General features: G+C 32.2%; 8 protein-coding genes, 1 long non-coding RNA gene and 2 pseudogenes across 12 annotated transcripts; 2 read left to right on the top strand and 9 right to left on the bottom strand.

Moving 5' to 3' along the window:
- Positions 1-30,530: 30,530 nt before the first annotated feature.
- LOC135126545 (cytochrome P450 4c3-like) lies at positions 30,531-32,264 on the bottom strand. Its single transcript, XM_064052576.1, has 6 exons — positions 32,096-32,264; positions 31,934-32,043; positions 31,793-31,883; positions 31,557-31,742; positions 31,090-31,508; positions 30,531-31,043 (listed from the first exon to the last, which is right to left on the bottom strand). The coding sequence occupies exons 3-6, from the start codon at positions 31,857-31,859 to the stop codon at positions 30,531-30,533; spliced, it is 1,185 nt and encodes a 394-aa protein (XP_063908646.1). The 5' UTR covers positions 31,860-31,883; positions 31,934-32,043; positions 32,096-32,264.
- Positions 32,265-33,037: 773 nt separating this feature from the next.
- LOC135127102 (cytochrome P450 4c3-like) lies at positions 33,038-42,882 on the bottom strand. 2 transcript variants are annotated; one of them, XM_064053431.1, is made up of 6 exons: positions 42,699-42,882; positions 34,568-34,677; positions 34,432-34,522; positions 34,186-34,371; positions 33,697-34,139; positions 33,038-33,633 (listed from the first exon to the last, which is right to left on the bottom strand). In XM_064053431.1, exons 1-6 carry the CDS (start codon positions 42,865-42,867, stop codon positions 33,121-33,123), a joined length of 1,512 nt encoding a protein of 503 aa, XP_063909501.1. In that variant the 5' UTR covers positions 42,868-42,882; the 3' UTR covers positions 33,038-33,120. The 2 variants fall into 2 exon arrangements, with proteins under 2 accessions (XP_063909501.1, XP_063909500.1); XM_064053430.1 differs by lacking the exon at positions 42,699-42,882 and adding an exon at positions 34,728-34,912.
- On the bottom strand, positions 37,732-39,691 carry LOC135127104 (cytochrome P450 4c3-like). The gene is made up of 6 exons (XM_064053432.1): positions 39,487-39,691; positions 39,329-39,438; positions 39,193-39,283; positions 38,950-39,135; positions 38,464-38,903; positions 37,732-38,379 (listed from the first exon to the last, which is right to left on the bottom strand). Exons 1-6 carry the CDS (start codon positions 39,653-39,655, stop codon positions 37,867-37,869), a joined length of 1,509 nt encoding a protein of 502 aa, XP_063909502.1. The 5' UTR covers positions 39,656-39,691; the 3' UTR covers positions 37,732-37,866.
- Positions 40,899-46,570, bottom strand: LOC135127105 (cytochrome P450 4c3-like). Of its 2 annotated transcripts, XM_064053434.1 has the most exons (4): positions 46,480-46,570; positions 45,992-46,430; positions 45,710-45,910; positions 45,502-45,581 (listed from the first exon to the last, which is right to left on the bottom strand). In XM_064053434.1, the coding sequence occupies exons 2-4, from the start codon at positions 46,361-46,363 to the stop codon at positions 45,570-45,572; spliced, it is 585 nt and encodes a 194-aa protein (XP_063909504.1). In that variant the 5' UTR covers positions 46,364-46,430; positions 46,480-46,570; the 3' UTR covers positions 45,502-45,569. The 2 variants fall into 2 exon arrangements, with proteins under 2 accessions (XP_063909503.1, XP_063909504.1); XM_064053433.1 differs by lacking the exons at positions 45,502-45,581; positions 45,710-45,910; positions 45,992-46,430 and adding exons at positions 40,899-41,619; positions 41,675-42,110 and having other exon boundaries at positions 46,480-46,564.
- Positions 46,571-47,718: 1,148 nt separating this feature from the next.
- Positions 47,719-49,600, bottom strand: LOC135127100 (cytochrome P450 4c3-like). The gene is made up of 6 exons (XM_064053427.1): positions 49,402-49,600; positions 49,244-49,353; positions 49,110-49,200; positions 48,876-49,061; positions 48,388-48,830; positions 47,719-48,325 (listed from the first exon to the last, which is right to left on the bottom strand). Exons 1-6 carry the CDS (start codon positions 49,568-49,570, stop codon positions 47,813-47,815), a joined length of 1,512 nt encoding a protein of 503 aa, XP_063909497.1. The 5' UTR covers positions 49,571-49,600; the 3' UTR covers positions 47,719-47,812.
- A 280-nt stretch (positions 49,601-49,880) lies between these two features.
- On the bottom strand, positions 49,881-51,832 carry LOC135127103 (cytochrome P450 4c3-like; annotated as a pseudogene).
- Positions 51,833-55,527: 3,695 nt separating this feature from the next.
- LOC135127099 (cytochrome P450 4c3-like) lies at positions 55,528-57,387 on the bottom strand. Its single transcript, XM_064053426.1, has 6 exons — positions 57,184-57,387; positions 57,028-57,137; positions 56,887-56,977; positions 56,645-56,830; positions 56,153-56,595; positions 55,528-56,062 (listed from the first exon to the last, which is right to left on the bottom strand). Exons 1-6 carry the CDS (start codon positions 57,350-57,352, stop codon positions 55,550-55,552), a joined length of 1,512 nt encoding a protein of 503 aa, XP_063909496.1. The 5' UTR covers positions 57,353-57,387; the 3' UTR covers positions 55,528-55,549.
- Positions 57,388-59,068: 1,681 nt separating this feature from the next.
- Positions 59,069-60,862, bottom strand: LOC135127101 (cytochrome P450 4c3-like). Its single transcript, XM_064053429.1, has 5 exons — positions 60,664-60,862; positions 60,504-60,613; positions 60,182-60,458; positions 59,692-60,134; positions 59,069-59,607 (listed from the first exon to the last, which is right to left on the bottom strand). The coding sequence occupies exons 1-5, from the start codon at positions 60,854-60,856 to the stop codon at positions 59,095-59,097; spliced, it is 1,536 nt and encodes a 511-aa protein (XP_063909499.1). The 5' UTR covers positions 60,857-60,862; the 3' UTR covers positions 59,069-59,094.
- A 7,321-nt stretch (positions 60,863-68,183) lies between these two features.
- Positions 68,184-69,744, bottom strand: LOC135127358 (cytochrome P450 4c3-like; annotated as a pseudogene).
- A 1,276-nt stretch (positions 69,745-71,020) lies between these two features.
- Positions 71,021-71,694, top strand: LOC135126544 (uncharacterized). 2 transcript variants are annotated; one of them, XR_010280060.1, is made up of 3 exons: positions 71,021-71,293; positions 71,383-71,491; positions 71,543-71,694. It is a non-coding gene; the product is annotated as an uncharacterized LOC135126544 (long non-coding RNA). The 2 variants fall into 2 exon arrangements; XR_010280059.1 differs by having other exon boundaries at positions 71,374-71,491.
- A 37,069-nt stretch (positions 71,695-108,763) lies between these two features.
- Positions 108,764-110,562, top strand: LOC135126543 (cytochrome P450 4c3-like). Its single transcript, XM_064052574.1, has 5 exons — positions 108,764-108,957; positions 109,021-109,130; positions 109,177-109,453; positions 109,501-109,943; positions 110,026-110,562. The coding sequence occupies exons 1-5, from the start codon at positions 108,801-108,803 to the stop codon at positions 110,536-110,538; spliced, it is 1,500 nt and encodes a 499-aa protein (XP_063908644.1). The 5' UTR covers positions 108,764-108,800; the 3' UTR covers positions 110,539-110,562.
- The last annotated feature ends 11,149 nt before the right edge of the window (positions 110,563-121,711 follow it).

Here is a 121,711-nt window from a genome sequence, read left to right as displayed (position 1 = left end):
AAAACAAATACTAACTAGTATTTCACTGACAATAGATTTTTCTTCCAACTTTGAAATTCTGTCTCTACTTTCTTCGTAAGATCCTCAGCTACATTTTACAGAAAACGTTTCTTTGATTCTTCAATAGGGTTATGAACTTTCAACTCCACTTCACAAGTTTTGTTTAAAATATTATAGTTTTGGACACGTTGGTGGGATTATCATGTGAACTAAAAGAGTTTTTAAAATTACAGTATCTTTCATTAACTTCTTCGACAGAAAAATATACGAATAAAAAACAGATTTTTAGAAATGTTGTAAATTCAGTTCAAATTATTTCTGATTATTTTTCAGCTACTGGAGAAGTTTCCAGAACTAGAATCCTCTCACTTTGCGAGTACAGTTCTTAGTCAATAAATACAACATAAAGATATTAAGTTCTGAAGTTATCTTGTTTTATTTAGGATATTCTCTTCGGTAAGAATACTCCTGACAGCCGTTAAATTGAATTTTATATACCTTGCGAGCGAGACTACATGCACTAACTACATACGTGTATGAAGTAACAAAAAACTTACTTTAAAACGTTTTCACATCTCATAAAGTTTTATTGTACGACAATAAGCAGAGCATAGGTAAAATGGAAAAGGCGGTTTCTGTGGAAGCAAGCATGCGTTATAAATCTAAGCGAGCAATTTTCAGAGAGTATTATTGCTGTGTATCGTGCTTAGTTAGAATCGTTTGCTAGGTTAGCTGTAACACCGAATAAATTGAAGAAAATTTAAAAACTACCAAAAATTATGAGAAAACTATATAACCCAAATATTTTTATGGGGAAGTTACTTGGTCGAGAATACCACTCAGTAATTTACTTAATTAATTTTTATCGTTTCCTACAAACACAAATTCATTCATGTTAATATTTATCACCCCAATAAAATTAGCACAGACCTGTAATGAATTTAATTACGACAAGTTTATTTCCACCGGTGATCAAAGTTCTGGCCTTAAATGTGGTCCTCTTTTGAAAGATTATCACCAAGATCTAGGCAAATGAGAGTGCCATCCTCATCAGGGATGAACCTCTTTGCTATTCTTGAAGCAATTACTTACATATTCTGGTCCTACCATTCGCTCGTTATTTTAAGTGGATAACGTAAGTTACTGTAATCTTATCACGTAAAACAATCGCTGATGCGAAAATAAATCCACTTTAGTGTAGAAGTTTTTTAGTTTTTCGGGTAGTTGCTCTCCAAATTGTGATTTTGTGGGCCACAAGAATTCAATTAAATCTCTTGCTGTATTTACGGTACATGCAAATTATCGTGTCGTACAAAATCCCCATATTTAATATTTACGCTAACATGTACCGATATCTGATTTATTAAAAGGGGGTATTATTTGTCTAGATAATCAGTTAAAACATAAATTGTGTTCTGTTTTTAAAAATGTAATCTAATATCTGACTAATGTTTGAACTTTGATAATTCCGCCGACATCAAAACATTAATTTGAGTATGAATATAAATTTAATTTAGTATAATAAAATTTACTCTTTGCATGCAAGCTAAACAATGAAACGTAATTTCATTTTGTGGGTTGCGTTCACACATGTACATATGTGGCTACAATGTTCAATCATTGTCACTAATACGAAACTCATTATTTCGCAAACCCACGTCGAAAATAATCCAGTATGTCCAGAAATCCACGTAGAATAAATTTAAATTTACTATCTGTAAATTTAAAAATGTAACTACTTTTTTCCTTTGCTGTACAAGTAAGCGCAAAATTTCAGTGACCTGAAAAAAAAGTGTGAAAATTTTAGGCATTTTAAACAACGTTATCTTATCATTTACTCTTCATATCCATAATGCGTTCCTTCACCTGTGGTTTAACAATCTACCATTGATTTAGCTACATTTTTTGAGTCATCAGATTTTCTTATTGATCTCAAAAATCATAGATCAAAATTTGAATAACGATTCGATGAACATTAAGTCAAACTTATTTTGTTATTCCCATCCGAGAATGAACTATGTCAAAAATTCTTAACATAAATTAAATTGTTATTATCGTCATAACACAGGACGGGTTTCAACAGTTACGCTGTAATCTAGCTAAACTAACCCATTCACTAATTACTTCCTAATTTATATTCGACCTTCGTATTGTGTTGATAATTTGTCGAAATTTTCGGTGTCCGTGTTATAAACAATATAATGATATAATATTATTATAAGTAATTCCGGAAGTTCTCAAAAGAATTCCAGTAAATCATGAAGAAGTAAAATGTATTGGAAATAAAATAGTCTGTAAAAGGGATTTTCAAATAATCCATTAAATATATAGCAATAAATAACTTAGGAAATTATCCAAAAGACGCTAACGACTATTTTTCATGTAGTTCCAAAACAATTTCAACAAATTTTGGTAACTCCTGGCATTCGAAGTAATTCCACTTCTTCTTAATAACCTTCTTCAGTTAATCAGTAAATAAGTGATGGCTCTATCGACGAGCGTAAAGAAATCAAAAATTATAACAAGATTTCTGGCGAATTTTATGATTGATATTACGTTGAATTTGTAAGAATATCATGAATTTCATACAAAATAAAGTAATTCCAGTGTGTGCAAATCAGTCCAGGGAATTCCAAAAAATGTCTTTCAAATAAATATGTAAAAAGGTCCAAAATTGTGAAATCAACTAACTTAAATGGAACTTTTTTTTTTCAAAAATCTTCATTTGATTTATTTTTTTGAATATGTTTGTCTTTAACTTTTCAATGAGTTTTAAGTTTGTTATTTGTTGTTGAATAATGTTGGAATCGTTATTTTTTACTTCCTGCACCTAAGCTAGGATTCATTCGATGAATCGCTTCATGATTTCTCGACGTTTCATGATATGTAGAGTGCGAAAAAGTAGGTTTCGCGTTTCCATCTGTCTGTCGTCTTTGACGATTATTATCAGAGAGATTCTCAGAAATTACTGAAATGGTTATTGTTATCTAACTATTTTTAGTAACCGCATATAAATTTTTATAAATTAATTTCTCCCTCTTTCTCTCCCAATTTTTTTACCACTCTTAACAGATCTTCGGAGTTATTTTATTTTATATGATCTTATTATATTTTTTTCTCATTTTTGTACTTGTTGGAATGACTTATGTATCTTTTTTTTACTTAACATAAAACAATTGGGAGATACAGAATTTCATCTTATGTTATTAGACAAAACTTCCCTTTGTCCTGAAGTACAATCAAATTCAATGTTTCAGAAAAAACTGTAGATAAAATCAGTCACAATGCAAGAAAACATATTGCTTTCATCTTAGTATAAATGATTGTTATAACATTTGCATTTAGATTTTTTACTTCCCGAGCGTAAGCTAAGGAAGTATTGTAATCGAGTCCAATTGGACGCCTGGTTACTTTTAACTTTTCTCGACGTTTCATGACCCCTAGAATACGACGTTTCCGTCTGTTTGCCTGCCTACCGTCTGTGCCGATTTTTATTAGACAGATAATTTCCGAATCTACTGAACCCGTTGTTCCCAAATTTTGTATGTATATTAACAATATCGTGTGGATCGTAAAACACAAACCAAAATTGATCTGCTCGTCTTCACCAACGATAGTGTAACGCAGCTCGAGATTTTACATGTAAGTGTTATTTAAATTTTGTAAAATAACATATTCCTCCACTTGTAGTTTATGAATCCGTATTGAATTTTTACCCTAGCCATCCAGATTTAAAAAAAATCTAAGTTTTACAATTTAACTTTGAAATTTCAAATCCTAGAACACCAAAATGCTCAAATCCCCATAACCGCAAAATTCTCAAATTCTCAGAACTCCCTAATCCTCAGTCCTCAAATCCTCAGAACTCCGTAATCCTCAAATCCTCAGAACACCAAAATCCTCAAATACTCAGAACAGCGAAATTCTCAAATCCTGAGAAATCTATAATCCTCAAATCCACAGAACACCATAATCATCAAATCCTCAGAACACCAAAATCCTCAAATCCTCAGAAAAGTGAAATCCTCAATTCCTCAGAACTCCATAATCCTCAAATCCTTAGAAAACCATAATCGTCAAATCCTCAGAACCCCAAATTCCTCAAATCCTCAGTACAGCGAAATCTTCAAATTCTCAGAACTCCATAATCCTCAAATTCTCAGAACAACTTAATCCTCAAATCCTCAGAACATCAAAATCTTCAAATCCTCAGAATTCCATGATCCTCAAATCCTCAGAACACCAAAATCCTCAAATTCTCAGAGCTCCATAATCCTTTAATCCTAGGAATAGCAAAATCTCCAAATTCTCAGAACTCCATAATCCTCAAATTCTCAGAAGACCATAATCCTCAAATCCTCAGAACATCAAAATCCTCAGAACAGCGAATTATTCAAATCCTCAGAACTCCATAACCCTCAAATCCTCGAAAGAGCAAAATCCTCAGATCCTTAAAACTCCATAGTCCTTAAATCCTCAGAACAGCAAAATCCTCAAATCCTCTGAACAGCGGAATTCTGAAATCCCCAGAACTCCATAACGCTCAAATCCTGAGAACACTGAAATCCTCAAATCCTCAGAGCAGCGAAATCATCAGATCCTGAAATCTCCATAATCTTCAAATTCTCGGAACAGCGAAATCCTCAGATCCTCAGAACTCCATGATCCTCAAATCCTCAAATCTTTACAACATCGAAATCCTCAAATCGTCAGAACTCCATAATGCTCAAATCCTCACAACACCAAAATCCTCAGAACAGCGAATTACTCAAATCCTTAGAACTCCATAACCCTCAAATCCTCGAAACAACAAAATCTTCAGATTTTCAGATCCTCAGAATATCGTAATCCTCAAATCCCAGAACACCAAAACCCTCAAATCCTCAAATCCTCAGAATACTAAAATCCTATGTTTTAAGTCTATTGGGAACATGGTAAGTCATTAATCGAAATTTATCCGTTTACTACACCTCTAAAAACTGATGACATTTTACAATTTTGGCGAATAAGTGTTATTTAAATTTTATAAAATAACAAATTCCTTGAAGTGTTATTCATTAATCCATCTTGAGTTATTACCCGAGGCCTGCATATTTTCGGAAATAAAAATCAAAATTTTGCAATTTAACTTTGAAACTCCAAAATCAAATGCTTTGAAATCTTTGTGACGGTTTACGTTTATCGTAAGTATTATATATCGTTAATCCAAATTTATGTATTTGTTTCCTCCCAAAAAAACTTTATGACGTCATCGCAAAATTTTACCGGTATAAATCTAAAATATACACAGTAAAAAAAAGTCTATACTACTTGTCATACATTCATATTTTTTAGCATTGCTTATACAAGATGACTCAAAAAAATGAATGAATGAGCATGTTTTATTGCCCACCCTATTTTCCCTAAAATTTGACAATTCAATACTGTTATTGATAGTATTACACTTCATCTATTCAAACTGATTTACGGTCCGTGCTAAAAAGTTGACCAAAAAAATTTAAATGGAGAATGTTTATGTGGAAAAACTCACTAGAAACATGTGCAAGCAATGCTTCGATACTTGTACTTAAACAATACACGCATATATTAAGGGGTCATCATAAAAAAAATTAAATTCTCAATGCATTTTAGGGGCGAGGGAAAACTTCGACCAATTTTTTTTGCAAAAGTCTGGATGCCTAGGATAAAAAATCAAGGCGGATTCATAAACCAAAAGGACAGGAGTCGGTAAAGGTGTATAAAATTTAAATAACATTTACCATGCAAATTTTGAGGTGACCTCATCAAATTGTTGTTGGGAAAGATCGGACAAATTTTGCGTAACGTCTTACCATCTACACGATATTCGTAACATACATTTTATATAAAATTTGACAACAATCGGTCCGATAAATTATTGTTATTTGTCTAATAGACACAGATGACAGACAGACGACAGACAAACGACCGAAAGACGGGTTGTGAAATCTCGAGAAAACATTAAAGTTGTCATTCGCCGGATGGACCGTATTATAATACTTCCTTAGTTTTGCTCGGTACGCAAAAACTTGAAAATTAAATTCGAAATGAAAAATATGTTTTTTAATTCAAGATTTTTTTCTTAACTTTGCATCCCATAAATCCTGTGATTCTTTCAGCTTCACGAGCAATGTTATTTTTTTATTATTTTATCAGGCCTTTGGTAATTGGTTTGAAATTAATGGAGTATTTTTTAAATAACTGAAACTATCTGGAATTTACCGAAATGACTGAAAGAAAAGTGTTGAAAGTATTTTAGAACTAAGTGGAAACACTGAGGTTTTAAGAATTGCTCATTATTGCCAAACTCTGTTCTATATCTTGATTTAATAACTTTCGAAATAATCCTATATTTTGAACTTATTCCATAATTTTTCAATTACGTACACTGGAAAAGCATAATGCGTCGTTTAGTGTTCTTTACTATGGGAAAAGTTCCGGTGAAGTAACTTTAGAGAATTTTATTATTAATTTTTCTACAAGTTTCAAACTAAATTTCCTCAAGCATCTTCTCTAATTTTAGGATGCTTCCAAATAAGCTTAAATTTAGTAACTAAATCATGTCTTTCTGAATGTATTTCATTGTTGGTTCACAAGAATAAGTAGGTACATGAAAAATCAAATTTTTATTTTGGCTTCATTTGCAAACAATACATTTTTCATTACACATACACCCAAGGCCGGCGGATTTTCCCGCCCCACTTCGGATTAAATCCCACCCGAATTTGTTCAGCTCACACACTTTGAATGAATAGCACGTGCTCCATCTTCCCTGATGGGAAAACTTTTAATAAGCAATAAAAAAAATGTTTCTTCGACTCCACTCATCCGATCACAACACCAATTCGTCGATTCCGCGATCAATACCCGTAAAAATACTTATGTTTTGAGCAACAATTCAATGGTCCGTGCAACGAACACCTCAAAGCTCATACCTAACTAAACAGGTGCAGAGGGGGTTGGAAGCTTGCCTGGTCGATACAGCGCCAGCCGTTCCGACATGAATATTTGATTTCTCTGCCACCCCACGTCGTACATGTCGACCTTTGGCAGCGACTGTCATGAAGATAATGCCCAATTCTCATTTTTAGACCTCCGACGACGCCACCTATTCATCCAACCTAATCTAATTACATCCATTAAGAACTTAGAGCATCACCATAGAAAGGACAAACTTTGGGGCAAGATTGCGTCACGTCTCGAGGCAGCCGTAAATCTAGAGGCACTTTCACAACAGCGTGTTTTATGGGGAATTAAAACAAAAAATGCGAGCTTTCAAGGATTTAAAACGCGTTCTTATACGGGACCTGTTCTAGATAAAATATTGCCATTTTTGTATTTCGGACGAGCGGGTAATAGGTGTGGGGTGAGGGGTCAAGTGAGATAAGCGACCTCTTTGGCTATCTCTCGTGAGCAAATGCCAACAGTCAGACTTGGATTTAATGAGCCCTCTTAATTTTCGGGAGGGAGAGGATAGGAGCGCAAACGGGGCCCGGGGGATGTCGCACTTACTATAGTACTTTTCAACCAAGAAATATTGGATATTTGGACCAAGTGTTTCTTAATTTACTTAAACAAAAAAACCAAAAAATTATATTTTATAGTGTGCAGAATTACAAACTGCTCTAGTTTTTGCCAAATTTCATAATGAAGCACGTTACGAAAAAACTGGTCTGGTTTTTTTCCGTAAACATCGTTCAGAGGAAATCTACGAAAAACTACGCCCCGACATGCACCGGGCATTGGTCACGCTTCAGAGCTCCAGACAAGCGCTACAAACTTAGATCAATTTTTTGCGGTCCGGTATTGTTCCGCCCGTTATCGCTTAGTAGCTTAATCATTGTCTGTTGCTCATCAGAGCGTGTGAGCATTTCCTCAATAAAAAAAATGATGTAAATTGCGATAAATTTCTTTATTTAGAAAAGATAGCGTTCTGTTGCATCCTAATGTATGCAAATGATTTTCTCTTCGGTTTCATTGTTTTTTTTTTTTATTCTTATGCGGTGTCGTCACTGATGAACTTATACGTATTTGTTCACTTTGAGACAATAGACCATTCGTATGTACTTGCGATAATTAGAGATTATTCAACTTTAGTACACCCATAATTAAACTACGTAATCGAAAGAATAAGTAGGTATGTGCTCAATTATTGCTATAAATTATTTTTTACGAACTTCTCATAGCTATTTTGTAATGAAGTGGGTAATCAAATGCTTATTTACAAAACACCTTGCGGTTATGAGACGTGCAAAGCATTCTCTTATTAGGTTAATAGAAGGGAATGTTCGCGTCGGGTAAATACAGTCATCAGCAATATTGATTGGTTATAAATAAATGACGACGCTTGAAATAGTTCTGAATACTACAATATTGGCGCATCTTCTGTGTGTTGGGTTATTACGGGCTAACAGCAAATTTAATAAATCATGGTCTCCCTGCCATCAGTTCTAAATATAGCTACAATAAACCAAATAGTTTATTTATCTATTAATTAGCATTATCGATAATTTTACACAACTGTGCTTTTGTGTGAAAGTCTACGTTGCTATATTAAGGTTTTTCAAATTTCCTGTTAATCGTTTTCCATAAACACAGCGGTGACACTTTTTTCTTTTATTGCTCAGTAATATCGAAAATTTTTAAAAAATTCCAAAAATTATAATATATAAAAGAGTTGTTTTAACGATAATTATTAAAATAATTAAACTATAAAAGCATACCTTGAATAACTACTTTTTTCGACTAAATGTATTCAGTTTACACAACAGAGTAACGTAACGTTTCTTGAAAATTGGATTAGTATGTATTTGTAAGGTATATCCAAAAAAGTTATATAACTAAAAGTAGGTCTGGTTTATAATGAATATAATGGGTCTACACGCTTTATTAAAAAAGTGAGAGCGTTCGTAAAATTATTCTTTAATGAGCGTCCAAAAATCAAAATGTGAAAAGTTGTCAGAATATTATGAAGTAGATTATTAGTCCATTTATGAGAAAGCACTTTCAACGGACGTTAGTTAAACGTGCATTTGACCGAAATGAATAAAATGTGTCATCACTGGTTTTACTGTGTTAATATTCCTGCAAAACACTGACAAGAAGAATTATTATTATTAAATTTTTAGTATTACCTCCCATTAAAACTTACCTAATTCACGGAATCCAAAATGAGATTTTATTAAACAGATAATAAGGTCTGACATTACTGGACTGGTTAATGAGAATTTTAGGCTATTTTAAGAATGCGGCGTAAATTTAATTAAAGATCTGTCAAAAATGACGATAACAATATTTCTGTCTAGCTGTGATCTATGAATCGACTTCCATTCTTACAATTAGCAATCTGAGTTTCTGGACAAAGATTTGACATTGTACAACAAAATTGTATGATTTAGTTTCGAAAATACGAAATCGATTGCTCTGAAGTTTACAAATCCTTTGAGCTTATCTTGAACATGGTAAATCGCTACTTAGAATTCATCTGTTTATCTCTTCCGAAAGCCTGATGACGCCAACTCAAAATTTTATTGTATAGATACAACAAAAGAACTGTTTTAAATTCTGGAAAGATTCTAATGTTGACTTAATATATGACCATCGGTTGTGGTTCAGAGACGAGGGAAATTCTGTGAACCGACGTAAATGTCTAAAGTCAGTTGAGTCTGTTGATAACTGTAAATTTCTAGACATTCACAAAAGTCTAGAAATATTCAAAAATAGAGATTATATAATTATGTAACAAATTCAGATCGTTGGCCCATCCGGAACTCGTCCTTATACGCCCTTGTGAAAGCAGGGAGGGGAGAGAGTGGGAGGAGTAGGGTCGATAGGATATAAGCTAGCGTAGTTGTAATTCTGCTTTGGGTTATTATTGTTTAGATAATGCCAACGTGGTTGGCGAAACGCGTCGAAAATTTTTGTAATTCTATATTTTCTGTTTTGTAGAAGAAATAAACGAACGAAGAAGAAACACAAAATTTTTAAAATATTGTCAAGTGTCTCTTAGGTGACTGCGTCCAAAATAAAAACATTTTTTCAAGGTTATTTTGACAACATTTCCTTCATTAATGTATGACATTTTAATCATCCATACTCCGCCACTGCCTTTGATTTGAACTTAAGCAGTGGTGGAACATTAAGTTTATTAAAATGTTTATATACACCGCATACCTATATTTTAAATTTTATAATGGTATTTTTTTTATTTGATATTTTTTAAAAACGTGTTGAGCACGAATGATTTACCAGAGCTGACGCACGCCTATGAGGGAAGCGACCACCCCTTAAGGTTGGACTTGGTCCAGCTTATTTTCGTTTCCTACGCAAATTTATGGGTACGATTTTCTCTAAACGAACGCTCTCTACGAAAACATTGTGTTCATTTTTTTTCATTCGGTCTGGCGCGGAATGCGGGGTAATCAGGTGAACAGCCAGACAATTGTTATTAAATTTGATTTTTTTTTTTTTCAAAGATGTGAATACCTACAATAAAAAATTGGTATAAGGTTATTTCGACAAACCTTCCCTCGCCTTTGAAGTATACTACAACATTTATTTTGTGATATATTCGTAAACTAAAAATAACATTTTTGTCTCAACGCAGAGGAGAGGACTGATTCATTAATAAGCACACTAAAAAAACTGGATGTCGAGTGTAAACACAAATAAATTTGAAAAATTCTGCAAAATTATAAGATATAGATTTTAGAGAGGCCATAAATGAATAAATTTTGAATAACGATTTATATAGCACTAGCTCAGATAAGACTGATTTTGGCAAACGCCATACTCTCTGAATAAATAGAGGGCGGGTGGGCGGGGATAGTACTTGAAAAAGATAAGACTGATTTTGGAAAATGCTATTCTCTCTGAGAAAATAGAGGGCGGGTGGGCGGGGCTAGCACTTGCTCAGATAAGACTGATTTTGGCAAACGCCTTACCCTCTGAATAAATAGAGGGCGGGTGGGTGGGACTAGTACTTGCTAAGATAAGACTGATTTTGGCAAATGCCATACTCTCTGAGAAAATAGAGGGCGGGTGCGTGGGGCTGGTACTTACAAAGGTAAAACTTATTTTGCCAAATGACAAACTCTGAGAAAATAGGGGGCGGGTGGGCGGGGCTAGCACTTGCTAAGATAAGACTGATTTTGCCTCTATTAAACTTGTAAAAACTTGTCTAATTTAAAAGGTGTTAAATTGCATATTTCCATAGTAACCAGTTAAATACCTAAATCTGATTGTATATTCTCAGTCATTAATGTTTCTTTTTTTTCTATAAACTTAACACAATTGCAAGATTTCAGATTTGTTTTTAATGTAGAACAATTTTGAATTTCTTCCCAAAAATCTGAATGTTTGGAGTCACAACTCATTACGGATTTTAAATCACGCATGTTGGAGTATGTAATTCTATAAAATTTACAAAACTTGTATTCAACAAATTTGGTGGGAATTATAGAAGAAATGGACCCGAAAGTAGCTTCTATAGGTCGAAATCTTCAAGAAATTCTGTTTTTAAAAAAGTTGCCGAATAATTACTAAAAAATTCAGGGATATAGATTTCGATTCGTTGCTTCCAAAATTAAAGCGTGTTTATGGTTCCGGTGCAAGATTTTAAAATTATTCGGTTTCAAATCCCGTTTTTTTTTTTGAAAGATCATACAAATTACTTTATTTCAATTGTCGATTCTGGAAGAACGTTGGAAATTATCGTAGAAATGGACCTGAAAGTAGTTTTTAAAGGTCGAAATCTTCAAGAAAATGTCTTTGGTTGAATTTTGAAAATGGTCGAAAATGGGCCGAAATTTTCATAAGGGGAGTGTTAAGAAATTTTGTTTGTAAAAAAGTTGTCGAAAAAATCTCAAAAAATTCAGGCACATTGATTTCGTGGCGGTGATTCCAAAAATTTAGCGTGTCTATGGTTCCGGTGCAGGATTTTGGAATTATTCGGTTTGAAATCCAATTTTTTTGAAAAATCATGAAAATTGCCTTATTTGAATTAACATTTTTGCAAGACCGGTGGGAGTTATCGAAGAAATGGAGGTCGAAATCTTCAAGAATATATCTTTGATTCAATTTCGAAAATGGTCGAAAATGGACCGAAATTTTCATATTGAAATATTTTGTTTTTGAAAAAGTTGCCAAAAATTCCTTAAAAATTTAGGTATACAGATTTCAACGCACTGATTCAAAAATATGGCGTAACTATGGCTTCAGTGCAAGATTTTGGAATTATTCGGTTTGAAATCCATTTTTTTTTTGAAAAATCATAAAAATTGCCTTATTTCAATTGGCGATTCTGGAAGAACGGTAAGAATTATCGAAGAAATGGACCCGAAACTAGCTTCTAGAGGCCGAAATCTTCAAGAAAATGTCTTTCGTAGAATTTCGAAAATGATCGAAAATGGGCCGAAATTTTGTTGTTGAAAAAGTTGCCAAAAAATGCAGACAAAAATTCAGGAATATAGATTTCGACACGCCAGCGCCGATTTCAAATATATAGCCTGTTTATGGCCCCCGTGGAAGATTCTAGAATTATTCGTTTTGTAATCCAAATTTTTTGAAAAATCATGAAAATTGCCTTATTTGAATTAACATTTTTGCAAGACCGGTGGGAATTATCGAAGAAATGGAGGTCGAAATCTTCAAGAATATATCTTTGATTCAATTTCGAAAATGGTCGAAAATGGACCGAAATTTTCATATTGAAAAATTTTGTTTTTGAAAAAATTGCCAAAAATTCCTAAACAATTCAGGTATACAGATTTCAACGCGCTGATTCCAAAATATGGCGTATCTAGGGCCTCAGTGCAAGATTTTGGAATTATTCGGTTTGAAATCCAATTTTTTGGAAAAATCATAAAAATTGTCATATTTCAATTGTCAATTTTGGAAGAACGGTGGAAATAATCGAAGAAATGGACCCGAAACTAGCTTCTGGAGGTCGAAATGGCTTTGGTTGAACTTCGAAAATGGTCCAGAATGGGCCGAAATTTTCATACGAAATTTTGTCAAACTAAAAAAAATTGATTAATGACTTACTATGCTTACGATAATCTTAAAATGTTCGTCAAATTTCAGAGTATTCGGTTTTGCAATTTCAAAGTAATTTAAAAAATGTTATACAATTTTGATTTTTTTTTTTTTCAAAAATCTGGATGTTAACGTAAACATCCAACACGGATTCATAAACCACAAATGCAGGAGTAACTTATTTTATAAAATTGAAATAATATTTACTAAAGTAAATTTTGGCGATGACGTCATCCTAGTGTTGGTGGGGATGATAATCTAAATTTTGGTTATTCCTATTACATTTAGAAAATTTGACAGTAATCGGTCCAGTAGATTCGGAGGTTTCTGTCTAATAAAAATCGACACAGACATGGTAGACGGAAATGGGAAAACTATTTTTCCAAGTCAAGACGGATTCATAAACCACAACAACAAGAGTATGTTATTTCATAAAATTTAAATTGCGTTTACAAAAAAATTTGAGAGGACGTCAACAAATTGATGGTTGGGGTGACAATTTAGCAACAATCGGTACAATAGTCTCCGAGATTATCTGTCTAATAAAAATCAACACGAATTGATGACAGACGACAGACAGGTGGAAACGTAAAGCCTACTTAAAACGTAAAAATCTTTAAAACATCACTTTATCTCTAGAGTATTTAAACTTTTTAAATAAATTGAAGCCTGGTTCTTGTTCTAAACAAGAAACTATGTTGTTTTAATGATATTTTTACCTCATTTTCATACAAATTTAGTTGTTGTTTGTATACTATTGACTATTCTTGTCTGCGTGTTTTGAAATATCAATAAGTAACAATGCTAAAAATAAAAATATTAATAGAGATTTACATAGTTGGAAGTATTTTAACCAAAAACAACTGATAATATCAGCACAATATTGATTAAATTTCTAGGCGAGAACACTAAGAACTTTTTGACGTTAAAAATAAACACACTTTCGAATATTTATGAGTCTGATATACTTTAGATCAGAGTTTTTAATAATAAAAAATTTCTTTCAACTTGACTGAAAAGATTTTTTATTTAAAAAAGAAAAGCATAAAAGCGTTAAAATAACTCTACAGGGTGATTCACAAGTAATAATGAGCCCGACAAAAATGAGAACACAACCTAGAATACATTTCCACAGGATTCGTAGGTGTACAATATGATCTAAAAAAAAAGGGATATGGTGGGCTATGGAATTTATTTTTAAAACAATGATGTTGACAACACAAATGCGTTGCTTAAAATAATAAAACTTACATAAGAATTCCCATTCAAATTGTATCAGAAAAAATAAGGAACAATAAATTGGTTGCCGAGAATCCCATACCAAACGTTAGTAGGTTACACGGTTTGACAATGTTCTCTAAAAAAGTTCTAATCTTTGAAAATGATCTGTGAGCTTCATCAGTTCCTTGACATATCCCCTGAATAACATACACAAATTTTAAACTGACTGCTTCCTGGTCAAAATCCAGATGTACAAAAATACCCTGGCTTATAAATCTGAATATTTTATTTGTGTTGGTAAAAATGTAGTTAGTCACATTAAGCCATTTATCATTTCTACTCCACCAAAAACTCTACAAGTTAATTTTTCAACCACTCCATATTTTTAATTCCTTCTCCACATTTAAAATCCCATTAAACCTAAACCGCTTACGCCTCAATCTAATTTTTGCGATAACTTAAAGATCCAATCGCGCACATAATCCCTTTAATTACGTTTATAATCTATAACTAACATTTAGCATCGTTTGTATGCATCGAACGCCCTTGCCGCGTGCTAAACTTTCCCCTGCAACAAACCGCACCGGAGCGCCTGTTCCGGACACAGAAGCCTGCGGCTACCAGCCAGCGGTTCATTTGAATTTTCGATCACACGACCCCACAGATTCGGGGGCGATTCAAGGAAAGCCCAAGGTGAAAAGAACAGTGATTCCACCGTGCCGACCCGCTCCAGGAGGAAAAGGCGGTGGAGTGTTATGACGGACGGTTGGCGACTGCTGGTTTAGGGGAGATTACACGCTCCTGGATATGGCAGGAAAATTGCAGCTGGAATTACTCCTGAATTACTGGCATGTGTGCGATGATGGAGTAATACAATTTCTGGAGAAGAAGTAATCGAGATGGAATGGGTTTCGGAATTGAAAAAGGAACGGAATTGTAGCAACAACAAGAAAATTAAAAAAAAAAGTAGGGTGGGAGTGTATCAATGAGGCAGTCAACATGTCGACGTTAAGTACATATGTTGATAACGTATTGTTGGAGCAATTTTCTGTGTCAAGATTTCTAGAATTGATGGTTCGAAATGATGTTAATGCATGGTTACGGTAATAGTTTGCTGGTAATAAATCTTGGAACATTTTTATTTCAAGATTAAATAGTTACTGCTACTCTTTACAAGTAGCGGAGAAGATAATTAAAATAATAAAAAACAGACAAACGGACACACGATAAACGGAAATGGGAAACCTTTATAAAATTAGACTTAGTCATGTGAGATTCTAACGTTATGTCTAGCCTGCCGGTGCCGGTAACCAATTTTATCTCAGCAAAAAGTTCTAACATGATATGCATAATGTATGTCGCCGCAACTACGTTGTACGTTTATATCATTGTAGACACTATTTATGTAAGCTCCATGGTAATCTGCTTTAACTCATATATACGTGTTTTCGAGAAAACGAATTTCATTGTGGACCTGTGAAAACAAAAATTCTACACATGATGTACGACTTGAATTTCTATTTTTCGCTACTGGGATGTAAATCGCCGAGTATGACCTTATATTCGTCGCCAGTATACACAACGTAACCCATTTAGTGTCACGCAAAAAGTTAATCTTGCTTCCCTAACATTTACTAAAGGGAGTATTGCAAAAGGACCAATTTAACAATGTCTAATTTCGTCAGGGTCGTAGAATGCGATAATGCAGATTTGTCGTTTCCGTCTGGTTGTGCGTCTATTTTATATTTCTGGAACAAATAATCTTGAAACGCAGTAAAGCAATTCATCTTTTGAGTGTCATGAAGAAGTAATGTGCTAACCGAAATTGGCTTATCTAAGTCTGCCAACATTTGATGACGTCATCGAAAAATACTATTACTACTACTACCGAAAGAGGAAACGAAAAACGTCATCAATGACAGCTATGGATTTTAACATGTATCTTTGATGGAATTTTTGTCATATTTTCAAAATACTTTCAAAAATGCATGTTTATAATTGCTTTCTCGATACTAGAGAAAAAGTAACATTGAATCTGTGTCATTTTATTTTATTACTGATTTCAATGCCTATTGTTCAAAAAATAGGTGGTAGAATATTTGGCTCTGTTTTATTTTAAGCCAGATTTACTTTACTGTTTTCGTTAAATTATGACTTATCTCAAAATTATGTAATTTATATGTGTTTCAAAAACTTTTGAAATTTTGTTAGCCTTTAACGTTATATTTTTTGGATGTAGTTTTTTTTGTTATTTTGCATAATTTCTGAATATTTGCCAACATTTTTTTTTATAATAACCTCCTCAAATTAAAAAATATACATATAATTGCAACGATAAACAAGTGTAGACTGACAATGTTTTGCTCATTTTAGGTTTGATGTATCGGGCAAAATTTGATGACTATGTCATTAATTAGGGGTAGTTAAAGTTTATTTTACGATTCACCATGTAACCTTAAATCGAAATTTCGAAGCATTATCCGTTTCCAAAGTTAAATTGTAAAATGCTGGAATACATTGTTGATTTTTTCCCAAAAATCTGAATACCTGTCGGATTCATAAACCACAACTGCAAGAATATGATGTTCATCTCATTGTTGGTGGTTTCATTTTAGTTAACATTTTACCATCCACACGAAATTCCTAACAATTAGTCCTGTAGTTTTGAAGATTATCTGTCCAATAAAAATTCACTCAGACTGCCAGGCAGACAAGCAGACGAAAGCCAGAGACTAATTTTCGTACTCTTGAGGCCATGAAACGTCGAGAAAACATGAAAGTAGCCACTGGCCCGATGGCTAATATACAAACAAATAAGACAGTTAATTGCAACCTGGTGCAACAAGAAAAATCACGCAGAAAGTAAAGTAAGAGAAGGATGACCCACATTTTGAAAAACTGACTGAACAGAAGAGCTTTGGGAAGCTCCGAAGACAGTAATAATGGGTTTCCGCTTCTCTGAAAAATTATAAACAATTTTTGTTTTCTGATAACCTTGTTATATTAAAAACTAGGGTCGCACATTCCAAGCAGTTGCCGTCCGTATGCATACGGACAATATGAAATAAAGTGTATTATTATCAGTGTACATGCTTAACTTCGATGGTTTATGTTGAGACATCGAAAGAATGTCACGTAGAAATTCGTTTAATTTGAATGAGTTTTCTCCTCAAAACAGAAGACTAAAATTATTAATTATATAATTATTATTATTCTTATTTGATCGTAATTAAATAAAGACGTGGGTATTCTCACATTTTCTAGAAAATGATCAATAAAAAATTGGTTGAAGGCTATATGTATAATCCGAAAATCCAGCTCTATAAAAAAAAAATTGTAAAACTTGATTCTACGATTTCGTTTTGTGATAGCCAGAGTTAGGCACAGCCGAAGTGATGAATAATCAATCAGACAAATATTAAATACGACGGCGCGAGGTCAGGTGATAAATTTGGCTGGCCGACTGTGCCGTCAAATTCAGGAGAGTTTGATGCAATTCAGGGTTTATGCGATCAGGATCATCACGAAAATTCTGTTGTCGAACAGTCATTTTTAATTTTTAAAGCATTTTAACATCTAAGAGAACTCGTATAACTGTGGAAAACCTAGAAAAACTAGTAATTATTATTAAGAATTCCCGAAATTGTAGGCCACAACTACAATAGCGCTGGCAATCGGATGGTAATGAGCATCACTTCCGCGATGTCGAAGTCTGGTGATAACTGTTGTAAAGTAAAAACAAAAGCCATAAATAACACCCGCAGAAATAACGCTATGAAAATATCTTCAGCACTAGGTAATAACAATCTAAAGCTCAAGTGTTTATTTGGATTTATACATCGAAACAATGTTACGTAGAAATTAGTTCGATTTAAATGAGTTTGTCTTCTCAAACCTAAAAGGACTAAAATTATTAATTAAACCACAATCGAACAAAATGTTCTGAATATTATAATTCTCATTTTATTATTGTTATATAAAGACGTGCGTACTCTCACACTTTCGAGAAAATGGGGTGACTGACTTGCTCTTAATTTGACCACTAAAAAATTTGTGATGACGTCATCAACATGGATAATACTAGTCACAGCACAAAACAAAAGTAGTCACAAATCTTGGTTAGTATTTAACCATCTACATGATATTTCTAACATAATTACAAAATTTGACAACAATCGGTCCAGTAGTTTCGGAGATTATAATCTCAGTGCTTGTCAAGATGAGACTGATTTTGGCAAATGACATATCCTCTAAGAAAATAAGGGTGGGTGAGCGGGGCTAGTACTTGCTTGATACAATTGATTTTGGCAGATGACTTATTGTTCTAAGAAAATAAAGGCTGGGTAGGTGGAGCTAGTACTTGACAAATAACCTACCCTCTAAGAAAATAAAAGGCGGTGAGCTGGGCTAGTATTTGCCAAAATAAGACTCATTTTGGCAAATGACCTACTCTTCTAAGAAAAGGTAGTAGCCCCGCCCACCCACCCTTTATTTTCTTAGAATAGGTCATCTGCCAAAATCAATCTTATCTTGGCAAGTATGAGTCTGATTTTTGCAAATGACAAATCCTGTAAGAAAATGAGGTTGGGCGGGCGCGGGGCTAGTGCTTGTCCAGATAAGACTGATTTTGGCAGATGACCCACTCTTCTAAGAAAATAAAGGGTGGGTGGGCGGGGCTAGTACATGTCTAATAAAAGGCGATACAGATAGACAGACAAACAGACAGTCAGACGAAAACAGGAGGCTACTTTTTTCATACTGTGGAGATCATGAAACGTCGAGAAAACATAAAAGTGGCAATTCGTCCGAGGGCTCGATTACTATGCTTTCTTAGCTTACGCTCGGGAAGCAAAAAGCATAGGCTGGCAGAGATAATGTGATAAAATAGCAGAATTACTAAGAAAATCGGACAACAAAGTTTATTTCGACAGAACTTCCCTCGTCTCTAAAGTACATCACAGCTTATCCAATTTTTTCGAAAATTTATAAAATGTGATTTACAAGTTTGATTTTTTTTATGATAACTCCTATTAGTTAAAATAAATATATGTATATAGCAAATGTAGGTAAGCTATTCGCAGGTATCAAGTGATTTTTTCATTTAGAAAATTTTATGATGACGTCATCAACATTCCAGCAAAGATGCGTGTATCAATTTGGATAGGTGGAGTGTAATACTGACAACAGTACTATATTCCCAAATTTTCGTGAAAATTGGATAGGCCATTCTTGATTTAAACAATAATTTTTTTGTTCTTAATTATTCTATAGAAGCAATCCAAAAAAAAAACAGTAAATTGTTAACAGCTATTCTGCTATTGACGACTACATTGTGCATCGACACGAGCGCATTTTTCCAAGAAACCATAAACTCAGAACAGGAAGTAGAGATGCTCGTCGACCGTAATTATTTACGATTATTTCTGCTTGTTTGATAACTCGCTTAATTATTTGAATGCAAAAACTATTTCTCAGCACTTTGTAATTAAAGAAAAACCGAGATGTTCTTAATACAAAAAAAAATAAGTCGGAGTTTATTTCGACACAACTTCCCTCGTCCCTGAATTACATTCCAACAAATCCGGATTTCGCTTCTTTGAGAAATTATAAAATTAACATATAACCAACGGAAAAAATGTACTCTTAGTAATTATATGGTTAACTTCGAGTGTTTATGTTTATACTTCGAAGAATTCGTCTATAATCACATTCACATTACAAGCATCAGCGGCCGCATGCATTTGGGTTAAAGAATGAAATCTGTTTGAAAGAGGAGAGAACTTATTTATTATGTTATGTATTTAATTGGCACGTTTACGAGATATCGGTTATATACAACATGCAGCGAATATTGTAGAAACATTTTTGTAAAGTAATCGTGAAAAAAGTAAATCCGAATTCGTAAATTAGAAGTGTAAGAGTATATGATTTTATAAAATAAAAAAAAATGTTGAAGGGACGCCACATTTTGGTTAGCGTTTTACCATCTGCATGATATTCCTAATATGTATACAAAATCTGACCACAACGATCCAGTAGTTTCCGAGATTAACAGACGGCAGACAGATAGACAGACAGACCGAAACGGGATTCCTATATTTTCTCTACGGAGCATGAAACGTGCAGAAAATATTAAAGAAGCCAGTCGCCCGATGAATTCAAGTACAATTCTTCCTCAGTTTACGCTCGGAAAATAAAAATGTTGGCGAATAACACCGAGAGTAACCCTATTATCTAAATAAGAAGAGAAATGAAGAAAATATGTAGAATGAAGAAGAAAAGAAAATTTAATGTAAATGAAATGAGAGAAATAGAAAAGGAATTTCCAGAGTAAGAAGAAAGTACAACTATTCTACCAAGAAGTTAAAAAACAGAAAAAAAACATGCACATTAATTAAATACGAAGCAGGACAACTATTTAGAGAGAGAGAAAAAATAATAGAAATATTTCAAAGAATTTAAATCAAGAGAGACACACATTAAAGAATTTAATAAACCTGGAGGAAGAAAGAAATGAACAAGAAGTGAAACCACCGACAAGTTAACAAATGGAAGACAAAGTTAGAAATTTCAATAAGAACAAAAATCTGGGACAATTAGAATAACAGTGGAGATGCTGAAAGCAGGTCGAGCAATTACGAATTTGGATAGTCCAATGTTTGAAAAGTAGATTAAGTCCGCACGTAGGAAGAAAATTAAACCATCATCAGGCAGGATCTAGATACAACAGATCTATAACAGTTCAAATATTCGCTTTAAAGGAGATAAAAACCAGCTACTATAATTACAGAATGACAGAAAACTGATCAATAGAGAGCGGAAAATATGCACCAAAATTTTGATAAAGATGATCATATGATATGCACCAAATTTATGCAAATATGCAGTAACTTTCTTAATATATGCAGAGATATGCAGTTGCATATGCTCCAAAAATTAAAAAAAAAGCTTAATAAGCGAATTAAATTTATTTATAAAATACAAAAACAGGTTTCCCGAGCTTACGTTTTATTACAAAAAATACATAAATCACATTGCAAAGTGTTTAATTACATCTCACTAACACAAATCACGTTTTTAAAGATAATATTCTTATACCAAAAAATAAATATAAACAGAACAAATTAAAAAATAGTAGTAATCCACTATTTAATTACTATTTTGGTAACAATTTATTTTTAAATATTTTTCGAAATATTCTAACAAAAAGTTTTTCCGCTGATTCTAAAGTCGGTATATGTATTTGTAAATAGAAAAAGTGCGCACTACGTCCATAGATGTAAAAATACTTACCGGTTAGGGCAGGCGCGACAAAACACAGTTCGTTCTTGAAGAATAAGTTCAGGAAAAGGTTTAATCCATAAATTAATTTGAGTTATCTTCGTTATATTGATACAACTGTATCCCTTTAAATGCTTTCAATACAAACTCACGATGAAAAATAATAGTATAACGTCCTTTCGACCACCACTAAACGTACCATTAATACACTTAACTAACGAACAAAAATATTGGGAATGAACGGTATTTTCCAAAGTGATTAGGTCGCGAATTTACCTGGAAGAATGGCTTAACACTCAGTGGTGTCTCCAAACTACCATAAAACCCAAACCATTCCTAGTTATTTGAAGCTCAGGACAATATTTGCAATATGATTCATCAAATTTCGTCTTTCTAGATAAATGCCGATAGAATGACAATAATTTTTTTTTTCAAATTAGCAAAAAAATTGATAAAAATGCAAAATATGCACCCGTTCCGTGAAATAGGCAGCAGAAGGCAAATATATGCAAATATGCATTTTTTTTACAGCTGTATTCATTTTTAATTAGGATGAATCGTTCATATATTAAATATCAAGACTTATATGCAAAAAATAACGTATATGCAAATTTCATAAAATCCGCTCTCTACTGATCAACCTCATAAAAATGATCTTGGAGAAAATCAAGAATGAAGTAATGTGGAAAGAATAGAATCAGCCCAATTTGTTGCTGTAAATAATAATAATAAGAACTAAAATAAAAACTAAAGAAATAGTGTCCAAGAAAAACAGGTTATAGAAAAAAAAAACAATTGAAAAGAATATTAAGAAAATAGAGGACGAGGTGAGAAAATATGGATTAAGATGACAGAGATTCAGAACTAGTAGTACAAATCCAGGAAGGACAGGAGTATAAATTCGAAAAGGGCTAGGACTTTACATATTTAGGGATCAAAACTGAACAACGAAGAAGATTATCAAAAAAAGAGAAATAAAAGCACAAATAGCAAAAAGGAGTAGACAATAAGAAAGGCTTAAGTCGTGCATGAGATTTAAGTCTGTTTCAAGAAAAACTAACAGTAACATATGAAAATGAGACTACGGCAAAAAGGCGACGGAGAAGGATGACCAGAAGGGAATAGAAAAACAAAAACGGTGCTAAGCAGAAAACCTGTAAGGAAGAAAAGAAAAAAGGGAAATTACTAACTGCCCAAAATTAAAAAAAAACATACTTTCACTCTTTCCGTTCAGTTGGACCGTTTTAAAAAAATATGAGTAACTATATATAATTTTCGCCATGACACTAAAAAAATCTGATTCGCTTTTGAAAGGTCATTCGTAAAAAAATAATCAACTTGTTGGAATGTTTTAACTAAATTGTATTTTTAGTTTTCTATTTTTTAATGTCTGGTTCAAACATACATAATTAAGTGAGACCAAAATGTATACGTTGCGTGTAAACTCCAGCTAAAATTATAATGCGATTATTGTTTTGACTGGTTAAATAGTTTACACTAGCCTTAGAGTAAAACCCAATAAAAACCTTATTAAATGGGTTTTTGTCGTGATATACCTTAATGAACAAGCAACTTAACATTTTAGTTTCTTTGAGATAAGAAATCTGGGACTAAATTTATTTAAAATTTGTGACTAAAACTAATTACGACGTGGTAAACAGATAAAACTCGTAAGCAGCAACACAGTTTGTCATCATGATACATGTAACCCCCACCAAAAATTGATGACGTCATTTCAAAAATAATTGCATAAATCTCTCATGAAAGTTAATCATCTTAAAGAGAGAACCGATTGTTGTCACCTGGTCACTGTCCGGTTGACAAATATGTGTTAATAAACAAATACAACAACCTTGTAGCCTCGAAGCTAGCGGATGTATAAAAATAGAACAAGAATAGAAACTAAAATGAAAACTAAAAACGCAGCAGCGATGTTGTTATTATTATTAATTACAAGGGCATCCGCTTGATTGATTAATTCGATGTTATTAAGTCAAACGTGTCTATTCTACTCTGATAAGGGGTTAACCCGAGGCTGCAGGCTCCAGAAGGGAGAATACAGTGCAGAGGAGAGTCCTTTATTATTCTAAGGACAGTCAAGGAGGATGTCAAAGGGATGTCAAGTGTCTCTTAACCAAAAGAGATGGGATATTGTCGTCCTCAAATACGTAGCTGTGTTCCAGCTTGATTGAATTATTTTGACAATGTATTTATGAATTTTTCGATGGGTTTCATAGCTTTGAGAGAGTAGATATTAGATTTTAAAATTGCAGGGAAAATTAATTTGAGGACTAATATTTGCATGCAACAAGGGATATTTTTCGTTAACTCGTTCTTAAATTATCGTCTGCATGTACTCGTACTTGAAATAAACTTTATCCTGCCTGGCAAACTGCTTCTTTATAACTCAGACATAATTCCGTTTGCGCGGTGGTAAAAAGTTCCTTCTCCTTTAAAAAGTGTCACCTCATGAATTTTTTCTTTCGATGGAGCTGAATTGAAGTTGTAAAGTGTCTTATCCACTTCTGTATGACGTGCTCTGTATCCATGATAACAAACAGAGATTGCTTCCACTGATACTACGTGAACTTGACACAATGCAGCATATGAACTTCTCACACCAAACAACACAGTTCGCATTTCATTGATGCTTTTCTCAACCAAGACTATCCGAGATTTATCCACCTCCATAATTTAGAACCATCGGCACCCAGTCTTCAGCACAAAGCTTTGATTATGAAAATTAATTAAACGAAGCTGTTTTGTATAATTTATGCAATTCTCGCTCTCCGTCGTCCCGATTATCCTTTTTTCCGAAAAATCGATCCAGCTACCGAAACAGAAAATTTCGCTCGTCTCGTCAAACCCGGTTAATTACTTCTCCAAAACAACAAAACAAAAACTAATAAATCAACATTCGGTCCCATAATTAAAAAGGGACAAATACATTAAGTGCACGTTCGGGCTTATTAGCTACCTGTAAAAATAACACAAACTTTGGGCCAGGTATTGATCCTGCTCGAAGTCACACCCGTTTAACCGCCTCCTGCAGGATCCGCCCTTTCCTGCCGAACTCCGCCCATCCAGACTTCGATCGTCGGCCAGCACAAAGTTCACAAAAAGGTCACTTGACGAATGTTCAACTTTCAAACAGCTTAACTTTGAACGCTACCATTCCGATGTAACTCGGAAAAAATCCAAGATCCGGAAACCCATTAAGCGCGAATCCGACTTTTATATTTGATTTATGGATCTTATTGGTTGCGGGTTTGCGCAAATTTTCGAATGAAAAATTACGGCGGTCTTCTGGGAGGCACAATCAACTTTTGAATTGCACGTTTGACCAAATCTGGAGTTGTTATCGACGGATAAGAGATTGTTAATTGCGCTGTGACATGATCTGGGGCTTGTGTCAATACAGCTTCCAATTAGTGCATTTGCCGAGTGTCAGTGCTACGCAGGGGTAAACATTAATTATGAATACCTACTTTGTCATAATTTACCCTGGCGTGTTGATATTTACAGGTGCAAGTTTGGAAAAAGTTTTAATCAAACCACAGAGCATGATTAACAGTATTAGCCAAACTAAAAAAAAAACAGAGTCCAATTTTTTTTAAAGCAAGTTTTAAATAAAATTAAGTAGTCACGTTTTTAGTTCTTAAAACAAGACAGTTGCCCGCAATTCCAGATGTGGCTATTTCAGTTTCAACGTAGCAGAAACATTTATTTTCAAAGTTATCACTCTAAGATAATTAAATAAGCCAACTTTGGAATTCTCTGGTGAAAATCTGTCAAGACGAGTTTTTATAATTGGAACTAGACTGACTACGTTTTCTTTTATTTGTCTAGAAATAAGAGACACTTGGAAACATTCTTGGAACTTCATTTAAAGTTGTAATCAAGTATTTCATCTTTTGAGTGTCATCGTCTGTTGGTTCTTGACTCAACTTTCCCACAACGGACGTGAACTCTCGACGATTAAATGCTGAAATAACTTTGTTTAACAAAGATTTTTTTCTATTTATCTCGCAGTTTTTGATCGTATAGAGTGTATAAAGTTTTCTCAAGCTAAATTAGTTATTAGTTGCTTCAACAAAATAATGTGAGATTTTTTTCTATAAAATTAAATTAAATTAATGTATGTTTTGGTTATCACGGTTTATGGGAAACTCTTAGACTTACTTTTCACAATAATACGATAATTTTGACATGGTTTTTTCTGCCTAATCACCAAATGATGATTGATTGTGAAAACACAGTTCGAATGATTATCGCTCGTGTTAATAATATTCATTTTACGCAACAACATAGTTTCGAGCAGCAATTGTAAAATAAGTAGTGCCACGATTAAATTTACAATATTGCTAAATAAACTCATTTCTATTATATAATTTTATCTAGACAATGCGTTTCTTATTAAGTAGCAATTTTCAGATAATTTAGTTGTTAAATATTTACCTTATTATTTCATTGTTATTGTGTACCACTTCCCATAAAATTTGTGAATCCCTAGTTTATAAATTTGTTCACTATTTACTCTTTGTTGTCAAGAAATCTACCACAGATTATTGAGTGATCTAGAAGAACCTACGGGTTCATCCGGCGAACGGCTACTTTTATGTTTTCTCGACGTTTCCGTCTGTCTGTCGTCTGTCTCGATTTTTATTGAAATTCAGAATTATCTGATCCATGGTTGTTAAATTTTATATGGATATTGGAAATATTGTGTGGATGGTAAAACGCGCTAATCAAAATTTGTTCAATCTTCTCCACCAACACTCTAATGGCGTCACATCAAAATTATGCGCAGTAACTGTGGTAAATAACATACTCCGCTACTTATTCTTTATGAATCCGCTTTGAGTTCTCCCCCTAGGTTTCCAGATTTTTTTTTAATGTGTCCAGCTCACAACACGAAAGTTGTGGGTTCGATTATCTTTAGCGACATTTTTTTCTTAAACTGTCAGTGGAATTATATTTTTTAATTTATGGGGTTTAGATATTTTCATTTTTTTACTTCCCGAGCGTAAGCTAACGAAGTTTTGTAATCGGATCCATTGGACAACTTTCATATTTTCTCGACGTTTCATGACCCCCAGAATACGAAAACATCGTTCTCCTGTTTCCATCTGTATGTTTGTCTGTCGTCTGTCCGGATTTTTATTAGACAGATAATCTCCGAAACTACTAGACCCATTGATGTCAAATTTTGTATATATATTAGGAATTTCATGTATGCAGATGGTAAACGCCAACTAAATTTTAAAATAACATACTCCTACAGATATAGTTAATGAATCCATGTTGAGTTTTTAACCCACACATCCAGATTTTTGAGAAAAAAATCAAAGTTTGATAATAACATTTTACAATTTAAATTGCAAAATCGAATGCTCTGAAATATTGTAAAGGTTTTAAGGTAATTGTATGCGCGGTGAATCGTTAATCAAAATCATTTCGATTGTGCCCCACCTCCAAAAAATTGATGACGTCTCTTCAAAGTTTTGCCGAATCAGTCCAGTCCAAAAAGGTGCAAAATATAATGAGTCTAACTTGCGATTTATCATATTTTTAGACATATTTATACAGGGTGACTCAAAAAATAAATTGGGAAAATAAAGTTTTATCACTTTTCAAAAAAACTGGATATGTTTTATCGTGACGGGTGTTCAATTGAAAAATCACTCATTTTAATAAACTGTTTCTGTCACATATTCAACCGCTGCAAATCCAACGCCTGCTTTGACTGATTTTTGAATTGAACACTCGTTACTTCAGGGGCGAGGAAAGTTCTGTCAAAATAAAATTTAATCAATTTTTTAATCTACAAGTTATTTTATTATTTATTTCATCGTTAATCAGAATATCGCATTTTTTGTAATTTTGTAGACATTCTTTTTGGTAGCACCCCAATCCATGATTTTTTTAGTTCAAAAATACAAAGTGGACTATTAATGGCCATCATGTTAGATTCCAACAAAATTAAAAATTAACCCCACCCACCCACCCCTCCTCTCTTGTGGCGATGTTTTCTTTCTGAATGTGAACAATGAGGAAGGATTGTAATAGGAACATCCCCCCTGTGAATGGCTACTTTCAAGTTTTCTCGACCTTTCGTACCCCAAGACTATGAAACAGTTGGTGTCCCGTTTTAGTGTACCTCTCTATCGTCTACCGTCTATCGTCTGTGTCGGTTTTTATTAAACAGAGGACCTCCGAAACTACTGGACTGATTGTTGTCAAATTTTGTACGTATTGTAGGAATATCGTGAAGATGATAAAGCGCTAACCAAAATTTGTCTACACGTCCCCGCCAACAATTTGATGCCGCCACCTTAATATTCTCCATAGTAAATGCTATTTAAATATTATAAAATAACATACTCCTGTATTTGTGACTCATGAATCCGTCGTGATTTTACAACAATTTTACATTTTACAACCTAACTTTGAAGCTGTAAAATCTAAAATTGTTGTATTTTTTTGGTCCCACCCCTCTCCTTTTTAATAAGTGATTTTTTTAGTTCAAAAATAATAACAGCCATCGTATTAGAATCCAATAAATTAAAAATTAGCCCCACCCACCCACCCCTCCGCTCTTGTGTCGACTTTTACTTCCCGAGCGTAAAAGATGGGGAAGGATTGTAATAGGAGCCATCCGGTGAATGGCTACTTTCACGTTTTCTCGACCTTTTCTGTCCCTAAAATATGAAACCGTAGGTTTTCCGTTTTCGTTTGCCTCTCTATCGTCTACCCTCTGTCTGCGTCGGTTTTATTAACAGAGGACCTCCGAAACTACGAGACTGATTGTTGTCAAATTTTATACGTATTTTAGGAATATAGTGAAAACGATAAAGCGCTAACAAAAATTTGTCCAAACGTCCCCACCAACAATTTGATGACGTCACCTCAAAATTCTCTATAGTAAATGCTATTTAAATTTTATAAAATAACAAACTGCTGGACTTGTAACTCATGAATCCGTCGTGATTTTACAATTTAACTTTAAAACTGCAAACTTGATAAATCGGCAATCAAAATATTTTTTGTCATTTTCTTGTCTTCTTTTTTGGTCCAAGGGATAAGTGACTTTTTTAGTTCAAAAATAAGATGTGGACTGACTACTAATGGTCGTCATATTCGATTCCACTAAATTAAGTAACAGTTAATTAGATCGTACATAATAAATTTCAGTTAATTTTCTTATCAGTGCTTAATAGTGGATTTTATGAGTTGAACTGCAGAAAGATGGTTGTAAGTTCTCTCATTTTAATCCACCCTTACATTTTTCAATTTTTGATATACTTATATGATTTGACCTGACTTGACCTGCTCTGCTCTTACTGAACTCGACCTGACTTGACCTGATTTAACCTGACCTCACCTGACCTGATCTGACTTGATCTGACAATATAACCTGATCTGACCCGATGTTTTCGAGTTATACGCCATATTTCTTGACGGAAATAAAATACAAAAATGTATATATCTGATAAATATTTTTCAATCAAAATTCAAATCGTCTAATCGGTACCAGAACAAAACTCGATGTATGCTTCATCGTTAAGGTGCCCAAAATCGAAAGTTGCATGAGAAGAACGTTTGTAATTCTAAGATCATGTAAAAAACTGGGAAACCATCTTTATGACGATTTGTTAACAAAAAAAAAATATACAAAGTTTTGCAAGGGTTTCAAATGGTTCGATTTGCGTCACTGTGTTTCCATTATTAGTGTTTACATACGAACATATTTTTTTTGCATAACGCAGTCAAGCTTGTTAGCTTTTGTTTAATTGTATCATTTCAGTGAGATTTCTTTTCGTTCATAATTGATCAAACGTTATTTTCACTGTTCCACATAAAGTAGTTTTTATGCACAGTTGAACATTTGTGATAGAAAAATAATGATAAAATAACTCTGTTGACGTGATTTTAGCTACTTGAGTTATAATGCAGTCTTAGATTTCACAAAAAAAAGTAATGGTTACGCTTTACAAGTTACATTATTCCACAACAATTTCTTGAACATTTATTTTTCCAAACGATGAGCATCAAACGACGCGTTAAAACCAGACACAGTGTCGTACGCTTCAAAAATAAAAGTGTCCATTTCTTCACGTATTCCTCCATTGATATTAGTTTCGTCACTCACGTCTCTTTTTCACTATAAACTTAATCGTTATAGAAACTGAAATCAATTTTTTAGCTTCTTTCACGTCCAGTTGGTTTAAAAGTGCCCAGAATTTTTATTGCTGTTCTGTCTACTTTGAAATGCTTCGAATTCAGTAAATCAATGAAGCCGTTTACAAACCATAAACGTACATATCTGTGTCTGCGTAACAAATCGATGATTGCTGGTTTATAACCCTTTTTGATAATAAATTTCGATTACGTTATCGCGGAAGTACTCGCTTACGCTGGGTAGAACGATTTATTGAAGTTGAAATCGTCAACTTTTATCGACTTTATTTAATTTTTCAGAGATAGTTTCTAATTTGACAAAAATGGCAAAACGTATACAAGCACAAAGAGAACTTACGAAGTCATGAGCTTCATACAGATTTACGGTTATGGGGACGGAAAGCCCTGACCTTGGTTTCCCGACTGTGGCTAAGGTTACGTCAGAAAAGACAAATTAAATATGAATGAAACTTCGATCGACGGTTAAATGAACTGAAGAGGGTGTGCTACCTCGGGAGTGTGCGGTCACTGATCCAATTAAAAAATACCCTCATGTCATACTTATTTCACATCTAAATTTTCGAGAGCGGAACGTAATTAATGGCCGTTTTTCTACTGGGTTATAAATAATTAAATAACAATCAGAAAGATAAATACAGAGAAAAAATATTTATAAATCAAGACAATGAAGCTTTTTTTTGTCACGAATTACACACATTCGTAACGGAAAATTCGGAATATTGGGACTATTAAATTCACAAAAATGAATGGCTAATTTTTTATATATATTTTTTTTAAATCCGAGCTACAAATTTAATTTTAATTCCATCTTTAGCTCGTAACACAAAATCCATAATAAGCACTACGGTCTCTGGAGTATCCACCGGTTCTAAAACAAAGTTAGCTAAAGTTCCACTTATAACTGCTTTCAGCTCCAACATGGCAAATTTTTGACCGATGCAATTTCTAGAACCTGCACTGAAAGGTAAATACGCAAAAGGGTGTCTGCTTTTGGAAGTCTCCGGTGAAAATCTATCAGGGTCAAATTTTTCCGGATTTGGAAAATATTCCGGATTGTGGTGCAAATCATAAATGTGTAAGTGTGTAATTGTCCCTTTAGATAATTTGTAGCCAGTAGCAGTCACTAAATCGTCTCCTAGTTTCCTCGAAATATAAGGAACACTTGGATACATCCTCAGAGCTTCTTTAATAACTCTCTCTAAATATTTCAGTTTTTGAAGATCGTTGAAAGTCGGTTTCTTCCTCAACTCCCCCATGACGTCCACAATTTCGTCAAGGATTAATTCCTGAAAAACCAGTTTACTCGAGGAAGTCTCCCTTCATTGATTTTACTTGGACGTGTTTATTACAAGCTATCAGCATTAACGCAAACCCTAAAACCACCGAAGTGGTGTCGTGTCCTTCGAGCATAAACGTATCCACTTCTTCACGGATTCCCCCGTCATCGATAATTCCCTCCACATTTTTGGCAGTTAAAAGCAAATCCAACATTGCAAGTCGTCTTTTTCCGTGAAGATCAAAATTTTTGATTTTTTTTTCTCGGTCAGTTATGACACTGCGAGTGAAGGCGTGCAAGGTCTTGATTGTTTTTCTCTCTTTGAAATATTTCGGGCTAAACAAATTGACAAAGTTGTTGACGAACCAAGGACGTGTCATTCGATAAGCCAGAATGTCCGCCATATCTATGACCGCTTGTCTGTAGCTTCTTTCTTTCTGAGTGGCAAATTTCAGGTCTGTTCCTATTGCAGTTTCTTCAATTTAAAATAAAGTAAAGTGTTTTTAGGAAAGTCGAATTTTACCTGCCAGAGTTTTCAGTGTAAAATGGGCGATGTGTTTGTCAACAAGAACGTAATCTGGGTGATTGTGTTCTTTCAAGGTTTGTACTAAATTGTCTGTGTGTTTATTAAAAACGTCAACAAACTCTTGCAATATGTTGAAATGGAAAGCCGGGGTTAAAATCTTTCTTCTGATGAACCACTTTTGGCCTAGATAAATATATAGATAAATAGATAAATTAACTAATTTTAGTTATTACCAGTACTAGTAAGAAGACCAGTACCTAACCAAGCATGGAAAACGTTATAGACTTCACTTTTTTCCATATGTTGTGAATTTGATAGGACGATCTATTAAAATAAAAATATTTGAGCTCAACTTTTACCCTTTTTCAGATTACCTCAAAATCATCCGGATGTAATATACACGGCACACCCAAGTGAAGAACCGTCAGTCTGTAAATAGGATAATACAAATTTGCCTATGTTCGATATTTTTTAAAAATCTCCTCTAAAATTGTTTATTATTAAATAAGTATTTAAAGTGTAATTATAACTTATACCTGGTGATGTGAACAGATGGGCGATGCTACCAACAACAACATTTTTAGCATTAGGTCCGGTAATTTTACTAAGTTGTTTACGATGACTCAATATTTCGTTAATTTTTGCTAAAAAGTAGAAGCTTATTGCGAGGGAACAAAATGCTACTACACTCAATACAATCATGTCTGTAATACTATTAACGCATACTGTATTTATAAACTTATCGAAACATGTCAAAGTGCATAATTCTTATCATGTTTTTACAAGTTGCAATCTTACAGTGACAAAAATAGGATACATTTTTAAATCCTTTTACGTTGTAGTAAAATTTCCGAGAATGGGGGCATAAATTGGTGAAATCGATGATATTGTATAAATTTTACAAGTTTAGAGAAAATTTGAGTATCGAAACGTTTCTCATTAAACATTTACACTTGAAATCACCACAAGTTTAATTTTTATGCGAATGAAATCCTCCTTGGATTCGTTTCCAAAACGTCATATCGACGAACGAACTGTGGTATCCACGTTTTTTACAATTTATCTAATCTATTCATTTTTTATTTAGGAACAATCAGAGTTATGTCAAATTTCATTTTTTCTGTTGGGTTATCGAGAGACATTACTTGTAGGTAAACGAAGAAAAATGTTGCTTCTCCGGTGGAAATTGAACCACACGTTTACCGCTTGCCGAGCGGGTGCCCTGACCACTAGACTACGGAGGAGCTTATCTTTCTCCGCTTACCAACGTGTTACTGTGCCGCTACAAACTGATACTTACATTAATAAAAAAATATTAAATTTACGTTAAACAAAATGGATTAATTTTTATGTAAATTTATTTTTATAACTCTAAAAAAATATTGATTAATCCATAAAAATCATTGCAAAATCATAACTTTAAGTAAGTCTTAGAGTAATTTATGGGGGTCTAGAGACAACTAAAATTTTTCAAGAGCGAGTAGATTATTATATTTATTTATTCATAAAAACAGATATGTATTTAAAAAAATAATAAAAAACTTCCACCACTTGATTACATTCAAAATCTAGGTATAAATTTGACTTTAATCTCATCTTTAGATCTTAATACAACATCCACTATAAGAGTTATCGTGTCAGGAGTATCCACCGGTTCTAGGACATATTTAGACAATATTCCAGATAAGGCCGCTTTAAGTTCCAACAAGGCAAACTTTTGTCCAATACAATTCCTAGGTCCAGCACTAAAAGGTACATAAGCAAAAGGAAGCCTGTTTTTGATATTGTCGGGTAAAAATCTGTCAGGATCAAACTTTTCTGGATCTGGATAGAATTCGGGATTGTGATGCAAATCGTAAATATGCAAATGGACTATCGTATCTTTAGGTATCTTATATCCTGTAGCAGTAACTAATTCTTCTCCGAGTTTTCTAGAAATAAAAGGGACACTTGGATACAACCTCAAAACTTCCTTCAAAACTCGTTCTAAGTATTTCAATTGTTGAAGATCATTGAAGGTTGGCTTTTTATGTAGATCTCCTGTTACAGCCTCAATTTCTGCAACGATTAAATCCTAGAAAAAACAAAGCGGGCTATTTTTGAATTTTAAGTTAGCTAGCTATTTGAGAAACATTACTTGGACATTTTTGTGGCACGCTATAAGCATCAACGAAAAACTTAAAGCTGCAGCAGTGGTATCATGACCTTCGAACATAAAGGTATCTACTTCTTCGCATATTCCTTTATCATCGATACTCCTATCTTCGTTTTTAGCCGTTAAAAGCAAATCCAACATAGCCAGTCGTTTTCTTCCTTTGTAAACTTCATGGTTATCAGGACTGTAGTGAAAATTTTCAATTGCTTGTGTCCGTTCTGCTATGATATTACGGGTGAAATCATGCAAGGTTTTAATAGCCTTCTTCTCTTTCAAATATTTCGAACTAAATAAATTTACAAAATCCTTTACAAAATAGGGACATAGCATTCTATGAGCTACTATTTTTCCCATGTCTATGGTTGCCTGTCTATATTCTATTTCCTTTTGTTTGAAAAATTTCAACTTTGTTCCCATTGCAGTTTCTGTAATTTAGAAAATATTAAAAAAAAACGCCAGATAAAATTCTACCTGCTATAGTTTTCAGTGTAAACTGTGCAACATGGTTGTCAACACAAACGTAAACTTGGTCTCCAAAATTTCCAAAAGTTTTCACTAAATCATCCGTCTGTTTATTAAATACGTCAAGGAATTGTTGCAAAATGTTAAAATGAAACGCTGGAGTTAAAATTCTTCTCCTGGTCTGCCACTTTTCTCCTAAATTTTAATAATAATAATTACTTAAATAAAATAAATTTCTTTCAAGCATTTACTTACCTCTACTAGTGAGCAGACCAGTACCTAACCAATTATGTAAAACGTCATAAACGATACTTTTTTCCATATGTTTGGGATTGGAAAGTATGAGCTATAACAAAAACGATACTACGCTTTTAACAATTGTTTAAATTACCTCAAAATCATCTGGATGCAATATATTCGGGACAACGTAGTGAAGAAAGGTAATATTATAAATAGGATAGTACAGTTTTGCCCATTCTCGAAACGTCTTGAACGAGACATCTAAAAAATTGCTTTCATTTAAAACGTTAAATAGAAGAAAAAATGCCTGCCAAGTGAAGTCCATAATTGAGCACAGCTTCCACCCAGGATATTTTTAGCTTCTGGACCAGGAATTTTTATCAGTTCTCTACGATCTTGTAATAATTGTTTAATTTTTACCAGAAAGAAGAGGACTGCGACAATAAAGAATAAATATAACATTACATTTAAGACAAACATATCACTGATAAACGCGTCAACAACACATCAATTAAATTAATTTTTGCAATTACTCTTTTTATATACAATTTAACTATGTAGATATGGGGACACATGATTACTTATCGAAAAAAACAATATTAACGACTGCACTTTCAACAATAATTATACTATTCGCACTAAAGTTATGTAGTTAGGTTATTATATTCAGTGACATGGAAATCAGAACACCCAGTAATAGTAACCATATTTTAATAGTTCTTGATATATGTGGTTATTACGGCAATAGGAGTAAACGATCACAATTTGAAGTGATTCAAAAACATAAATTTTCGAAAAATTCAGTTTGAAATTAAATTTTTCAAATATACATCATGAAAATTGTCATTTTTCATTCTATCAGTTCTGGAAAAATTATTGGAATTTTTGAAGATATGAAGCCAAAGTTGTAATCTACAAGAACCAATTGAAATCTACAAGACATTTTTTTGAGTAATAAAAAATAATAACGGTGAAAAAATTTGTAGGGTGGAGAAGGATATTGAAAATTTGAGCTTTTTGCAAAGTTGCTTAAAAATACAGAAAAAAATGTTGCTTGGTTTGATACTGAGTTTTTTTGCCTCGAAAATAACTTCCAAAAATCTAAATTCATAAAAAATGCCCTTGGCTAATTTTCGAAGTGTTCGAAGGAAAAAAAAACTGTTGTAATTTTTCATTTTTTTGGTAGTTTCGGAGATTATCTTAATTATCATAGCAGATACTAGCCCCGCCGACTTATACTTTGAGGGTGTGTCATTTGCCAAAATCAGTCTTATCTTAGCAAGTAGCTGCTAGCCTCGCCCACCCACCCTTTACTTTTGTGGAGAATGTCATTTGCCACAATCAGTCTTATCTAACAGTATTATTTTCTGAAACAACTGTTCAAATATTAATTAGAAACCTATCTGTAGCAAAATAGAAATTATCTAGTATATTCCTTGGGACTTTTTCACCAAACTCTTAAAATAATAAGCATTCACGTTCGGTAGAAGTAGCTGACAGAAATTTTTCTGTGGTTAAGTTGCAATCTTAAGATCACTAGAAATTAAAGATTGGTATCAACTGTCTAATTTTCTAATTCAAATGTCAAATCTGAATTGTCTGGAAAAAAACGAAGTGCGTGGAAACAATTTCCACAAAAGTAGTCACGAGAAAGCACATTTTAAAGGAAAAGAAACAAGAAATATTTCGTGGTTTTGAAGAAACTACTGGGAAAAATAGACAATGCTTTGGTAAAACGGAAACAGTTAAACTGGTGGCAGAAATATTTTCCGTAAAGTTCGCTAGTGTTCTCGAGTGTTTTTCTAATTTTAAAATAATACCGATACAACGGCGTCGGTGCCGTTAATATTATACTCAGAATCAGAAAGACGACTGCCCAGATTTATATACCTACATGCTTTGTTGGGTCCGCTCTACAATTGGTTTTTTAGTTTTATATAATCGTTATTGTTTTGTAAAAGGGAAAATACTCGGCTTGGAGAATAATTGTACGTAATACGTACACGTATAAATTTAGGTTTCCGAAGGCGAAGGTTTTCACATTAAATAGGTATCAGAATCAAATTTCTAAAGCGGTATCTCTAATTGCGTGATAGTGGTGAAGATTTACTTTTCATTTTCTTGGATGAGACATGGATATACCAAAACGGATCCATGGTGAAATTGCGGGTCCATGATGATGACATCAAAGCTTGTCCTCCTAAAATAACTAGTGAAGGGAAAAGATTCACAATTTTACATGCGGGTTGCTCTTTGGGCTTTTAGAGGGATGCAATTTTCTCCTGGATTCAAAAGTAGATTCAGCAGATCACCACAAAACCATCACATTTTCGATATTTGCCATTTACTTACTTACATGTCACATTTTTGATACCTACTTTCTGACATTCCAGTTATACATTATACACTAGAACAATTATGTCCGCAGTTACACAGCTTAAAAAAAAAGTTACCAAATCTAGTTACATCTACCGAACGTGAATTCCTTTACTTGGAATTTTGTTTTAAAAAGATGGTGGTTTTCGACCATAATGACAACATCATAATGTACTTTTGTACTACTGAATTATAATTTCCTCCAATGACTTACGATTTGTAAGTCTATATATATCACAAATTTGTCATCGTACCTAACAATAATAATTGTGGAGTTACTTTTGATATCCTAAGAAAAGGATAAATTTAACGAAGACTTGAAATAATTTGCGAGAGTCTAGAGAACATTTCAATTCTTCAAGTGCTAGTGTATTATATTTTACTAAGTAAAACCACAGAATTGGGTACATTTTTTTAGAAATATTTTCATTGCTTAATTAGAATTTGTAATTTTTATTTAAAATCTCTGAAGAAATTTCACTTTGTTCTTGTCTCTAGTTCTCAGTACAACATCCACTACTAGAGTTATCGTGTCAAGAGTATCCACCGATTCATGAACATATTTAGAGAATTGCCCACAATATTTTCCTTACTCAAAATATATTAAAATAACCTTAATAAAATGAATTAGTTTTTATATGACAAATTTATATTCTAATTTTGAAAATATATTGGTTTTTCCAAAAAGATTACTACACAAAAATTTCCTTCCTTTCTCAATTCTAACTCTACTTAAAATGAGAAATACATAGTGAGAAATAGAATCCATTGTCTTTTTTATTTCTTAAAAAACGATAATTTTAAATAAGCCTTAAAGTAATTTACGGGGGTATAAATAAAATTTCAGTTTTTCAAGAGTGACTATTTATTTAATCAGTAAAAACAGACATTTAGAAACAATTTTCACATTTACATTGTTTAGAATGAACTTCAACCACCATATGACAACAATCAATAAAAATATATTATTCCGAAAATCTTTCCGACAGTGTTTTCCCAATCTTTTTTAATTTTAGATAAATTTAAAACATGTTTTCACTGCTTTATTAAAAACTGTAAATTAAAACCTTTCATTTAAAATCTAGGTAGAAATTTTACTTTAATCTCATCTTTAGTTCTTAATACAATATCCATTACAAGAGTTATCGTGTCAGGAGTGTCCACCGGTTCTAGAACATATTTGGACAATATTTCACACAAAGCCGCTTTAAGTTCCAACATAGCAAACTTCTGTCCGATACAATTCCTAGGTCCAGCACTAAAAGGTACATAAGCAAACGGATGCCTGTTTTTGGTATTCTCTGGTAAGAATCTGTCAGGATCAAACTTTTCAGGATCTGGATAGAATTCGGGATTGTGATGCAAATCGTAAATATGTAAGTAGACAAACGTATTTTTAGGTATCTTATATCCTGTAGCAGTAACTAACTCTTCTCCGAGTTTTCTAAAAATTAGGGTAACAGTTGGATACAACCTCAAAACTTCCTTTAAAACTCGTTCCATGTATTTCATTTGTTGAAGATCGTTAAAGGTAGGTTTTTTACCTAACTCGCCTATTACGTCCTTAATTTCTTCAACGATTGAATCCTAGAAAAAAAACCTTTGATACAAAGAGTGATTCATTAAATTTTTGAATTTAAGTTTCAGAAACAGCTACTTTGGAAAAATTACTTGAACATTTTTGTGGCATGCTATAAGCATTAACGAAAAACTTAAAGCTGTGGCAGTGGTATCGTGACCTCCGAACATAAAGGTATCTACTTCTTCACATATTCCTTTATCATCGATACACTTTTCTTCGTTTTTAGCCGTTAAAAGCAAATCCAACATAGCCAATCGTTTTCTTCCCTTGTAAACTTCATGATTATCAGAGCTGTAGTGGATTTTTTCAATCGCTTTGGTCCGTTTTGCTATGATACGCGTGAAACGATGCAAGGTTTTAATGACTTTCTTCTCTTTCAAATATTTCGGACTAAATAAATTTACAAAATCGTTTATAAACCAAGAATGAAACATTCTATAAACTACAATTTTTCCCATGTCTATGGTTGCCTGTCTGTATTCTATTTCCTTTTCTTTAAAAAAGTTCAATTTTGTTCCCATTGCAGTTTCTGTAATTTAGCGAATATTAAAAAAAAATACCAGATGGAATTTTACCTGCTATAATTTTCAGTGTTAACTGCCCAACATGGCTGTCAACACAAACGTAGACTTGGTCTCTCAAATTCCCTAAAATTTTCACTAAATCGTCCGTCTGCTTATTAAACACGTCAACGAATTTTTGCAAAATGTTAAAATGAAACGCTGGAGTTAAAATTGTTCTCCTGTTGTGCCATTTTTCTTCTAAATTTTAATAATAATTGCTTGACACAAATAAATTTCTTCCAAGCATTTACTCACCGCTACTCGTGAAGAGACCAGTACCTAACCAGCTATGAAAAACGTTATAAACTATGCCTTTTTCCGTATGTTTAGGATTGGAAAGTATGAGCTATAACAAAAATGATACAACGCTTTTAACAATTGTTTAAATTACCTCAAAATCAACTGGATGTAATATATTCGGAGCAACATAGTGAAGAAACGTAAAACTATAAATAGGGTAGTACAGTTTTGCCCTTTCTCGAAATGTCTTGAACGTAACATCTGAAATTCCTTTCACTTAAAATGTAAAATAGAGGAAAAAATGTTTACCTGTTGAAGTCCTTAATTGAGCACAGCTGCCACTGAGAATATTTTTAGCTTGAGGACCAGGAATATTTAGCAGTACTTTGCGATCTTGTAATAAATGTTCAATTTTTACAAGAAAGTACAGGAGTACGATAATCAAGAATAAATATAGCACTACATTTAAGACAAACATATCACTGTTTAAAATGCAGTATATATACAAAATGTTCTTGAACAATGTCAACAACATCTCAATTAAATTAATTTATGCAGTTATTGTTTTTTCATACTATTTAAATATTCAGATATGAAGAAACCTGATTTCAAGGAAATAATATTAACAACTGTACTTAAAAAATAACCACTACCATTCGCAATAAATTTATGTTGTATCTAATATTAATTCGACAGCCATCTGACGATATAATAGTACTATTTACTGAAACTGTTCAAATGTGTATTAGATACATTTCTACACCAAAAAGAAAATAAGTATATTTATTAGGCCTTTTGGAGCAAATCTTTGAAATATTTGAAAAAAATTTTTAAACATGGTGGTACCGTTTCCGATGATAATAACAACATGACTATATTAATGTACTTCAATATTAGGTACTGAATTCTAATTTTCTATAATACCTAATTTGTTATTGTACTTTATAACAGTAATTGTGGAGTCATTTTTTATTTCCAAAGAAAATAATAAATTTAAGTAACCTTTGAAGTAATTTACGAGGGTCTAGAGAACATTTCAGTTTTTCATTTTATTAAGTAAAACCAAAAATTTGATACAATTTTCAGCAATATTTTTACTGCTTAATTAGAATTTGTAATTTTTGATGAAAATCTCCGAAGAAATTTCATTTTGATCTTGTTTTTACTTCTTAGTACAACATCCATTACTAAAGTTATCGTGTCAGGAGTATTCACCGGTTCTAGCACATATTTAGACAACATTCCACACAAAGCTCCTGTTACAGTCGTAATTTCTTCAACGATTAAATCCTAAAAAAGCATTTGATACAAAAATGTGATTTTTTAACTTGAAAAATTACTTGGAAGGTTTCAATAAGCTTCTTCTTTTTAAAATACTTTGTACTAAATAAATTTACAAAATCGTTTACAACCCAAGAATTTAAAATTCCATAAATTTGTGCTTGCCCCATATCTACGAGTATAATTGCATGTCGGAACTAAATCAAACTTCATTTTTTCTGTTGGATCGTCAAGAGAAATAACAAATATTTTTTTTTATTTATATTACAATTTTGAAAAATATTGATTAATTTTTTTATTTCTTAAGAAAACGATAACTTTAAATAAGCCTCAAAGTAATTTAGGGGGTTCTAGAAAAATATTCAGTTTTGCAAGTGTGGGTAGATTATATTTATTTATTAAGAAAAAACAGATATTTACATACAATTTTTACACTTACATTGGCTAGAATGAACGTCAACCAACCGCCACAATACGACAACAATCAGTAAAAATATAATATTCTGAAAACTTTCCAAATTAATTTTCTCAATCTTTTTTAAATTTAGAACATATTTTCACTTCATTATTAGAAAATCTCAAATCATTATTTTTATAAGTTTTTTATTTACCACAAAATACGTGTTAAATTTTGAAAAACTCTTTCATTTAAAATCTAGGTAAAAATTTGACTTTAATTTCGTCTTTAGTTCTTAGTACAACATCCACTACAACAGTTATCGTGTCAGGAGTATCCACCGGTTCTAGAACATATTTAGACAATATTCCACATAAGGCCGCTTTAAGTTCCAACATGGCAAACCTCTGTCCGATGCAGTTTCTAGGTCCAGCGCTAAAAGGTAAATAAGCAAAAGGATATCTGTTTTTTGCAATCTCTGGTAAAAATCTGTCAGGATCAAACGTTTCAGGATCTGGATAGAATTCGGGATTGTGATGCAAATCGTAAATATGCAAATGGACCATCGTATCTTTAGGTATCTTATATCCAGTAGCAGTAACTAATTCTTCTCCAAGTTTTCTAGAAATGAAGGAGACACTTGGGTACAACTTCAAAACTTCCTTCAAAACTCGTTCTAAGTATTTCATTTGTTGAAGATCATTAAAGGTTGGTTTATTATGTAGATCTCCCGCTACAGCCTCAATTTCTGCAACGATTAAATCCTAGAAAAAACAAACCGGGTTATTTTTTAATTTTAAGGTATTTGAGAAACATTACTTGGACATTTTTGTGGCACGCTATAAGCATCAACGAAAAACTTAAAGCTGCAGCAGTGGTATCATGACCTTCGAACATAAAGGTACTTCTTCACATATTCCTTTATCATCAATACTCCTATCTTCGTTTTTAGCCGTTCAAAGCAAATCCAACATAGCCAATCGTTTTCTTCCTTTGTAAACTTCATGATTATCAGGACTGTAGTGAAATTTTTCAATTGCTTGTGTCCGTTCTGCTATGATACGCGTGAAATCAACCAAGGTTTTAATAGCCTTCTTCTCTTTCAAATATTTCGAACTAAATAAATTTACAAAATCGTTAACAATGTAGGGACATAACATTCTATGAGCTACTATTTTTCCCACGTCTATGGTTGCCTGTCTATATTCTATTTCCTTTTGTTTGAAAAATTTCAACTTTGTTCCCATTGCAGTTTCTGTAATTTAGTAAATATTAAAAAAAAACGCCAGATAAAATTCTAGCTGCTATAGTTTTCAGTGTAAACTGTGCAACATGGTTGTCAACACAAACGTAAACTTGGTCTCCAAAATTTACAAAAGTTTTCACTAAATCATCCGTTTGTTTATTAAATACGTCAACGAATTGTTGCAAAATGTTAAAATGAAACGCTGGAGTTAAAATTTTTCTCCTGTTCAGCCACTTTTTTCCTGAATTTTAATAATAATAATTACTTAAATAAAATAAATCTCTTTCAAGCATTTACTTACCTCTACTAGTGAGCAGACCAGTACCTAACCAATTATGAAAAACGTTATAAAAGATGCTTTTTTCCATATGTTGTGGATTAGAAAGTATGAGCTATAACAAAAATGATATTTCATTTTTAACAATTGTTTAAATTACCTCAAAATCAGCTGGATGTAATATATTCGGGACAACGTAGTGAAGAAACGTAACATGATAAATAGGATAATACAATTTTGCCCATTCTCGAAACGTCTTGAACGAAACATCTAAAAAATTCCTTTCATTTAAAACCTCAAATAATAGAAAAATTGTTTACCAGCTGAAGTCCATAATTGAGCACAGCTTCCACCCAGGATATTTTTAGCTTCTGGACCAGGAATTCTTATCAGTTCTCTACGATCTTGTAATAATTGTTTAATTGTTACCAGAAAGAAGAGGACTACGATAATAAAGAATAAATATAACACTACATTTAAGACAAACATATCACTGATTAAAATTAAGCAAATAAAATGTTCTTTATCATATGTGCCAAGTACGATTTGCACTGCAAGATTAATAGCGTCAACAACACATCAATTAAATTAATTTATGCAATTACTACTTTTACATACAATTTAACTATGTAGATAAGGAAACAAATGATTACTTATCGAAAAAAAAACAATATTAACGACTGCACTTTCAACAATCATTACTATTCGCACTAAAGTTAGTATAGTTGGGTTATTATACTCAGTGACATGGAAATCAGAACACCCAGTAATAGTAACCATATTTTAATAGTTCTTGATATATGTGGTTATTACGGCAATAGGAGTAAACGATCACAATTTGAAGTGATTCAAAAACATAAATTTTCGAAAAATTCAGTTTGAAATGAAATTTTTCAAATATACGTCTTGAAAATTGTCACTTTTCATTTTATGAGTTCTGGAAAAATTATTGGAATTTTTGAAAATATGAAGCGTAATCTACAAGAACTAGTTGAAATCTACAAGAACATGATTTTGAGTAATTTCCGATTCACGCTCGAAAAACGGTGAAAAAATTTGTACGGTGGAGAAGCGTATTGAAAATTTGAGATTTTTGGAAAGTTGCTTAAAAATACAGAAAAACATTTTGGAATATAAATCTCGACAGCTTAGTTTGATACTGAGTTTTTTTGCCTCGAAAAAAACTTCTACAAATCTAAATCGAAGTGTTCGAAGAAAAAAAAACTGTTTTATTTTAATTATTTTTTCGGTAGTTTGGGAGATTATCTTAATAATTACCGTAGCAGATACTAAGGTGTGTCATTTGCCAAAATCAGGCTTATCTTTGTAAATATCTGCCAGCCCCGCCCACCCCCCCTTTACTTTTGTGGAGAGCATGTCATTTGCTAAAATTAATCTTATCTACTACGGATATGGCAGAAAAACGGATCATTTACTTAAAGCTTATTATTAAAATATTTTTTCTATTACTGGGTGTTCCGATTTCCATGTCATAGAGCATAATTCACCAAACATCTGACGATATAACAGTACTATTTTCTGAAACAACTGTTCAAATATTAATTAGAAACCTATCTGTAGCAAATTAGAAATTATCTAGTATATTCATTGGGACTTTTCTACCAAATTTTTGAAATATGTATTTGGAATTTTGTTCCTGAAAGATGATGATACAACTATTTTGGACCATAATGACACAACATACTAATGTACTTTTGTACTATTTACATCGTAATTTACAATAATAATTGTGGAGTCATTTTTTATTTCCTAAGAAAAGAATAAATTTCAGTAAGACTCGAAGTATTTTACGAAGGTCTAGAACACATTTCAATTTTTCAGGTACCAGTGGATTATATTTTACTAAGTAAAATCAAAAATTGGATAAAATTGTCAGCAATATTTTCGCTACAAAATTATAATTTGTAATTTTTTATGAAAATCTCGGAAGAAATTTCATTTTATCTTGTCTTTAGTTCTTGGCACAACATCCACTACTAGAGTTATCGTGTCAGGTGTATCTACCGGTTCTAGAACATATTTTGACAATATTCCACACAAAGCTGCTTTAAGTTCCAATATAGCAAACTTCTGTCCAATACAGTTCCTAGGTCCAGCACTAAAAGGTACATACGCAAAAGGATGTCTATCTTTTGCATTCTCTGGTAAAAATCTATCAGAATCAAATTTTTCAGGATCTGGACAGAATCCAGGATTTTGATGTAAATCATAAATTTCTAAAATTTGTAAGTAGACAAATGTATCTTTAGGTATTCTATAATACGTAACGGTTTTACAGGGTCGGACAGGCCCGCCCGGCTATCCGGCGATCCTGAGCTTTTAGGGGCCCTAAAGAATCACTCTAAAAACTAATTTTATTATTTAAATTCGATTTAATTTTGTTCCACGGCATTTTTGCTGTTAACTTCGTCATTCAGTACATACTACATTCTGGTTTTGAGTTCTTTGAGGTATAATTAAACTTTCATCATCAGTCAAAAAATTCAAAGTGGTGTCCAGAAGAGAAAATTTAAAATTCAGAAAAAACAAAAATTTATAGACATTTTAAAGAAAGTGCGAAAATTTAGAGACATTTTTAATTTCTGAGAAACTTAAGAAACAAAAATTTTGACAACTAGAATACATTGTACTTTTTTTATTTCTTAAGAAAACAATAACTTTAAATAAGCCTCAAAATAATTTACGGGGGTCTAAAAAAAAATTCAATTTTTCAAGTGTGGGTAGAATATATTTATATAATCAGTAAAAACAGACATTTAGATATAATTTTCACACTTACATTGGCTAGAATGAACTTCAACCAACCGCCACAATACGGCAACTATCAGCAAAAATATAATATTCTGAAAACTTTCCGACTTTATTTTCTCAATCTTTTTTAATTGCATATAAATTTAGAACATATTTTCACTGCATTATTAGAAAACATCAAATTTTTATTTTTATAAGTTTTTTATTTACAACAAAATACCAGCTAAATTTTGAAAAACCCTTTCATTTAAAATCTAGGTAAAAATTTTACCTTAATCTCGTCTTTAGTCCTTAGTACAACATCCATTAAAAGAGTTATGGTGTCAGGAGTATCCACTGGTTCTAAGACGTATTTAGACAATATTCCATACAAAGCCGCTTTAAGTTCCAACATAGGAAACTTTTGTCCAATACAGTTCCTAGCTCCAGCACTAAAAGGTAAATAAGCAAAAGGATGTCTGTTTTTGGTATTCTCTGGTAAGAATCTGTCAGGATCAAACTTTTCAGGATCTGGATAGAATACGGGATTGTGATGCAAATCGTAAATATGCAAGTGGACCATCGTATCTTTGGGTATATTATATCCTGTAGCAGTAACTAATTCTTCTCCGAGTTTTCTAGAAATCACGGCAACACTTGGATACAACCTCAACACTTCCTTTAAAACTCGTTCTAAGTATTTCATTTGTTGAAGATCATTAAAGGTTGGTTTTTTATCTGAATCTCCTGTTACAGCCTCAATTTCTTCAAGGATTAAATCCTACAAAAACCTTTGATACAAAGAGTGATTCATTAAATTAATGAACTTTAGTTTCGGAAAGAGCTATTTTAGAAAAATTACTTGGACATTTTTGTGGCACGCTACAAGCATCAACGAAAAACTTAAAGCTGCAGCAGTGGTATCGTGACCTTCGAACATAAAGGTATCGACTTCTTCACATATTCCCTTATCATCGAGACTCTTTTCTTCGCTTTTGGCCCTTAAAAGCAAATCCAACATTGCCAGTCGTTTTCTTCCCTTATTAACTTCATGATTGTCAGATCTGTTGTGGAGTTTTTCAGTTGCTTGTGTCCGTTCTGCTATGATATTACTGGTAAAATCATGCAAAGTTTTAATAACCTTCTTCTCTTTAACATATTTCGGACTAAATAAATTTACAAAATCGATTATAAACCAGGGATGTAACATTCTATAAGCTACTATATTTCCCATATCTATCGTTGCCTGTCTGTATTCTATTTCCTTTTGTTGAAAAATTTCCCCTTTCCCATTGCAGTTTCTGTAATTTAGCAAATTAAAAAAAAATAAAAAAAAATATAAAATTTTACCTGCTAAAGTTTTCAGTGTAAATTGTGCAATATGGTTGTCAACACAAACGTTAACTTGGTTTCCCAAATCCCCAAAAGTTTTCACTAAATCATCCGTCTGCTTATTAAATATTTCAACGAATTGTTGTAAAATGTTAAAATGAAATGCTGGGGTTAAAATTCTTCTTCTGTTCAGCCACTTTTCTCCTAAGTTTTAGTAATAACAGTTACTTAACTCAGATAAATTTCTTTCAAGCACTTACTTACCGGTACTCGTGGGCAGACCAGTACCTAACCAGTTATGGAAAACGCCATAAACGACACTTTTTTCAATATGTTTGGGATTGGAAAGTATGCGCTATAACAAAAATGATACTACTCTTTTAACAATTGTTTAAATTACCTCAAAATCATCTGGATGTAATATATTCGGGATAACGTAGTGAAGAAACGTAAAAGTATAAATAGGGTAGTATAATTTTGCCCATTCTCGAAACGTCTTGAACGTAACATCTAAAAATTCCTTTCACTTAAAATATAAAATAGAAGAAAAACTGTTTATCTAGTGAAGTCGATAATTGAGTACAGCTTCCACCGAGGATATTCTTAGTTTCTGGGCCAGGAATTTTTATCAGTTCTTTGCGATCTTGTAATAATTGTTTAATTTTTACCAGAAAGTAGAGGACTACGATAATCAGGAATAAATATAGCACTGCTTTTAGGACAGACATATCACTGTTTATAATTCAGTATTAAAATGTCCTTTAACAATGTCAACAACAGATTATTTAAATTAAATTATGCAGTGATTGTCTCTTTGTACTATCTAAATATGCAGATATGAAGAAACCTGATTAGTTACTCAAGAAAATAATATTAACAACAGCACCTTCAAAAATAACCACTACTATTCGTACAAAATGTATATGTAATACTAATTCAACAACCATCTGACGATATAATAGTTTTATATTTACTTAAACTGTTCAAATGTTTATTAGAAATATTTCTATAGCAAAATATATTCAATAGAACTTCTTGAGCAAATTTTTGAAATATATGTGACAAAAAATTTTAAACATGGTGACAACATCACTGGCATTAATGCACTTACGTACTACTGAATTCTGGTTTCCTACAGTACCTAACTTGCGATTTGAAAGTCTACATATATCACAAATTTGTTATCTTACTTTGTAAGAATATTGAGGAGTCATTTTTTATATGCAAAGAAAAGGTTAATTTAAGTAAGCCTTGAAGTAAATTACGAGGGTTATATTTTAAGTAAAACCAAATATTTGGATACATTTTTCAAAACCATTTTCACTGCTTAATTACAATTTGTAAGTTTTATTTAAAATCTGGGAAGAAATTTTACTTTGATCTTGTCTTTAGTTCTTAGTACAACATCCACTACTAAAGTTATCGTGTCAGGAGTATCCACCGGTTCTAAAACATATTGAGACAATATTCCACATAAAGCCGCTTTAAGTTCCAACATAGCAAACTTCTGTCCAATACAGTTCCTAGGTCCAGCACTAAAAGGTACATACGCAAAAGGATGTCTGTCTTTTGTATTTTCTGGTAAAAATCTATCAGGATCAAATTTTTCAGGATCTGGATAGAATTCAGGATTGTGATGTAAATCATAAATTTGTAAGTAGACGAACGTATCTTTAGGTATTCTATAACCCGTTGCGGTAATTAATTCTTCTCCGAGTTTCCTACCAATGAGGGCGACGCTTGGATACAGTCTTAAAACTTCTTTTAAAACCCGCTCTAAATATTTCATTTGTTGAAGATCATTAAATGTTGGCGCTTTGTTTAACGCTCCTGTTACAGCTTCGATTTCTTCAACGATTAAATCCTAAAAACGCATTTGATACAAAAGTGTGATTTTTAATTTTTTTAAAACTTGGGAAAAATTACTTGGACATTTTTGTTGCACGCTATAAGCATCAGCGCAAAACTTAAAGCAGTGGCTGTGGTGTCGTGACCTTCGAACATAAAGGTGTCTACTTCTTCACATATTCCTTTCTCATCGATAGTTTTTTCTTCGTTTTTGGTCTTTAAAAGCAAATCCAACATAGCCATCCGTTTTCTTCCCTTGTAAACTTCATGATCATCAGGGTCATCGTTGAGTTTTTCAGTTATTTGTTCCCGATCCGCTATAATACTCCGAGTGAAATTATGTAAGGTTTTAATGAGCTTCTTCTCTTTAAAATAGTTTGGACTAAATAAATTTACAAAGCCGTTTATAAACCAAGAATTTAACATTCTGTACGCTGCGATTTGTCCCATGTCTATAATTGCCTGTCTGTATTCTATTTCCTCTTTTTTGATAAACTTCAATTTTGTTCCCATTGCAGTTTCTGTAATTCAACAATTAAAATAAAGGATAGTAAATCAAATCTTACCTGCTACGGTTTTCAGTGTAAACTGAGCAACGTGGCTGTCAACCGAAATGTAAGCTTGGTCCAGCAACTTTCCAAAATTTTTCACTAAATCATCTGTATGCTTATTAAATATTTCAACGAATTGCTGCAAAATGCTAAAATGAAACGCCGGAGTTAAAATTTTTCTTCGGTTGAGCCACTTTTGTCCTAAATTTTGATAAGAGTTACTTAATTCAAGTCATTTTCTTTACTTACCAGTACTCGTGAGTAAACCAGTACCTAACCAACCATGAAGAACGTTATAAACATCACTTTTTTCAATGTGTTTGGGATTGGAAAGTATGAGCTATAAAAAAAAATGCTTTACTTTTAACAGTTGTTTATATTACCTCAAAATCATCTGGATGTAACATAATCGGGGAAATGTAGTTAAGTATAGTGACAGTATAAATTGGATAGTATAGTTTTGCCCATTTTCGCAACGTCTTAAACGAAACATCTACAAATTCCTTTTAGTTGAAATGTTAAATAAAACCACAACATATACCTAGTGATGTTTGTAAGTGAGCAATGCTGCCACCAAGGTTATTTTTAGCTTCTGGTCCAGGAATTATTTTCAATTGTTTCCGGTTTTTTAACAGATTTTTAATTTTTAACACAAAGCAGATGATTACAGTAAGTAAGACAAAATATAACACTGCGTTTAATACAAACATTATTACTGAATTAAATTAAGTGCTTCTAAATATTTTATACAGATTATATAGAAAAACATCTTATCTTGTGAAAATAACAACAACGCAATAATTAAATTTAACTGTCTCATTATATTTTTGTTAAACATGTGTAAATAGTTGCATAAGAAACGAACTGATAATTACTTATCAACGAAAGAGTGTTGACAACATTCCTTTATAACTACTACTATTCTTGACAAAATTTGATGCTAATATCAATTTAACAATGTTTAGTCAATTATAGCAAAAAAAATTATATAGAACATTTGTTAGAAATTAACGAGTAAATTTTTCAAATTGAATGCCATTTTTTATAATACAACAAAATACGAGTCCAATTTTTATTTAAAACCTAGGAACAAATTTCACTTTGATCTTGTCTTTAGTTCTAATCACAATATCCACCAAAAGAGTTATCGTATCGGGAGTGTCCACCGGTTCTAGAACATATTTGGACAATATTCCACACAAAGCCGCTTTAAGTTCCAACATGGCAAACTTCTGTCCGATACAGTTCCTAGGTCCAGCACTAAAAGGTAAATAAGCAAAAGGATGTCTGTTTTTTGTATTCTCTGGTAAGAATCTGTCAGGATCAAACTTTTCAGGATCTGGAAAGAATTCAGGATTGTGATGCAAATCGTAAATATGTAGGTGGACAATTGTGTTTTTAGGTAACTTGTATCCACTAGCAGTAACTAATTCTTCTCCCAGTTTTCTAGAAATTAGGGAAACACTTGGATACAACCTCAAAACTTCCTTCAAAACTCGTTCTAAGTATTTCATTTGTTGAAGATCATTTAAGGTTGGTTTTTTAGCTAAATCTCCTAGTACAGCTTCAATTTCTTCAACGATTAAATCCTAGAAAAAATGTTTGATACAAACGCTGATTCATTAAGATTTTGAATTTTAGGTCACAAATAGCTATTTGGGGAAAATTACTTGAACATTTTTGTGACACGCTATAAGCATCAACGAAAAGCTTAAAGCGGAGGCAGTGGTATCGTGACCTTCAAACATAAAGGTATCCACTTCTTCACATATTCCTTTATCATCGATACCTTTTTCTTCCTTTTTAGCCGCCAAAAGCAAGTCCAGCATAGCCAATCGTTTTCTCCCCTTGTAAACTTCATGATTATCAGGAGTGTAGGGGAGTTTTTCAATTGCTTGTGTCCGCTTTGCTATGATATTCCTTGTGACATTATGTAAGGTTTTAATGGCCTTCTTCTCTTCCAAATATTTCGGACTAAATAAATTTAGGAAGCTGTTTACAAACCAAGAATTGAACATTCTGAAAGCTGCTATTTGTGCCACGTCTATATTTGCCTGTCTGTACTCTTTTTCTTTTTGGTGGATAAATTCCATTTTTGTTCCCATTGCAGTTTCTGTAATTCAGTCATTAAAAAAAGCATACCAGATGGAATTTTACCTGCTATGGTTTTCAGTGTAAACTGTGCAATATAGTTATCAACCGAAATGTAAACTTGGTCACACAATTGGCCAAAAGTTTTCACTAAATCATCTATCTGGTTATTAAATATTTCAACGAACTGCTGCAAAATACTAAAATGAAACGCTGGAGTCAAAATTCTTCTCCTAGTCAGCCACTTTTGACCTGAATTTTGATAACAATTACTTAACTCAAGACAGTTTTTCAAACATTTACGTACCATTGCTCGTGAGAAGTCCATTACCTAACTAACCATGAAGAACATTATAAACATCACTTTTTTCCATATGTTTGGGATTGGAAAGTACGAGCTATAAGAGGAAAACGCCATTGATTCATTTGGAATAAGTTTTTTTGTTACCTCAAAATCATCTGGGTGTAACATAGACGGAACGATGAGGTGAAGTATAGTCAGAATATAAATAGGATAATACTGTTTTGCCCATTCTCGTAAGGTTTTGAATGTAGCGTCTAAAACATTTCGTTCAATTGGTAAAAAATAAAAGAAAATGTTTACCTAGTGACGTCTGTAAGTGTGCACAGTTCCCACCAATGAAATTTTTCTCTTCTGGACTTGGAATTCGTTTCAGTTCACTACGATTTTTTAGTACGCTTTTGATTTTTACCAAAAAATACAAGGTTGTAATAAACAAAAATAGACAAAACGTTACAGTGAAGCCGGGCATGTTTCAAATGCGAACCAGTTTTCTGTCTATTTTTATTTAGCAAGTCAAATTAGATTAAAATATTTTGCTATCAATTATCATGCAAATTACAAACAACTTGGATGAGAGAGGTCCGCAAAAACCGGCTTCAGCTTCATTTATTTTAAGTAATACGGTGACACTGTAAATGATTAAATAAAAAATTGGTCTAAAATTATTTCCACAAGACTTCCCTCGCCACCGAAGTGCAGTGCAACAAATCCCGCTTCTTTGAAAAATTGAAAAAATTTATTTCGTGATAACCTCTATGCATTAAAATAAATATAGATAAGTAATACCAGTAACCGCCTAAGAAGGTAAATGACCTCATATAAACATATGTATAATTTTTTTTTGACACACTATACATTTTCTAGACATCTTGTAGAGGTTGTTTTTCACAAAATGTGTGGGGTTATCCTCCATAACTATAAAAAAGGAGCAAAAAAAGACATACACAATTACAGACCTACTGTTTTGACGTCTGTTTTCTCAAAAATTTTGGAATATTGCATATTAGATAAATTAAATAAATATCTCAATACCTTCGACATATTAAGTACTTCTCAACATGGCTTCCGAGTAAACTTTTCAATAACAAACACTGCGTTAAATGCATACTACAACAAAATAGTTTCCTATCTTAATAATGGCAAATGCTCCACTGGGATATTTTGTGATCTCAGCAGAGCATTTGATTGCGTAAATCATACCATACTATTGTCTAAATTAGAATCATACGGAATTCGTGGAAATGTACTCATGTGGTTTTATTCGTATCTTACCAGTAGGTATCAATACGTGGAAATCTCGAAATGTATTAATAAAGGAAATCATAAATTCGTTTCATCGAAAAAGCCAGTGGTTCGTGGAGTACCTCAAGGGTCAATCCTGGGGCCAGTGTTATTCAGCCTTTTTATCAATGACCTTCCTTTATTGGCCGATAATACAGGCTGCACTCTAGTTTTATATGCTGATGACACTTCTATCCTAATGCCCAGTGATAACATGCAGAACACCATCTTTTTAGAAAACATATCAAAATGGTTTGCTTTTAACGGTCTTTTATTAAATGATAAAACTAAATGCATTTATTTTCACACAGCTCAAAAAAAAGTTGCCAAGACAGCTCTTAACATAGGTACCCAGCACTTAGAACCTGTAAATAACGCAAAAATTTTAGGAATATGTATTGAAGAAGTTTTGAATTGGAATATGCATTGTACACAAGTTATCAAAAAAATTAATATAGTATGTTATCAAATACGAACGTTAAAATACATTGTCAACTTACACGTCTTACTAAATTTTTATTATGCGCATGTACGAGGTAAGCGCCAAATATTCTCGGCCTGATATATTTGCGATTGCTCATCGGGAAATTTGTACAACTCAAAGGAGACTAGAGGGTCCCCGCAGTATGTGTGTAAAATTTCAAGCCCTACTGCCCATTAGTTTTGATACATCTTTGAAAAATTATGGACTCATCATGCCTGTTTAAAATTGAAAATCGAACGGCAATAAAATTCTTAGCAAAAGATGGAATTGCTCTAAAGGGTATTAAGGGCAGGATGGTTTTTGTGTTTGCTGAAGCTTGTCCTTCACATTTTACTAAAAAAAATGATTACAGTTATTTCGCATGGGGTAAGAAACCCTTGAAGACGAATCAATCTTCCAAAAAAATCATGGCCACAATTTTTTGGGACTGTAAAGGCATGTTGTTGATTAATTTTAAAGGATGAAATATCACTGTCAACGTTACATATTATGGTTACTTATTGCATAAATTAGGAGAACGTATTTGGGAAAAAAGGCCGAGAAAATTAGCAAGAGGCGTTCGATTACTTCATGACAATGCGCCCGTTCATACCGCATGTCTTTCTCAAGCTGCTATAGGGGCTTGTGACTTCGAGTAACTTGAGCACCCACCCTACAGTACTGACTTAGCTTCGAACGATTATTAACTGTTCTCTAAGTTAAAAAACGACTTGCAGGGAAAACGTTTGGGACGGATAAAGAAGTGCAAACGGCAGTACTACATCATTTTAGTGATAAAGATTCAAATAATTTTTTTAAACGGATAGAGCTGTTAGTTGAACGTAGTTTTGAATGTATTGAAGTTAACAGAGACTATGTTGAAATATAAATATTTAATTTTTTTCCATCAGGTCTCTTTCTTTGTTAGGCCGAGAATATTTGGCGCTTACCTCGTACATTCGCGCCTTAGTTATGGCATTTCACTATGGGGTTCTTCGCCTGCGGATAATGAAGTTTTCAAAGCCCAAAAACGTATTATTCGTAATATAGTGTCTATTGGTTCTGCGTGTTCTTGTAAACCGCATTTTAAAAAACTAAAAATACTAACATTACCCTCAGTTTATATTCTAACTCTTTTGGTTTACACATTCCAAAACCGTAATAAATTTACCTTAAATAAAAACATCCATGAACACAATACTAGAAATACTCGAATTTATTTAGCTAAACCTAATTTGGAATTATATAGACGCTCTCCCAACTATCTTGGGCCTAAACTTTTTAATGCTTTGCCGGATGATGTTAAATCTATCAATAATGTTAAGAAGTTTTGTAGGACTGTAAAAACTTTATTACTCAAAAAAGCATGTTACAGCGTAGATGATTTTCTGTTGTAAATGTTATTGTAATTGCCATGATCATGTCAATATACATGTATGAATGTAGTTATTTTATATACTTGTTTATTGTTTGTTAATTCTGATGTGTCATATACAAAAATGTATTTTTTGTCTTTTGACTAAAATAAACTTATACTTATACTTATAACCGGTCGGACATTTTTAAGAGCTATGGGAGTTCCTTTTGTTAATATGCGATCTTATCACATAACTCTATTAATTCTAATTTCTGAAAATATTTTTCTCTAGTTAAAAATTCTGCTTCTGTGTCAAAACATACCTGGACCTGTATAGATTTGATTCAGTCTTAAATAAAGACGTAGTCTTACTGACTTTTGTCGAAATATGTAATAGGCAATTTTGGAAAAATATTTATTGATTCACCTAATATCAGTGCACTACGCTTTCTCTTCTCATTCAAGCTCTGCGTAGAGTTGGACTTTAGAGCGAGAAGTAGAATGCACTATTCTATTTATATTTTATAATAAATGTAATGTAAGCCTTCAAATAATTTGCGAATGTCTGGACTAGATTTCTGTTTTCAAATGACACTAGCTTATATTTTAATAAGCACGAGTAAAAGTAAAAATGTTGTGGGTGCTGGCAAGTCCCACAAAATTGTATAATATTTGTATATTTGTATATTTGTATATAATCTGTTTCATTACTTCCAACCAGTATCACCCCGAAGCTTTCTCTTCGTCCATCTGCATGTCGTACAACCTATCTTTTGTTCACCCTTCTCAGTAATTCTTATCCTTTCCAAGATTTCGAATACCTTACAAGAATCCTTTTGACACAACCGTTTTCACCGCTTTCTACCGACCTGTCCTTTCATTTCAAAATCACAAACTCCAAGACTCTTCCCTCATCTGCTAAACCGACAACATCTAAATAAATACGTCAAAACGCAAGTGCTGTTTTAATCACCGGATCACCTCACAATGTACATATAAATTGCTTATATTAAACTTCCACTAAAAAATTTCCAGGCAATCGCAAGCATCCGATTGTTAATAAGAATGTAAGACGTCAGAATGTTTACAACGTTGTATTCCAAATTTTCAACAGATTTATAAAATCTTTCAAAATATTTTCACTGCTTAATAGGACAACGAAATAACTGTGAACTTTTATAAGATATTTGTATTTAAAATCTCGCCACAAATTTCACTTTGATTTCGTCCTTAGTTCTTAGTACAACATCCATTACAAGAGTTATCGTGTCAGGAGTATCGACCGGTTCTAGAACATATTTAGACAATATTCCATACAAAGCCGCTTTAAGTTCCAAGATAGCAAACTTCTGTCCAATACAGTTCCTAGTTCCAGCACTAAAAGGTAAATAAGCAAAAGGATGTCTGTTTTTGGTAGTTTCTGGTAAGAATCTGTCAGGATCAAACTTTTCAGGATCTGGATAGAATTCAGGATTGCGATGCAAGTCGTAAATATGTAAGTGGACGAACGTATCTTTAGGGATCTTATATCCCGTAGCAGTAACTAATTCTTCTCCGAGTTTTCTAGAAATCACGGCAACACTTGGATACAACCTCAAAACCTCCTTTAAAACTCGTTCTAAATATTTCATTTGTTGAAGATCATCGAAAGTTGGATTTTTACTTATCCCTCCTGATACAGTCTCAATTTCTTCAACTATTAAATCCTACAAAAAAGTAGATGTACGAAATTTGAATCACTAAATTTTTTAATCTTAGAGTTTTAAGATCACAAAAAGCTACTTGGGAAAAATTACTTGCACATTTTTGTGACAAGCTATAAGCATCAGCGAAAAGCTTAAAGCTGCGGCAGTGGTATCGTGACCTTCGAACATGAAAGTATCTACTTCTTCACATATTCCTCTATCATCGATACTGTTTTCTTCGTTCTTAGCCGTTAAAAGCAAATCCAACATAGCCAATCGTTTCTTTCCCTTGTAAACTTCATGATTATCAGGACTATAGCGGAGTTTTTCAATTTCCTGTGTCCGTTCTGCTATGATATGCCGAGTGAAATTTTGCAAGGTTTTAATGGCCTTCTTCCCTTTCAAATAATTCGGACTAAATAAATTAATAAAGCTATTTAGAAACCAAGTATATAATAATCTATAGGCTGCTATTTGCCCCATGACTATAATTGCCTGTCTGTACTCTATTTCTTTTTGTTTGATAAATTTTAATTTTGTTCCCATTGCAGTTTCTGTAATTCAACTATTTAAAAGAACAGCATACACCAGAGGGACTTTTACCTGCTATGGTTTTCAGTGTAAACTCTGCAATGTAGTTGTCAATTGAAACGTGCATTTGAAGACACAATTCGCCAAAAGTTTTCACTAAATCGTCTGTTTGCTTATTAAATATTTCAACGAATTGCTGCAAAATGCTAAAATGAAACGCTGGTGTTAAAATTCTTCTTCTGTTCTGCCACTTTTGACCTAAATTTTAATAACATTACTCAACTGAAATCAACTAATTCAGAGCGTATATTTACCGGTACTTGTGAGGAGGCCAGTACCTAGCCAACCATGGAAAACGTTATAAGCAGCGCTTTTTTCCATATGTTTTGGATTGGAAAGTATGAGCTGAAGGAATAAAACGACGTGGCTTTGTATTAGACAATTTTGGTCGTTACCTCAAAATCGTCTGGATGTAATATACATGGAACAATGACGTGAAGCATAGTAATTGTATAAATTGGATAGTACGATTTTGCCCATTCTCGAAAGGTTTTGAACGAAGCATCTAGAACATTTTGGTCAGTTAATATGAAAGCAAAGAAAATGTTTACCTAATGACGTCTGTAAGTGAGCAACATTCCCAATAATGAAGTTTTTATCTTCTGGTCTAGGAATTCGTTTTAGTTCACTGCGATTTTTTAGTACACTTTTGATTTTTAGTAGAAGAGAAAATATTGTAATGAACAAGAATAGACATATTGTTACAATTAGAACGGACATGTTTCACATGGAAGTCAATTTTTTGCGTGTATTTATATAGCAAATCAAAGTTCAAGTACATTAAATGTACTTTGTTGCCATGCAAATCGTAAATAAAATATCAGAAGAGGAGAGGTCAGAAAAAAAAATTCAGTTTGTTGTTTGTCACTTAAAATTATTGATAAATCTATAGGAAAAGTGAATGTTAATTCTCCGAACAGTGATTATTATGGAGTCACTTTTTAATCATTCCGATCCGTGCTTAATCAAATTTCTAGGAAAGTGTAAACAAAAACAAAATAATCCAGATGATTTTTAATCTCTTGTTAGAGTATTTCTTCGAATGAAATATTGGACCCTTGCATTTGAACTTTTTCAATAGTGTCTAGTAAAAATGAGTAAATAAAAATAGTTCTAGAGTCCTAATTCATTTCTCTCGAGGAAACTAAGTACATTAGTAGAATCCGCTTGGTGAATGTAATTTCACATTTTCTCAACGTCCCATATCTTTTACAATTTAAAAAATTATACCTAAGTTTATTAGACAGATAATCTCGGAATTTCAGAACTTTATAATATAGTTTTGTAAAAATATTTATTTATCTACATAAACTTAGTGCCCGAAATTTTCTCTTCTCTATTAAAAGTGTACGCATGACGGATTTTTACAGGGAGAAACAGAATGCATTCTCTTTTTCTGTTGGATAAAAAAAACATAGAGTTAAGTGAATCTTCAAGTGTTTGACGAGGTTCAAATTAAGATTTCAGTTTTTACTTCCCGAGCGTAAGCAAAGGAAGCATTGTAATCGAGTCCGTCGGCCGACTCTTTACTTTTGCATTTTCTCGACCTATCATGACCCCTAGAGAACGACGAAATAGCCATCCCATTTTCTGGAAAATGTGAGTATACGCTCGTCTTTATAACATAAAAGAATGATAAGGTAAAAATTATAATAATAACATTCAGAATCTTTTGTTCAATAGAGGCTTATGAATAATTTCAGTCATTTGTTTTGGGGCGATAAACTCATTTAAATCAAACAAATGTCTACGTGACATTCTTCCGATGTAATGTATTCCCGTTGATAAAGTGCTGTAAATAATATTTTTGCACTCATAACCTTTTTTGATGACCTTGGCGAATTCAACAGCATGCGGGACGTCGAACATCACGCACGGATGCATTTTGCTATGCTTTGCCACGGTAGCCTAGCCCGGAAATGTCAAATTTCTAATAATTTTATTTTCAACGAGACCGACACTTGAAAATTATTAAAAATATTATTATTATTTTATGTTGTGGATGTGGATTTTAAAATCATCAGCTGACGTTCAGTTAACGTTAGTTTTCTCATCATTTTCTTCGCGATGCGTAACATCGGTTGCGAGCATAAATTTCAACCGCCCACCCCTATTTTTTTAGTATTACACTACATCTATCCAAACTGATATACATCTATAGGCATGCCGTCGTCACGTTTCCGACAGCGAGCGAAGTACTGTCTAAACTGTTTAGACCAATTTTTTTTAAACGGTAGTAGATTATATTTTAATGAGCACGACTAAAAGCAAAAATTTAGACAAATTTGTGGTTCTAAAAAATTTTCAGAAAATCTCTAGCACATAACTAAGATCAGAAAATGTTTACATTGTTATATTCCCAGTGTTTCCGTTTGTGTAAATATAGACAATATTTTCCCCGTTTAATTTTATATTATGTAGATAAAAATAAACAACTTTTAAATTTTAGAAATTATTTTTATTTAAAATCTCGGTACAAATTTCACTTTGATCTCGTCTTGAGTTCTTAGCATAACATCTAATATAAGAGTTATCGTGTCAGGTGTATCCACTGGTTCTAGAATATACTTAGACAATATTCCACACAATGCCGCTTTAAGTTCCAACATGGCAAACTTCTGTCCAATACAGTTCCTAGGTCCCGCGCTAAAAGGTAAATAAGCGAAAGGATGTCTGTTTTGTGAATTCTCTGGTAAGAATCTGTCAGGATCAAACTTTTCCGGATCTGGATAGAGTTCGGGATTGTGATGCAAATCGTAAATGTGCAAGTGGACAATCGTGTCTTTAGGTATCTTATATCCAGTAGCAGTAACTAATTCTTCTCCGATTTTTCTAGAAATGAAGGAGACACTTGGGTACAACCTCAAAACTTCCTTTAAAACTCGTTCTAAATATTTCATTTGTTGAAGATCGTTAAAGTTTGGTTTTTTACATAACTCTCCTGTTACAGCCTCAATTTCCTCAACGATTAAATCCTAAAAAAAAAAACCTTTGATACAAAGCGTACTTCATTATAATTTTGAGTTTAGGTTCAGAAATAACTATTTGGGAAAAATTACTTGGACATTTTTGTGGCACGCTATAAGCATCAACGAAAAAGTTAAAGCTGCGGTAGTGGTATCGTGACCTTCGAACATAAAGGTATCTACTTCTTCACATATTCCTTGATCATCGATACTATTTTCTTCGTTTTTAGCCGTTATAAGCAAATCCAACATAGCCAATCGTTTTCTTCCCTTGTAAACTTCATGATTATCATGAGTATTGTCGGGTTTTTCAAATGCCTGAGTCCGTTCTGCTATGATATTCCGAGTGAAATTATGTAAGGTTTTAATGGCATTTTTCTCTTTCCAGTATTTTGGACTAAATAAATTTATAAAGCTGTACACAAACCAAGTGTGTAATATTCTATAAGATGCTATATGTCCCATGTCTATAATTGACTGTCTGTATTCTATCTCTTTTTGTTCAATAAATTTCAGTTTTGTTCCCATTGCAGTTTCTGTAATTCAACCATTTAAATACACAGCATACCAGAAGAAATTTTACCTGCTATGGTTTTCAGTGTAAACTGTGCAATGTAGTTATCAACTGAAATGTAAACTTGGTGACACAATTCGCCAAAAGTTGTCACTAAATCATCTGTCTGCCTGTTAAATATTTCAACGAATTGCTGCAAAATGCTAAAATGAAACGCTGGAGTTAAAATTCTTCTTCTGTTCAGCCACTTTTCTCCAGTACTTGTAAGGAGACCAGTACCTAACCATCCATGGAAAACGTTATAAATATCACTTTTTTCCATATGTTTGGGATTGGAAAGTATGAGCTATAAAAAAAAATGTTGCTTCATGTTGCACAATTTGGTCTTTACCTCAAAATCATCTGGGTGTAATATACACGGAACAACGAAGTGAAGTGCGGTCATAGCATAAATTTGATGGTACAATTTTGCCCAGTCTCGAAATATTTTGAACGCAACATCTAGAACATTAAAATGAGTTATAATGAAATAAAATAAAATATGTAAGTACCTCGTGACGTCTGTAAATGTGCACAGCTGCCACCAATGAAATTTTTATCTTCTGGGCTTGGAATTCGTTTTAATTCACTACGATTTTTCAGAAAGCTCTTAATTTTTACGAAGAAGTAAAGTATGGTAATAAGCAAGAATAGACATAACATTTCAGTTACGCAGGACATGTTGCAAGTCAGATTTGTGAACATTTTTATATTGCGAGTCAAAATATATAAAATACACTTTGTTATCATACGAATCCCAATCAACATGTAGAAAAATGTTAAGAAGGTCAGCAAAAATGGCTTCAATTTGTTTTTATCACTTAAACTAAATGATTAAATAAAAAATTAATGCTGATTATGAGACACTGCAGTAGTAATAAATTCCCATTTTAAACCATTCGATTCGTGTTTAATTAAATTTATAAAATACTGTAAACATGAAAATAAAGGAATGCTAGATTACATTATCACAATTACGACATATTTACTTCTACCTTTATCTTTTTTAAAATATTTTGTTCGAACAAAATCCTGAATATAGTTTGTAAATATTATTTTTCTGAAATCGTCATGGAAACAACAATTCCCTGCTCATTTAAGGGCAGGTAAATTAGATTTCCCGGACAATACAGGTAAAGGCTTTAGACACTTTTATCTGATTCTGAGACTATACTTCCTTTCTGTCGCTACCGCTCACGAAACCCTCCTAGGAACTCATTTTTTGCCTCAGAGTACCCCAGGTGTTCCTTCTTCGGAAAGGAAGCAGGCGCCCGAGCAGACATTTACGCAATGTAAGACACGCACCAAACTCACATCATTTTAAATTTTTTACTGCATTTGATATTTGCTTTTTGTGTCTATTTCATATGTGATTTGTTAGTGTTATGTGGAAATTTCTGAGCTGGTTACGATGCAGATTTGACGAACTTCATCTTGATTTGATTCATAATTTGAATTTGTGCATAATTTTACCTCATGTAAATTTTTTGTTGTCTAAAATTGTTGATAGTGTGCGGCGTAAATAAATGTTAACTTCTATGGGAGACCCGCATCCGCGTGGGGCCCGCAGCTCGGTTAAAATAGATTACTAGTTTGCGAAGACCGGGTGGAGAGTATAATATGCGGCAGGCTTTTTGGGCATGGAAATATGGTTGCGTGTTATACCTGTCAATGCATTAAAATCTTCGTTACAACATTTTCGATGGCTCGTTTACAGACTGCCATAATTTAAATTTGGTGCCACACCATCGCAATGAATTATTGTGCAGTACCATCCAGTTACGTTATGTAATTTTTCTTTTTTTCAGCTAATTCGCAGTTTTTTGCTCCCCAGATTGGAAGAATAAATAATTTGTGTCTTTCATGTGTTGTGTTTAATTTAGGGGCACTTTTCTAACCTTGTTAACGATGACAAAACTGTTCACATCTTTAATTTTAGCGAATGATTGCTAATGAGAAAATTAGATCACAAGGCTCAAATTTATATAAATTTGAAAAATATATTCAGGGCTTAATTATACTTTGTCAATTTTTACTTATACTGTTTCTATATTGTCACGGAACTGCTAGTTGCCCTAGTTATGTAAAGATTGCCTCATGCCATGCTTGTAGGATGTCAGCAAAAACCTCTTTTTGCTGGCATTACGGAAGCTTAGGTGGGGGCAGTGCGGACTGACGAAAGGGGCAGTCGGTACTAACTAGGGACAGGGGGAAGGAAAAAGTGAGGGAAGTGAAGTGACGCACCGTACCCCCTAAGGATGGAATTTGTAATGTAAGTTGAAATATATTTAGTTTATTTAATGTATTTGGGATTTTTATTCTTAACGTCGGATCGGGTAATTATCCTTAGCTCTACCAATCTCTCCCCCGACCCGGTCGTGACATATGGTGGAGGCGCCAAAAATTTCGCGCATATAGTGTTTTTTAAATCTTAAGAAAAAACAAAATCTTATTTTATGAATAATAAAAAACCCGCGGATCCAAAAACCCGTCAGCAATACAAAATCCGTATAGAAAAAGAGTACGGTTCGTTTCAACCAAAAAGCAGAAGTTCTGATATTCACGGAGTCGTTAAATTAGGGGGATGCGGTTGTGACACTTCAGAAACAGATCCGGAACCACTTGTGCTTAGTCCAATCCCCATCGAATTACCAGAAACCAACCTAAAGCAGTTAACATTGTCCGCACCAACTTCACAAAATTCTGAAACAGTAGACCAAACGTTCGATAAAATACCGGGAACAATCCCCAACAAATCGCCTCACTTCACTGAGCAAAACATCAGAGAAACAAACGACCCATCTAACGAAAAAATGGCCAACGTTACAATCACCGAGGCATTCACAAGCCAAAAACATCCATCGATCCCGAGCTTCATTAGTCCAGAAATTTTTGATCCAAAACGTGACGACCCACAGCGGTTTATCCAGAATTATGAGCGGGCAGCAGTGGCCAACGCGTGGAATGACAACTTGAAGATTTCATATTTCGGCTCATTTTTGTCAGGAATAGCGAACAGATGGTACGAAAATTTTGTTACGAATAATGCTACAAAAACCTGGACAGATGTGAAGAAAGAATTCCTAAAAGAATACAGAATGTCGGACTATTCGGAAGACAAGGAAAGAAAATTTGAAAACCGCAGACAGACCCGAGAAGAGTCAGTAAGAGAATACTTTTTTGATTTATCCTTCCTAGCGTATGAACTGGACCCATTAATGGAGGACGAAAAATTTATCAAACAATTCGAGAGAGGCATGCAAGATAAATATTTTAGCAACTACAAGATTCTAAAACCAGATGACGTTACCGTACCAGAACTTAAATCAATTATTGCGAAACTTGACGCTATAGAACAGCGAACAAAAGAAAGCCAAGGGTACTTTCATGACCGACAGGAAGTTGAAGAAGCGAATAAGTATACGAAATTTACCACAAACTCTAGGAAATTTGATAGTAGGCCACCACACTTAAATGGAGGCAATTTCAAGAAAAATGTACCAAACACCCGCAGCTCTAACGGACGACCAAGGTGCTACCATTGCGGAAGAATTGGACATTTTGCAGGCGCATGTTGGCACAATACAAGTGGCAACAATTACAAACAGGATCACCACCCAAACGCCAAGGGACGACGAAACTAAACCTCCCAGTCGTCCTTACGCAAAAAGGGAGAAGCAGCGGCACTTCAACCCTCAACAAACCCCCGCGTCTGCTAACCCTAAATGTACAAGTTAACAAACAACATCTTACCGCAATTGTAGATACAGGCGCCGCAACAAATGTTGTTGTCAGCAAAATAATACCGACAAACGAAATTCGCAAGCAGCAGCAATTGTCTTTTTTATTAGCGGCGGGCAACGCGAAAGTTCCTATCTTAGGTACAACCTCCCTGACTTTAAGGGTAATGAATCATACAAAAAACATTTCAGCATACGTCGTGGAGAATTTACCCTATCCAATTATCTTAGGCATGGAATTTTTATGCAACGAGAAATCTATCATTAATTTACAAGATAACACGATTATGCTGACAGGTAAAGTTTTCGAACTGAATAAATCGTTTCATGTTTCACAACATACAAGCTATACGCAACGTAGGTCAGTTAAGGGGTACAACAACACCTTAGTCGACATTCCTAAAATGACTTATTATAAACAATGCGTTGATGACATATCGCAAACATTACGTGCAATCATAAAACGGAATAATAACACGGAAATGACACAAATTCGACAGAAAGAAACTCTGACGCAAGTCAACACTATACATGATTCACTTCGCGACCACAAATTACTGACACGGCAAGACCTAGACCTTCAAGAACAAGACACATACGAAACCTTCGCAAAAGCGAATTTTGACATTTTTGACACCATCACTAGTTGCAACATCTCCACCATGAAAGCCCAAAACAGTTACCCTTGTGTCACATGGTTGTTCAATGAACAAAATAAATTAAACATACGCAAAATATATTCCACTGATAATAAATTAAATTTTACTCTTAATGTGGCAAGTAACTATCAAATGATATGGCACGTTCTAAAAGAACTAAAACAAATAGTAACGAGGAAGAATATTACACACATGTATTTACAAAAACCAGCTGTGAATAATACCCAAATTAAAGTTGCCGAAATCATCCGTATGATTTATTACATTTTCAAAGACACACCTATTAATATTTATATTTTTGAAAATTCAATTTCCACTTCAGAAATAAATTCACAAGATTACAACACTGTAACTGTACACCAGAGATATCTGTTTTACAAACAGATATCTCTTAACTAATACAATGCATAAAACGTACATAGCCACAAATTATCCATTTTGCAAACACAACCCTATAAAATATACAATCATATTAGACTTCACTCCTACTTTACTACAATAACAAAGATACCCAACGATACAAAATTACATTCTTCTGGTCGACATACCCAGGAAGACCCTACCAACATTTTACACACTTGAATAAGACAAAAATTGATTTAAGGTATTTATCTTTTGAAGCAACTATTTTAAAATCTCTCGCGACAAGCGGCACTCTCTTACTAATTGCAGCAGTTGATGAGCGCTATTTTAACGTCCCTGCTTACTGGCCGAAGTCCCGTTCACCACCATTTCCTTTTTGGCAAAACTCAACCACTATGAGTCCAGTCTTGTTAACTGGAGTCTTCTTTAAGGAGAACTCGTCGTCGTAGAAGCTTGGTTCTCGAACGAGGGCGTCGTATGCGAGAGTGATGTCAGGGCCTTTTTTTTTTTTTTTTTTTTTTTTCCCATGCTGGTTCTGTCTCGAGCAAGAACGCCTTATGTATGGTAGGTGTCTCCCGTTGCCAGACCCGGTTCCAGAACATAAAAAAAAAAGTTCATTCATTAGAATTACCTTATACTCCTACAAAATAGATAAAGCGAAGCCAGTACACAATATCTAAATAACTTTCTAAATCTATGTTCAATCTCCTATCTGAAAATATCAAAACGCTAAGTCAAAATTCTGTGGAATTTAAAAAATATACAGATCAGGTCGGGGAGGCTTTTAAATCCACGGAGAGGAGGATTAAAGAAATGGAAAAAGCCATCACAAATTTTAGGAACAAGACGAGGGAATGGGAAGGATTTTTCGGTACTTTAATAGAAAATCAATTTCAGAATACTAGACGTATCGTAACAATGTGGCGCGCGTTGGAACAAAGGGACGTAAAACTGTCATGTCGACAACACCAAATACCAGAAAAGGTGTTGCGGCCCCAACTTTTTCAAGCGAACTTAATGGAACTTCAAAAGGAATTAATCAAAGCAGGTCACGATTTAGCTATTGCTGTCACGGATATACACAGGTATTATCAGTTACCAATAACAGATTGTGTAATTTCAGGAAATAACATAACACTGGTAGTACGAGTGCCCATCGTACAACAGGGCATTAGGTGGAGTTTGGTTGAGCTCATAACTGCACCCTTCAGTTGGTACAATCAGAGTTGCAGAATAGAGTACAGCACCTTGTTTTTGGCGGTGGCAGAAGCTCCCTACACTAGACACCGGAGGCACAATTTGTACCGACAAATTTCTGGTTTGGGGTTGCATCAGTGCAGGCCGCACTCCGACAAGCTGTGCTTTCTTCCTCGATTCGGAGAGGATAAACTTCATGGGCCTACGTGTGCACGAAAATTATATGAAGGTGCGACAGTGGAGGAATTAAGTTATCACTGCCCCATGAAATGTCACGCATCGACATCGCTTACCATCACAGAAGTCGAGGAGGATTTATTTATAATAACAAATTTAAAGGTAGGCGCTTATATAAGTTGTCCCAGCAGTAATAAAACCCTAACTGAATTCGGAAGCTTATTGGGCGCGTTAAAAATAAAACTTCACTGCCAGTGTGCACTTGTTTACCTGCATGATGTAATAATACCTAGACGTTTTCCCTGCTTAGATACTATCCCTCGCATCCACGTAAATCACAATTCCAGCAGCGTGGTCGAATCTAAAATCTTTCATTCTTAACCCCATTCATACCCACTCGTTACCATCATATAACAACTTTTCGGAATGTATTAATCCAAATTGGTCATTGACTATTCCGCATTTAAATTTAACCTCCCCGAATAAACTTCTCCAAAATTTTGTCGCAAATATTCCAGAATCACCACAAATTTTTTCTTTTGCGGACAGTTATGGTGTACATACATCCGCTACTTTAGTTGTTTGGAATTTAATCTTAACTGTTTTATTAATATATATATTTTGGAAATCCAACCACCCAGCGATAGCCTCCACCAACCAAACATGTAACCCTACCACCTCCCTTCTACTACAAGGGGGGGAAGCCGTTAGGATAACTGTAGATGACGCGTCGTAAATTATATATATTATCACCTTGTGGATCTTGTCTTAATATTTGGACTCTCGATTAAAAAGATCGTTAGACAAATGCTGAGGCAATATCTGTGCAGGTCGATTGAAGCCTGCAGGCATATAGGTATTACCCATATATAGGTTATATGTAGATAATAAGTAGTTGTCCACTGTTTTATATTTTAGATCGGAGATTGAACATAGATTTAGAAAGTTATTTAGATATTGTGTACTGGCTTCGCTTTATCTATTTTGTAGGAGTATAAGGTAATTCTAATGAATGAACTTTCTTTTTTATGTTCTGGAACCGGGTCTGGCAACGGGAGACACCTACCATACATAAGGCGTTCTTGCTCGAGACAGAACCAGCATGGAAAAAAAAAGGCCCTGACATCACTCTCGCATACGACGCCCTCGTTCGAGAACCAAGCTTCTACGACGACGAGTTCTCCTTAAAGAAGACTCCAGTTAACAAGACTGGACTCATAGTGGTTGAGTTTTGCCAAAAAGGAAATGGTGGTGAACGGGACTTCGGCCAGTAAGCAGGGACGTTAAAATAGCGCTCATCAACTGCTGCAATTAGTAAGAGAATGCCGCTTGTCGCGAGAGATTTTAAAATAGTTGCTTCAAAAGATAAATACCTTAAATCAATTTTTGTCTTATTCAAGTGTGTAAAATGTTGGTAGGGTCTTCCTGGGTATGTCGACCAGAAGAATGTAATTTTGTATCGTTGGGTATCTTTGTTATTGTAGTAAAGTAGGAGTGAAGTCTAATATGATTGTATATTTTATAGGGTTGTGTTTGCAAAATGGATAATTTGTGGCTATGTACGTTTTATGCATTGTATTAGTTAAGAGATATCTGTTTGTAAAACACTGGAGGTCCAGTGTTCCTTAAGGGGGGAGATGTGTCACGGAACTGCTAGTTGCCCTAGTTATGTAAAGATTGCCTCATGCCATGCTTGTGGGATGTCAGCAAAAACCTCTTTTTGCTGGCATTACGGAAGCTTAGGTGGGGGCAGTGCGGACTGACGAAAGGGGCAGTCGGTACTAACTAGGGACAGGGGGAAGGAAAAAGTGAGGGAAGTGAAGTGACGCACCGTACCCCCTAAGGATGGAATTTGTAATGTAAGTTGAAATATATTTAGTTTATTTAATGTATTTGGGATTTTTATTCTTAACGTCGGATCGGGTAATTATCCTTAGCTCTACCAATCTCTCCCCCGACCCGGTCGTGACAATATTTACAACGAAATAACTGTTAAATCTGATAAAAAAAATTCTCTAAAATCTCGGTAGAAATTTCACTTTGATTTCATCTTTGGTTCTTAGTACAACATCCGCCACAAGAGTTATCGTGTCAGGAGTATCCACCGGTTCGAGAACATATTTAGACAATATTCCGCACAAAGCCGTTTTAAGTTCCAACATAGCAAACTTCTGTCCAATACAGTTCCTAGGACCAGCACTAAAAGGTAAATAAGCAAAAGGGTGTCAGTTTTTTGTATTCTCTGGTAAAAATCTGTCAGGATCAAACTTTTCAGGATCTGGGTAGAATTCAGGATTGTGATGCAAATCGTAAATATGCATGTGGACTATCGTATCTTTAGGTATCTTATATCCAGTAGCAGTAACTAATTCTTCTCCAAGTTTTCTAGAAATGAAGGCAACACTAGGATACAACCTCAAAACTTCCTTTAAAACTCGTTCTAAGTATTTCATTTGTTGAAGATCATTAAAGGTTGGTTTTCTATGTAAATTTCCTGTTACAGCCTCAATTTCCTCAACGATTAAATCCTAAAAAAAACCTTTGATATAGTATTTCCACCAATAGATTAGCTGACAGAAAAGTCACCAAATAGACCGCTATAAAAAGTAGTGCCAAAGGCGCTTTATTTGAAATATAAGTAGATTTGAAAATAATGTTGAACTACGTAAAATTACTTTTAATAATAACACAATTTATTTACAACAGACAATATTATCTACGCTGGAACATACACTTCGAATAACATTACGTACTTTATACTGAAGTAACAACCTCTGTAGCGCATCTTAAAATAAAATTTTCCTTCTTGAAAAATGAATACGCATTGGCAATCATTTTCTGTGTCACGATGTTGTCAACAGTCATATTGCACCGGGTTGAAGAGGGCTACAAAATATAATGGTATATAATTATTACACAGAATAAATCAACAACACACTCTTGCGTAATTATGAATTTTATTCGTAATGTTTTCCATGGGGTCCATATGAAACGTTTTTTGACACAAACAACTTAACCTAAAATGTCCAAACTTCAGCCACTATACAAAAAACAGCACAAAGGTCTATAATATCATACCTAACAAATCAAAGCAAGTAAAAAAACACAAACACTAAACGCAAAAAACACACTTTTTAACTTTTTGAACCAAAATTTTAAACTAACGTCAATCAGCTGATCGTCCAAAACACACAACCGGCCGACTGGCGCAGGCACAGAGGCGTAGGAAATTCGTTGCGCGGGAAAAGAAACGTTGGTTGCCAACTTAAACTACAATTCTTTAACAGCTTTAACCGTATAATGTTAGTATATTTTGGATTCTCCGATTGGCGATTGTGAATTCAAAATTTTCCAATCTATCGCTGGAAATAGTATATCAAAGGTGATTTTTTTTTTATTTCAAGTTCAGGAATAGCAATTTGAGAAAAATTACTTGGACATTTTTGTGGCACGCTATAAGCCAGTAAACACAGTTGTGACATTAACGTGACAGGTATGTACTCACAAGAGAACAATGAGTACATCGCATGATTATGTCTTAACGATATACCTGGAACGTAAGCTATATAGCATCACAATGGAGTACTCATGCTATGTAACCAACACGTAATGTTGATTACATTTCCTAGCTTTCTCACTATTACGTCGCAGCGATATAGCTTGCATATAAGCGTTTAAACATCACACTGTGGTACTCCTGTTATGTAACTAACACATAATGTTAACTACATTTACTAGATATCTGTCGGAAAATAATTAATAATTTGAATACGAAACAATAATTGATCATCGAGTTTTGTGTTTTGACTTCGTACTCAGTTATAGGTATATCTGTTTAACATTAGATTTTCAAAAGTTTAGATTTTTCCAATGTAGTCATGGGTTCTAAAATAAACTGGTAATGTATAATGAATAATTATAATTGAGTATTTTCGTGGTTGATCTTTAAATTAGTATTTTCTCAAAAAAATCACTTCATTTCATATCCAATATGTAGCTAACTGAAAATTGATAATAAAGCAGCAGATATGACGAAATAGTGTAGACTTTTTTTAATGTCGGTAATAGAGTATATGTATAATACCAATACATCGGGTATATTTCTGTTTTTGTCTTCGTTCAACACCACTGTATTTACAGTATTTACTCAGGCATACGCTTCTGTCCCTAAAATCTCACGTACGGCATCCTTTGCCCACGTAAACACAGTGTCTGGAATGAAGACAGAAATAGAAACATATGAGATGTGGCGATTCACATATACTTTTACAACACCTTATCAAAATTTTAAAAAACCACTATGGTATTATTTGAAATTTATTGTTAAAGATTATATGGTCAGTTAGATGTGGGTCGCCGTATTCTTTAAAAAGTGGCATTCGTCAGTGAGTTCCTAATGCTTAATTAATAATTATATTCAGAGCGAAAAATACAACGGCTTTATTAGAAATACACCAAAGACAAGTTTTTTCATTGTAATAATTTCTGAGAATTATTTCTGTAAACTTGTTCACTTGAAATGTTATTTTGTAAGTACCTGCTTGGCAAATTATAAATAGAACATCTGGGGTAATATAGGGAAGACCCAACGACACAAACAAAGTCATAAAAATTCTTTGTCCATTGTCCCTGAAACGGGACAAGGTTCTGAAGAGTTCATTCGTCGAATTTTGATTTTATAAAGACAATTATAAAGCGATGATGGGTACCAAAAAAATTAGAGAGTGGTTAATTTTTAATTTTATTAAATTTATTTCATCTAATGAAAAAATAATGCTCAACTTCTGCATTTACTATCCACCAGATGTTTGGGAGATGCAGTCCGACGATCCCTTTTCTCAGTATTTATGTTTATTGCACTTCACACTCACAATGAAGCTTTCGAATTCTATTTGGCCATTTGGTTCACAACCACCGAACCTTTCTCGTGGATCCGTAACTCACTTCATTTTTAATGCAGTTTTGTGAAAATTTCTGTCATTCAGTGTGGGTTGTATTTATACTAGGTAAGTTAATATAATTCTAATAAAGTAATCGTTTTAATTTTTACGTGTCTCTGATAACTGTACGTAAATAACAAAAACAGTTTTTTCAGATAAGCTGGAAATACCACCATTAATCACTGAAGATACTCCCGCTGATTTTGAAGAACTTACGGTGATTGTTTTTGAAAGTGAGGCGCTTTGCCATAAAATGTTGCAAAGGTATGGCAATTTTTTATTAACTAGATGCTAATGAATATAATTTTACTATAGACTTGAAACAAATACAAATAATATGTGCGAAACAAAAGAAATTCTAAAGGAAACGAGTGAACAAATCTCCAACATGAAAACGTCATCAAATCTGACAAATCAAAAAGAAAACAGTAATAGAAGATATGCCGCCAGACCACAGCTAAACAACTTTTGAGGAATTAGAAGATTATCTTTGCCTACTACAAGCAGGTTTCTTTGTAAGTTAAAAAAATACAATAAATTTATATATAGCCATTCGTTTTCGTCGCTTGTAAACTTCATGATTTTCAGGTTTATTGTGGACTTTGTCAATGGCGTGTGTCCGCTCTGTTATGATATTCCGAGTGAAATTATGTAAGGATTTAATAGCTTTCCTCTCTTTCAAATATTTCGGACTAAATAAATTTACAAAGCTGTATACAAACCAAGTATGAAATAATCTATAAGCTATTATTTGTCCCATGTCTATAATTGACTGTCTGTATTCTACTTCGTTTTGTTTAATAAATTTCAGTTTTGTTCCCATTGCAGTTTTTGTAATTCTACCATTAAAACGATGGCATACCCGATGGAATTTTACCTGTTATGGTTTTAAGTGTAAATTGTGCAATGTAGTTATCAACTGAAATATAAACTTGGTGACACAACTCGCCAAGGTTTTTCACTAAATCATCCGTCTGGTTATTAAATATTTCAACGAATTGCCGCAAAATACTAAAATGAAACGCTGGCGTTAAAAGTCTTCTTCTGTTCAACCACTTTGGTCCTAAATTTTATTAACATTACTAACTGAAGTCAACTGATTTAGGCCATATATTTACCAGAACTCGTGAGGAGACCAGTACGTAACCAGCCATAGAAAACGTTATAGGCATCACTTTTTTCTACGTGTTTTGAATTGGAGAGAATTAGCTGTAGAAAAAAAGTGACGTTATTTCATATTAAACAATTTAGGTTGTTACCTCAAAATCATCTGGGTGTATTATACTCGGTATAATTAAGTGAAGGATAGTAAAACTATAAATTGGATAGTACGCTTTTGCCCATTTTCGCAAGGTTTGAAACGAAGCATCTAGAACATTTCGGTCAATATAATTAATATGCAATAAAAGAAAATATTTACCTAATGACGTCTGTAAATGTGCACAGTTGCCACCAATGAAATTTTTATCTTCTGGTCTTGGAATTCGTTTCAGTTCTTTACGATTTTTTAGTACGTTTTTAATTTTTACTAAAAAACAAAAAATTGTAAAAAACGCGATTAGGCATACATAACATTGCAGTTACGACGGACATGTCTCAAATGCAGAAAAATCAATTTGCTTATAATTATGTAGCGAGTTAAAGTAGATACAATGTATATAACTATAATCGCAGTGGAGTCAGCAGCTTCATTTGCAATAGGAAAATTGAATGTTAATTTTATCAGAAACGTGTATTCACTTTTTAATTAGTCCGACACGTGCTTAAATAAATTTCTAAAATAGTGTAATCGACAACATGATAAGAGAAGAATGTTATTGAATACATTGTATTGATTACGACATATTTTCTTCTACCTTTGTTTTTTTTACTTCCCGAGCTTAAGGGAAGGGTCTATCTATTGTAATCAAGACCGTCAGCCGACTCTCTACTTTTACGTTTTCTCGACCTTTCATAATCCCTAGAGTACGAAGAAGTAGCTCACCCGTTTCTGTCTGTCTGTCTGCCGTCTGCTCGGATTTTTATTAGACAGACAATCTCCGAAAGTACTGGGCCGATTGTTGTCAAATTTTGTATTTATATTAGGAATATCATGCAGGTAGTAAAACGCTAAACAAAATGTGTCTAATCATCCCCACCAACAACGTGATGAAATCCCCGTTTAATTTTGTATAATTAATACTCCCACACTTGTGTTTTGTGAATCCGCCCTGCTTTGGTTATTATTATTATATTATTATATTACTTCCCGAGCGTAAGCAAAGGAAGTATTGTAATCGAGTCCGTCGGCCGACTCTCTACTTTTACGTTTTCTCGATCTTTCATGACCCCTAGAAGACGAAGAAATAGGTCTCCCATTTCCGTCTGTCTGTCCGTCTGTCCGTCTGTCCGTCCGTCTGTCCGTCTGTCCGTCTGTCCGTCTGTCCGTCTGCCGTCCCGGATTTTTATTAGACAGATAATCTCCGAAAGTACTCGACCGATTGTTGTGAAATTTTGTACTTATATTAAGAATATCATGTACATGGTAAAACGCTAACCAAAATTTGTCTAATCATCCCCACCACTAATGCGATGACGTCACTTCAAAATTGTACATAGTAAATGGGTTTTCAATTGTATAAAATAACATAGTCCTACACATGTAGTTTACAACTCTGAATCGACTTTTCACCCGAAACGTCCAGATTTTTGGAAAAAAAATCAAAATTATAAAACAACATTTTGAAATTTAATTTTTAATCTGCTAACCAGAATGCTTTGAAATGTTGCAGATGTTTTAAGGCTATAAAGAGCATCATAAATCTTTAGTCAAAAAATATTTGCTTATCCCCACCATAAACTTGATGACGTCAGCACAAAAGTTTGTGGAATAAATCATATCTAAAATGTACAAAATATGATGAGTCTGTACTTGTGATATATCACTCCATTCATATTTTTTGGATTTGCATATACAGGGTGACTCAAAAAAATTAATGAATGCGTAAATTTATTTTACTGATTTACTCAGAAACTACAAAACCGAATGCTTTGAAATCTTGCAGATGTTTTAAGGTTATAAAGAGCATAATAAATGTTTAGTCAAAATATATTTGCTTATCCCCTCCAAAAAATTGATGACGTCAGCTCGAAAGTTTGCCGAATAAATCCTATCTAAACTGTAAAAATATGATGAGTCTGTACTTGTAATTTATCACTCCATTCATATTTTTTGGATTTGCATATACAGGGTGACTCAAAAAAATTTAAATATATTTTATTTATTTAATCAGGAACTACAAAACCGAATGCTCTGAAATCTTGGGAATATTTTAAAGTTATTATAAGCATGGTAAACTTTTGTTCAAAATGTATTTGTTCATCCCTCCTAAAAAAATTGATGACGTCACCCTTAAATTTTGCTGAATAAATCCTATCTAAAATGCAAAAAATATGATGAGTTTGTACTTGTGATTTATCATTCCATTCATATTTTTTAGATTTTCTTAAGAGGTGGTTCAAAAAAATTAATGAAGTCAATTTATTTTATTGATTAAATTAAAGGCAACACTTATTATTAGTATTACACCCCAACCAACCCAATTTGGTAGACACAAAATTTGTTAAAGGAAAAACACGGTTGAAACATAAGGGTAGCACGCTTATTTACATCGACTTTAACATTACAGACCTGCATTTGTTTTATGCGCTCACTTGGTTCCGCGAATGTGAAATAGACATGTTTATAATCAACCAATTGTGAATTTCACCGTAAAGAATTAAAATAAAACCCAATGTTTTATATAATAAGCGGAAGTCGAAGCAACAAAACCGATGGTCGTTTTGTTTACAGTTTCTTTGTTTGACTCTCACGTATGCTGTTACGCTTGTCATCTTAAATTAAGAATGTTTATACATAAACGATTTTCAGTTGCCTTTCATATTACTAGACAGCGGATTTTTGTGGGGCTACGTCACGTTTAATCGGTACTAATTCCATAAATATAATTAACGATTTATTAATCAAACGGCTAAGTAAATGAGAACGGGAATTAACAGCAGAGTGCAACGAAACAGCGTTATTCTAATCTCAAATAAACGAAATGCAGTCCGCAACCGCAACGAATTCGCATCCCGTACGAGCCGTACCGAGTTTGGCCTTGCCTAGCCCGACAGAAATCCGCTCTCTAGATATTACACACCGACGCCGTATACGTGAGTAAATTGTTTCGTTATTTTATTGATTATAAGAAATCAATATTCAAAACGACCCAATTCATTTTCCCGAAAATTTGGGAATACAATAATTTTATTCTTAGTATTACACTACATCTATCCCAACTGATATACGTGTCCTTGCAAAAATGTTCATGACGTCATCACATTTTTTTTTTAAATTCCCACTACAAAAATGTAATGAGAAAAAAAACACAATAGGCATGTCAAGTTTCCGACAGCGAGGGAAGTACTGTCTAAACTCTTTAGACCAATTTTTATATTATTATTATAATTCTTCTACAAAATATGCATTAAAACATATATTCGTCGAAAAAAGCATTAAATAAGCATATAAGTTTTAATATGCATAAAATTGAAAAAAAATTGGTCTAAAGAGTTTAGACAGTACTTCCCTCGCTGTCGGAAACTTGACGACTGCATGCCTATTGTGTTTTTTTTTCTCATTACATTTTTGTAGTGGGAATTTAAAAAAAAATTGCGATGACGTCATCAACATTTTTGCAAGGACACGTATATCAGTTGGGATAGATGTAGTGTAATACTAAGAATAAAATTATTATATTCTCAAATTTTCGGGAAAATGAATTGGGTCGTTTTGAATATTGATTTGTAATAATCAATAAAATAACGAAACAATTTACTCACGTATACATATCAGAGGCAACTGAAAATCGTGTATGTATAAACATTCTTAATTTAAGATGACAGGCGTAACAGCATACGTGAGAGTCAAACAGAGAAACTGTAAACAAAACGACAATCGGTTTTATTGCGTCGACTTCCGCTTATTATATAAAACATTGGATTTTATTTTAATTTTTGACGGTGGAATTCACAATTGGTTGATTTAAAACATGTCTATACCACATTCGCGGAACCTAGTCAGCTATGTTTCAACCGAGTTTTAACTTTAAAAAATTTTGTGTCTACCAAATTGGGTTGATCCAATGTAATACTAATAATAAGTGTTGCCTTTAATTTGATCAATAAAATAAATTGACTTCATTAATTTTTTTGAGCCACCCTTTAAGAAAATCTAAAAAATATGAATGGAATGATAAATCACAAGTACAAGCTCATCATATTTTCTGCATTTTAGGGATGAACAAATACATTTTGAACAAAAGTTTACCATGCTTATAATAACTTTAAAATATCTCCAAGATTTCAAAACATTCGGTTTTGTAATTCCTGATTAAATCGATCAAATAAATTCACGCATTCATTAATTTTTTTGAGTCAGCCTGTATATGCAAATCCAAAAATATGAATGGAATGATAAACCACAAGTACAGACTCATTATATTTTGTACATTTTAGATAGGATTTATTCAGCAAACTTTTGGGGTGACGTCATCAATTTTTTAGGGGGGGATGAGCAAATACATTTTGATAAAAAATTTACCATGCTTATAATAACTTTAAAACATCTCCAAGATTTCAAAGCATTCGGTTCTGTAAATCCTGATTAAATCAATAAAATCAATTGACGCATTCAATAATTTTTTTCAGTCACCCTATATATGCAAATCGAAAAAATATGAACGGAGTGATAAATCACAAGCACAGACGCATCATATTTTGTACATTTTAGATAGGATTTATTTGGCAAACTTTTGAGCTGACGTCATCAAGTTTTTGGAGGGGATAACCAAATATATTTTGACTAAAGATTTATGATGCTCTTTAGAGCCTTAAAACATCTGCAACATTTCAAAACATTCGGGTTAGCAGATTCAAAATTAAATTGCAAAATGTTGTTTTATAATTTTGATTTTTTTTCCAAAAATCTGGACGTTTCGGGTAAAAACTGAATTCGGAGTCGTAAACTACATGTGTAGGACTATGTTATTTTATACAATTTAAGACCTATTTACTATGTACAATTTTGAAGTGACGTCATCGCATTAGTGGTGGGGATGATTAGACAAATTTTGGTTAGCGTTTTACCATCTACATGATATTCCTAATATAAGTACAAAATTTCACAACAATCGGTCCAGTACTTTCGGAGATTATCTGTCTAATAAAAATCCGGGACGGCAGACGGACAGACGGACGGAAATGGGAGACCTATTTCTTCGTCTTCTAGGGGTCATGAAAGATCGAGAAAACGTAAAAGCAGAGAGTCGGCCGACGGACTCGATTACAATACTTCCTTTGCTTACGCTCGGGAAGTAAAAAGCAAATAAGCATAAAAAAAATGTGTCGAATGACTCCAAATTGTATCATAGTTACAGATATAAACAAGTTTTGAAGTGCTTACATTTTTCACAAAAAGCATTAAACCTAGAAATCCGCTCTCTACTAATTTTATCAGACATATGGATTCACTTTTTAATCAGTCCGACACGTGCTGAAACATATTTCTAAAATAATGCAATCGAAAACATGATAAGAGAAGAATGTTAGAATACATTGTATCGATTACGATATATTTTCTTCTACCTTAGTTGTTTTTTTAGTGTTTCGTTCGAACGAATGAATTATTGAACACATGAATCTGAACTTGTTTGTTAAAAACTGTGCTTTCAGATCTAGCGTTGTAAAGAAGAAAACAACTTAGTATTACTAAGATAATATACAAAATTTTATAATTTATCTAAAAAATTAGACGGGTTTGATTGTGCTTTTATAATTTTGAATATTCATAATATCTTCTCATCAACACTATACTTTCCTCTCAAAGAAAATGAAAATTCTTTGTTTACACACAGTTGGCACTTCCGAAAGTGCTATCCTCTTCATGAAGTCGTTGACTTTTTGTGACATGCTAATCCATCTGCAAGCACGCATCTTTTGCCAACTCATAAAAACATAATTAACAATTAAACTTTCTCCAAAAACAGATTTTCACACCGGGCCTCCAGATCCACGATAACGCCGATAATCATCGCTGAATGCAGCCACCAATTTGACCATTTCTCCACGAACCAGCCATAAACAAAAACAACCCGTCGTGTCGTAAATATGAATGAACCATAATCTGTTCGTGTCGTAATACTTACCTAACCCATCCAAGCCAGCAATTTACATTAATTAAGTGCGTTCGTCAAACTAATCCAATACAAGGTGAAGAATCTGCGGCGAAATCTTGACACAAATTCGATCGACCGACAATGTGAAAAATCGATCTTAACGAGACCACCATTAACTATGTAGGCCATTAAGTCCAAGTTGATTAGTCTCGCAACACCAGCTATTCGCTTCCTGAAAAATCGGACCCTAAAGTTAAATTTTCCGAAACGGACTTTCTCCGGAGGATCAACAGCCATTACGCAGTCTTGTCTGCACAACGATAATTACGCTGTCATGCAAAACAGTGAAACGACAATAATGATCAACGACATACCTATGAAAATGATTTGTTGCATCACCGCGACCTTGAAACGGAGAAAGCACTCCGGAAGGAAGACAATGTGTTCATTTTATGGTTTGCATAGTCAGATTATTTCCAGACACAGTCGTCGGCAGCGTTTAATTTCCTAATCCTTTCGAATAAGGATGTTGCACACAATGCAACTGCGACAATTTATGGCAGTGCCGTAAGTGGCTGGCGATTTATTTCTGCAACTTTTATGGCTCTGATTATGGCAATCGTGACGATGTTCGCTTGGAGAATCAATGTACTTACCCGAAGTGCAAACTGAAACGGATTCGATTCAATGTGATGTATGGCGATGATGCTTTCTATTTGCACGCCAGAAACATAAAAATGTTTCACGTTTGTTGGAGAACAAAGACGTTGGGAATGAACTTTGCGAGGATTTGACGTGGTGATCAATCATTTTTTAATGAGTTTGTGCAGGTTGGGATTTTATGAATGGTCGAAATTCGGCGAAATGTGGCCATGTGGGAGGAAGTAAGTTTGGACTTTAATTAATGCAAATGTACATGGCTACAACTACGAAATGTGGTTGCGATGTAATGAAATGCTGGTTTTGAGGCAGAACAAACGTTATGTGTGATGTTAGTTAAAGCATAAAAGTGTTACATGTACACAAAAATTGGTCAAATATAACAATGTTTACTTCAAAGGTTGGAAACCACAAAAATATCTTGTCATTTAATATTTTAAAATTTGTCAAAATTTGTCAAAGCAAATCGCAATTGAATCGTTGTGACGGACGAATCGCGAATTTTATTTATTAATGAAGTTAATGAATCGCAGAAGGCTACAGTGATTCATTTTCCCTCCAAAAACTGATGACGTCAACTAAAATATTCTTTTCCTATAATTATATACAAAGTGGCCCAAATAAAACGAAACAGATAGAACCGTAGGCGCTGTACTTGATTATGTGAAAAATGCTCGAAGAGGTTGATTTTTGATTCAAGGGGGGTAGAAGGTTATTAGTTTGCATTTTTCGCATAATCAAGTACAGCGCCTGCGGTCCCGTCTGTTTCGGTTTATGTATTTGGGCCATCCTGTATATTTCCGGTCTAGTCCAGTTTCCAGCTTTTCATATATATTTTCATAACTTTTTATAAATTTTCTTAAAATAGCAATGAGTTAGATTAGAAGAAACAAGCTCCCGTTCATATTGATCAGAAGACACATGTCCTGAAACTAATTTTACAGTATATAGCGAAAGTTATGACTAATTCTTGTTGTAGTGTAGCTAGATTAAGGTGTGTATTTGAGATACTGACGACTTTCTGGTCTTTTAGTTAGTTTAAACATTGTTTAAGTGTAGGTTCTTTCATTATTTTAAGGCGAGTCCCCACCTTTTTGACTTGCGAGGTGTTCATAACATTTTCAGAATGTAATATTATTACCAGACTTATTGCTATGAAATTTAAATATAAATTGTCCACAGGTCACTCTATATGTAGTTTTTTTAAAAAAGGTTATTAATTATTATCTTTATTCTTTTTAAAGTTTTGGTGAAATTTTTGATAGCGGACTTCTAAAATTCAATATCTCAGTTATTTATGGAGACTTCGAAACGCGGTTTTCATAACTGTTTTCAGCTTACAATGCGCTATACATTACGTGGAAAACATTGTCGATTTATGTTGTTGGAAATGAGATACAGTAAAAACCGCTTCTTAGACACTAGCTTGTTTTTAGTGGATCTTATTCCCGACAAAAAAGTCGCCAATGTTACCCGGGTAAGCTGAAAACAGTGGTGAAAACTGCGTTACAAAATTTCCATCAGTAATAGAGGTATTGATTTTTAAATATACGTGATGAAAAATTTTACCAAAATGCTAAAAGAAAATGATAAACTGTTTTTAAAAAAAACCCTCTTACGTTATATAACGAAAGGTATGAACAGGTTATATTTAAAATTTCATAATAATGAGTCTATTATTAACGGAAATATTACCTTGTAAAAATAAATTGAAAATCCTCTTAATAGTCCAATCTTTCGGAATTTTTTGCTGTTATATAAAGTCTTCTATTGGTTAGTTATATATGGTAATATATGTTTCTGTTATTGTACAGTAACAGAAAAAAATGGAATAGCAATCACAAATAATTGTAAAAACAACAGAATTTTACATATGTACGTCTTTTTACTTCCAGAACATAAGCGAAGGAAGTATTATAATAGAGTCCATCCGGCGAATTGCTACTTTCATGTTTCCTCGAAGTTTCATAATCCTTAGAAAATGAAAAAACAGATGTTTCGTTTCTAAATGTAAATCTCCGAAGAATTGTTGCGAATTTTTGTGATTATATAAGAAATATCCTGTAGATAATAATCCTCTAATACGCTAACCAAAATTTATCTAATCATCACCACTAACAATCTGGTTAAGTCATCGTAAAATTTTGCAGTATAAATGCTATATAAATTTATAAAATAACGTACTCCTGTACTTGTCGTTTATGAATCCGCCTTCAGTCTATATTCTAGGCATCCAGAACGCACCATTAGCTCAGTTGGTTAGAACGTTGTTCTAAGAACACGAAGGTCGCGCTCCACAGGTTCGATCCCCTCATGGACCACGTTATTTTTTCTTACGCTGGTCTTGTTGACAGGGAACTTCTGTTTGAGTAACCCTAGACCAAGTTTTTATTTTAATTATTGATGTTTAATTTTTAATTATAAAATGCCAAATAAATTATTTATCACAGCTATGAGTATGACATTCAGATGCTGAAAATCATAGGAGTTTCTTGGCAAATTATGTAGAAATAACTTCTCCGCGAATTGAGAACGCAGCATAGGAACATTGAATGAAAACATTTTCCCGCTCTTTTTTTAGCCACCACAATATTTCTACATACAAGTCAATAATTCGTCATAACAGTGCTACCAACACTATTACTCCTACTAGTGCTGGTAATGTGCCAAAATAAAGTAGATTTGATTATACTGCGACGAAATTCCGGTGACACGCGGGGGGGCATGCCTCGGTGCCAAGCTTTGCGCTGACTAATGCCACTGAGAAAATAACATATCTGGCCGACCTAGGCTTATGCGGTCATCTTCACGCCACCCGGGGTGGCGCCTTCAGTCGGGAGCGGCGGTGCTCGGGCGCCAGCTCCCTCTCTGAGGGACGGAGCACCGGGATTACTCTAAATCCGAAGACATGGATGTGCAGGTGGTCTGAAGAACGTAGTACTTACAGTGGTCGATCCTTACAGGGGCTCTGCACTCTCCACAAACTTTAACTTTGATAAAAAGCCACGGCACTTGGGCAGTACTTCCAAATTCTTCAAGGCCTCAAGAAGGAATCCTCTTTTTCGGCTGCGTCAGTACTATGGCATCTGTCGTATGGTACAAAAAATAAGCAATTCTTGGCTACGGCTTCATACTTTGCGCAAAAACGATATAGTACCGGTTCGTTATATAAAACAACTAATGTTTCAGTTGTATGAGATGTAAAATATTACAGAAGCAAATCTGAAATCCTGAAAGTATTGTAATAAGCTCTATCCGGCGAACAAGTACTTTCGTGTTTTCTCGACGTTTTATGACCCCCAAGGTAGGACGAAATAGGTCTCCTGGTTCCGTTTGTCTGTCGTTTGTCGTCTGCCTGTTGCCTGTCCTATTTCTCTTTATTAAACAGAGCGCCATCAAATTGAAAAATAATTAGAGATGTACCGACTACAGTCGGCCGACTGTTTATAAATGCAACAGACAGTGGGTTTTTTTTTCTATTTCTCTGACTACCTTAAAAACTTGTTTTATTTTAATAAAAGGAATAACTGAAGTTTCTTTTTTTTCCAAAAAATGTGTTAAATTTTTTTGAATAATTTTAACATTTAATTTTTTGTAGTAACTCAGTACAAAAATAAAGAATAACACAATTTAGGGCAGTTTATACAATACTTAACCAATTTTAACCACTTTTTTGGAAAATTTTTGGAAATTTTGAATTCGCTTTGCGTGTTTATTGGACCATATATAGTGACGGCGATTTCAGAATCGTAACTAGCGGAAGATTATCTACACTTTGACACCAACTTTCGGTCGATTAAACTAATTTTAACCGGTTTTGACAAAGCCGACTAGTCGGCCGACTGCAGTCGGCACATCTCTAAAAATAATGTCTTATTCGACAAACACTATTCAAAAAACAAACGACACAATCAAACGAATTTTTCAAAGATTATTTTTCTACAGTCGGGTTACTATGTTTCCCGTATTGTTATTTAATTTTTATAGACTGACGTCTTTATAAAATAAAAGCTTAATACAAATGGACAACAAAAACAATCACAAATTATTATTTTTTCTTGGTTTTAATGAAGATAATAAAATTAAAAAATCTTGGTTGCATTTCAGCGTCTAAATACTAAAATAATAGCACATTATGCAACAATTATAATTTATAAACATGAAATTTTTCAGTTTTTAGTTCCCGAGCGTTAGCTAACGGAGTATTTTCTGTCTGTCTATCGGTGTCGATTTTTATTAGATAATTTCCGAAACTAGTGAACCGATTGTTGTCAGATTTTAATAATAAGGAAAATCATATAGATGGTAAAATTCTAACCAAAATGTAGTCGATTATCCCCACCAACAATTATTTTGCATGATTCACATTACCTAATTTTTATGAAATAATATGCTCCTGTACTTGTTGTTTACGAATCTACCTTAATTTTCTTTATTTTAATTTTATTTGTTCATTGCTTCCACATGGTACGAATGTATAACATATATACATATTTTGCACATTTGCGAAAAAATTTATTCGGCAAAATTTTAAGATGCCGTAATCAATTGTTTGGGGTTGATAAATAGATACATTTTCATTAAAAAGTTACCAACTTCAAAACGTCAAGATTTCAAAGTATTCAGTTTTGCGATTCTTGTTTTAATCAATAAAATAAATTGACTCAGTCATTAATTTTTTTCACACTCCCCGTATAAGCAAATCTAAAAAATATTTACGCAGTGATAAATCACTATTACTGACTCATCATACTCTGCAAAATGCACAGTTAAGATATCAATTTTTCGGAAAAATTTTGGGGTGGTGTAGGGAGGGGATGAGCAAATATATTTTGATCAAAAATTTACCATGCCTATGATAAATTTAAAACATCTCCAAGATTTCACAAAATTTGGTTTTGTACTTCCTGATTAAATCGATAAAATAAATTTAGGCATTCATTAACTTTTTTAAGTCACTCTGTATATACAAATCCAAAAAATATAAATGGAATGATAATTCATAAGTATTGTCTCATCATACTTTGCACATTTAATATAGGATTTATTCAGCAAAATTTTTGAGGTGACGTCATCAATTTTTTGGAGGGGACAAGTAAGTATACTTAGTATAGTAATTCCAAAAGCTATAAGGTTATATGACCATCATAAAAGTAGTTGACCGCAAATAAATACCCCTTTTGTGTGGTTTGCACTAAGCTTACCGGTTAGCAATAAATCGTCTTCTAAACATTTCTTGCTCACATTTAACAGGGCCGGCTTTCAAAGGAGTGGTTATTTCGGAACCCTCAGCTGCTGCAGGTAGTAAAGAAATAATGGAGTGGTGGATTTACATATTTAGTGAAAGTCGCCCCTGAACGAAACCTCAACAGCCGGTCGAACTGCAGTGGACACACTATTTACGACCCTAAAACCTTTTCTATTGAAACAACTTAACTTCGACACAATGGGATAATTTTATGATGGCCATATGACCTTCTAGCTTTTGGTCTACTATAAATATATTTTGAATAAAAACTTATCAGGCTTATCATAACTGTATACCATATGCAAGATTTCAAAGAATTCGGTTTTGCAGATTTCAAATTAAATGTCAAAATGTTGTTTCCTAATTTTGATTTTTTTTCCAAAAATATGGACGTTTAGGGTAAAATCTCAATTCAGAGTCATAAACTACATGTGTAACACTTATTATTTGATACAATTTAAAACCCATTTACTATGTACAATTTTGAAGTGAAGTCATCACATTAGTGATGGGGATGATTAGACAAATTTTGGTTAGCGTTTTACCATCTACATGATATACCTAATATAAATATAAAATTTGACAACAATCGACCCAAGACATTCGGAGATTATCTGTCTAATAAAAATCCAGGACGACAGACAGACGGACAGACAGATGGAAACGGGAGACCTATTTCTTCGTCCTCTAGGGGTCATGATAGATCGAGAAAATGCAAAAGTAGAGAGTCGGCCGACGGACTCGTTTACAATACTTCCTTTGCTTACGGTCGGGAAATAATAAATTATATATAAACAATAAACAAATTATAATAATAATATTGAGAATATTTTACTTCAGTGTGGCTCAATAATTAATAATTTTAATTCCCTGTTTTTAGAAGAGAAATTTATTTAAATTAAATAAATTACTACGTTCTAATCGCAACATCCTTGAAATTTGCGCAGGGGCTGCAGGGTGTCATTTACGCCACTAGTTTTTATTTTGTAGAGACAAACAAAAATCGCAAAATCAAATTTTATAATTTTTTAAAGAAGCGGGTTTTGTTGGACTGTACTTTAAGAGCGAGGGACGTTCTGTCGTAATAAAATTAACTTGAAATTTACAAAGAGTGACAAAGATTAAACCCTATTCTATGACAGGAATTTGAAACCTATTTTTCAATAATTTAAGAAATCAATTTGGTAGTTTTGGAAATATTAACTGTCAAAATAATCTAATTTCCTTGTTTTCGCTTTCGTTTACCAAAAATTGTTCGAATGTTATTTGACAGAACCTCCTTCACCGCTGAAGTCAAATAAAAAAAAAATAATTAAAAACAAAAACATACATCTATATATCTGTCCATTTTTATTAGAAAGATAATGTCAGACATGCCCAGATCCATTGTTATAAAATTTTATAGTATTTTAGGAACATTGTGTACTTAAATAGTGCTCACCAAAATTTGTCTAATCATTCCTACCAAGAATTTGACACAATCTCAAGATTTTGCATGATAAATGCTACTCCTGTACTTGTGGTTTATGAATCTGCCTTGAGTGTTTACTTTTTGTGTATTATAGTAACATAAAAAAAAAAAACGTTAACCATCCGTTGATTTCACTGCGACACCATTTATGTTTTCTTTTAAAAAAACTGAATTTGTTTGATTGTACTTCAAGGACGAAGCAGTACAATTCCCTCCCTCCAAATTAGCAAATGGACCCGTCTGGGGTCTTTTACTTCCACTGAGTGTTTTTACTAATGTGGTCTTCTCAAAGCATTTCCAGTTTAGTACGTTTTCAAAAGTTCAAAATCTTCCGAATTAAATTGTTTTAGTAACATACAAGAAATATTGAAACTGTGGTTGTAACGTTAAAATTACAATAAATTCTTTAAAATCGGTGACTTTTTGTGACTGATCTAGAAACCCTAAGAATTCGAAGAACAATAAAACATCATAGTTTTATATGCATTGATCTATGTATTTACGTTTAGTTTGAAAAACAAATCAAAATATTTGAACTTTTGTGTAATATTATTAATATATTTAAAAACGAAGTAAACACAAATTTTAAATAAGTGTCAGGACCAAGGTTACGATTCGCCGAAAGTAACATCAACTTTACCAGTAGTTATACCAAACCGATGTCAATTTACAGTTGCTATTTTGATTTCAAAACGACAGATAACCTCAGTGTTTGTGTCTGACATATTTGTTTGATTGATGATTCCAATGACAATCACACTGGCGACTTCACAATACACTTTCGATTTCATTGTAAATTCATTAAAGTTTGACATTCAGCTAGCCATTAATAATTTTTTCCATAATGTTCCCTTTTTGGAAAATAAACTACATAGCTTCACAAATCAGTGACGCCAAACGCAGCCTACCCTAAATCAAAACATTTTCCATGATACACTTTCCATTAATGTCGCATAATCGTGAACACTCTTTGTGCAGGTCACATTAAAAAACACCCAATAACAATTTCGTTCACCCTGACCTCAAATGCGATACAAACAGCGTGTAATAATATTTTGATAAATCTCTACTGTTGTGCAAGCCCGGAGCATCAAAATACTCGCACTCGAGTATGGATTTAATAAGTATCCTAAGCTTTTATTGCAGAGACACAACAACCTTTTGCAACTCTTCTTCAACGTAATAACATTAAATTACCGGCGTGCATTTATATTAAAAATTAATTATAATTTAAAAAGCGTTTGGAGGTGTATTTAGACTATCATCACGAACATCAATACGAAGCAAGCGTGGGTAATTCTTTGTTGATTTATTATCTTTTAATTGAGAAAAAAACTCAGCAACATTAGCATATGTCTTACGTTCTCTGCTAATAGATTTACTTTGAAGGAAGATTTACATCCTGCGCGATGCGCTCACGAGAAAACAACGGTAATGAGTGTCTCAGTTTACAGTACGTAACATTTACATAATATTTTCGTTTCTAATTGAATGAAAAATGTGAAATAATATTTAGCGGAGTTCGTCGCTACGTGAATTATCACGCATGTAGTGTGAATTATTTATCTGAAAAAATGTGACATTTGTTTAGTACTTACTTATATAAAATTTGTTACTAATGGAAGTGAAGGGTATGGTAGAGGCTTTCACTGTTTCCTGACGAGGATCCTAATATTTCTAATTATTAATTTGGAGAATTAATTATGTTTTTTCTCAGATGATGATTAGATAGGATCTTCACGTTACGTCACTTTTTTACTATTTGTCATTGAGTTATTACAGCTGAGGTCAAATAGTAAAGTATTGTCTCAAATAAACAAATCGAGCGTAATTTTCGTATGAATGTAAACACTACAAGTGTTCGAAGTATGGCGCAAAAAAAACATCGGCAAACATTCACTTGCCAAAGTATTTACCACATTTTTCATCTTTTCACTTTTAAAGAGTCGCATATTTTACACAAAATATTAATGAAAGTGTCCGAACTTGGTTAAGGAATTATGTTCGGGCCATAAAAAATAGGGTCCATCATCTCGGTTTGAATCGAGCTTACCTAAAGAACGTTATAAATTGGCGATACGACTAGGGACTAGCGATTGCTTCTAAAAGTGTGACATAAAAATATATCCACATAAATGATATGTTGTAACGGTGTACCTTAATAATTCATACAGCTGGGGAATGGTAAAATTCTGGAACTAGAATAATGTTCCTTGTACTCTGTTTTGTGTTTTATTTTCTTTGGTGTACTAAAGTGAGTTGCAGATTAAAGTTTTATTTCGCTAAAGTAGTTGATGAAATTGCTAGGAAAATTATACAAGTTGCTTCATTTGTTGTAATTTGCATGGAAAATAATTCTGAGATGTTTATTTACATAGCTTGTAAATATAAGACTCAATAGAGGCAATTAAATTGCGTAGATACATAGGTGGATGATTAAACATCGATTAGTAAAACTTCTAAAACTTATTTACAAGTGAAAAAAACAATTATATCGACGTATTGTCCACACAGGGAGGGGTTATCATAAAGAAAAATAAAGTCGCAAAATTATATTTCATAATTTTACGTATATCGTTCAGGGGCGAGGGAAGATCCGTCTAAATAACTTTAGACCAGTTTTTATTTCCCGGGCGCAAACTAAGGAAGTATTGTAATCGAGTCATTCAGCCTATTCCCTACTCTTGTGTTTTCTCGACTTTTCATGACTCCTACAGTATGAAGAAATAGGTCGTCGTTTCCGTTTGTCTATCTGTCTTACTGTCTGTCTGTCTGTCATTCAGATAATTTTCGAAACAACTGTCCCGATTGTTGTTAAATCTGTGTATATTAGAAATATCACACAGGTGGCGCAACACCAACTAAAAATTGGCTAATCATCCCCACCGACGTTGATGACGTTATCCCCAAATTTGCAATAATAAATTTGTTTTTATTTTTACAAAATAAGGTACTCCTGCATTTGTAGTGTGTGAATCCAAATTTTTGGAAAAAAAGTCGAAATTGTATAACATTTTGCAATTTAACTTTGAAACGGCAAAACCGGATGCTTTGAAATCATGGTAAATCCATTATCAAAATTTATTCGTTCATCTCCTCCCAAAAAATTGATGACGTTATCTCAAAATTTGCCCGAATAAATCCTCTCTGAAATATGTAAAATATTATGAATATGACTCTATACTTGTGGTTTATCAGAGTTTTTAGAATTACTTATACAGGGTGACCCAAAAAAATTAATGAATGAGGAAGTTTATTGTATTGATTAAATCAACAATGACTTACTCAATTTTCTCGAAAATTTGGGAATATAGTACTGTTATTACAAGTATTACAGTCCATTTTTCCCAAATGATATACGTTTCTTGCAAAAATTTTGATGAATCATCACAAAATTTTTTAATGGAAAAAGTCACTTGAAACAAACGCGGGTAGCATGCTTATATTTACTTTGATTTGCCATCGAAAAATTTTTTTTAACAATTTTTCGTTTTGTAATTTTCTTTAATTGTACTATTTTTCCATTTTTTAATGTTTCAGTTTTATTATTTTTCGTTTTTGCAACTTTCATTTTTCGATTTTTTAGTTTCTCAATTTTCAATTTTTGTGTCCTCAATTTTTCAAGTTCTTGATTTTGCAATTTTTGAATTTCTAAATTATCCGATTTTCCGATTTCTCTAATTTTCATCGATTTTACAATATTTCGTGTTTTCAATTTTTAAGTTTCTCAATTTTTAATTTTTCGATTTTGCAACTTTTCCATTTCTTTGATTAGAAAAGTTGAAAAATCGAAAAATTAAAAATCGAAAAAATAAATAGAAAAAAATTGCAAAATCGAAAAACTAAAAATACAAAAAATTGCAAATTTAAGAATTCAATATACGAAAAATCTAAACATTGAAAAACTATAAAAATCAAGAGACTTAAAAATCGACAAAAAAAAGAATCAAAAACTTAAAGAAAATGAAACGAATCGAAAAATTCGAAAATTCGAAAATTGAAAAATCGAAAAAATTTAGAACTGTCAAAACTGTAAAACCGAAAAACTGTAACATCGGAAGATGGATAAATTGAAAAATTAAAAATCTGAATAAATGAAAAAGTTTTAAAATACAATAATTGAAAAATGGAAAAATTCTGAAATCGTAAAAAAAATGTTTAATTTATAATTACTATTCGATACATATTTTAAATAAAAACTAGAAATTTCTCGGATTTTTTCATTTTTCAATTCTTTAATTTTTGTTATTTTTTTCATTTTATTTTCATTGTTTTTACAATATTTTTTTTTAATGTTCCGATTTTTAATTTTTTGCTTTTTCAATTTCAATTTTTTCAATTTTTCGTTTCTTATTTTTTTCTGTTTGCAGTTTTAAATTCATTCTTAAATTTTTCAATTCTCCGATTTTTCAAATTTTGGCTGCTTCAATTTTCAGATTTTGCAGTGTTTCATTTCTTCAATATTTTAATTTGCAATTTTTTGTTACGGTTTTTAATTTTTCTATTTTTTCAATTTTTCAGTTTTTCATTTTTCTTCTCTTTCAATGCGAAATTTGCCAATTTTTGAATTTTTCAATTTTTCGATTTGCAATTTTTAGGTTTTCAATTTTTAGATTTTTCAAAGTTTTCATTTTATATCTTTTCGTTTTTTCAGCTTTCCGATTTTGTAGTTTTTTCCATTTTTTTGTTTCGAAAAGTTGCAAAATCGAAAAATTAAAAATCGAAAATAAAAAATTGGAAAAATTGAAAAATCGAACACCTAAAAATACGAAAAATTGAAAATATAAGAATTGAATAAACTAAAAATCTAAACATTGAAGAACTATATAAGTCGAGAAACTTAAAAGACGAAAAAATCAATGAATCGAAAAATTGGAAAGAAGAAGAAACAAATCAATCAATTGGAAAATCGAGAAAACGTAAAATCGAAAAAATTTAGAATCGCCCAAACTGTAAAACCAAAAAACTGTAACATTGGAAGATTGAAAAATTGAAAAATTAAAAAATATTTAAAACGAAAACTAGAAATTTCTCAAGTTGTCGATTTTTCATTTATCCAATTTTTCGATTCTTTAATTTTGATTCGCAATTTTACGTTTCGGTATTTTGTTTACATTATTTATACAATTTTTCGATATTCAATGTTCAAATTTTATCATTTTTTGCTTTTTCCATTTTAGTTTTTTTCAATTTTTCGTTTCTTAAATTTTTTTGTTAGCAGTTTTTCAATTTATCATTCTTTCTTCAATTTTACAATATGCAACTCTTCTTCTAGTTTACATTTTAAAATTTTTCAATTTTTCGATTTTTCAACTTTTTGCTGTTTCAATTTTTAGATTTTTCAGTTTTTCATTTCTTCAATTTTTCAATTTGCAGTTTTTAGTTACGGTTTTTTATTTTTCTATTTTTTCAATTTCTCGGTTTTTCTATATTCTGATTTCATAATTTTTTTTTTCTTACAATGTGAAATTTTTCAATTTTTCAATTTTTCGATTTGCAATTTCTCAGTTTTCGATTTTTAGATTATTCAAAGTTTTCACTTTATACTTTTTGGTTTTTTCAATTTTACGGTTTTGCAATATTTTCGTTTTTTGATTCGAAAAGTTGAAAAATCAAAAAACTAAAAAATCCGATAAAATTGAAAAATCGAAAAACTGAAAATATGAAAAATTGCAAATCTAAGAATTGAGTAAACGAAAAATATAAACATTGGAAACTTAAAAATCGAAAAAATCAATGAATCAAAAAATTGGAAAGAAGAAACGAAAAATTGAAAAATCCAAAAATTGTACAATCAAATAAATGAAAAACTTTTAAAATGCAATAATTAAAAATGGAAAAATTTTGAAATCGTAAAAAAAAATATTTTAATAGATTAGACATAGGTTTAAAATGAAAATTAAAAATTTCTCGAATTTTCAATTTTTCATTTTTTTTACATTTTGATTAGGAATTTTTCGTTTCAGTATTTTTTCGTTTTCATAATTTTTTGCTTTTTCTATTTCCATTTTTTCAACTTTTTGTTTCTTAATTTTTTCTGTTTGCAGTTTTACAATTTGTGATTTATTTTGTTTCTTCTATTTTACGATACGCATTAAGTTTTCATTTTAAAATTTTTCAATTTTACGATGTTCCAACTTTTGGCTGTTTCAATTTTTAGATTTAGCAGTGTTTCAATTTGCAACTTTACCAGTTTTCAGTCTTTACTTTTCACTTTTTAGATATTTCAGTTTTTTTTTCTTATTTGTAATTTTTAGTTAAGGCTTTTTATTTTTCTATTTTTTCAATTTTTCGGATTTTCAATATACTAATTTCATCATTTTTCTTCTCTTTCAGTACGAAATTTTTTAATTTTTCGATTTGCAATTTTTAGATTTTTCGTTTTTTCAATTTTACGATTTTGCAGTTTTCCATTTTTTTTACTCCAAAAGTTGAAATACGAATAACTGCAAATCTACGAATTGAATAAACAAAAAATCTAAACATTCAAAAACTATAAAAATGGAGCAACTTAAAAATCAAAAAAATCAATGAAAAACTGGAAAATCCAAAAATTGTAAAATCAAAAATTATGGAATCGTCAAAAACCGAAAAACTATAACATTGGAAGATCGATTTGAAAAATTAAAAAAACGAATAAATGAAAAAGTTTTAAAACAATAATTGAAAAATGGAAACATTCTGAAATCGTAAAATTCAAAAAGCGAAGATTTTTTTAAATTTATAAATATTATTAGATGCACATTCACTAGAAAAATAGCGAATCAAAAATTGAATAAACGAAAAATTGAAAAATGTCACTTACGAAAAAAGGATTAGGAAATCAGAACGTTGAAAAACAGAAAAATTTTTAAAATTAAGAAAATAAAAAACTGAAACAAAATATTGCAAATCGAAAAATTGAAGAAATGAAAAATTGAAAACTCGAAGAGATGCATATCGTAAAATTAAATAAACAAAACAAAAAATAAAAAATCGGAAAATGCAAATCGAAAAATTGAAGGTACGAAAAACTGAAAAATCAAAAAATTCAAAAATCTAAAAACTGAAATATCCAAAATTTGGAAAATCTGAAAACTGAAAAGTTTTAAAATGAAAACTCGAAAAGATGCATGCGATAAAATTGAAAAAAATAAAAAAAATAATAAAACTGAAAAATTGCACTACTGAAGAAACGAAAAATTTTAACAACTGAAATTAAGAAATAAAATAAAGTCGCAAGATTGAAAATTACAAAAAAGTAAAAATAAAGAAAATAAAAAACCGAAACGAAAAATTGGAAATCGAAAATTTAACTAACTGAAAGATTAAAAAATCGAAAAGCTGAAAAATTAAAAACTGAAAATTCTAGGAATTTTGAGGCGAAACATTGCAAAACTTAAAATTGAAGAAGCAAAAGAACGAAAACTTGAAAAATCGCAAATCGAAAAATTGAAAAAACAAAAATAATTGAAAAAATGAAGAAAATAAAAACCCAGATCGAAAAATTCCAAGTGGAAGAATTAAATAATTAAAAATTGAAAACTCGAGAATCAAATCTAAGACATGCAAAATCTAAAAATTGAAAAATTCAGAAGTTGTAAAATCGAAAAACTGAAGAAACAAAAAAATGGAAAATAGAAAAATTCAAGTCAAAAAAGCTGCAGGAGTGTTATTTACGCCAGTGGTTTTTACTTCATAGAGGTTATCAGAAAACAAAAATCGCAAAAAATGTTTATAGTCTTTCAAAGAAGCAGGATTTACTGGGTTGCACTTCAGGGGTGAGGGAAGTTCTGTCCAAATAACCTTCGAACACTTTTTTATTTAGTTTACTATCGTATTTATATTATTAATTTGTGTCATATAATTGGAAACTTTCATATTCGGTAATAAAGTTTGTTGATTATTATAAGTTTTATTACTATATGCTATATGGTGCAGTACAATTTTTCTTAATCACACACAACATAATTATTCAAGTCCAGTTTTTTCATCAACCAATAATTACACACACATTCAGTAACCACTTTTGGTCTGAGTGCTGTCAGAAAAAACTACAAAAACACAAATCGTTTAAGGACAAGCCCCGACAAGGCTACACCAAATCATGCGATATATTTCAGGTAATACTTTTTAATTAATTAACACCCGGTACCATTTAAACCATAATTATCATCCACTATCATCAGTCGGCAATCTTCGAAGGTTATTAATTACCGCAATTAATTATTCTAATGTAGATAAAGTTTAAGGATGATCCCGCAGTGACAAAAAAAACTTTTATACGCTAAATGTTAACACAATAAACAATCAAAAAACACTCGCTTTTACGGTCTAAATGTACGCTATTATCAGATGGCGTAAAATTGCCCACGAGAGTCGAACAATAAAAACAAAGGAAATCACGCTTAATGAAGACGTAAACGAAAGCTTGAACTTGATGATATAACGTCGCTTTTCTTGACTCTAATTAACATCTATTGTTAATAGGTAACATTACCACGTATGTCGACACGTTTTGAAGATTGTATCTCATCCTTGTGAGGCAACCTGTAAACAAGTTGTCGAGCAATTAGCGCAAATAAAATCGCACAACCCCTTTGTGTTATTATTTGTTTTTTTTTCTTAGTTTTTTTTGTGGCATCAAGTTCATTATCTTGACCCTTGCATGTTTACACAGTTATTACACAACGTAATCTTTTTGCAGATTGTCAATTTCTCTTCGTAACACTTGACCTTCCATTCTCGATACGCATCTGTCTAGCTCATTGCGAGACTAAATAAAATGTTCTTGCAAAGGCAACATGCATTTATCATGAAAATTGAGCGGGAGAAAAGACCGTTTGATGTTTGGATTACGATGTTACACTAATTACGAGACCGTGTATATATTGCGTTTTTCTGTTTCATTGTAGAAAAACATTTAAATTTGATGTACTACAAGTCATATTTGTACTAAGTAACTACCACTAGTTGTACTCAGTAAATAAAAAAAATGGTCGAAGATTATTTCGACAGACCTTCGCTCGCCCCTGGAGTACAGCCCAATAAATCCCAGTTCTTTTAAAAATTATGAAAAGTGTTAGCGATTTTTTTTTGTTTCTTCAGTTTTTCGATTTGCAATTTTTCAAATTTTCAATTTTTGGTTTTCCAATTTTTCAGTTCTCCAACGTTTAAATTTTTCAGTTTATAGATTTTGCAGTTTTTTGATTTGAGTTTCCCGAGATTTCAATTTTTCGATTTACATTTTTCGAATTTTCATTTTTAATTTTTCAATTTTTCAATTCTCCAACGTTTGAATTTTTCAATTTTTACATTTTGCAATTTATTGATTTGTGTTTCCCGAGATCTCAAATCTACGATTTGCATTCTTCTTTTCAAGTTTTTATTTTCTTTATTTTTTCCAATTGTTCTTAATTACTACTCTATTAATTATTTATTTTCGTTGACCTAATCTTTTTTTTTCATTTTTTAATTCTAGTTTTTTCAATGTTCGTTTCTTCGATTTTCCTATTTTTTGTATCTTCAATTTTATATTTTGCAATTTTTTTCAGTTTAAAATTTCCCGAGTTTTTCATTCAATTTGCAATTTTTCGTTTGGGTTTTTATTTTCATTATTTTACAATTTTTCGATTTTTCAATGTTTTGATTTTATAATCTTTTGTGTTTTCAATTTCAATTTTTTCAATTTTTCGTTTCTAAAATTTTTCAATTTGCAGTTTTTCATTTTGTTTCTTCAGTTTTACGATATGAAATTCTCCGAGTTTTTATTTTTTAATTTTTCGATTTTTCAAGTTTTGGATATTTCAAATTTTAGATGTTGCAATTTCTTGATTTGCAATTTCACGAGTTTTCAGTTTTTAATTTCTTGATTTTTAGGTTTGTGTTTCTAATTTTTTCAATTTTTCGGTCTTTCAATGTTTTGATTTTATAATTTTCTTTTTTTTTTCAATGTGAAATTTCTCATTTTTGAATTTTTCAATTTTTCTTTTGGATATTTTAACTTTTCGTTTTTCTAGTTTTCATTTTAAATATGTATCTAATAATTATTGTAATTTTTTAGATTTATCATTTTTTCAATTTTACAATGTTGCAATTATTCAATTTTTAATTAAATTACCGGATTTTAAAACTTTTTCATTTATTCGATTTTTCAATTTTTCAATAATAATTTTTTCATTTTTTTAATCCTTCAGTGTTACAATTTTTCGTCTTTAAAATTTTGGCGATTCTATAATGTTTCGATTTTACGATTTTTGGATTTTTCTACTTTTCGATTCGATTCGTTTTTTATTCTTTCAAATAAATTAATTTATTTTTCTTCAATTCTTAAATTTCTCGATTTTTAGTTTTTTAGTGTTAGAATTTTATAATTTTTTTCAAATTTTCGTTTCTTTAATTTTTCGATTTGCAATTTCTCAATTTTTTATTTTTTCTTGTTTCTTCAATTTTATCTATAAAATAAAAGAAAAGAATTGCATACTGATGCAGTCTTTCGACTTTAAATTTTTTAATTGTTCAATTTTTTTATTTTCCTAGTTTAGTTTTTTTAATCTTAATTTTTTTAATTTTTAAATTTGTCAATTTTTCATTTCTTCAATTTTTGATTTGCAATTTTTCGATTTTTCAATTTTAGATTTTTCAGTTTCCCGATATTCGAAGTTTTCGTTTCTTCAATTTTTGATTTGCAATGCATCTAGTTTTCATTTTAAATATGTATTTTATAATTCTTATAATTTTTAAAATTTTTCACTTATTCAATTTTAGATCTTTCGAAATGTTCGGTTTTTGAATGACTAGATTTTAAAACTTTTTCATTTATTCGATTTTTAATTTTTCAGTTTTTTGATCTTTCAATGTTACAATTTTTCGAGTTTACAATTTTGACCATTCTATAATTTTTGGATTTTACAATTTTTGCATTTTCGAATTTTCGATTCGATTCGTTTTTTCTTCTTTCCAATTTATCGCCTCATTATTTTATTCAATTTTTAAATTTCCCGCTTTTTAGTTTTTCAATGTCCGATTTTATAAATTTTCGTTTTTCAATTTAAATTTCTTCAATTTTTCGTTTCATCAATGCGATTTGCAATTTTTCGATTTTTCTTTTTTTTTGATTCTTCAATTTTAACTGTAGAATTAAAGAAAATAATTGTTTCAGTTTTTAGATCTTGCAGTTTTTCGATTTTCAGTTTCACCAGTTTTCACTTTCTAATTTTTTGTTTTTTAGTTTTTTCAACTCTTGAATTCTTCAAATTTTGTATTTGCAATTTTTAGTTTCGGTTTATCGTTTTCTTTAGGTTTTTCAATGTTCTGATTTTACAATTTTTCATTTTTTCAATGTGAAATTTTTCAATTTTAAATTTTTTAATTTTTCGCTTATTCAAGTTTAGATTTTTCAGTTTTCCGATTTTTCAATTTTTTATTTCCTCAGTTTTTGATTTGCAATGCTTCTAGTTTTCATTTCAAATATATTGCTAAGAATAATTAACATTTTTAAAATTTTTCAGTTTTTCAACTTTGGCACTTTTGAGTTTTTCGATTTTTCAATTACTTCATTTTAAAACTTTTTCATATATTTTATTTTTCAATTTTTTGTTTTAATTTTTCAATTTATCGATCTTTCAATGTTACAGTTTTACGATTTTACAATTTTTGGTTTTTCCAATTTTTCCATTCGATTCGTTTTTTCTTCTTACCAATTTATTGATTCATTAATTTTGCATCGTTTCGATTTGTTGTTTCTTCAATTCTTCGATTTGCAATTTTTCGATTTTACAATTTTATCGTTTTTTCAGTTTTTTTACCGTTATTTTAGTTTTTCGGTTTTAAACTTTTCGATTTTTCAGTGTTTAGATTTTAAAAATTGCAAAAGTGTAAAATTGAAAAATCAAAAATGAAAAACGAAGAAGTATGAAATGAAAACTTTGAAAAGTCTAAAAACTGGAACTCAAGAAATTGGAAAATTGTAGGAAGTAAAAATTCAAAAAAAAATAAAAAAAGTTAAAAATAGAAAAAGTGCAAAATCGAAAAAACGAAACATTTAGAAAACAAAAGATTAAAAATTACAGAAATAGAAAAGTAGAATAGTTGAGAAATCAAAAAATTGCAAAACCGAAAAATTTAAAAATTGGAAAATCGAGGAATTGAAAAATCAAAAATTGAAAATTTGAAGTATTAAATAAATAAAAATTATAAAATCGAAAGAAACATGGAAAAAGAAGGAAATGAAAAAAGGAAAAGTTGTGATATAAAATCGAAAAAATGAAAATTAAAAACGAAAATGTATAAAATGAAAACGTTCAAAAATCTAAAAATTGGAAATCAAAAACTTGAAAAATTGAAGAAACGAAAAATTAAAAAACTAAAAATGTAAAATGAAAAAAACGATATTTTGTAAAATCGAAATTATGCTAAAAAAAATCTGAAATTGGATAACTGAGAAATCCAAAACTTTCAAAATAGAAAAATTAAAAATTTGGAAAATCCGGTAATTAAAAAATCAGAAACTGAAAACTTGAAGAATTAAATAAACGAAAAATTATAAAAAGGGAAGGAACATGAAAAAAATGGAAATGAAAAAACGAAAAGTTGTAACATAAAATCGATAAAATGAAAATTAAAAAATCGGGGGAAAAATCAAAAAGTTAAAAAAATCAAAATTGAAAATGTATAAAGTGAAAACATTGAAAAATATAAAAATTGGCAATCTTGGAAGAACTTGAAAAATTGAAGAAAGGAAAAATTGAAAAATTGGAAGATTACAAATTGAGAAACTTAAAAATAAAACTGACGAATCCAAAAATTGCCAAACTGAAAAAATTTAAAAATTGGAAAATCCAGGAATTGAAAAATCCAAAACTGAAAATTTGAATAATTGAATAAATGAAAAATTATAAAATCCAAAGAAACGTGAAAAAATAAAGGAAATAAACAGTCGAAAAGTCGTTACATAAAATCAAAAAAATGAAGATTAAAAAATCAAGAAAATGAAACATTAAAATCAAGAACTTGAAAAAATCAAAAATGAAAAACGAAAATATATAGCATTAAAACGTTCAAAAATCTGAAAATTGAAAATCAAAAACTTGAAACATTGAGGAAACGAAAATTTGAAAAATCAGAAGCTTAAAAATTGAGAAACTTAAAAATCGAAAAATGTAAAATCTCAAAAACGATATTTTGTAAAATCGAAATAATGAATACTAAAAAAATCCGAAAGTCGGATAACTGAGAAATCCAAAAACTTCAAAATTGAAAAATTTAAAAATCAGAAACTGAAAACATAAAAGATTGAATAAACGAAAAATTACAAAAAGAAAATAACATGAAAAATGAAGGAAAAGAAAAAACAAAAAGTTGTGATATAAAATTGATAAAATGAAAAAAAATTAAGAACTGGAAAAAATTACAAGTGAAAAACGAAAATGTATAAAATGAAAACTTGAAAAATTGAAGAAACGAAAAATTGAAAAGTCGAAAAATTAGAGAAACTTGAAGATAATACTGATAACTAAAAAATTCAAAAATTGCAAAATTGAAAAATTTTAAAATCTGGAAAATCGAGGAACTGAAAAATCAAAAACTGAAAATTTGAAGAATTGAATAACCGAAAATTTGTAAAATCAAAAAAAACCTGAATAATAAAGGAAATCAACAGACGAAAATTCGTTACATAAAATGAAAAATTGAAAAATTAATAAATTAAAAATTGAGAAACTGAAAAATCGAAAAATGAAAAACTGTAATATCGAAAAATTGCAAAACTGAAAAAATTGCAAATTGAAAAATTGAAGAAACGAAAATTCGAAAAATTTGAAATTCGAGAAATTGAAAAAATTAAAAAAATAAAGCTGCAACAACTAAAAAATCATGAAAACGAAACATTGAAATATGGAAAAATTGAAAAACTGTGATATCAAAAATTGTGAAATTGAAGAAAAAGAAAAAACGAAAAATGAAAAATTGTGAAATCAAAAAATTGCTCCAAGATTTGATTTAGGGAATTGTATCTAATGTTAAAATAAACGTTTGTTTCTAGTGAGTTTTTCCACTACAAAATTTTGTGATGACGTCATCAACATTGTTTCAAGGATACTTACGTCAACAGTACTGTACTTCCAAATTTTTGAGAAAATGGAATGAGTAAATTTAATAAATTTAATCAACTGACTCATCCATTAATTTTTAGAGTCACCCTGTATAAGTACCTAATTCTCAAAACTATGAGTGCATTAATAAACCACAAGTATTGAGTAATACAATTTTGCATATTTCAAAGGAGATTTATTCGGCAAAATTTTAAGATGATGTCATCAATTTTTTGAAGGGAGATAAACGAATAAATTTTGATTAAATTAAATTTATCAGGCTTACAGGATAACCGTAAAACCAATTTCAAAGTTAAATTACAATTTGTTGTTAATCAATTTTGATTTTTTTTTAAATCTGGATGCCTAAAACAAATTTACCTACTACTGTAAATTTTGGAGATGACATCATCAAATTTTAGTCGACGTTTTCTTATAATAAATTGTGACAACAATTGGTCCAGTACTTTCGAAGATTATGTGTCTAATAAAATTTAATAAAAATTGATACAGACGGCATACAGACAGACAGACGGCATACAGACAGACAGACGGAAACGGGAGACCTATTTTTTCGTGCCCTAGGGGTCATGAAAGGTCAAGAAAACACAAGAGTATAATACTTTCCTAACTTACGCTCGGAAAATAAAAATGTATAAAATGTAGCCGGCTATTATTTTGATTTTGTTATGGATACCACATTGTTTATTTGTTAAATAATTCGATTTTCACAATGCAAACTGAAGAAGCGGAAAACGTTTATTCAAAAGAAATTTTAAAAGAATTTGAAGTCGGCCAGGAAATGGTTTGATGAAATATTATTTTCTCAACTTTAATAAAAATGTTGAATATCGAAGCTTCTTTGAATAATTAATTAGTGTAAATGAATAATCAGTCGTTTGTGTCATAAAGGCCTCTTTATGCCCGCATTTGGGTGCTTATAAACAAGATTATGACTTTAAAATAGAATAACATATTATTTATAATTTTTCCCAAAAATCAACCTCTTCGTCGTGTCTTTTTAACTACTCACTCATCAGTCAAACAATAGCTGCTTCAATAGGTGCGATAAATCATCCAAAGTCTGCGTCGTGATTCATCTACAATTCATTAGTATGAAATCCGTAGATAGATTACAGTGCGGAACGGGAGCTAATGCTTTCAGCCTTGTCGATCTCTTGTTGCACATCTTCGTCCACGTTTCGCCTAATGTAGGTTACTCAATTCATATTTCGTGCACTGCAATCGTAGGTACGTCTGACCTTACTATTAGCAATAACTTTGAATTAACACGCGGTACATTTAAGTGTGAGATCACTGCGTGCATTAGCCATCAATGGTGTTTGCCGAAAAATTACGTTATTGATAATTTTTGATAATTACATAAGGTCGTAAAGTTGTACGCAGCTGCGTAATTAGCTGTTTGCTTAGAATGTGCGTGCACTGAAAGATGGGAATTCTTGATGATCAATCTTCCAAAGACAATAAAATATTGACAAACGAGGAGCCTGGCCTGGAAATCGTCGCTTAATTCGAGGCGTTGCGAAATTTTATGGCTCCGGTTATCTCACACGGGTCCAATCCGGCGAGAATGCGCGTCGTTAAAGTTTGCTAAAAAACGGAAATTTGTTCGTAGTCGCTAAAATATTGTAATGTATGAAATAACTTGTTTCGCTTCAAATGGAGTACGAATACAATTATAAGAAAATTTGAAACATCAGGAAACTTTGTTCCTATCATATTATTTCCTGCGGTGCCACTAATGCTTGTTATACACAAACAACAAAATTTAAATGAACATGAACATGTACTGTTCTGTTTAATAATTTAGGGAGAAAATTTGGGGTTTATTTTAACGGAATTTTATTTGTGTGAAATTGACGGATTTTTATTGGTTTTTTAGTACTGGATTAAATTTGCTGTCGTTTTTAATACGTCTGCATCGGTTGAGTATAATTTAGCTGTCAATCTCCAGGCATATTTTTAGCGGTGTCAACACAATCAACGGGTGGTAGGTCTCAAAAATATGAAAACAAAATTTAGAACGTAAAGATCACGGGTATTAAAGGATTTTCCGGTTTATTTTCGCTTTTCATGTTACTGTGAACACTTTTTTATTTTTTTATGGTTAATTTATTTACATTTACTCGTGTAAAAGTGGTTTAAATATTGTCTTGATTAGCATTTGTTATTCGACAGAATTGTTTAAATTTTTGTAAAAAAATAATCTTCATGGCATGGATTTTTCCCGCTTAATTAACTTTACTTTTAAATTGATTTTGAATTTGTTAATATCAAATTAAAAGAGATTTCCAATCAAAATGATTTCACTCGAAAATGATGTTTGTATTTTTATAAAAATAAAGCAAAAAATGCATACAGTGTTTTTGATTTGTAACTTAAAACGGCTCAAATTAGGCTCAAACTACTATGCTATTTTTTTAAATTAAGGAGAATGTCCAAAGTTGGTTCAAAATTATTTAGACAGAACTTTCCTTAGTGGTGGTTTCTTAGATAAGTTCTAAAATTTGATTCTGTGAATTTTTCTAAATTAATATAAAAAAGAAACCGAGAGTCCCTAAGATTCTTCCACATTCTTAAGAAATGCACTAGGGACCAATAAGATTCTTTTGCATTCTTGAGAATGACACTAGAGATCCCCAAGATTCTCAAACACCAAATACGAAGAGCCCACAAGGTTTTTTCACGTTTAATAAAATGATACAAGGGCCCCCAAGATTCTTCACATTCTTAAAAAAATCACTCGGGACTCTAAACTCTTTAAAAAACGAAACATACTTTCTCCCAAGATTCTTTCACCTCCTTAAAAAAACTACTTGGGATTTCTTACACTCTTTAAAAAACCAAACATCAAAATCTTCACGATCCTTTCAATTTTTTTCATAACAAGTTGCAAAAGATTCTTTAAAAAAATACGCTGAAGGGTCACAAGGAACCTTCAAGTTTCTAAAGCAAGGCACCAAGGACCCTCAAGATTCTTTCACATTCTCGAAAAAGATACTAGGGATTTTCAAAATTCTCAGAAACAAAACACAAGCAACTCACAAAATTCCTTCACATTTAACAAAGTAGACACCAGAAATCTCCAAGATTGTTTCACATTGTTAATAAAAAGACACCAGGGCCTCAAGATTCTTTCACCTTCTTAAAAACACTAAGGACGCTTAAGACTCTTTCAAACTCTTTCTAAAAGAAAACAACACGAGTTTCCAAAATCTTTTCAAATTGTTTCAAAAACAAGACGCAAATAGTTCTCAAGATTCTAAAAAAAGACACCAATGACACATTCTCGAAAAAGACATTTGGGTTCTTCAAAATTATCAAAAACAAAAGACAAGGAGCTCACAAGATTCTTTCACATTTAACAGAGTAGACACCAGGAATACGCAAGGTTATTTCATCTTGTTAATAAAAAGACACCAGGCCCTCATAATTTTTTCACATTCTTAAAGAAATATGTATATTAGAGATCCCTCGGATTCTTTTGAATGATTCCAAAACAAACAATATAAGGAATCCAAAAACCTTTTCGCATTCTTAGAAAACATAAAAACCCCAAATACTCTTGCTAACTCTTTCCAAAAGAAAAGAGCACGAGCTTCCAAGATCTTTTCAAATTGTTTCAAAAACAAGACGCAAAGGGTCCTCGATATTCTGAAAAAAGACACTAGTGACCCTCAAGATTGTTTCATATTCTCCAAAAAGGCATTAGGTCCTCAAGATTCTTTCACATTCTAAAAAAACACAAAGAACGCCAAACACTCTTTCAAACTCTACACGAGCCTTGAAGATCATTTCAAATTCTAAAAAAAAAGACACCAGGAATATGCAAGATTATTTCACTTTATTAATAAAAAGACACCAGGCCCTCAAGATTTTTTTAACATTCTTAAAGAAATATATATATTAGAGACCCCTCGGATTCTTTTGAACGATTCCAAAACAAAAAATATAAGGAGTCCAAAAACCTTTTCGCATTCTTAGAAATCATAAAAACCCCAAATACTCTTGCTAACTCCTTCCAAAAGAAAAGAACACGAACTTCCAAGATATTTTCAAATTGTTTCAAGAAGACGCAAAGGGTCCTCAAGATTCTGAAAAAAGACACTAGTGAGGGTCACTATTGTCTTTTTATTGTTTCATATTCTCCAAAAAGGCACTGGTGCCTCAAGATTCTTTCACATTCTCAAAAAAAACAAAGAACGCCAAACACTCTTTCAAACTCTACACGAGCCTTCAAGATCTTTTCAATTTCAAAAAAAAAGACACCAGTGACCCTCAAGCTTCTCGAAAAAGATATTTGGATTCTTCAAAATTCTCAAACACAAAAGGCAAGGAGCTCACAAAATTCTTTCACATTTAACAGAGTAGACACCAGGAATACGCAAGATTATTTCACTTTGTTAATAAAAAGACACCAGGCCCTCAAGATTTTTTCACATTCTTAAAGACATATATTTATTAGAGACCCCTCGGATTCTTTTGAACGATCCCAAAACAAAAAATATAAGGAGTCCAAAAACCTTTTCGCATTCTTAGAAAACATAAAAACCCCAAATACTCTTGCTAACTCTTTCCAAAAGAAAAGAACACGAACTTCCAAGATCGTTTCAATTGTTTCAAGAAGACGCAAAGGGTCCTCAATATTCTGAAAAAGGACACTAGTGAGGGTCACTAGTGTCTTTTTATTGTTTTTTATTGTTTCATATTCTCCAAAAAGGCACTGGGGCCTCAAGATTCTTTCACATTCTCAAAAAACACAAAGAACGCCAAACACTCTTTCAAACTCTACACGAGCCTTCAAGATCTTATCAATTTCTAAAAAAAAGACAGCGGTGACCCTCAAGCTTCTCGAAAAAGATATTTGGGTTCTTCAAAATTCTCAAAAACAAAAGACTAGAAGCTCACAAGTTTCTTTCACATTTAACAGAGTAGACACAAGGAATAAGCAAGATTATTTCACTTTGTTAATAAAGAGACACCAGGCCCTCAAGATCCTTTTAACATTCTTAAAGAAATATATATATTAAAGACCCCTCGGATTCTTCTGAACGATTCCAAAACAAAAAATATAAGGAGTCAAAAAATCTTTTCGCATTCTTAGAAAACATAAAAACCCCAAATACTCTTGCTAACTCCTTCCAAAAGAAAAGAACACGAGGTTCCAAGATCTTTCCAATTGTTTCAAGAAGACGCAAAGGGTCCTCAAGATTCTGAAAAAAGACACTAGTGAGGGTCACTAGTGTCTTTTTATTGTTTTTTATTGTTTCATATTCTCCAAAAAGGCACTGGGGCCTCAAGATTCTTTCACATTCTCAAAAAACACAAAGAACGCCAATCACTCTTTCGAACTCTACACGAACCTTCAAAATCTTTGCAATTTCTAAAAAAAAAGACACCAGTGACCCTAAAGCTTCTCGAAAAAGATATTTGGATTCTTCAAAATTCTCAAACACAAAAGACAAGGAGCTCACAAGATTCTTTCACATTTAACAGAGTAGACACCAGGAATACGCAAGATTATTTCACTTTGTTAATAAAAACACACCAGGCCCTCAAGATTTTTTCACATTCTTAAAGAAATATATTTATCAAAGACCTCCCGGATTCTTCTGAACGATTCCAAAACAAAAAATATAAGGAGTCCAAAAATCTTTTCGCATTCTTAGAAAACATAAAAACCCCAAATACTCTTGCTAACTCCTTCCAAAAGAAAAGAACACGAGGTTCCAAGATCTTTTTAAATTGTTTCAGGAAGACGCAAAAGGTCCTCAAGATTCTGAAAAAAGACACTAGTGACCCTCAACATTGCTTCATATTCTCTAAAAAGGCACTGGGGCCTCAAATTCCTTCACATTCTCAAAAAACACAAAGAACGCCAAACACTCTTTCAAACTCTACACGAGCCTTCAAGATCTTTTCAAATTCTAAAAAAAAGACACCAGTGACCCTCACGCTTCTCGAAAAAGATATTTGAGTTCTTCAAAATTCTCAAAAACAAAAGACTAGAAGCTCACAAGATTCTTTCACATTTAACAAACTAGACACCAGGAATACGCAAGATTATTTCACTTTGTTAATAAAAAGACACCAGGCCCTCAAGATATTTTTAACATTCTTAAAGAAATATATATATTAGAGACCCCTCGGATTCTTTTGAACGATTCCAAAATATAAAATAGATGGAGCCCAAAACCTTTTCACATTCTTAGAAAACATAAAAACCCCAAATACTCTTGCTAACTCTTTCTAAAAGAAAACAGCACGAGCTTCCAAGATCTTTTCAAATTGTTTCAAGAAGACGCAAAAGGTCCTCAAGCTTCTCGAAAAAGACACTTGGATTCTTCAAAATTCTCAAAAACAACAAACTAGAAGCTCACTAGATTCTTTCACATTTAACAGAGTAGACACCAGGAATACGCAAGAGTATTTCACTATGTTAATAAAAAAACACCAGGGACCCAAGATTCTTTAACATTCTTAAAGAAATATATATATTAGAGGCCCTTCGAATTCTTTTAAACTATTCACAAACAAAAAATATAGAGCGTTCAAAATCGTTTCCCATTCTTAAAAAAGATAAAGGACCCCAAAGACTCCTGCTAACTCTTTCCAAAAGAAAACAGCACGAGCTTCCAAGATCTTTTCAAATTGTTTCAAAAACGAGACGCAAAGGGTCCTCAAGATTCTGAACAAAGACACAAATGACCCTCAAGATTCTTTCACATTCTAGAAAAAGGCACTAGGGATCCTCAAAGTTTTCAAAAACGAAACACAAAGATTTCACAAGATTCCTTCACATTTAACAAAGTAGACACCAGGAATCTCCAAGATTGTTTCACATTATTAAAAAACACCAAGGACGACTTTTTCAAACACTTTCTAAAAAAACAGCACGAGCCTCCAATATCTTTTCAAATTGTTTCAAAAACAAAACGCAAAGTATCCTCAAAATTCTAAAAAAAAACACCAGTGATCCTAAAGATACTTTCACAGTCCGTAAAAAGACACTTGAGTTTTTCAAAATTCTGAAAAACAAAAAAAAAGGAGTGGAGTGCAGTGTAATACTAAAAATAACAGTATTGTTGTTCTGACTTAATCAATAAAATAGATTGGCTCATTCATTCATTTTTTGAGCCACCTGTTTACGCAAATCTAAAAAATATTAATGCAATGACAAATCACAAGAAAAAACTCATCATATTTTGCACATTTTAAATCAATAAAATAATTTCACGCACTCATTATTTTTTTTGAGTTACCCTGTATATGCAAATCCAAAAAATATGATAGGAATGATAAATTACAAGGACAAAATTTTGAGCTGACGTCATCGATTTTTCTTGTCTTCTTCATTTCTAGAAAACTCGGAGAAGATTTAGTTACTGTTACTGGATATAAGATACCTAAAAATACGATTGTCCAGTTGCATATTTACGATTTGCATCACAGTCCCGAATTCTATCCAGATCCTGAAAGTTTGATCCTGACAGATTTTCACCAAAGAATACAAAAAACATACATCCTTTTGCTTATTTACCTTTTAGTGCTGGACCTAGAAAGTGTATTGGACAGAAGTTTGCTATGTTGGAACTTAAAGCGACTTTGTGCGGAATATTGTCTAAATATGTTCTAGAACCGGTGGACACTCCTGACACTATTACTCTTGCAGTGGATGTTGTACTAAGAACTAAAGACGAAATCAAAATGAAATTTCTACCGAGGTTTTAGATAAAAATATTTCATTTGGTTGTAAATACAGAAGTAAAACTTATACAAATAAAAATTTACAAAGTTTAGTTAAGGCGCGAATATATTTTCTGAATTTATATAAGTTTGATAAAACCCGCCGCGTTTCACTCGGATGCGGCAAGCCATACTTAGATACACAAATAACAACGTTCTACAAATTAAACCCCACACCATACTTCACGATGTTATTTATTTGACTGATGAACATTTTCACGGTCCTTCCTCTTAAAATGGATCAACGTCTCAGATTAGTTTAAATGGCATGAATGAACTATTATTATGAAGTGTGTCATAATATTGCAACGAAACCCGCTGACAGGACTGCTTCGGATCCTGGGGAGGCGGCGACACAAAAACGGGAATCCCATAGGATGGTTTGTTTTTAAGTTACATTGACAAATTTGCTTTTATATATATTTTTTACAATAACTCGTTCACACGTTATTCTTCGTTATAAATAGGACGCGATGACAAGCAATACGCTCTAGAGCTTATATCTTTCCTAGGAAAGATCAGAGAAATTTTGGTTAGCGACATTCTTAAAATAACTAAAATTTTACAACACCCAGTCGAGTTCGAAATCGCCTAATTAAAAACGGTAAATCATTATTTCAACCACAAAAAGCTATAGAACATCCAGAAAATGTAAAATCATTTGCCAAATGTACCCTAGTACAGTGTGTTCCTAGCAACTTTTGCGATGTAAATATGAATTATAAAAGTTGTTTTGGGGCATTTGACGAAGGTAAATTAGAAAGTACTCAAAACATTATTTACAAGTTATCTTCAGTAATTCGTTCTAAGGAAATAGTCTAAAAGATATAAAGGTTGAACAATATATATCATTATCTTTACAATGTATTCTACCATTTCTTTCTTTTCATGATTTCAATTTTCAATTACTCCATTTTAGAAATTTGATTAAACACAAATAGCATTATTTAAAAACTGATTGAATTACTGTAACTCGAGTATTTCGTAATTAGCTTTTTTTATTTCATTATTCCTTTTAAATGATAAACAACAACCTGCAGCCATTTTTTGCTGACCTTCTTAATATTTTGGTACATGTCGATTGGGATTTGCATGATAACAAAGTGTATTTTATGTACTTTGACTCGCAGTATAAAAATGTACAGATATCTGCATTTGCAACATGTCCGGCGTAACTGTAATCTTGTTTTTTACCATCCTTTATTTTTTAGTAAAAATTAAGAGCTTACTGAAAAATCGTAGCGAATTAAACCGAATTCCAAGACCAGAAGATAAAAATTTCATTGGTGGCAACTCTGCACATTTACAGACGTCACTAGGTACCTAAATATTTTGTTTTATTTCATTATAAATTATAACTATAACTCAATGTAATGTTTTAGATGCTGCGTTCAAAACCTTTCGAGACTGGGCAAAATTGTACAACCCTATTTATTCTATGACCGTACTTCACTTCGTTGTTCCGTGTATATTACACCCAGATGATTTTGAGGTAAAGACTAAAATTGTTTTACATGAAGCAACATCGTTTTTTATAGCTCATACTTTCCAATCCCAAACACATAGAAAAAAGTGATATTTATAACGTTTTCCATGGATGGTTAGGTACTGGTCTCCTCACGAGTACCGGAGAAAAGTGGCTGAACAGAAGAAGAATTTTAACTCCAGCGTTTCATTTTAGCATTTTGCAGCAATTCGTTGAAATATTTAATAAGCAGACAGATGATTTAGTGACAACTTTTGGAGAATTGTGTCACCAAGTTTACATCTCAGTTGACAACTACATTGCACAGTTTACACTGAAAACTATAGCAGGTAAAATTCCGTTTCGTATGCTGTTTATGTAAATGGCTGAATTACAGAAACTGCAATGGGAACAAAATTGAAATTTATTAAACAAACAGAAATAGAATACCGACAGGCAACTATAGATATGGGACAAATAGCTTCTTATAGAATATTAAACGCTTGGTTTGTAGACAGCTTTATAAACTTATTTAGTCCAAAATATTGGAAAGAGAAAAATGCCATTAAAACCTTACATAATTTCACTCGGAATATCATAGCAGAGCGGACTCAAGCATTTGAAAAACCCCACTATACTCATGATAATCATGAAGTTTACAAGGAAAGAAAACGATTGGCGATGTTGGATTTGCTTTTAACGGCTAAAAACGAAGAAAATAGTATCGATGATAAAGGAATATGTGAAGAAGTAGATACCTTTATGTTCGAAGGTCACGATACCACTGCTGCAGCTTTAACTTTTTCGTTGATGCTTATAGCGTGCCACAAAAATGTTCAAGTAATTTTTCCCAAATAGCTATTTCTGCACTTAAAATTCAAAAATGTAATGAATTACGATTTGTATGAGAGGTTTTTTTTAGGAATTAATCGTTGAAGAAATTGAGGCTGTAACAGGAGAGTTATGTAAAAAACCAACCTTTAATGATCTTCAACAAATGAAATACTTAGAACGAGTTTTAAAGGAAGTTTTGAGGTTGTATCCAAGTGTCCCCTTAATTTCTAGAAAACTTGGAGAAGAATTAGTTACTGCTACGGGATATAGGATACCTAAAGATAACTTTGTCCACTTGCAGATTTACGATTTGCATCACAATGCCGAATTCTATCCAGATCCTGAAAAGTTTGATCCTGATAGATTTTTACCAGAGAATACAAAAAACAGACATGCTTTCGCTTATTTGCCTTTTAGCGCCGGACCTAGGAACTGCATTGGACAGAAGTTTGCCATGTTGGAACTTAAAGCGGCTTTGTGTGGAATATTGTCTAAGTATATTCTCGAACCAGTGGATACACCTGACACGATAACTCTTATAATGGATGTAATACTAAGAACTAAAAACGAGATCAAAGTGAAATTTCTACCGAGATTTTAAATAAAAATATTTTATAAAATTTAACAGTTATTTCGTTTCAAATACATAATATAAAAGTTAATAATGTCAATTTACAAATTCTAATTAAACTGAAAATATTTTCTACATTTATACAATCCTACACACTGAGAATATTACAATGTAATAATTTTTTGATCTTAAGTGTGTTCCTATCATAAGCTAGCGGGTTTCTGAAAATTTTTTAGAACCACATATTTATTCTATTTTCAGAAAAATTTAAATCATAACTAAACCCTTGTAAAATACTTGAAGAGGTACTTAAATCTTATGAAACACAAAAGTAAAATTCAATAGAATAGAATAGAATAGAATTTTAGAATAGAATTTTATTTGTGCTAAAAACATAAGTTTACACACGTCACAGAAAAGAAAACATTATGGATTGGTAATAATTAACATCAACTTTAAAATACAATTTCCTAATTAATACAATATAGTATAATCTAATAATGAAATATACGATAAGTTAGGAATTGTTAAACTGCACTACTATAAGTCATCAAAATTATTATTTAGAAACTCCTCTAATGGAGAAAAGGCCTTCTCGATTAGATATGTTTTTAAATGTTTCAAGAAAATTTTGGATATATAATTATTTCTAAGTTTTTTTTTTTGGTAAAGCATTTAAAAGTTTAATGAAAACATAATCAGTGCCATCTCTAGATTTTGTTAGTCGTAAATTCTTAAATAAAATAGCTTGACGTCTTGTGCTGTAATTATGGTTGAAATTGACTTTTGGATACAGATTGACATTCATAGTAATAAATTGCAAGCACGGTATATGTAAAAAGAGGGTAATGTAAGAATGTTCAATGAAGTAAAAGACTTTCTGCAATCGTCTTTGTATCCTAAATTGTCTATGATTCTAATTGCTCTTCCTTGTAATTTAAATATTCTTATTAAAGAAGATGAATGGCCCCAGACTAAGATAGAATAATCGAGATAGCTGTGAATTAATGCATAATAAATGTTGCGCAGATATTTAAGGGAAAGTTCATTAGCTAAGTTCCGAAAAACAAACGTGTTTTTTGCTATTTTGTCAGATAAATAATTACCATGTTGATTCCAGTTAAGTTCTTTATCAATATAGACACCTAAATATTTTGTAAATTCAACAAAACTATTAAGGTAATTACAAGTTCGTAATGTAAAGAGCATTGACACATTTTTGTCTCTATTTAGATGTAATCTGTTCGCAGTAAACCACTCTTCAGCTTTACTTATACATTTTTACTTCCCGAGCGTAAGCAAAGGAAGTATTGTAATCGAGTCGGTCGGCCGACTCTCTACTTTTACGTTTTCTCGATCTTTCATGACCCCTAGAAGACGAAGAAATAGGTCTCCCATTTCCGTCTGTCTGTCCGTCTGTCCGTCTGTCCGTCTGTCCGTCCGTCTGTCCGTCTGTCCGTCTGTCCGTCCGTCTGTCCGTCTGTCCGTCCGTCTGTCCGTCTGTTGTCCCGGATTTTTATTAGACAGATAATCTCCGAAAGTACTCGACCGATTGTTGTGAAATTTTGTACTTATATTAAGAATATCATGTAGATGGTAAAACGCTAACCAAAATTTGTCTAATCATCCCCACCACTAATGCGATGACGTCACTTCAAAATTGTACATAGTAAATGGGTTTTCAATTGTATAAAATAACATAGTCCTACACATGTAGTTTACAACTCCGAATCGACTTTTCACCCGAAACGTCCAGATTTTTGGAAAAAAAATCAAAATTATAAAACAACATTTTGAAATTTAATTTTTAATCTGCTAACCAGAATGCTTTGAAATGTTGCAGATGTTTTAAGGCTATAAAGAGCATCATAAATCTTTAGTCAAAAAATATTTGCTTATCCCCTCCAAAAACTTGATGACGTCAGCTCAAAAGTTTGTGGAATAAATCATATCTAAAATGTCCAAAATATGATGAGTATGTACTTGTGATCTATCACTCCATTCATATTTTTTGGATTTGCATATACAGGGTGACTCAAAAAAATTAATGAATGCGTACATTTATTTTACTGATTTACTCAGAAACTACAAAACCGAATGCTTTGAAATCTTGCAGATGTTTTAAGGTTCTAAAGAGCATAATAAATGTTTAGTCAAAATATATTTGCTTATCCCCTCCAAAAAATTGATGACGTCAGCTCGAAAGTTTGCCGAATAAATCCTATCTAAACTGTAAAAATATGATGAGTCTGTACTTGTAATTTATCACTCCATTCATATTTTTTGGATTTGCATATACAGGGTGACTCAAAAAAATTAATGAATGCGTAAATATATTTTATTGATTTAATCAGGAACTACAAAACCGAATGCTCTGAAGTCTTGCAGATGTTTTAAGGTCATAAAGAGCATAATAAATGTCTAGTCAAAATATATTTGCTTATCCCCTCCAAAAACTTGATGACGTCAGCTCGAAAGTTTGCCGAATAAATCATATCTAAAATGTACAAAATATGATGAGTCTGTACTTGTCATTTACCACTCCATTTATATTTTTTGAATTTGCATATACAGAGTGACTCAAAAAAATTAATGAATGCGTAAATATATTTTATTGATTTAATCAGGAACTACAAAACCGAATTCTTTGAAATCCACTGCGAAAAAAAAAACATAATAGGCATGCAGTCGTCACGTTTCCGACAGCGAGGGAAGTACTGTCTAAACTCTTTAGACCAATTTTTTACTTTGTTTTGAAACAATATCGACAGTAGTTCCTGTAGTACCAATGCAAGTGTCGTCAGCATAAAACATTACATCAGCTTCGGGAATATAATTTGGAAGATCATTGATGAACAATAAAAATAATATAGGTCCCAAAATAGATCCTTGGGGAACTCGGTAGTTAATAGAAGAATAATCTGATAATTTGCTATTAAAGGTTACTTGTTGAGTTCTATTTTCTAAATAACTCATGATGAGATTTATTCTTGTCGGATGAAAGTTATAGAAGTACATTTTTCGTAGCAGAATATCATGCGATAAACAATCAAATGCTTTGCTAAAATCTAAAAAGTGATTTACATAGAATTTTTTGTGCTCAAAGCTTTGAATAATACTATTTGTTAATGAATTTATAGCAGCAAATGTGGAGAATCCTTTACGAAAACCAAATTGAAATCTGATTCTTACTGTAAAAGTCTTTCTGTACGTACAGCTTCAATAGAGAAGAAAAAATTTTTAGCACTAATTTAATGTGGATTAATAAATATTTTTTCAAAGTCACAATAAAATGTTCTTAAAATACTAAATTTTGCAACAATCGGTCCAGTCAGAATATATTTGTCCAATAAAATTACGTGTAATTTTTCCAATTGTAAAAGATATGGAGCGTTGAGAAAATATAATAAAAGTTCTCGAACTATTTTTATTTAGTTATTTTTGACCAGACACTATTGAAAAAGTTCAAATTCATACTTCGACAGAACTTCCCTCACCCATAAATACAGCTTATCAAATCTAGCTTTTTCGAAAAATTAACATATTTGATTTTGGGAATTTTATTATATAAGGACGCATATATCGGTTTGGGTAGATACTAATAATAAAAGTACTGTATTATTCTTGAACCGTGATTCTAATCAATAAAATAACGAAACAACTTAATCACGTCTGTCGTATGTAATAACAGAGGTGTGACTGAAGATTGAACTGAAAATAATTTATGCTACTCGTAACTTAAGACAAATAGCGATAACACTTTTCAACCTGTAAACGTGAGAGTAAAACAGAAACTAAACTGAAAGATATTTTCTACGAATTGCAATAATCGGATCAGAATGCCGACGGTCGAGACTTTTTTATGACTCTGACTTCCGCTTATTGAATAACGGCCCAATTTCAAGTTGGATGACAGCAGCCGCCACAACGAATCATATCGCGCATCGCAACAACTGCCATCGCAATTACTATAGCAACGGCACTTGCGATTTCGCAAATCCAGCTCGAAATTACCCCTTTAAACATTACATTTTATTTTGATTTTCGATGTTGTAAATCACATTTAGTTAATTATAACTTGTCTAGATCTAGCTACGGGCTTGTCTAGGGGTTATGAAACATCGAGAAAATATGAAAGTAGCAAATTGCCCGATGGACTCCACAACTGTACGTCCTTAGCTTATGCACGATAAGAAAAACAACTTGAAAGTGTTTATGTTTATACGTCGGAAGAATGTCACGTAGGAATTAGTTTGATTTGAATGTGTTCAGCCCCTCAAAACAGAGGATCAGAATTATTAACTACTCGTACAATCGACAAAATGTTCTGAATATGATTATTATAATTCTTATTAAAATTAAAAAATATGAATGCACTGCTGAATCACAAGTAAAAACTCATCATATTTTGCACATTTTGAGATAACGGCTTCAATTTTTTTGGAGAATAAACAGATTTATTTTGATTAACAATTTACCTGCTTACAATGACTTTAAAACGTTTGCATGATTTCAAAGCATTCAGTTTTTCAATTCTTGATTTATTCAATAAAATAAATTGACTGATTTCTTAATTTTTTTGAGTCACCCTGTATAAGCAAATCTAAAAAAAATGTAAAAAAAACAGCACGAGCCTCCAAGATCTTTTCAAATTGCTTCAAAAACAAAACGCAAGGGGTCCTCAAAATTCTAAAAAAGGGACCAGGGACCCTCAAGAGTCTTTCACATTCTCGAAAAAACACTAGGTTTCTTAAAAATTCTCAAAGATAAAAGACAAGGAGCTCACAAGATTCTTTCACATTCTTGAAGAAATATGTCTTTATTAGAGCCCCTCGGATTCTTTTAAACTATTCTAAAAACAAAAAGTATAGGGCGCCCAAGATTCTTTCACATTCTTACAAAAATACATTACATACCCCCAAAATTCTTTCAAACGCTTATTTCTCAAAAATAAAACGTTAAAAATTCCAAAGCTCTTTTTACATTGTTTCAAAACAAAAAACAAGACGCAAAGAATGCTCAAAATTCTAAAAAAGACACCAATGACTGTCAACATTCTTTCATATTCTCGAAAAAAACTAGTAATCCTCAAAATTATCTCCTTAAAAAAATACACAAGGGACCACAAGCTACGTAAGTAATTTAAAAATAAAACATTAGGAGCTCCAAAATCTTTTTAAATTGTTTCAAAAACAACACAAACAATTTTTTCTTCACATTGTTAAGAAAAAAGTTATTTGGGGTTTTTCAGACTCTTTCAAAAACAAAACATCAAGCGCCTTCAAGACTCTTTCGAATTGTTCCGTGGCGGCACAATAATACCTAGTAGTAAGCGAGGAAAGATAAGCTCCTCCGTGGTCTAGTGGTAAGCGCACCCGCCCGGCAAGCGGTAAAGGTGCGGTTCGATTCCCACCGGAGAAGCAACATTTTTCTTCGCTTACCTACAGTTCCAAAAACAAGTTGCAAGACATCCCCAAGATTGTTTTCACATTCTTAAAAAACACAAAGAACCGCTAAGACTCTTAACATTCTTTCACATTGTTAAAAAAGACTCTAGAGATCCTTGTAATTTTCAAAAACAAAACACGAGGATCTTACAAGATTCTTTCACATTCTTACAAAAATACATTACATACCCCCAAAATTCATTCAAACGCTTATTTCTCAAAAATAAAACGTTAAAAATTCCCAAGCTCTTTTTAAATTGTTTCAAAACAAAATACAATTGATACCCAAGATTCTTTCACATTCTTAAACATGGTACGGGGATCTCTAGACGCTTTCAAAAACAAAATATCAAGAGTCTCTAAGATCATTTCAAATTGTTTAAAAACAAGTGACGAGAGATCCCCAAGATTCTTACATTCTTAAAAAACACAAAGAACCCTTAAGACGATTTCCAAAAGAAAATAGCAAGATCCTAAGTAATCTTTTCAAATTGTTTCAAAAAACAAAATACAAGGGGCTCCAAGATTCTAAAAAAAAAACTCAGGAACTACAAGATTCTTTCACATTCATAAAAAAACACATTACGGTTTCCTTAAAACTTTTTCAAACACTTTCAGATACGAAACATCAAAAGCCTCGAAGATCTTATGGAATTGATTCAACAAGAAATCAAAATAGATTTTCAAGATTCCTTCACATTCTTTCGAAAACTTGACATCAACAGCTTTCTACTGGTCAAATATACATATATAATGATGGGCATTTCCTTATATCCAAAACAAAGAAAGTATTTACCTTTCCTATTCCCCTCTATAATATAGTAATTAAATATATTTGTTTATTTAAGAATACGAGACAATATTTTCGTATTATGTCATTTAACCAGAGTGCTTAAAATAAATATACAGGATGTTTCAACTCAAGTCGTTAAATTACTTCAAAAATACTTATTTGATTTCATAAAAAAACACAGTATAAATTACCATAAATCTTAATAAGAGTTAAAAATTGACATTTGATATATATTTAGTAGGACAGCGAAACACTCAATATGAAGACACTCAATTTTTACATTCCGAGAAGTAAATTTTAAAACAAAAACATATTATTATTTTTCACCGAATAGAACCATTATTATTTATTAGTAAACAGTTTGATGGATCGTAAACGTTGTATTAACTGTGAAAATTCTTTAACAAATGGTTATTTTTCTTTAACTTTGAAAGCATGTACTTTATTTTGTCCTTAAGTACACCGTCTTGCCTTACGTCCCCTACCTTTCATTTATTCATGAATTTGTGCTGCACATCCATATAGGAAATCCCACATTGGGCATTAGATTTTCTCTGGAAGTTAAAGTACAAAGTAAATCCCCGAAGAGCAGTCATTTATTTTTAGTGAAATAAGTGCTCTTCATCATTTTGAAAATTTAATTGAAACAGCCTGGAATACACTAGATTAACAAAGCTCTATTAGAAGGATTAGTTAGTTTTAGTGTAGCTTTCAAAGAAGCTCCTTGTTGTAGATATTAATGATAAAAAAACCTAGCTAGAAAAATCAAAAGTTTTGGCAAAAATCGTGATTTCTACAAAATAAAACTGAAGCTAATAAATATAAAAATCTATGTTTATTCAAGCATTAGTATGTAAAACAGAATTTTATCGCTAGATATTATCGAAAACCTATAATTATTGCTATTGATTTTTCAATCATCACTAACGTTGGATATCCACACTAAACAAATTGTTTAGTCAATTTGAATTACGGGCTACTAATGCCAAATTCATATTTATGAAGCATATACAGGTGTACTAAAGTTACATAAGAAAATTTTAATGATGAACAACAACCAAAACCCTCACTAAATATCCAAATTGATAAAAAAATAAATTAATGCAGTGACTTTGTTGAATGAAATATATACTTTCTACCAAAATTTCGACACTTAGTTACGACGTAACAATACCTTCTAAAACCGATGGCAAAGTCGCCCATTATGCTTCCTTCACATATCATATAATTAAACCATCTTCAGAACTAATTGAACACAATCATGTAGATTTCACCTAATGAAAACATAATAGCACCTGGAAGACCATGGTGGGAAAGACACCAATCCGTGACCCATAAGATTTGGAACCGAGGCGGGATTCCTAGACTGTCTTTACGATGCAATAAAGTAGGAATAAGGTAATCTCGTTAAATAAATAAACTAACCCCTTTAAATAAATAATTGAACGTTTCTTAGTAGTGGTCTTTAACCGCATGGCGGCGTTAACCGGAAACGGTGAAATAAAGCTCTCAGTGACGTCAGGATGTATCCCTTCATACCGTATACTATAATCCGCCAGATTTTCACCCTTCGTGCAAGCAATTATTTAAATCCAAAAATTACACGAAACTGCGAAATTAATAGTCTGAGGATTTGGAGCAAGTATTTATCTTGGAAATTTGAATTCACTCAATGAAAGTTTTTGATTAAGTTCGTGGGACGATTGTGACGTATTTGAAGCATTTGACTGAGTTGGAGCTTGCAGAACTCAGCGAAATATCAGAAACCGGAAGATCTGGAAGAAATTTATGGGAATATAATGTAACAAACAATATGGTACTTTTTCCAGATGACCTTTTTGCGCGGTAGTAAAGGCTTGATAGCTTGTTCTAATGGGGGCAATTTAACTGAAAGTATTCAGACATTTCTAGCAAGTGGGACATACTGTGAAATAATTTCCGGAAATATAAATAATGGTCAATGTTCCGGGAAGTCGGTGATTACTACTGATTACAGATAGTAAAGGTGTCGCATCAGTTTCAATTTTAGAAACTGATTATGATGGCGTTGTTGCAATGCAAAGCGAATGCATTGTAAATAATTTATGATGTCATGTTAACGTGTGTGTAGCAAAATTCTTCCAAAAAAACCTGTAATTATCGTTGTTCACGCTTTTAACTCAACATTCTGTATCTTCTACATACGTTAGCGCTTCATTTGATCTTTATGTCTTAATAAAACCTATATATAGAAATAAACACATTTTATGATGCTTACCGTATTACGCGATTTCATTAGAGACCCGTCCTTGACAAGCCATTAATATTTTTATATATATTTTATTTTTCTAGTAGTTGTTATTTTATTGTAAAAGCTGCCTACGGGAACGTAAATTGTAATGAATGTCATCTTTTGTACCTTATTCGCAATGATTTAGCACGAAGAAAAATAAATCATTTGAAAATATGTGGGTCGCTTTTATTTTCTTTTTATTAGCCGGTAACGCCATCAAATGTGCTATTAATTAATTAATTAACTAATTTAAAATCATCATTCCTGATTTTATTTTATAAATCTTTTTACTACTCCTTTAATTGTTATTGTTTTTGCTTTCAGAATGATTTGGATCACTCAGTAATCTAAAATTTTAAATAAAATTTATGGAACTTATTACTATTAAGGATACTAATTTTTTGTAATAGGTGCATCCTATGAATGGCTACTTTCATGTTTGTGGTCTGTATCCATTTTTATTAAACAGATAGTCTCCGAAACTATCGGATTAATTGTTGTTAAATTATATATGTATGTTAAGGATATCGTGTAAATGGTAATCAACATCTTACAAGATTTGTCTAATCATCCACACCAACAACTTGATAACGTCATCTCAAAATTTTGCGATACTCCTATTGTGGTTTACGAATCCGCCTTGATTTTTTGCCCAAAGCATCCAAATTTTCGTAAAAAAAATCAAAATTGTATAACCTTTTATAGAAATATGAGAGGAATGAGGTCCACCACGTGTTTTTAATACAAATAGTTAGTGTGTGCTAGTAACGCATAGGTTGCGGATTCGATCCCCTCATGGACTACTTTTTTTATAAATAAACTGGATTCATCATAACTATAGAAAATTTTCGATTAAAATTTATTTATTCATCTCTTGAGAAAACCGATGGCATCATCTCAAAAATTGTTAAATATACAGGGTGAATCACTAAGTATGCACTGTTCGATATCCCATAATATTAGATATAGAAAAAAAGTGAAAATTGGCACACTTAATTGTTTCAAATAGATTACCTTATACAAGGTGATAAAATATGACATATGGGCTCGATGGTACGTCGTTAAGAATGCTTTGAAGAACTCGAAAAAAATGGTAAAAAAAATTCCTGCACCAAACTTTTTAAAATATTGAATGTCAAAGTTGAAGAATTAACTTCGTAACTACGATGAACTGCATTGTGTAATACACAGTTAAACAATTAGTTATTCATAATTTAATAATAATTTGCTAGAATAGGACTCACAACATCATTTTTTACTAATTTTACGTATCAAAATTACTAAATTAATTTTTCAATCTTGAAGTTTATTTTCAAAAATTTGATTCAGAGATGATTTTTTAACCATCTTGACAACCTACCATCAAGGAAATACGTAATTTTTTTATCAGCCGGTATATTTCTATATATTCTGATTAAAATTTTCTTAGGCTTTACAACCATAGTTTATTTTCAAAATTCTGATGAGACGTTGTCAACTTATTCCAATTTTCTTAAATTTTTTAGCAATGGAAGGGTTTAGAAAAAAATTGCAATAGGGTTATTTTTAAAATCAGCATTACAATACTTTGTGGAAAGATAATTAAAACTGCGCGCTTTACTGATGTGATATAAATAAAAATTTGGTTTTAGTATACAGAGTGTTCATCAAAATATAACAATTTTCAAAAGTCGATTTTTCGTTTTTTTCAGATAGAATACCCTGTATTTTATTATTACATCATATTTTGGTTTTCGTTCTTTTTCTTTTTGTTAAACATTTTCCATTGTTAAATCTGATGGTTATTTGGATTTTTTACTTTTTTAAGGAACACATCAATATATTGAAATTATTTTTTCTTTATATATACTATATATACTAGAATTTTATATTATTGATACTACAACAAATCACGGATCTTATCCCTCACATAACGTTATTCTTAAAATTTTTAATTACGTGACAGTTTGAAAATTGCGAAAATTTTTTATAAATACTCTGAATATTAAAATTTTATTTAATTTATATTATAACAAACACAGATCTTAAAATCTGGAATAACGTGCATGGAAATTTTAAAAATAAACTATGATCATTAAGTCTAGGAAGGTATTAATAAGATAATAAGAATATATAAAAATACCGAGTGAGTATTAATGATTGAAGTAAATTTTTGGGTTGACAATTCTGTCAGTTCACAGTTGTCAATTTTAACATGAGCGAAACTAAAAACCAATAAGAAGATGGCAGCTACTGAATTGATGCCGAAAATTTGAATTTGACATCACGTATGCCATCATAAAATTTTTAAAATGTTGTCAACCTGACAAAGAAACAGAAACATTAACATCCACTCGGTATACATAAGTAATTCTATTTAAAAACTAACTTGTATGCTGTACCTCCAAAACAAAACTCTCTGTATAGTCCTGCAACATTTTTTTCGGTTTTAGTGACTCACGCTGTATAGTTTTTTGGAATTGTTAATGCAAGGAGTTTAAAAAATTAACGATTCACTCGATTAATTCGATACTGATTATTTATAATTCAAAATTTATTTCTCTAATTTTCCCACAATTCACGGAAAATCGCGACATTTTATTTTAATAACCAGTAAACGTGATGGTTTTTAGCTAAAAATAAATCTAAGGGTGTTAAATCTGGGCTGCGGGCTGGCCATCGAGTAGGCGCTCTAACCCTGACCCATTTTTC

Source organism: Zophobas morio, unplaced genomic scaffold (genome assembly GCF_036711695.1).
Source record: "Zophobas morio isolate AGI-343-1 ecotype UQ-CSIRO unplaced genomic scaffold, CSIRO_AGI_Zmor_V1 ptg000011l, whole genome shotgun sequence".
NCBI classification, from domain to species: Eukaryota; Metazoa; Arthropoda; class Insecta; order Coleoptera; family Tenebrionidae; genus Zophobas; species Zophobas morio.
Note: the sequence above shows the minus strand (reverse complement) of the source record. Positions and strands in the feature narration are given on the sequence as shown.

Excerpts from the sequence above, each read along its gene's own strand:
- LOC135126543 (XM_064052574.1), top strand. The coding sequence starts at position 108,801 with ATGTCCGGCGTAACTGTAATCTTGTTTTTTACCATCCTTTATTTTTTA. Across the intron at positions 109,454-109,500 it reads TACACTGAAAACTATAGCAG|AAACTGCAATGGGAACAAAA; the intron begins GTAAAATTCCGT and ends GCTGAATTACAG. Across the intron at positions 109,944-110,025 it reads CGTGCCACAAAAATGTTCAA|GAATTAATCGTTGAAGAAAT; the intron begins GTAATTTTTCCC and ends GGTTTTTTTTAG.
- LOC135127104 (XM_064053432.1), bottom strand. The coding sequence starts at position 39,655 with ATGTTTGTCTTAAATGTAGTGCTATATTTATTCTTGATTATCGTACTC. Across the intron at positions 39,136-39,192 it reads TGGTCTCTTCACGAGTAGCG|AAGAAAAATGGCACAACAGG; the intron begins GTGAGTAAATGC and ends ATTAAAATTTAG. Across the intron at positions 38,904-38,949 it reads AACACTGAAAATTATAGCAG|AAACTGCAATGGGAACAAAA; the intron begins GTAAAATTCCAT and ends GCTAAATTACAG.
- LOC135126545 (XM_064052576.1), bottom strand. The coding sequence starts at position 31,859 with ATGGAAAAAAGTGAAGTCTATAACGTTTTCCATGCTTGGTTAGGTACT. Across the intron at positions 31,743-31,792 it reads TGGTCTTCTTACTAGTACTG|GCCAAAAGTGGTTCATCAGA; the intron begins GTAATAACTAAA and ends ATATTTATCTAG. Across the intron at positions 31,509-31,556 it reads TACACTGAAAACTCTGGCAG|AAACTGCAATAGGAACAGAC; the intron begins GTAAAATTCGAC and ends TTTAAATTGAAG.
- LOC135127099 (XM_064053426.1), bottom strand. The coding sequence starts at position 57,352 with ATGTCCGTTCTAATTGTAACAATATGTCTATTCTTGTTCATTACAATA. Across the intron at positions 57,138-57,183 it reads TCACTTACAGACGTCATTAG|ATGCTTCGTTCAAAACCTTT; the intron begins GTAAACATTTTC and ends AAAATGTTCTAG. Across the intron at positions 56,063-56,152 it reads CTTGTCACAAAAATGTGCAA|GATTTAATAGTTGAAGAAAT; the intron begins GTAATTTTTCCC and ends ACTTTTTTGTAG.
- LOC135127101 (XM_064053429.1), bottom strand. The coding sequence starts at position 60,856 with ATGTTCACAAATCTGACTTGCAACATGTCCTGCGTAACTGAAATGTTA. Across the intron at positions 60,614-60,663 it reads ACATTTACAGACGTCACGAG|ATGTTGCGTTCAAAATATTT; the intron begins GTACTTACATAT and ends TTAATGTTCTAG. Across the intron at positions 60,459-60,503 it reads TACACCCAGATGATTTTGAG|CTCATACTTTCCAATCCCAA; the intron begins GTAAAGACCAAA and ends TTTTTTTTATAG.
- LOC135127102 (XM_064053431.1), bottom strand. The coding sequence starts at position 42,867 with ATGTTTGTCTTAAATGTAGTGTTATATTTATTCTTTATTATCGTAGTC. Across the intron at positions 34,372-34,431 it reads TGGTCTGCTCACTAGTAGAG|GAGAAAAGTGGCAGACCAGG; the intron begins GTAAGTAAATGC and ends ATTAAAATTTAG. Across the intron at positions 34,140-34,185 it reads TACACTGAAAACTATAGCAG|AAACTGCAATGGGAACAAAG; the intron begins GTAGAATTTTAT and ends TCTAAATTACAG.
- LOC135127105 (XM_064053433.1), bottom strand. The coding sequence starts at position 41,752 with ATGTTCGAAGGTCATGATACCACTGCTGCAGCTTTAAGTTTTTCGTTG. Across the intron at positions 41,620-41,674 it reads CGTGCCACAAAAATGTCCAA|GATTTAATCGTTGCAGAAAT; the intron begins GTAATGTTTCTC and ends TGTTTTTTCTAG.
- LOC135127100 (XM_064053427.1), bottom strand. The coding sequence starts at position 49,570 with ATGTTTGTATTAAACGCAGTGTTATATTTTGTCTTACTTACTGTAATC. Across the intron at positions 49,201-49,243 it reads TACATCCAGATGATTTTGAG|CTCATACTTTCCAATCCCAA; the intron begins GTAATATAAACA and ends TTTTTTTTATAG. Across the intron at positions 49,062-49,109 it reads TGGTTTACTCACGAGTACTG|GACAAAAGTGGCTCAACCGA; the intron begins GTAAGTAAAGAA and ends ATCAAAATTTAG.